This window comes from Heterocephalus glaber, unplaced genomic scaffold, assembly GCF_053883595.1.
Source record: "Heterocephalus glaber isolate CG9 unplaced genomic scaffold, H.glaber_assembly_v1.0 deba00001564, whole genome shotgun sequence".
NCBI classification, from domain to species: domain Eukaryota; kingdom Metazoa; phylum Chordata; class Mammalia; order Rodentia; family Bathyergidae; genus Heterocephalus; species Heterocephalus glaber.
Window position 1 is genome coordinate 7,965,657 of NW_028258351.1, and position 144,179 is coordinate 8,109,835.

General features: G+C 41.9%; 3 protein-coding genes, 2 long non-coding RNA genes and 1 pseudogene across 19 annotated transcripts in view; 3 read left to right on the forward strand and 3 right to left on the reverse strand.

Annotated features, from left to right (window-relative positions):
* Positions 1 to 2,154: 2,154 nt before the first annotated feature.
* Rhot1 (ras homolog family member T1) lies at positions 2,155 to 77,140 on the reverse strand. 12 transcript variants are annotated; one of them, XM_087191915.1, is made up of 22 exons: positions 76,897 to 77,140; positions 61,180 to 61,234; positions 58,220 to 58,301; positions 55,878 to 55,921; positions 55,424 to 55,477; positions 55,218 to 55,270; positions 50,487 to 50,595; positions 49,992 to 50,093; positions 40,685 to 40,783; positions 40,049 to 40,157; positions 39,230 to 39,350; positions 34,879 to 34,963; positions 34,484 to 34,629; positions 32,923 to 33,023; positions 30,889 to 31,019; positions 29,564 to 29,647; positions 26,850 to 26,969; positions 25,456 to 25,658; positions 24,095 to 24,190; positions 22,382 to 22,504; positions 10,450 to 10,593; positions 7,976 to 9,055 (listed from the first exon to the last, which is right to left on the reverse strand). In XM_087191915.1, exons 2-22 carry the CDS (start codon positions 61,210 to 61,212, stop codon positions 8,938 to 8,940), a joined length of 2,157 nt encoding a protein of 718 aa, XP_087048041.1. In that variant the 5' UTR covers positions 61,213 to 61,234; positions 76,897 to 77,140; the 3' UTR covers positions 7,976 to 8,937. The 12 variants fall into 12 exon arrangements, with proteins under 12 accessions (XP_087048049.1, XP_087048045.1, XP_087048041.1 ...); XM_087191913.1 differs by having other exon boundaries at positions 61,180 to 61,238; XM_087191917.1 differs by having other exon boundaries at positions 58,213 to 58,301; positions 61,180 to 61,238; positions 76,897 to 77,138.
* LOC110346878 (uncharacterized) lies at positions 76,420 to 88,468 on the forward strand. Of its 2 annotated transcripts, none has more exons than XR_002391162.2 (4): positions 76,420 to 76,716; positions 77,458 to 77,700; positions 78,241 to 78,337; positions 88,172 to 88,468. It is a non-coding gene; the product is annotated as an uncharacterized LOC110346878 (long non-coding RNA). The 2 variants fall into 2 exon arrangements; XR_002391161.2 differs by having other exon boundaries at positions 76,421 to 76,711.
* Positions 88,469 to 88,520: 52 nt separating this feature from the next.
* Rnf135 (ring finger protein 135) lies at positions 88,521 to 98,596 on the reverse strand. 2 transcript variants are annotated; one of them, XM_004870690.4, is made up of 5 exons: positions 98,269 to 98,596; positions 96,713 to 96,838; positions 92,590 to 92,737; positions 90,440 to 90,517; positions 88,521 to 89,430 (listed from the first exon to the last, which is right to left on the reverse strand). In XM_004870690.4, exons 1-5 carry the CDS (start codon positions 98,554 to 98,556, stop codon positions 88,901 to 88,903), a joined length of 1,170 nt encoding a protein of 389 aa, XP_004870747.1. In that variant the 5' UTR covers positions 98,557 to 98,596; the 3' UTR covers positions 88,521 to 88,900. The 2 variants fall into 2 exon arrangements, with proteins under 2 accessions (XP_004870747.1, XP_021104540.1); XM_021248881.2 differs by lacking the exon at positions 98,269 to 98,596 and adding an exon at positions 97,569 to 98,076.
* A 9,946-nt stretch (positions 98,597 to 108,542) lies between these two features.
* Positions 108,543 to 144,179, reverse strand: part of Adap2 (ArfGAP with dual PH domains 2) — a 45,714-nt gene continuing 10,077 nt past the window's right edge. The window contains exons 6-11 of the mRNA XM_004870591.4: positions 135,694 to 135,840; positions 131,695 to 131,778; positions 129,047 to 129,109; positions 127,696 to 127,773; positions 126,955 to 127,183; positions 108,543 to 125,704 (exon numbers count right to left, since the gene is read on the reverse strand). Coding sequence (XP_004870648.2) covers positions 125,670 to 125,704; positions 126,955 to 127,183; positions 127,696 to 127,773; positions 129,047 to 129,109; positions 131,695 to 131,778; positions 135,694 to 135,840 — 636 coding nt within the window. The 3' untranslated portion in view covers positions 108,543 to 125,669. The remainder of the gene's footprint in view (positions 125,705 to 126,954; positions 127,184 to 127,695; positions 127,774 to 129,046; positions 129,110 to 131,694; positions 131,779 to 135,693; positions 135,841 to 144,179) is intronic.
* On the forward strand, positions 114,648 to 116,842 carry LOC101723124 (FYN-binding protein 2 pseudogene; annotated as a pseudogene).
* Positions 131,801 to 144,179, forward strand: part of LOC106008239 (uncharacterized) — a 19,916-nt gene continuing 7,537 nt past the window's right edge. Inside the window, exons 1-2 of one of the 2 annotated variants that reach the window (XR_015443277.1) lie at positions 131,801 to 132,040; positions 133,411 to 133,527. This is a non-coding gene — a long non-coding RNA (uncharacterized LOC106008239). The remainder of the gene's footprint in view (positions 132,041 to 133,410; positions 133,528 to 144,179) is intronic. The other variant, XR_001182689.3, reaches the window with a different exon arrangement.

Here is a 144,179-nt window from a genome sequence, read left to right on the forward strand (position 1 = left end):
AAACTTGGGTCTTAGCTCCTCAGCCCATGCTTTTTTTTTTGGTACCGGGGATTGAACTTGGGACCTTGCGCTTGCGAGGCAGGCGCTGGAACCACTGAGCTAAATCCCTGGCCCTTGCCCATGCTTTTCTACTTGGCCACTCATATTCTAGTACATCTCAGTGTCAGTAAGATCATTTCACTGAGCAGGGCTGTTCAATGTTCCCAAAAGGGCTCAGGGACTGGGGAAGGCTGCTTCCCAAGTGTTACATAAACCAAGAAAATAGTTAGGCACAAGTATATTGATAGACATTTCTTAAGTTCCTCCCTCCCTCTTTCCCTTCCTTTTCTTCAGTACTGGGGACTGAAACCAGGGCTTTTAACCTAAGCTACATCCCTAGTGCTTTGTAAAAATTTTGAGACAGGGTCTCACTAAATTGCTAAGTTGCCCAGCTAGGCTCAAAGTTGTGATCCTCCTGCTTCAGCCTCCCAGAGTGCTGGGATCACAGGCATGTGTCACCACACCTGGCCCTGGGTACTTTGAGAGTAGGCAGGTGTGTGGCAGGTAAGTGCAAAGACTCTGTACTTAGCTCAGTGCCAGCAAGGCACGGCTGGGCAGGATGGAAACTGGTGGGTTTCTCCAGGTTCAGACCCTCAAGGACAGGGGAAAGGGCAATTTGCTGAGACCCAACTCTGCTTAAGTCTCCAGTGGAATCTTCGAGAGGGTGAGAAGATCCTTGGACACAGCAGGGGAGGTCAGGAGTGCCACGCTGTGAAAGGGTGGAGTGGATGGAAACACACTATGTGCCAAGGCGAAGCTCCTCACACTGGTGGCCAGGCTGAGACCTCCTGAGACCTAGAGGATGCAGAGCGGGGACGACAGGGGCCTAGACAGAGAGGAGTCTGCAAAGGGCCCAAAAGAGAACAGGCAACGTGTATCCTTAGAACTGAAATGAGTTCTTATGGCAAGTGTGGCTGGATGAGGAAAGAACAGATTTCTCTGCAAAGCTGGGCTAGGTTTGCAGCACCCTGGAAACCATCTTCGAAAGATTTTTTAATTAAATTTAATTTTTTATTATTTTGAGACAGGGTCTCAGCTATGTAGTTCAGGTTGGCTTGGAATTCACCATGGAGCCCAGGCTGCTCTTGAATTTATGGCTATCTTCCTGATTCAGCCTCCCAGGGGCTGGGATCACAGGCATACACCAGCACACCCAGCCTTGTAAACCATTTTAAGATCTGAATTTTATCCTAATGGAAAGGGAACTCCATCAAGGAGTTTGTCATATTTTTTAATCAATATTATGTATATGCCTAATTTTTGTCTTTCAAAAAAATTCAACCATTGCACTACTAACAAGTTTATAGCTTAGTTGCCCAGATTGTAACCTCCTGGGGTTACCTGTGTACTGAACAACTTCAGTTTCTTCAATGTCTAGCACAGAAATTCTCCTACATCAGAATCATGGGGCAGGGGATGAGGACTGAGAGGCCAGGGGGATGAAGTTCCCAGGTGATAGGACCACACTTTGAGAGTCTGGGGAAAAAGTACAAGATCTGAAAGGGTATCAGGGAAAGGGTAGTGGATGTGTGGACACATCCAGCCACTCACATTTTACATGGTACAGAGAAGTGGCTGGGATAAAGGTTGGAATTACAGAAATCTCAGAGGCAGACTGATTCCAGAGCTTGGGAAGCTGAGGCAGGAGGATCACCATTAGTTCAAGGCCAGCCTGGGCTATAGTGAGTTGAAGGTCAGCCTGAACTACATAGCAAGCCTCTGTCTCAAAAAACCAAAACAAGCCGGGGATTTAGCTCAGTGGTTCCAGCGCCTGCCTCACAAGCGCAAGGATCCGAGTTCGATCCCCAGTACCAAAAAAAACCAAACCAAACCAAACAAACAAAAAAGAAAGTGGTGCCACTGCCTGCCTCACAAGCACAAGGTCCCGAGTTTGGTCCCCGGTACCAAAAACAAAAAAAGAAAAAGAAAGAAACCCCACAGGCAGACTGCAAAAGGAAAGATAAAAACCATTAAACTAGTGACAGAACTTTATTCTATTTTCCCCCATTAGTAAGTTTCCTTTTCAAGGTACTTTTCCATTTATAATGGGTTAAAAAAAAATCAGTATTTTTCAAATTAACAATTTAAGAACAATTAAACAAGTCATAATGAGTGCTTCTTAATAGTTACCTTTTTAGGACCGGGGATTTAGCTCAGTGGTTCCGGTGCCTGCCTCGCAAGCACAAGGACCCAAGTTCGATACCTGGTACCAAAAAACAAACAAATAGTTACCTTTTTACTTCATTCATTCTATACCAGAAATAAATCTAAGCATTGCCTGTTTCCCTCTCAACTGATAAAATTGGTTACCTTGTGATAGCTCTCATACCATAACTGAAGGCAAAATCTCTCAGAAGAAAAATGCTTCGAGAACACTTGTTTGCCAATTTCAACCTTTTTAGTAATAAAAGTGTTGGCCGGGAGTGGTGGCACATACCTATAATCCCAGCACTCAAGAGGCTGAGGCAGGAGGATCGCCTCAAGTTTAAGGCCAGCTTGGGCTACACAGGGAGTCTGAGCCAGCCTGAACTACATAGCGAGAGACTGTTTCAAAAAACCAAAATAAAAAAGTCAAATACTCTTTAGTAGGTTCTTTGTTTTCTTTTTTCCCTTGGCCTGGATTTTTGTTGGTGTTGTTATTGCACTAGGGATTGAGCCCAGGGCCTCATGCATGCATGCTGTGTAAGCCTCTACCAGTGAGTGAGCTACAGCCCCAACCCTGGCCTGGCTTTTCGTACAAATATACTGCAAATGGACTAAAGGCAGAAAAGAAAGCCTAGTGCTTCTTGGCTGGCTCCGACCATGAAAGGGAATCAGGATGCCTCAGGCACAGTCAGTGCAGCTTTGGTTATTCACTTCCACTTTTTGTGCTCAGTGTGTTATAAAAGTATGAAGAAAAGGGGCCAGGGATTTAGCTCAGTGGTTCCGCCGCCTGCCTTGCAAGCAGAAGGTCCCAAGTTCGATCCCTGGTACAAAAAAAAAAAAAAAAAAAAAAGTATGGAGCTGTGTTGATGCACTTTGTTCATTTTGACTTTAAAGATCTAAAGAAATAAACATTATCACATGTGCATGGGGGTAAATTTCCCAGATAACCAGAGCTCAGACAACACTCTCATGGGATTCTTCTGTGGGTGCCAATTACACCACTGGTCCTTGAAAACAGACATGGATAAAGTACCAAAGGGAGAGTCCTGGCAAGTGCTCCCCACGCCCCCTTTCCCTCCAGTCTTACACTGCCCGTTGGGGTTAGCCCAGCCCGGCCAGAGCACCACGCTGTGAATAAGAGACCAAAAGGTGGAAAAGATCAAGCACCTACTCCAGGCCCAGTTTAGTTTCCATACAAACGAAACATGACTCCATCTGCGTATATCCTCTTAGCACTGCACCTCAAATTCCAGGACAATCAGGCCATAACTACTAGTAAATGCTGCTGTGCATATTTTCATCAGTTCTACCAGGGGATGATCAAATCCAGGCCATAGTGAGGTTTTGTATAGCCTGTGAGCTCTAAATGGTTTCTACATTTTTTTAATGGCTAAGAAAAATCAAAAAATAAATCCCATGGCATGCAAGTTTCATGTAAAACTTACATGAAATTCAAAGTTTGATGTGCATAAACTCGTAATAGAATGCAGTCATATTCATTTAAGTATTGCCCACAGCTGTACTTATGTTACAACAGAGTCGAGTTGCTGTGAAAGTCTCAGATATTTACTATCTGGGATTTTACCGAAAAAGTTTGCAACTTATGAGTTACTATGGAATACTCACATCATTCTAGTAATAAACACTGGGTTATTTGATTAGAAAATACAAATGTAGCTGAGAATAGTGGCACATGCTCGTAATTCCAGCACTTCAGGAGACTGAGGCAGGGGGAATGAAAATTTGAGACCTGCCTAGGCCACTTACCAAGACCCTGCCTCAAAATTAAAAATATAGAAAAAGGGATAGGAGTGTAGCTTGGTATGAAGGTCCTGGGTTGATCCCTAGTACTGCAAAACAAAAAACTCATAAATGTAAACTTTGAATAGAGAAATATGTAAAGAGAAAAACAATGTTCTTGCAGAATCTGGTGTGTGTAACTGAGGACTGAACCCAGGGCCTTTGCACTGAACTACTGCCCAGCTTTTTAAGTTTTTGAGACAGGATCTTGCTAACTTGCCCATGTGGGCCTCCAGCTTTTGATCCTCTTGCCTCAGCTTCCCAGAGTGGTGAGACTACAACTGTGCACTACCACCCCTGGCTAGAATTTAGATTTTTGAATGTGTAAAGATAATACTGCTGATGCTTCCTTGTGTGTGTACAGCCAGCATGCAGCTTTCCAACTGAGAAAGAATACAATCTCTCATCTTCAATACTGGACCTCTACCTACCTACCTACGATAAATGAAGAGGCAAAATCTACAGAGCAAAATATAGTCTACTATCAGAAAACACAGCTAGAAAACAGAATAGCACTATGAAGTTAGGCAGTGTTTCCGAGCGATGTCATCTCATCTTCTAGTAAGGTGTTCATACTCTCTGAACCCAAAATAACTGGGACGAATGGTGTGATGAGTCACAGGAGCAGGGGACCAATTTCTGAAATTGGGCCACACTAGAGAAATCTGAGATGCACCCCTGTGATCTACTGTCACCGACAGGGACTTTTGACAGAATTAAAAAGAACTACCTGCAACCTTAGGGGTTTTAAAAAATGGGTTATTGTACTGTGAATCTAGAGACCAAGGTATTTGAATGGTCAGGCTTCCTACACGGAGCACTATGACATTGTGAAAATTAAATTTAGAATCCTGATGTGTGGTATTATTTCAAATAGTTCCAAATCAGTCTCTTAAAAACACGTAGACTGTTAAGAATTAATGTATGATGCCCCTTATATAAGTGTGTTATCCAGAACTAGGTTACACCATCCATCCATTTGTAGTACTGGGACTGAACCCAGGCTGGGCTTGAACTTGCAATCCGCCTGCCTCAGCTTTCCAGAGTACAGGGATTACAGGTGTGCACCACTATGCATAGCTATTTTTTTTGGTATGTGGGATCGAACTCGGGTCCTTCCGCTTGCGGGGCAGACAGTGGAATCACTGAGCTAAATTCCCAGCCGTATAGCTATCTATCTATCTATCTATCTATCTATCTATCTATCTATCTATCTATCTATCTATTTATTGGTACCAGCGATCGAACTCGGGTCCTTGTGCTTGCACAGCAGGCAGTGAAACCACTGAGCTAAATCCCTGGCCCTATTTATTTTTGATGCTGGGAATTTAATCCATGGCCTCATGCATTCTAAGTGTACACTCTACCACTGAACTACACAAACTCTTTATTTATTTGATAAATTATTTTATTTTTTTCTTTTGGTACCGGGATCGAACTCCAGTCCTTGCACTTGTGGGGCAGGCGGCAGCACCACTGAGCTAAATCCCCAGCCCTTCTTATTTATTTGGTACCAGGGATTGAACTCAGGACCCTGCACTGGCCAGGCAGGCAGCAGCACTACTGAGCTCAATCCCCAGGCCACAAACCCTTATTTTTAAGATTCGCAGTCAGCTCTCTATATCTGTGAATTCTTTTTTTTTGGTACCGGGGATCGAACTCGGGTCTTTGCGCTTGCATAGCAGGAGGCGAAACCACTGAGCTAAATCCCCGGCCTATATCTGTGAATTCTCAATCTGTGCACTCAATTTACCCTGGATTAAAAATATCTGGAAAAGAAAAAAATTTTCCCCAGAAAGTTCCCAAAAGCAAAATCTGAATTTGCCACATAGTGAGGACTCTGGTGATGGCACAAGAATGGGGTGATGTGCAGGACCCCAGGTTCCTCACTCCACAGAGCTGTCTTTCCCATACTCATCCTTCAGCACTGTTCGCCTCACACCTCAGCATTCTAGTCAGACCTATAATGGTTGCATCTGTACTGAACATGAACAGATTTTTTCCTTACATGAGGGCCTTGAGCATCTAAAGATTTTTGTATTCATGTGGGATGTTGGACTCAATCCTCCAGATACAAACCGAGAACTGTATATTTTAAAGACACCATTATACTGACTTTACTAGTACAACTATGACAAGAGGGACATCAGAGCTAACCCCAGCTGCACTCTGAGGGTCCATCTGGGAAAGATTTATGCTCTACCACAGAGCTTGAGCACTTACCTCTGTTTACTCCTTGCTGCTCGAAGGCTCTCATTTTATTCAAGACTGGCTCATCAGTGTATTTCTTCATTGCTGCCTTCTCCTGACAAGCGATGTGCAGGTATGTACAGATACCCAGTCCTCTCGCTTCTCTTACAGAACATCTCACAACGGTTAGTGCTCCTCAAATACCTCACACAGAAACTACTCTGCTCTGGCATTCACTGGCACCAACAATGTGGGAAGCTGCTTAGTTTTGGTCAGTTGTGACAGAAAAAGGACACAAAATGGCAAAAAGCAACAGACCTTGCTGTCACACTACTATGCCATGGCCTACAAGCCTTCAGGGTGACATTTCTTCACAAAACTGCCTATTACTCATTAAGGCCTCATAGCCACAGACGTGTCCATTTACAAGGTAATGCAACTGGTAAAAAATGAAAGATTTCCTCTTGATCATTATGGTCCTATTTTCCTAATTTTTTCTTTGCACTCCTGAGAGCCTGTCTGGAGGTTCTGGCAGGGGAGCGCAGCCCCTCATATACCCTTGACCACGGAAATGGTGGTCCTCTATCAGGGAAGGAGCCCACACCTTCAGGCAGTGAGCGAGGAAGGGGACTCCCGCCCAGCCAGTCTTATGAGCTGCATCAGCAGAGTGACAGATGTCACAGCCAGATCACTCACATCCTTCCTTAGCACGGTTACAGTTTGCATCTTCTGAGCAAACAGTAAAAGCCAGAAGAAGCTCCTGACTGTATTTCTCCTGCATGAACTGGTCTCTAAAATGAATGTGAAACAGAGGAAGAATACCTGCAGTGACTTAAGCTGAAAAGGTGCAAGTAGTGAGCAAGCCCTCTGCTTTCCCACCTCACGCGGGCCGACCAACAGGAGAGAGCAGGCAGGCTGAGCCATGAGAAAATGCCAGGAGCAGGAGCAAGGTCGGGCCGCTGTCGCTCTGCCTGCCTGTGACTCAAAGACAGCACCAAATGAGAAGACTGAGAGAAAAATCTAAATATATACATTCATTACTTTTCACCTCTTCACAAACTACCTTCTTTCCTCTGTTTCTCGCAAACAATAATCTGCAAGGCAATTAATTTATACAGTATTTCAGTCAAATTAGAAAAAAAAACTTGGGAGGAAAGAATTAACTGTCATTGAAAACTATAACTGACATAAATTTATTTGGTACATGAGAAATTCTCAGAAAATAATAAAAATGAAGTCACCAGATTTTGGCCTTGTGTTTCTTTTCTTCAAATTTAGAATGAAAATGAAGGGGAAGACAAAAAAAGTATGAAAGTAAATATGGCATATATTATTTTACAGTCCCACAGCTAGTAAGTTATGCGGTTACTGGCCATTCAAGCAGTGTGATCTTGTGAGAAAATGTCCCTCGGAAGAGCAAAAAGAAAAATTATGTTAAAGGAGAAAATAAACATGTAAAAACCGCAGTGGAAAGCACATCAGTTAGATATGTCAGGAAAAACAATTTGCCGTTTCTAAGAATAGATTTCCTTACAACTTTTTTTTTTTTTGGTACCAGGGATCGAACTCAGGTCCTTGCACCTGCACAGCAGGCAGCGAAACCACTGAGCTAATCCCCGGCCCTCCTTACAACTTTCAAGTAGGTTCCCCCTTCCATGTATAAATCATACTTGACTTCTTTCCTAATGAATGAATATTCTTAATGCATAAACGAAACACAAAGCAGAGGACCTGACTCACATCTGTTTATAAACACTTACTTTGTAAGACAAAAACAACAATGACAAAAAAACCCTCAAGATCACAGTACACATCAGTTATTTATTTAAATACTTGAAAAGGTCAGTGATGGAAAAAATAGGTTTATCATGACAGTTTATATTCATTAGATTTATTTTACCATTTAAAAAAAGTGCTGCCTCTAGGTTATCCTAGCCAGACAGACAACACTTCATGACACATGCAGCTACTGTAATACTATAATAGACACAGCCATTATAGAATGATTTACAAGTTGGGAGGAAACTCAACAGTAGTAAGGGTGACTTGTTTATTTAAACTAAAAAATAAAACAAACTTTTTCTCAATTGATTGAAAGGGCTACAAAATTCCACCTACTGACAAAGGAAGCAACATAATCACATTGATGACATTTCTGCTAATTGCTTTTACTTTATTTCCTCCTTACAGGACAGCTGGACACTCAGCTATATAATTTTCTAGACTGCATGATGGCTTCAAGGTTGGCCTACCATAAGTGACCGAAGAAAGTTATGCTGGTCATCTGACATTGACTCATGTGGGTTTTAAAAATGGAGAAAATGGCAAATTGTGCTGTATGTACTTACAGAACCCAAAGAATCAATCTGAGTAAGTGTGAAATAAATAAGTGGTCCATGAGTAAATACAATCTCTGGTGGACTTAAATCTAGGAGAGTGAGCCAAGTGAGCACTAACAATACCATGTAGAAACGTCTAGAAACATCATTTTCCAGAACTCAGTTTGGGAGACCAGGTCTTGCCTGAATATATACATTATTTACAAAATATTCCCTTTTGGCCTCTGAAATTTAGCCATTTTTGTTTGGCTATTAAGCTGTTTTCTTTCCATATGCTTGCCAATACTGCAGTTATTACTATCATTAAAATACTCTTATGCATGAATTACAAATATTAATAAAGTAACTCTGCATGTATAAATATCTCAATATTCTAGCAGAATTTAAAGCATTCAGAATGTACATAAAAGTTTTTTTTTTTTAATCATCGCTGTTTCAATAAAGCTTTGTACATGGCAAAGCCCAAAACTGCAAAAACAGTAGCACCGAAACTTGCTCGAAGCCAAAATGTGGAACTCTTGAGGTCGGCTTGTGTCACGTGCCTGTAGTCAGAAAATAGAATTAATATTTAAAACACAATTAGTAGGAAAATCTTGTATCAGTCATATAATGGCCTACTTGTAGGGAAGTATTAGCACACTTGTCAGGGTAATTGCATACAAAAACATTTATCAAGACAGCAACGTACACACTGCTCAGATAACCATTATCTTAAGAAAGTGACACCCTGTAGACATCAGTAAAGACAAATGCCTTCACAATTAGCTGCTACTTGGGAGCTGACATCTAAACATTATAATTTTCTTTGTATGGGAAATGAAGTTAGATAAATCAACCCACCACTTTTTAATACTACCATGGTTCTTCAAAATCAGAATTAAGGCTAGGTTCTCACAATTTTGAGGGTCATATTCAAGAAACATCAATAAGGTGAAATCTTCTGTCCCCAGGAATCAAAAGCTATCTCGTAAGCAGTTAAGTGACAAGTGACAATACTTTTTAAGAGCAATGACTAAAGTCAACTTTGGAAAGTGAGTCCCATAGAAATTTATCACCCCTCCCAAAAAAACCCTAAAGGGGCAGGGCAAGATTTACCAGTTTGCATTAATTTGGTTACTGTTAATTAAAGAGGAAAAAAAAAAAACCAACAACCCTGATGGTTAGACAGGCAGTGATAATGGTACCAAATAAAAGACATAGTGTAAAATGATGGATTGAAAAGTAATGACATAAAAGAAGCCATATAATGAATGACAAAAACAGGGACAGCCTGTACCACAAACTGAGTTTGTGAGCATGCTCAGTTAATAACACCGCTAAGCACCCTCAAGAGTCTCAAGTATGACAGCTTACCACAAAGAGGATAAAGCTTTAACCAAAGGTTGGAACATTTCATTCAAGTGTCTCTGAAGTCTTAGTTGCGTGAACACAATTGAAGTGAATTCAGAATTAAAAGCTTAAGAGAGCCTGTCTAGGTTAGGTTATTATACAACCAAGTTAAACAAATAGCTTGGAAGCAAAGTCAGACATCATTAAAAGACCGAGACACTGACATATGCAAAAGTTAAGAGCCAAGAATTCAATTTGTACAAAACTACTTTACTTCCGTAACAGTCACACAATGATCAGATTAGTTATCACAAAATGCAACCTGTATAACCCTATAAACAAAAGTCTACAACACAAGCCAGTGCTCCATGCTTATCATCATGGCCAAGCAACACAGCACTCCAATTTCTCATCCTTACCAGTTTCTAAGAAAAATAAAACACTCCTTCTTACAAAACAAAGTAATAACAGGCCATTCTATCTTGCAAGTTAGTCTTTCCAACAAGCAATGTTTTTTTAAAGGTAGGGAAGAGAATATTTAGGTTTAAGTTTTTCCAGTTGGAAAAACTTCCAACAAGGCTACCCCATTGGTTGTGGGAAATGTTACCTGGCTTCAAGAAAAAGTGGACCACGAGATGACTCCATGAAGATGGAATCTTCTACAGAGCTGACAGCGTGCACCTGGTGAGTAACACTGCCTTCGTCGTCTGCTAACAGCACGGCACCCCACTCAGCTACCTGGGCTCTTAACCTTTTACACACGTGCACAGTTTGGGGTTCACAGCAAAGAATAACATCTCTCAATTAAACATCCCACCATATGTTGAATTGCCTCCCTATACGATGGGTCTCATGCTTTCTACATTTAAAATGAATGCATTCTATAGCAAATTGCCAAATTAAAAAAAAAAACAACAAAAACCCTGTCTATATCGACTCTTAAACAGTCACAAACCAGGCAAGGAAACCTAAGCCATTATGTATGCTCTCTACACAGTAGGTCCCTGTGGCTGTTCTTGGTACATCTGAAACACTGAGAGAAGTCCTGGAAACCAATACCATAAACAGTACTGACAAATGTGATAACTCTAAGTATTTATCTGAAATGGATTAGTGATTATTAGTCATGAAGTTTACAGATGGCTAATGACCAGAATTTTTAAAAGTACAATAATCTCGGTGAAAAACTGACTCCAACATCTCAAACTCATAGACCACCAAGGACCCTGGATGAGAATAAAAAAATTTACTTCTCCAATAGAGATGGACAGAATTCAAAGTGGAACACAGGCTAACAGCGCATTAGAGCTTCTGCTTCAGCTTTGGTCGCCTTTTTTGGGGTGGTACTGAGTATTGAATCCAGATCCTACCTTTTTTTTTCCCAATACCAGGGACTGAACTCAGGACCTTGTGCTTGCCAGGCATGTGCAGTGCCACTGAGCTACATCCCTGGCCTTAGATCCTATCTTATTTTAAAAATTCTACATTTATTATTTAATGTAGGGGGAAGAAAGGGATTAAGATCAAGGCTAGCCATAATCATATTAAAATCAGGGCCGGGGATTTAGTTCAGTGGTGCTGCCGCCTGCCTCGCAAGTGCAAGGTCCCAAGTTCGATGCCTGGTACCAAAAAAAAAAAACCATATTAAAAACAGTCAAAAGACATGTAAATGTTCTTTAAACAGGGATATCTTTTTTTTTTTTTTTTTTTTTTTGGTACCGGGGATCGAACTTGGGACCTTGCGCATGTGAGGCAGGCACCGGAACCACTGAGCTAAATTACCGGCCCTAAACAGGGATATCTGTTTCACACAGCTCCCTTTGTTGGGTTTTAGGAAAGTATTATCATTCAAGAAATAAAATATTGCTTTAGAGACAGTGCCTATGTAGTTCAGGCTGGCCCTGAACTCACAATCCTGCCTCAGTCTCCCAAGTGCTGGTACACAGGCATGCACTGCCGCACCCTAGTATATATTCTGACAGTCTTTATTGCTTAATTTTCTTCTGCATTTTAAGATAGTAATTACTATCTTCCCAAAGCTTTTTCCTTCATAGGCCAAACAGAGGTACATATTTACATACAAAAAACATCATAAATGTGTGCTCAAAATACTGCCAGTTTAAAACAAGGCAACTATTAATTCCTGAAGAATATTTCAATGATTCCATCAATGTTACAGAAGATACTTTGAGACACTGAAAGCTACTTAGAAAATTATTTTATGTCTTTACCATGACCACTTAAAAGTTACACTCCCCAGCTCTATTTTTTTATTTTTTTCACTTTGCTTTTTTGGTACTGGGAATTGAACCCAGGGCCAGGTGCTACACTGCTGAGGCACATCCCTGGCCCACCCCGGCTCTCTTTATAAAAGAGAAAGCATTTATAATAGATGACACACTTCTCATAGCTCAGGTAACTGATACAACCTGAATACAGATTAGCGCTTTTTTTTTTTTAGTGCATTCTTAAACATGTTCTGTAAGTATCAAAACTTACTGATATTTGTTATTTCAGGCCCCCATCAGTAGGAGTTTTATAAAGCTGTGTCATAATCTTTAAACTGAAGAAGACATTTTCCACATTTAATAACTTCTTTTAAAATTACTCATATAAAACAGCATCTTAGAATTAAATTATAATCTTATTCCATAGCTTTCTTTTTCAAGTTTACTTTCATTTCAACTATAAAAAGGTAATGTACAGGGGGCCGAGGATTTAGCTCAGTGGTTCCGCTGCCTGCCTCAAAAGCAGAAGGTCCTGAGTTCAATCCCTAGTACCTCACCCCCCCCCCCCAAAAAAAGGTAACGTACAATCATTGGAAAATAAAGCAAAGTGGCAAGTTTCTTTTTAGACTCTTGGGGGAGGCTGAGGTACTGGGGATTGAACCTAGGGCCTTGGCACTGAACTACATCCCCAGCCCTTTTTTTAGTTTTTATTTTGAGACAAGGTCTCCCTAAATCGCTAAATTCCCTAGGTTGGGCTCAAACTTGGGATCCTCCTGCCTCAGCCTCCCAGAGTGCTGGGATTACAGGCATGTGCCACCGTGCCTAGCTCTATGTATTTTTGTTTTTTTTTTTTTTTTTTGGAACCGGGGATCAAACTCAGGACCTTGTGCTTGCGAGGCAGGCACGGTGCCACTGAGCTAAATCCCCAGTCCAGCTCTATGTATTTTTACATAGCTTCAAACACAGTATGTATAATTTATACATAACTCACTATAGGAATTTTTTTCATAGATTATGAGAATACTTTAAACAGCTGCATCAATTCCATCCTCCAACTCCTGGTTATCTCCATTTATTTTTATTTATTTTTTTTTTTTTTGGTACCAGGGATTGAACTCAGTTCCTTCTGCTTGCAAGGCAATCAGGGGAACCACTGAGCTAAATCCCCAGCCCTGTTTATTGTTAACTATAAATAGATGACTATCTCTCTTCATAAGATTTTTCTATTTAGGTTATTTTCCTTAAGACTTCCCAGAAATGAATATTACAGGGTCAAAAAAATGGACGGGGGTGTGTAGAAAAGTTCTTTTTTAACCTAGTGATACATCAGAATCACCAAATATTCCTACTCTATGTGGAATAAGATCATTTAATTCAGCAATCTCTCTTTTTGGAACATAAGAATAATGCTGAAGTATAACCCTAATTAATCATTTGCAGCTTCTCAGAGCTTTCAAGGTCTTTGGAAAATTCTACCTCAGAAGTACTTAAGGCTTATCTATCTATCCATCCATCCATCCATCCATCCACCCGTTGTCAAGCTCTCCTTAACACAGGTATGAGAGCCAACCAACATGTTTGGGGTTGGGTGATTCTTTTTTTTTTTTTGGTACCGGGGATGGAACTCAGGACCTTGAGCTTTTGAGGCAGGCGCAGTCCCACTGAGCTAAAGCCCTGGTCCAGAAAAGTGATTCTTAATGCAGAGTAGAAAATTTGGACTATAATGAGTTAAATGAAGAACTGTTTGTGTGAACAGCCACACACGGCATATACAAGGTAACCAAAATTTCCTGCACTGCTTATCTTAAGGGCACAAACATGCAGTGGATTAGATTAGCAATTTATTGTTAATACAAAAACATTAAAACCTTTATTGGGTCAATACTGAAACTATGATATATGAAGGGAATGTTACCAATTGCAATATCCTAAATGGCCCAAGAGAATTAAATCTACTCTAGTTATTTCTAAATAGAATATTTTTAACAGTCCAGTTGAAATTCTTTTTTGTAACCTGTCACAGAACTTTATATGTAATATATACAAACTATACTGTGCAAACCTAGAAGTCTGCAAAAATTAGAATTTAATTATAAAATGGAGTACTACTCAGCCATAAAGAACGAGAAACTAGAGTCATTTATAGCTAAATAGATGCATACTGAGGCCATACTCTTAAGTGAAATAAATAGGACACACATGTTTAAATACTGAATAGTATCTCTAGTGTGAGAAACTGAAAGTGTAAATAAGGATGAAAATGATTAAAACGAATAATTGATAATTTGAAATAGGAAAATATCCAAAGGTGGAGGGGTGGCAGGAAGGGAAGGGGAAAGGGAAGAAAGGAAAGAAAAAATTATAAGAAAGAAAAAAAAGGAAACAAAGTCTATGTAAATAGGGAAGGGTGGTGGGGGTGAAGGGCGCATAGGTAATGGGGAAAAAAATAAGAATTAAGATACATCATGTTCAGGTACAAGCACCCAATGATAAATGTAAATGTATTATATACCTAAAACGTACCAATTAATATATAAATAAAAATTTTTAAAAATTAGAATATAAGGAAGGGGAAGAATTTAGAAAGATCCAACTATGAATCTTATCTTTGACTACATACTCAAAAGCAGCAAAGGTGAAATACTTTACTACATATAGCTCCAACCAGAGTATTCCCATACAACTTCTAATAAATGAATTCTAATTTCTTTTTCTTTCTCTTTGAGACTGATTATTGTTATGCTGCCCAGGCTACCTTAAACTTGCAATCTTTCTGCCTCAGCCTTTCCAAGGGAACTGGGATTATACCCATGTGTTACCATGACTGGCTATGAATTTGAATTTCTTATTTTTCATTCTTCTCATTTTGCCATTTTATCCTTTCTAAATACAATTCAGAGGTGTATAAATGCACTAATATGAACTGTCTTCCAATTTAGTGACTAGTCATTTATGTATCTCAGGTATGAATTTTTAAGACAATACTTTCAAACAGCCTATATAGCTGTAATGCATGTGCATTTAAAATATGGATAGAGTTATCTATCACTTTTGTGTCTGTTTCTGTCTGCCTGCCCTGCGACCCCTGTACTGGAAATCAAACCCAGGGGTGCTCTACCATTAAGCTACATCCCCAGCCCTTTTTATTTTTTTATTTTGAGACAGGATTTTGCTATCCTGCCCAAGCAGGCCTTGAACTTGTAATCTTCCTGTCTCAGACTCCCAAATCTGCTATTTTTATAGGTATGAACCATTATACATGGCTCTACCAGGCATAATCTGCTATGTTTATTTTTAATAATAATGCAAATACTGCTAATTAGGGATGGAACCCAGGGCCTTGGCCATGCCAGACAGGCATTCTACCACTGAGCTATGCCTTAGTAGTGTAATAACAATTTTCCTAAACTGAACTAGAAGGGATAAAATATTTTAATAATATGTCTCTCAAAATAGATTAAGAAATCAATATGTAATATCTAGTAACCATGAATTACAACACAAATCATAAGCAAGCTGTTAACTGAGCATGCCTGAATAGTAACATATTTTGGAAAAGGACATAGATAATGCACCAATGTGAAGAAACGCTTCATTGAGCAGTGAAAGAATTCAAATTTACAGATGATCATATATATACACAGGAGAAACTGCAGTAGCTATATGTTAACTAGTGAATTTGTTAATACTTAAAGATGACAAGTTATGCAAATATCACTCTACCATGTCTTCCAATATACTAACCAAATGGCAAATTATAAGCAAGAGCAGCAGTGCTTGCTTGCTTACTGAGAATCTATAACACACACTCTTTATAAGTACAGTTTTAACAACTATGTCTACAAATTCAAAGAACTGACTGTGAGGACCTTTACACATGGCACATTTCCTTTATACACAGATGTTTCCTAAGACATTAAAACAAGACTTCTTTGGATATGTTATTTTATAATATAGTATTCTAAGAACTCTTAGATTCCCAATGTCTGACAACAATAAGATTTTAAGAACACATCTTCTTTATGAAGAAGCAGTTCATTTTGATCTGACAGTAAAATCCTTTCTTTTTTTTTGTGGTGCTGGGTATTAAACACAGGGTCTCACATATGCTAGGCTAAAATCCTTTCCTTAAAAAAAGAGCTCCTATATAAAGTAACATAGTTTAAACTACATAAAGGAGGAACTTGTTAATTAAAGCAATTCAGGTAAATGAAGTAAGTTGTTAATGAATGGTATAAAATAAATGTCACATACTGTTAAGTTAAAAATACACTGAAAGCATAAAAATGCAATGGGTACAGTTACAGTCCATCATATCTTTAAGTCTCTGCAAATACTCAGTGTATCTGGCACTTGGTGCCAGAAAAATGTCACTATTGAGAAAGTAACATGAACAAATTATGTAGCTAATGTAAATAGTTAAGATGGAATGGAAAAACAAAAACAAAACATGCATCAAAGGAAATCACACCAAAATAATAAACTGTAAAATAAATAAATTTTCATTAAATTCAGGTTAGGAGAAGTGGGAATATTATACACAGAAACCTATCTGTGAGAGATTAAGAGGATTAAAAAACAACTAAGTAGCACAGGCAAACATGAAAATGAATACCTAAAAGGGAAGGACAAATTAAATTCATAGCACTCTTCAGTATAGTATTAATCTCATGCAAAGTAGAAGTGTTCTCAAGTCAGAATATTAAGTACTTAAGTAAAAATCCTGGGTAGTTCAAACCAACAATCAAGCTCATTCCTCTACAATGAGTTTATCACTTTCAGATTTATAAAGTGTTTAAAATCAAGATTCAAAAGTTGTTTTTCTCCAGTAGCATGATTTACACCATTGGAAAAGAAAGCATTCCAAAAATTAAAATCATCTGACCACATGTTAATCACCCTCCAAATGTATTTAAATTCAAATAATTCTAGTCATAAATTATTCTAAAGAATATAAACCCATCCAGATTAAAGGGTGAGACTGTACTTCCAAAGAACAAAGTTCCAAGTGAGAGATGTGTCTTATTTAACATTATTCTCACAGGTTAAAGTCAATAAAAAAATCAATTAAATTGGAAATTTAAAAAAATTTATTAGCACTTTCTACTTAAAATACAGTGCCAGTAAATAAGTTCAAGAATAAGGGCTTAATTTTTTTCTGGTAAAAAGGTTGAAAAAATCGTAACAGTTTCAGAAATTAACCTATTGAAATGGCCTAAATTCATGATCGAGTTGTAATACTTTCTTTTTTAACACGATAGACTAAAGTTACTGACAATATAACAAAAGTTTAAAAGACAAAATTTAATGACATAATTTCCATAAAAGTATTTAAAAGCAGGTAAAACACATCTGCATCTTCAAATTCTGCCCTATCTCACAGCAGATTCCAATCTTTTTGTGTTTTTTTTTGTACTGGGGATCAAACTCGGGACCTTGTGCTTGCGGGGCAGGTGGCAGAACCACTGAGCTAAATCCCCAGCCCAAAGATTCCAGTCTAAAGCAGAAACTTAAGTATCCTGAATGAATAAATTAAGGTGGGAAAGGGGAGAGAGAAAGTGGGAAAATGTATAATATCTAGTAGTAATTTCTATCCCAACGACCAAACTTTGTACTAGTACACTAAAACAGTATACTAATTTGAGACCAGTACATATAGGCCAATATTTGTCTGCTAGTTTAATTCTTTCCATCTATGTAATGAAAGTTTATGCCTAAATAAAAATGTTAAATCATTTATAATCTTTTATGGTTCTGAATCAAACACTAAGCACGGAAATTCTAATTTCCAAAAACAAAGACTGTTTACTGTTAAGTGGAAGCCCTCCCTATTGAAAGAAGTACAGTGAAAAATCTTCAAATGACTTTTAATTAATTAGCCAATTTTTTTTCTGTTCAGGCAACATTAAGATACATCTAGCATGGCAACCCCATAGAAATGAAAGACTGCCAAGCCCTGAAAAGTAATAGGGAAAGGAGGTTCCATTCTCACTCTGTCATTCAAAAATTTTTTCATGGTAAAGAAATAAAATGCTTCATGGAGAACAGAGACATTTTCATTCCTAAGTGTCTTATTTTCTCATTTTCATGAATCTAGGCCACATCTTAAGACTGAAGTTCCAAACTGGTAGCCTGTAAACATGCTCTGCTCTGAGGGGCACTAAAAATTTCTGAAATTGCTACTCATTAAATATCAGGAAGGGTCACATAAAAATCTTGATTTTTAGTCTTCTGTAAAACCAGAAATCCTAGCATCCTTGGCCTTTACAACAGTAAGGGCATATAGCTAGGAGGTGGCTGCCTTTTAGACAGGGCTGTCACAGACCCCTCCTCTCCTTGTTTCTTACCCTCAGCCACCATCATTCATTTACATGTATTCAGATCCTCCAGGAACTTGAATTTTTTACCCCTACCCACCTACCTTACTTAACCTGTAACCATTTACAAATTGAAGAAACTTCAACATGGAACCCCTAAAACTCCACTGTACTTCTTATTACATTCTTTTTCTTCTTATTATTTTGGTGATACTTGGGATGGAACTCTAAGGCTTCACACTGAGCTACATCCCATTTTCTGAAGTAGGGCTTTTTATTTATTTTTTTGGTACTAGGGATCGAACTCAGGACCTTGCGCTTGCGAGGCAGGCGGTGGCACCACTGAGCTAAATCCCCGGCCCTTCTATTTTATTGTGAGACAGGGTCTCACCAAGTTGACTAGGCTGGACTCGAACTTGCGGTCCTCCTGCCTTAGCCTCCCAGAGTTCTGGTAATACAGGCATGTGCCACCACACCTGGCTAGTCCACTGTACTATCAAATAAATGCATGAAGTACCAACATGGATAAGGAAGTTCTTTGAAAAGCACACTGGTTTCCCTATTCATCTTTCTCATTCTTTCCATTTCTGACTATCAGATGTCAATGATGTGAGCTGACACTATTAAATTATTTTTAGTTTATAGATATGACAAAATACACTGATTTCTCTTTAAAGATCACTGTATAGAGTAATTTACTATAAGCACATGAATTTTTTTTTTTTTTTTTTTTTTGCAGTACCGGGGATCGAACTCAGGACCTTGCACTTGCGAGGCAGGCAGCAGCACCACTGAGCTAAATCCCCGGCCCAAGTACATGAATTTAAGGCACAACTAACTTATTTCATTTGAAACCTGATTAAACTGCACTAGGAAAAAAAACTGTCACCAAAGATGCAGACAATGAATCAATCTGCAATCATGGGCAATCAAGAGCTTCCAGAATAGATAATAAAACATGTGGTTTGTGATAAGCAATTACTGGGAGCCAAGGTGGGTTCACCAAGAAGACATTAAGAGGATGTCACTTCCTAGTCAGATAAATTACTACACTAGCAGATCAGAGAAATGTGGTAAAAATTATACAATGATTTTGGGAAAACCCTTACCGTAATCTCTGATAAGAAGGTTAAAATGTGGATTGGATGATACATTTTTAACTGGTTGAAAAATCCTTCCCCAAGAATCCTAGACCTGTCACTGGCAAAGAGTTCTCTGGGGAGTAATATAGGGCTTGCTCACTTTATTTCTCCTCTCCAACCTCTGGGTGTACAGCATTATTTTTGACCAGTAACTTGAAAGACATATCTACCAAGTCTGCAAATAACAAAATGCTGAGAGAGATATATAATGGGACAAATGGTAGAAATAATGTTTGAAATGACTGAGCTAGAATAAATGGATTCAAAAGAAGACTATGACATTTAATAGAGATACACAGGTATCTGCATTTAGGTTCAAAGAGTCAACTGAAAATGTCAAACAATTAGAGGGAGGACAGCTGCCTTGATAGTACTTCATAATTAAAAAAATCTGATTTCAATTAACCTCAAGACAATATATGTGGACAGTGGGATAGGTTGCTAAACAGTTAATTCATGCACTAGACAGGTGCTGTTCTAAGTGTGGTACAGGACGGCCCACCATTCTGGAATAGTCAGACCACAGCTGGAGCCCTGTCATCCATTCTCAGTGGCACCTCTTAGAAGGAACTCTGAAAACTCAAGGGCCTTTCAGATGAGGACAACCAGGAATGGTGAGGCTCTTAGAACATCTAATTTAAGAAGAGGCTGAAAGAAATGGGGATGTTCTACCTGGAGAAGAGAAAGTTAGGGAAGGCATGATGGCCGTCTTCAAATGTCTGAAGGATTGCTATGTTGAAGAGGGAGTAGAATAGTTGTATGTTGTTCTAAAGGGCAGAACTAAAACTAAAGGAAAGAAAGTTATAGGGAAAACATTTTAGTTTAAAAAAATAAAAACAAAAGCAAAAACTCTTTCCAAAGAAGAAAGCCATCAGCAAATAAACAGCATTCTCCTAGGAAGGCAATCTATTAGGAGGTTAGGCCAGATGAATTCTAGAATCTCTTCCAGCTCTGAGATTCCCAACAGAGCTCCTGAATGTTGTTTGGTTTGAACTAGCCTTGCGCATTCTGTCAGGGAAATCATGTTGGTCTGCGTTACTCTTTCACAAGATGCCATTCAAAGGAAGGAGGCAGAACTTCACCACCACACGACTGAGTCCCTCAAAGGAGTCCCCTGAGATGGCTGCATTCTTATTCTAGAGCTGCTAGTGCTAAAAATATCACCGAAACTCTTTTAGAATGCCTTCAAAATCAGTTTTTTAGTCACCTAAGAAATAGCTTCATTGTTCACAGATACAACTACTGTATTGCTAGTGGACATAAACCATGATTATTTGACAAAGGTGGACTCCAGTCCTCAGCACATGTCCACCAGTGACCAAATAATTGGCCCATTTCTAACCAAACTCTATTATTTGGCTTGATCCTCAATCTTAAGCTTAGCTCCCAATGATGTTTAAATGACTTAAAAAACCTATTCATCCTTAGACACATATTAAATTTGATATCAGATACAAATTAATATAATCTAGGCCAGTGGTGGTGAACCTATGGCAAGCATGCCTCAGGAGGCTATTTGTCATCATTGAAAGCTCTAAAAGGTTTGCTATCACTGACCTAGTCTCTTAAATGCTCAAAAAATATAAAACTGACTCAAATAAAGGTAGCATGATAAGAATATAACCTTCCAAGGACATTGCTTTGAAGATATATCTCCTTTTTCTCCCTCTTTTTAAGACGCATATTGCCTTATAAGAATATTTCATGTTTTAATGACCTCAAAAAATCAGTAGCACAGGCTGTGTGTGTGTGTGTGTGTGTGTGTTACTGAAAATTGAACCCAGGCCTTTGCACTGAGCTACATTCCTAGCCCCTTAATTCTAAGTCAGCGTCTTGCTAAGTTGTCCAGGCTGGACTTGAAGTCATGACCCTTTTGCCTCAGCCTCCCAGGCACATGCCACACCAAGCTCAGATCTTTTTTGCTTCCATATTGCTCTGAGTCCTTAATGTTGGTTATTAGTCTCAGTTCCAGAAACAATGTTCTTTCAAATAAAATGGTCCACTTTTTTTTTTCTTTTTTTTTTGTACTGGGGATCGAACTTGGGACCTTGTGCTTTCGAGGCAAGCAGCGGCACCACTGAGCTAAATCCCCAGCCCATCCACTTTTTTTTTTTAAGACAAGGTCTCACTAGGTAGTTCAAGCTGGCCTTAAAGTCAAAGAGATCCTCCTGAGGCAGCCTCTTGAGTGCTGGGATTCCAGGCGTGCACCACCATGCCTGGTCCTCCGCTTTTTAAAAAGTCAAGATAAATTCTAATTATTGAGACCACTGTAACAAATGGTTTCAAAAATAGAGAATTTTTTCAAATCCAAAATATTGTTCACAATAGCATAGTTTTACTAGAATACATCTCAATGTAAAGTGAATATAGTATACCATAATATCATTTTGTGGAAGGATCAATGTACTTTTCCTTATTACAAAAGTACTAATCTATGGGCTGGGGATTCAGCTCAGTGGTTCCACTGCCTGCCTTGCAAGTGCAAGGACCTGAGTTCGATCCCCGGTACCACACACACACAAAAAAGTTCTAATCTATTTCTACAACTTGTAACCAAAAATTTTAATTTCCTTACATATATTATCCTCTAATATGAAAGATAATTTAAATTCCCTATTGGAAAAAAAATCTAAAATCTTATTTTATAGTCCTCAAAATATACCTAATTATTTACAAACATTATTAAGGGTGCTTCTGAAACTAAGCATATCATCACAGTGAGAATTTTAGTGTAAGTTAGTTAGGCATCAGTTGGCTTGTTGTCTTTGTAGTATCTGTATAATATATAGTTATCCACTTTTTTTTTTGTATTTTAACAGAATGCCTGGTACCCAGTAAATAAAGTTAAGAACCTGTTAAGAACTGCAGTGAAGATTTTGTTCTTTACAGATTGCAGCAAGTCTGAGTTGAGGAAGTTCTGACAGATGCAAAATGTACACCTGTTGCAGGTGCACATACAGCGTAACCGGGCATGGCTGCGAAAACACACAGAAGGACAGGGTTGAGTTCTTACTTATTAATATGGCACAGGTTAGGGTGTGCCAACTTAAAAAAAAGATTTAGGCATAAGCAACACTCTTTGAAGAAAGGAAAAGGATAGTGTGGGGCATGCTAAAGTTGTGCAGAATTCCACATTTACCAAAAACATAACAAACACTAATAGCTTCCTCCTCCCTCCCTGCAGAAAATCTAGGGAAAATTAGCTAACACTTTTGATTTTTCTTGGAGGGTGGATGGAATTATTACTATGTAAGTTTCAGTGGAATAAATATGCACAGCAATAGATGGCACCCTCATCTAAATTAATAAAAATAAAAACTGAGTAAGCCATAGCACCCACCAAAAGGACAAGGCTTGCTAGCATTTAAATAACCACCCCTCTTCCTCCCTCACCATACACACATGCCTGAAAACCAGGAAGGAGAAGAGTGACAAATACAAAAAGGTCAAAAGACAAGTATATTCAAATAAGGTATGAACAACATCATCTTTAATTCATCAAGCACTCTGGTTCCCAAAGGAAATCAAAGTGCTTCATAAATTTCTACTTGAACAAAATATAGGGTTAATTTCATCTGCTACCAAAACACAATAGCTAAATATGAAATGCTGGGTAAAGATATAAAAATCAAAAATGGATCCAATTGAAATTAGATGTGAAATTTAGGAAGCTTTCTGACTCCTTTCTGGTTGAGTGGAGTTGCCCTAGTTGAGGCAGGCACATGAACAACCCATTTCACCTAGGCCCTAACTACCGAAGTAAGGGGTCTCCATGACTGCTCAGTGGTCAGAACCACTCAGACATACAAAGCCACCACACCACTCATGAAGAGGTACTGGCGCAGAACCCACTCAGAATGGCAACACCTGATGAATCAATGCCATCACTTCCTGTAACACCTGATCATATTTAGAGGCTTCTCAATCAAAGGACTGGCCCAATCTGACTTGGATTAGCTTGTGAGATCTGATGAGACCACAGCACACGGTAGCATGGTTGTGGAGATTAGCAGCATCCCAATAATGCCTAATTCTCAACATGAAGAAAAACAAGAATTAATTTTGATAATTAATGCTCAAGACATTCCTTTTTAAAACCTGACTTGTGATGGTGAACATATCATTGCTACTAAGTTACTAAGAGCTGTCATACTGGAATCCATCTGTTATTTTATAAATTGAATCTGACTCTTTAACATATACAAGGCTCCACCCACCAAAAAGGAGATGCAAAGTATGCTTAGCAACAGGGAGATGCTTCATGAGAAGTAGTTTGGGATTAACCATATGAACAAGTATCCATGTATGTACATTTATCATATATACACACACAAGAATTACAGTAAAATGTTTTAGAGATGTGGATCTAAAAACAGATGCAGATTAAAAAGTACACTTAAATCATTAAAAAGACACCATAATATACAGTTAGGCAATAAGCCTGACAAGCAGTGCGTTTCTAGATAATTACTAAATGTTAATTATAGCAGGAAAGGAGATTTGGTCATCCTATAAGAAAATGTAAACAAAAATCCCACAGAAGTCATAAAGAAAAAGTAACTTACAAAGCAGTTTTTAGAAAGACCCAGATTTTTCTCAAATTCTCTATTCTATCAGTGTTGCCCAAGTCTCGGGAGAGTCTGTCTCTGTAATGATCCTCTCTGTAGATAACATACATGAGAGTTTTAAAGCAGAGGTGAAACATAAATGAGGTTTTGCTTAACTTATATTAATAGGAATGACTTGTCTTCCAATACAAATAGAAATTTAAAGGTTTGTTGTATTTTTTAAAGCATTAGTTAACTGAATAACAGTAAAGTTAACTCTGATTTAAAAAATCTACAAATTAAACACCTTTCTGGAAAAACAGCCTTGATTTATAGCAATGTTTAATTATTACTTTATTTTATACTAGTTTTCATGATGAAAAATATTTTAGAGACTAACCTAACAATAAATAGAATATGCTATGAAGTCCTGAGAAACGCACTGCCTGAAAAACCATCTCATTACAAAACAGAACTTACACAAACACTCTACTTGAGGAGAATGCCATTAAGAATCATGCAATTTTAAAGCAGTTAGTAAGCTACAAAGATATCCACAATTACATGCTTGTACATATGCATGTATAGATATATAATAAATGTACATGAAATGTGTGGCTTATAACACTTAATGCAAAACATGTATATAACGAAATTTCCAATTACAAGTACTTTTTATAACACTTAAAGACATTCTATATCCTGGATTCAAACATAAAAGTAAATTCACCATAAATTTAAAAAAAATATTTTAATCTTTCACATACCCCAGGTCAAATAATAAGACAGATAAATATAAAAAAAGAACTTTGTGTATGGAAATGCCTTATAAGGATAAAGCAACATGATGCCAACCCTATTTTATTGCACTAAGTCTTTTTTGTTTTGTTTTGTTTTTGAGACAGGATCTCGTTTGATAGTGCAGGCTGGCCTCAAACTCACAGCGATCCTCCTGCCTCAGCCTCCGGAGCGCTGAGATTACAGGCATGCACCACCACACCAGCTCAAGACTTTTTTTTTTGGTACTGGGATCGAACTCAGGACCTTGCACCTTCGAGAGTGGCAGAACCACTGAGCTAAATCCCCGGCCCAAGACTTATCTTTTTAATGCTGAATGGGAGGCTGTGCTATACTGTACTATCTTGTTAAGAGAGCTACAGGCAGTCAAAAATATACAAATATTGTTGGAAACAATGTTTATATTATTATGGCACCCAAATCAAACTTGCATTTGTTTAAATTTGTGTCTTCTCATTACAAAGTCTCTTTCTGTTGCTGAACAACTTCTATGTGACAAGACTCCCACCTTGTGGCTAATAATGGCATGCAATGTTATTATGAACCATGCAACATGAAATGAAGACAGAGCAAGTACTTACGGGTACATGGCCATTGTTGTCAGTTTAACAAAGATATCCTTACTGGGTGCATCAGCAGTGTTGCAAGTGAAGGCTTGAGGTGGAGGCATTTTGTGTTTCCTGCAGAAATCAGTAGGTGAGATACTATATTCTTGTTTAACTTCATGCAGGTCTGATTTTGCAGCTACGATTAAGCAGGGTATTCTGCTATCCATGAAGTGTTGCTATGGAATAAAAAATGAAGTCAAAATCCAATGACAAGTTAAAGAATTACTATTTGATTAAATGTGAACTAAAAATTTTCTCTGGATAGGCAAAGTAACAATAGTTTCAAACACAGAAAATGAACCAAAAGGCAATTTGGAGACAGTGTAGTCAGTTTCATAAAATAAATATGATTAGGACCACTTTTCTAATGCGGGTAACAGATTCACATGCTTTTAAAAGTAAAAAGATATAATAATCATTTTGAAATAAAGGGAAATCTACCCAACTTCTATAATAAAGACTATTTCATTTTTTGTATTATCTCTAGTCCTTGACATATATATGTGTATGTATATGTATTTTTACAGTTGAAGTCATGCCAGACATAACTAATTTAAAATGTAATACTGTATCTTCTCCCTTCTTCAAAATTATTGTTTTTAATAGTTCTTTAATATTCTGCTAGATTATTTTATCTTAATTTGGAAATTATCCTCCTAGTGTTAGATAACTGAATTACTTCCAGTTTTTTTGCTATTACAAATAATGTTAGGCTGTATCTTTGTACATACTTTTTTGTCTTACTGAATCTTTTTTTTTTTGGTACTGGAGATCGAACTCTGGTCCTTGTGCTTGCAAGGCAGGCGGTCGAACCACTTAGCTAAATCCCCAGCCCTGTCCTACTGAATCTTAATCTCAAAGGGACTGATATACTTTTTTTCTGTTTTGTTTTTTGAGACAGGGTCTTACTATGCAATTCAGGCTGGCCTCAAACTCAAAGTGATCCTCCTGCCTCAGCCTCCCAAGTGCTGTTACAGGCCTGCACCACCACACCCAGCAGGACTGATATACTTTCTAAGCCTCTGGTTTATACCGTTGCTCTGGCTGCTATATTTGGGATAAGTGGCAATATATTATCCATATGCATTCCTAACAGCCAAGAAGATATTCCTTTACCACAAAAGTTCTTAACCAGGAATGTTTATCACAGTCACATGTGGAATAAAAGTTGTTTTTAAAAAGTGTATGTTTATTCTATTTCATTGAAGAATGAAACTAGAAACTTGGTACATGGTAAAGATGTATATATTTTTTAAAGCTCCACAAATGATTTTATCACATTCTTCTGATTAGGAAACAACATACTGAAATTCTATTAAAATGCCATATAAAGTTACATTTAATCATAGTCTATAAGAACAACAAACCTTAAAAATCCTGGCACAGTATTCAAAGGATTTGGGGTTAGTGACATCATACACCAGGCATACAACGTCACAAATGATCTCGGCCTCAGTCAGAAATTCCGATTCTGAGATGTCATGCAACTTGTAAAAAGAAAAAGATAAATCAGAAACATAAGTATCATAATGTTGATATATGAAGTCAGGATGTTTTATGACTTGCTCAACTGGACTTCCTAATAAAAAACCATTATTTACACGTAACTTTTAAAACTATTTCAAAAGGTAAAAATGTAAACAAGTATCTTCTGATTTTGTAGATTTTAAAAATGGTGACTGAGATTGTCCAGAAGCTATGTTTAGTGACTAATGTGCCCTGTACCGGCCCTTTCTTCCAGTATCCACACTACAGATAAGGAGACAGGCCAGAGGATTAAGCCAATTACAAAGATAACATATATAAGAAGTCTTCAGACCGAAATTAGAACTCAGATATGACTGCCAAGTGTATTTGCTTTTCTACCTCTCTACCTTTTTTCCCTCACTATCAAAAACACAAAGCAAATGACTCTTCACACACAGGTCACTTTGTTGTATTTTACTGCCTACCCTTTCCAGTGTTTACTACAAAACTTTTGTAGTGATGAAGATGGAACACAGAGCTTTGCGCATGCTAGGCAAACACTCTACCACCAAGTCACATCTTTAGCCCTGTGAAACTTCTTAAATATCCCATCTATGATATGATGATGATCCAACAAAAGAAAATTCAATCCCAAATTAAACAAGATAGTGCATATTTGTAAGAAGATAAAAGGGGAAGTACAGAGCCAGCAGGGACTTGACATGTTCCAAATAAAATAGTATTACAGTGGCCCGGGATTTAGCTCAGTGGTTCCGCCACCTGCCTCACAAGTACAAGGTCCCAAATTTGATCCCGGTACAAAAACAAAACAAAACAGGGGCCGGGGATTTAGCTCAGTGGTGCCGCCTCCGCCACCTGCCTCAAAAGTGCAAAGTCCTGAGTTTCATCTCTGGTACAAAAAAACCCAAAACAACCATTACTACAGCATGCATAACCACAGACATGAAAGGTATGACTGATAAACAACAGTGTAAAAATAAGAAAACTGGAAAATTAGCCAAAAATATTTACTAAGTACCAAATATTTAGAATTATGTTTACAGGAGAAAAACAGGAGCCAAACAAGGTTTAATAAGACAATGGGAACTATCAGAGTAAAACACGTGTAACATTCAATGTGATTATCTAAAAAAAAAAAAAAATTTCCAAAATGGAGAATGAACTTTTTCTAGTGTCTATTCTTAGGAACTTTAGTTTTTTGGGTTTTTTTTTGAGACAGGGCCTCACTATGGTGAGGTGGACCAACTCTCTGTGATGCTTCTGCCTCAGCCTCCTGAGTGCCGAGATTATAGGCATGCGGCACCACACCCTTTTATTGAGGAGCTATATTAAAGAAATTTAGGCTCAGAAAGAATAAGCCACTGCCTGAGGTCACACAACTAATCAAGGTGGACCAAGGCTGAAATTGCAATGACTGGATCCAAGGAAAACATATGACCTCTTTCTACTGTATTTCACAGTCTCTATTTAGTGAGATGCTTCTTTCATACTTTTTTGTTTGTCTGAGACAGGCTCCCGCTATGTAGTTCAGCCTAGCCTTGAATTCACTATGTAGCCCAGGCTACCTCGAACTCGCAGTGATCCTCCTGCCTCCTGAGTGCTGAGATTACAGGTGTAGCCACCACACCGGCTTTCTTCTTTTGTACATTTTTTTCGGGTTATAAACTAAAAGCACCAGCACTGTTTTCTTTTCTTTTTTTTTTTGGTATGGGGTCAAACTCAGGTCCTTGTGCTTGCAAGGCAGGTGGCAGAACCACTGAGTTAAATCCCTGGCCAGCATTGTTTTCAAATTAATTTTAGTTAGCAAAAGTAGAAATTTTTTTTTTTGGTACCAGGGATGGAAATTGGGACCTTGTGCTTTCAAGGCAGGTGGTGGAACCACTGAGCTAAATCTCCGGTTCTAGAAATCTTTTTTTTGACAAGGTCTTGCCATGTAGCCCAGGCTGGCCTTGAATTTGTGGCAATCCTCCTGCCTCAGCCTCCTAAGTGCTGGGAGGTATTACAGGTGTGTGCCACCATGCCTGGCCAGAAGTGGAATTTAAAAAAAAAAAAATCAAAATGGAAGAAAGAAGCCGGGCAAGGTGGAGCACACCTATAAGCCCAGCATGGAAGAGGCTGAGGCAGGAGGACTGCTTTAAATTTAAGTCCAGGCTGAACTACATACCAAGACTCTGTCTCAAAAAACAAACACAAGGCCAGGGATTTAGCTCAGTGGCACCATGCCTGCCTCACAAGTGCAAGGTCATGAGTTTGATCCCTGGTACAAAAAAAACAAAACAAAACCAGAAAAACCCTTAAAACAAACACAAAATAAAATAAAATAGACATGGAAGAAAGATTAAAAGAGAAGTTCATTTTTTTGTTTTAGTTTCTTACTGTGGTATAGCATATAATTAAGGGTACAAACAGATGGATTTTTACTTGTATCTATGCCCGTGTAATCATCACATAGATCAAAGGACTTAACACTACAATGAATACAGAAGAGAAAAATAAAACCACACAGGCCTACATCATCTGTTAAATAAAGTCATTGTTTCAGTCATTTAAAAATGTACCCAACAATCAAAACCTTGTACCACAAATTTCTTACCAATAAGTATTTCTCCTGTCCATACACATAAACAGTGTTGATTGCATAGTAAGATTTATGATCATCACGAATTTTCTTCTGCCTCTGAAAATAGAACCAAAAAATCTCAGTATTTACAGTTAGAAATAACAGGAACTAGTTTTCATCAACACACCCACAAATCAGTGTGTATGTATGGATGATTATAAATGAAAGAGTACTCTTTTCTACACTATTTACTATTTGTCAGCATAAAATGTACACTGAATCTATTTTTCTTAGTTCTTAGAGTCTACGACAAAAGATGTTCGTTCTGCATAAAGTGAAAGCAGCAGCCGAAAAGGAAGTAAACTGTATTATTAAAAGTATATTCTAGCCAGGGAGGTAGCTCAGTGGCGCTCCACCTGCCTGGCAAGCACTATGTCCTGAGTTCAAGCCACCTGCTGGTAATTCTCATTATATTCTAACCTGGTCTGATATGGGACTCATCATGATACATGGGAATATATCATCAGTCTTACTTATGTGAGTAGTTAGAATTCGTATTCAATTTTAAAGCTTTACTGTGCATTTACTGCTTTTGTTTTGTTTTGTTTTTGACACAGGGTCTTGCCCTAAAGTGCACGCTATCCTTGAGCTCACTATGTAGCCCAGGCTGGCCTCAAACTCCCAGCAATCCTCCTGCCTTAGCCTCGCAGGTGCTGGGATTATAGGTGTGTGCCACCACACATGGCTATATCGAGCACTGTGTTAGGTGCTTCATATGTGTAGTCATCTACTCCCCATCTAAATGGCAATTTTTTTTTTTTGCTTTTCTGAGACAGAGTTTCATTTTGTCTCGGCCTCCTGAGTACTGGGTTTCCAGGCGTACACCACCACCACTGGCTAAACATCAGTTTGGTTTTTTTTTGTTTAACTTTTTTTTGGTACTGGGGATCAAATTCGGGTTGTTGTGCTTGCGAAACAGGCAGCGGAGCCACTGAGCTAAATCCCCAGCCCAGTTTTTTTTTTTAAAAAAAGGACATTTAGGGGTTGGGGATTTAGCTCAGTGCCACTGTGCCTACCTTGCCAGTGCAATGTCCTGAGTTCGGTCCCCAGTACCAGAAAAAAAAAATTAACTAATTAATTTTTTTAAAAATGTAAAAAGGACAAACAGTAGCTAACACCCATGAAATAGGATAAAGATAGTTCAACAAGATTACTATTCCATTTTTTGGTATATTTTACTAAAATATGTAGGCCAATGTATTCTAATAATTATCTAAAAAGATTAATGGCTATAAAAATCATGTAAATTCATGACTATAAAAATTTGTTAGACAAAGTTCTATATTTCCAACTCTTACCGTTAAGTTTCTTCCAAGAAGAGTCTGAAGAACTCCACTTTTCCCACAGCTTTTCATTCCAATTACATTACATCTAAAAACATTTCTTTGAGTCTGTTTCTTCTGCAGATCTATCTTTTTATCTCTTGTTACTAAAAAACAAAAACAAAAACCTAAATATATACCAGTTAGACTCACTGAGCCTCCATTCCACCTTCTACAAAATAAGGTATTGTTATTTATCACTTTCATGAAGTGTTAGATCTATAAGTAAACATACTACACAACAGTGAAGCTGTATGTGAAAAAAAGTACTAAATACAATGTATTAAGCCAGGTGTGGTGGAGCACACCTATAATTCCAGCACTCAGGAGGCTGAGGAAGGAGGATTGTAGTGAGTTCAAGGCCAGTCTGGACTACACAGCAAGATCCTGTTTAAAAAAGAAAAAAACCATAACAAACTATCTGTAAATATAATGTATCACTCAGTGGGAAAAATACATTTCTGAAAGTTGACTGCAAAGTGAATCTCCAGTAACCAAATGATATTTATTTCATAAAATAAATAGTATCTAAAAATGAATAAAAATTACATCTCACTTAATTTTTTTCTGTAATACACTTTTATCATAATTATGTTTTTTGTTTTGTTTTTTTGGTACCGGGGATCGAACTCGGGTCCTTGCGCTTGCATAGCAGGCGTTGAAACCACTGAGCTAAATCCCCTGGCCCTTTTATCACACTTATGAAGTACAAGATGCTACTTCAAATCTGCACCATCTTGGAGCTGGATCTACACACGGGGAGGGGATCTGTACTCTGAGCTTGGCTGGCCTTTCACGTGTAAATCTGAAAAACAGGCAGGCTAGAAAATGACACTGTGTCAATGGGTATCTCTTCTTGAGACAGAGACTATGCCCAAAGACGCAACTATGGTGGAGCTCACCAGAGGGCCTATTACCTGTAGCAAAAACTGAGAATGATTAAAAAGACAAAATAATTATGATGGTTAAAGTTATAGAACATCCATACAATGACATATTATTTCACATTCAAGATATATAAAAGTATACTTACCAATATAAAAAGATGCCCACAATATGTTGTTGAGTGAAAGAATCTCGTGGCTGTCTAGAAATTAGTTTCTTACTTTCTAGGGCTGAATTAAATACTGTGTAATTGGTTAAGCACTTTAAAGGGTACTTGAAGAAAGGCTGTGTTCTGGCTTCTTATAAGATAGGGCAGATTTTCCATCAATTGGGATAGAAGAAACTCCTGAAACGATCCCTAAATTTGTGATCTCCATACCTGTGGGTTTTCTTTAGGTAGAGCACAGTGCTTTTGCAAGAAAGTGTGATTTATACCACAAGATTTGTTAAAGATTTATTAAGGAACAAGGTTACAGAAGTGAGAGATGTATAATTAGTTCCAGATCAAGACCATATGTTAAGAGGTATTGTTTTTAATGTTTAAAGCAAATTAAAATATAAGATAGACTGGTAAATCGTTTAATGCCCAAAGCTCTCCTTCATTTTTACCGGGAGGTACCCCAGGGCGTAGACTAGATGCAAAAATTCTACTCTCTTTTTTTTATTTTGGTACCAGGGATCAAACCTGGGACCTTGTGCTTGTGAGGCAGGCAGGCAGTGGAACCACTAAGCTAAATCCCCAGCCCTACTCTCTTTTTTGATAAAGAATAAAGTCAAGCATCTCAGTTCAAAAGATATTTCCAAATCATGAAGAAAACTAGTAAGTGTAGACTTGGAAGACTAATGAAAATGAGTTTATTTTTGCTCTGTAACATTTAAAATTGGAGTCTTCAAAAAAAAATGTTCTTGCAGGCCAGGGATTTAGCTTAGTGGCACCACCCTACCTCGCAAGTGCAACGTCCTGAGTTCAATCCCTGGCACACAAAAAAAAATGTTCTTGGGGGCTGGGAATTTTCCTCAGTGGTGCCGCACCTGTCTCGCAAGCACAAGGTCCTGAGTTTGATCCCTGCTACCAAAAAAAAAAAATGTTCCTAACCATGAAGTGAATAGTATCTAGATGCTTACCTGTAATGGCTGAAGCTTGAGACTCTTGTTCAGTCAATATGGAATAACCTAGATAGCCCAAATACTCCAGGCATCTCTGAACATCTAAATACGTCGTGAGCCTAAGAAAACAGAAGAGCTTACAAGGTGAAAAGTTCCTCAGTGAACGTTCACAGAACAAAAATCCCACAACCCAAAAAATGTTAACCACCAAACTCAGATAATGTGTGCCTCATTGCTTGAATTTCCTATGTGCCCAACCATGGCCTTTCCTACACTGCCATTCTTTTTTTTTGGGGGGGGGGGTACAGGGGATCGAACTCGGGTCCTAGAGCTTGCACAGCAGGCCATGAAACCACTGTGCTAAATCCCCGACCCCTACACTGCCATTCTTAAAGAAGAAAAAGAAGTGGGGACAATGCAAGATGGGGGCAAATTCCTCTGCTTATTTCACTGGCTGGAGAAAGCAAGGCCATACAGATACGCAGTGAGGAGCTGGTAAAATTTACAGGGGGAGGCTGGGGATTTAGCTCAGTGGTTCGGGCGCCTGCCTCGAAAGCGCAAGGTCCCGAGTTCAATCCTCAAACCAAAAAAAAAATTTACAGGGGAATAGTTTATACTATCTGTTTTCCAAGTCAGCACACAATGTCCTGCAAATATTAACTAGCTGAAGACAACGATAATTAAACAACTCTGAAAAGGTTCAATAAAATCATAAAAACAACTGTAAGGCACCTGAAATTAGCTGGCTTTTTAAAATGTAGTTGAAAAAACTGAATCTAATGTTGAAGAGTTAGTGTTACCAAGGCTATCATAGGTATGTTGTTGTACAAGACCAGAGGGTTCCCTTAACATCCTAGGCTCAATGTCAACCAGTTTATAATGAAGCTGTCGAGAAATCCTCATTAAAACTTACTAAGAGTTCATTAAAAGAAAAACATGCCAAGTGTGGTGGCGTACCCCCATAATCTCAGCACTTGGAAGGCTGAGGCAGGAGGATCCCTGTGAGTTTGAGGCCAGCCTAGGGGCTACATAATGAGTTCGAGGCCAGCCTGAACTACAAAGGGAGACCCTGTCTCAAAACAACAAGAAACAAACAAACAAAAACCCAAATAACACAGGTTGGGGATATAACAGTGGTAGAGCACTTGCCTATCATGAACAAGGCCCTGGGTTCAATCCCCAGCACTGTGAAAACAAACAAACACAATAACAACAAATAATACAATATGTCTTCAGAGTCCAGTAAAATATGCATCTGCCCATATGTTGGAGTAAGAATTGTACAATAGCAATGATATGTCCAATTTTCTTAACCAAACAAAAAGTACTAAAATTTAGTTCAGTTTTGATGTAAGACTTACTACTGTTTCCCAATACATCATCCAAAAGAAAAGCCCTTCCTGATAAATTTATAGAACATTTATAGTTCATCTAGAGATATTTAGCAGTACTACAAATACTCATTAGGAGCAGGTATAATCAAAGCATTTCTTAAGATCAGACAAACTTACAAAATGACAAATATACCATAATTTTATACCAGCTGTGATTTTAGAGAAGAGGTGAGAACTATACTTACGTCCACTGGGAAAGGAATCCCTGGTAGGTTATCCAACCTCTTTCATTTGTACAAACTGTGTTATTCACATCAGGCCCCCAAGGTATGTAAGGGAAAACTTTAAATAAATCTTTAAGCTCATCAGGTGACAAAGCACAGTCTCTATCCTGAAGATACACACAAGGAAGCATACATAATACTTAGATCTCTAAAAGAACAATTCCCAAAACATCAGCCCCCTCACCTAGTAAAGCTATTCTTCTAAAAACTGTAAGAAATTTTATATTTTATGAAGAAAATTCCTCATAAATAGATAAGAAACCTACAAGTCTATCAGAATTATTTTTTTCATCATGAGAAAACAATAAAAATAATAGCAGAAAATATTTTTACTACTTCCAGAGCTAAAAGCTTACCAAATCATGTTTGTCAAAGGTGCTTTGGAGAAACAAATACGCATGATGATTTAATTCAGTAGTGCAATCAGGAGGTATTTTCAGCCTGGTGATGAAAAAATTTAAGAATACAATAAACCATTAATCAAATATTAAAATTTAATTAAGAAATGAATACAAAATTGAAATGTCTTTCTGTGAAACGAGATCATTTACAAAAGCATCTTCACTGTTGAGGAGGATGAGAAAGGAAATACCCCCTGCCCGTTGTGTCTCTGTGGCGGCCCGTACTGAACCAGGGACGTATCAGCAAGGAAATCTTCACTGGGACCATTCAGACCTTCCCAGGGAAACCCTCCGGAGTGGTTATGGCACTGCTCTGAGGAATCATAATAATGCTTATGCCAAAGTGGCATGCAGATTTTTCCTAAATATCACAAGGGCAGTTTGAAAGAAAAATTTTACAAACAATACTGATTAAATGGTAATGGGTATTTTTCCTATTAACTTTTAAGTCATAATTATGGGCTTTATATAAGGCCACCATTGTAATGAGGTGAAAATGATGATGTGAAGAGATGTTATTTCCATCTGATTTGGCCTTTTTGACCCAAAACTCATATCAATAAACATTAATCAAATGCACTGAGCTAGGTACTAGAGAGATGAAAACAAGACAGGTTACCCACTAATTTTTAAAATTTTTATTTCTAATTGACATATAATAATTATACTTATTTGTGGGATACAGTATTATCATTTGATACTATATGATCAAATCAAGGTAATTAGCATTTCAAACCCCTCAAATACTATCATTTCTATGTGTTGGAAACCTTCAAATTCCTTCCCTCCAGTTATTTAAAATGTATAATGAATTGTAAACTACAGTTACCCTACATTGCTACAGAATGTCACAACTAATTCATCTACAAATGAAATTTGATACACCTTATTAACCCTGTCTTCCCTCCCTCTTCTGTCTTGTTAGCCTCCAGTGAACTCCATTCTACTTTCTACCTCTTTGTGACTAACTTTTTTAGCTTCCACAAAAGAGTAACAACGTATGGTATTTGTCTTTCTGTGTTTTCCTTGTATTTCACCTAAAAATATGTTCTGTGGGCTGGGGATTTAGCTCAGTGGTTTCGCCACCTGCCTCGCAAGTGCAAGGTCCCAAGTTTGATCCACAGTACCAAAAAAAAAAAAATGTTCTGGAGTTCTATGTCCATGTTGTTGCAAATGACTGGATTTCACCCTTTTTAAAGGCTGGATAATATTCTGGGGTGTTTGTGTGTACTACTTTTAAAAATTCAGGGCTGGGGGTTTAGCTCAGTGGTTCCGCCGCCTGCCTCGCAGGCAGAAGGACTGGAGTTCAATCCCTGGTACCAAAAAAAAAAAAAAATTCATTCATCCACAGATGGACACCTTGGTTGGTTCTATACTGGCTATTATTCGATACTGGCTACTGTGACTAGTACTGCAATAAAAATGGGAGTGCAGGCATTTCCTGAAACAGGATTCTATTTTCTTTGGATATACAGTCAGCAGTAGGATTGCTGGATCATATGGTAACTTAGTTTTCAGTTTTCTGAGGAACTCCACACTATTTTTCCATAATGGCTATACTAATTTGCATTCTCACCAACAGTATATAACAATTTCCCTTTCACTGCATCCTCACTAACATTTGTTATTGTCTTTTTGATAATGGCAGTCTCTACTTCTAAGGAGCTACATTCACTGTAGACCACAGGCAGATCTTAACAGAATGAGGCTAGTGCTAAGCATGTAAGCTAAGATTGCCAGGGGAACCCCATGAAAGGGGACATCTGGCCTGGGGGGTGGGAAGGTATCAGCACCACTAAGAGTCACTGTAACTGATGAAGGATGAGGTATTAGTGTGGGGGAAGAAGGGAGAGAATGAAAACAACATGGGAAAAAGCCAGGACTAGGAAACAACCTACACTTTTGGTGGACTATAAATAGTCATTTACTCTTAGAATGAAGACAGAGCTGAGCAGCTGAGCAGAGCTGATCATGAATGACCTCAGATACCATGTTAAGAAGCTTGGATTTCATACTGCATCTCAAAGAGAGGTGACAAGGCCAATTTTGTGAAGTTTCTTTTTTTTGGTACCAGAGATCGAACTCAGGACCCTTGCCAGGCAGGTGCGGTGCCACTAAGCTAGATCCCCAGGCCTTCAAGGCCAATTTTGGGCAGGGTGATAAAAATCTAGCAATAGGGCCAGGGACTTAGCTCAGTGGCGCAGCACCTACCTGGCAAGTGCAAGGTCTTGAGTTCAATTCCCGGTTCAGGAAAAAAAATCTAGCAACAATTTGAAGGACAGAAGAAAGCGTTTAATAAGAAAGCAGAGAGATTCAAATGGTGACTCTAGGGGGCTACTATGTAGAAAATTAGGGCCAGGGATTTAGCTCAGTGGTGCCGCCGCCTGCCTAAAAAGTGCAAGGTCCTGAGTTCGATCCCCAAAACAAAAAAAAAAAAAGAAAAAGAAAAAGAAAATTAGAGGCAGAGAATACAAGGAAACTGAAACAAATGATTAAGCCACAAAGTCTTAAGAGATGGAATTTTCTGTACTATTTAAAAAAGGAATAAGCAACTTCCTGAAGAATGTTACCTACCCACCTAAATAGCATAGAAAATAAAACTTTGTGAAAGGGTTCTAGGACAAAGCCATTCATTCTTTTTTATGACAAGGTCTCACTATGTAGTCCTGGCTGGCCTTGAACTCACAGAAATCCTTCTGCCTCAGCTTCCTAAGTGCTGGGGTTACAGGTGTGTACACCACTACTCTCAGCCTCGTTCAGTATGTATTTGTTAAAAAACCCAGAAAATTGGGCTGGGGATTTAGCTCACTGGTTCCACTGCCTGTCTTGCAAGCGGAAGGATCCGAGTGTGATCCCCGGTACCAAAAAACCCCCAAAAAACCAGAAAATTAACTTGAGCCAAGATTTAGTACCTTAGACAACCAAAGTTCCAACTTAGAACTGATGAATGGAATAGGAATCTAATCAGAAAATACTCTGCTTCCTTAATGATGGGGGAGGAGAAAACAATTAAGTCTTTCTGAACCATTACCTAGACAGCTGGAGGTGCTACTCAAAATTCAAAAGGACACCAGGAAGGTGATGTGGCACTGACAAAGGGAGGAAGAAGACTCCAAGGCCAGATCTTGGGAAGTTAGAATCCATGAGAAGCCTGCTTCCTCAGGGTAGAGAAGAAATAGCATGCAAAAAGGCAGTCTTCTATGTGGGGTGGTACCAGGCGGGTCCTTTTTTATTTTATTTTTTTAAATTTTTATTTATTTTGGTACCGAGGATTTTTAAAACAACATAAATAGCATTATTAAAGAAAAATAAGCACAGACAGGCAAGTTATCTAGGAAAAATACTTATTTTATCCTGAGCTAATATCAATCTATAAAACTAAAGAACCTGATGAAAGAAAGGGAAAACGCTGGGCCAGGAATGTAGCTCAGCAGCACAATGCCTGCCTGGCAAATATGAGGCTCTAAGTTCAATTCCCAGTACCAAAAAAAAAAAAAAAGCAAGTAAAAATGCTAACCAACATAATTCTGACCTCTTGATTCCAAGAACAAGCTTACTTTGCATTTCTTTTTCTCCTTCTTTTGTAAAGTGATTTTTTTACAAAAGGATACCTAGGGGCCGGGGATTTAGTTAGCTCAGTGGTTTCACTGCCTGCCTTGCAAGCGCAAGGACCCGAGTTCGATCTCCAGTACCCCCCCCAAAAAAAAGGTACCTGTATTCTCCATGAGAAGAAAACACTGAGCCATGCTATAAATCAGTGGTTTTCAACTGTGGATGATTTTGCTTTCTAAGGGACATTTGGCAGTTTCTGGAGACATTTTTGGTTGTCAAAAGCAGAGGAGGGCCGGGGATTTAGCTCAGTGGCACTGTGCCTGCATCCCAAGCGCAAGGTCCTGAGTTTGATCTCCAGTACCAAAACAAAAAAAAAAAGACAAAAAACCAGAGGAGGTGTTACTAACATCTAAGGATATACTATACATCACATAATGCACACGAAAGGCTCTACAACAAAGAATTATCTGGTCTAAAATGTAGTGCCGAGGCTTAGAAACTCTGCTACCCTTTTTTTTTTTTTTGAGACAGGGCCTTGCTGTATAGTTCAGGCTGGACTTGAACTCATGGCAGACCTCCTGCTCAGCCTACCGAGTGCTGGATTACAGGCATGCACAACCACACTTGGCTTTCTGCTACAAATTTTTGCTTGTAATTCTAAATTATTCCTGAGCAGCTTGCAGCCTACCTACCTATGCTAAACATAACTTAACACTTGGTAAGTGAAATCAATTAGAAAACCAAAGGTACATACATGGGGAATAAATATTCAGGTGTCAAATCTAGATCATCATCATAACCAAATTGTCGAAGTACAGTCCAAGTAGTTTCGTGTCTCCCTCTCTGAATAAAAAGTGTGTGTAAAAAGAGAAAACCTGAAATAAAGCAAACCAGTAAATACAGCTGATGTGAAGGGCAAAGAGTCAGTCACACAGAAAAAAATTACATATAACAGCAAGAGCTACATTTGTGAAAATATATACATTAGCTCTCATCATGAAGACAAAAAAAGTTCACAAGTGCTTCAATGAAAGACAGTTCATTTCAGTTGTTTCACATAAACACCCAATTTAGCAAGTACAAGATGAAAGGGCCAAAATTACAGGGACTACACTGATGTTCACCAAGTTTTATGATATGAAAATGTTTTACAGATGGCTGATCTTATTTTTACAGTGGAAAATTCTCAATTTCAATTTCATTTCTTATTTTACTGTGGCTGTCTGCAATATATTCAACAGAGCACATTCTATACTTGGTAAATTTGACTCAGACAAAATTCCCTAAAAATAATTTGTTTGAAGATTTTTTTTTAGAAGGAAGGATTTTAAGATACATTTGTTTTGTTCTAGACATCTCGTTCCCTCAGATGGAGGGCATCCCTGAGGTCCAACCAATTTTCCTACCTCTAATTTATACTGACAGTAAACTCTTTAATTATTCAAGTTAGACTTTAGGTTTGTTAGTAAATACTAACATTTCTTTAAAGTATAAATAATGTTATAAAGACTTATCTATTGCCAAATTTCAAAAATATTAAGTTCAAAGGGGCAGAAAAACACTAGTCACCTACCTTTCAATGTCAATCCACTGTCAGCCACACCATCACTGATGTGTTTTCTGACTACATTCTTGACATCTTCCAGAGCCTGAGGAGCTAATGGAGTGTTGAAACAAATCCTCTAGCAAAAAGACACAAAGATAAATTTTAAAATCCACCAACAGTAAAATCAAAAATATATAGTAATAATCTACAAAGCAACATTAAATCAAATCAGTCACAACCAGAAGAAACAAATTCTAAATTCAGACAGCCTCTACTTTGTATTAAGTAAAAACTGTCATACTTAGAAAAAATTTCCCAACCCCCCCCATCCTGCCTCTAAAACATAAGGTTCTTTGTGTGGCTATGTTATACAAAACCAAAAAAGCAAAATGATTCAGAGTTCAGACTTTAATTCATCCTTAATACACTTATTATATACCATGAAATGAAACTATCAGAGTCCCTTTAATGCACAGGATAAGAGAGTTTTTTAATATCCTAAGGCTTAAATAGCTTGATATAAAAGATACTTTTACATGAAAGAAATAAACCTTTATCAACATGTTGTTAAGATAATAAACTTTTATAGCTTTTTAAAATTTTTTATAGCTTTTATCAGCAAAGAACAAAGAGATACAAATGTCTGAAACTGAAGACAGCTACCTGAAAGAAGTTGAGTTCAGCATCATTGAGTGTACCATCATTATCTTGATCAGAGATTTTAAATATACGAGTAAGGGCTTTTATACAGGCTGGTTTCATCTATAAGTCATTAAGAAAAGAAACGACTGTTTTAATTAAAGTAGGACTTTAAAATATAATTTTCATTAGTAATGCCAGGAATAATTCCAATTGTTTTCCAATAACATCTAATACAGCCAACATGAAAAACGAACTAAAGCAAAGCCATTTACTTTTACACTCATCTTTTTAAATAAACAAGACAATACTGACTTGAACTGATATTTGGCATGTTTAAACTCTCCCTTCATGACCATGAATCCTGTGAGGATGGACAAAAAAGTAATTGATCATTTGGATCATTTGAAGAGATTCATTCTGCTAGTCACTTTAAGACGTTATGTTTTATTTCTTCAGCTAGCATAAAGAATTTGAACTGATCTATAAAATTACTAAAAGCTTTCCTCCTCACAGCAGACTTCTGGTAAGAGACTGGAACCCAGTGTTTTGATCTGTTCCCTATATCTTAAACTGGGATATAAAATGTGCTTATAGGGCCGGGGATTTAGCTCAGTGGCATCATGTTTGCCTTGCAAGCTCAAGGTCCCGAGTTCGATCTCCAGTACCGAATAAAATTAAAATAAAATGTGCTTATTCATAAATAGGCAGCAAAATATCACTGGTTAATAAGTGTAAAACACCAGGTATGGTAGCTCACATCTGTAATCTCAGCACTCTGGAGGCTGAGGCAGGAGGATCACTGAGTTCAAGGCCAGCCTGGGTTACTTAATGAGTTCAAGGTCAACCTGAACTACACAGTCCTGTCTCAAAAAAAAAAAAAAAAAAAAAAGGAAAAAACTTTAATTTTCTATTATAAGATTTACATTTTTAAAGAAAACTTTGCCTTTGGACACTTTTTTTTTTTTTTAGTGTTCAAGGAATGTTGAGATACTTTAATAAGGTTTTATCTGTCACAAAAGAAAAAACAAAACTAAGAAAGACTAGTTATTTAATGAAGACCCTGTGTGTTACATTACAGTAAAAGCATTAGAAACAACTTCTCTATCTTCTTCCATCACCACCACCACCGCCCAGCTGACTATGTCACCTTAAACAGGGTTGTGGGTTTTTTTTTTATTAACTTTATTGGTACATTTTAGGTATACATTATGATCACATTCATCATTGGAAATTTGTACCTGTGCATGTTATATCTTCCTTCTTGTTTCCCTTTTGACACTTTGTAAAACTTTTATAAGTAATGTTGTCGAGGATATATTTTAATAGCTTAATTATTTTAGGATATATAGAGGATAGAATATCTGACTATTTGCCTACATGCTTCTCATTTTATAAGAGTACAGGATAATCACTGCCAACAATTTTGAGAATGAAAAAACTTTCAGTGGCTAGGAATGTAGCTCATTGTAAAGCGTTTTTGCCTAGCATGTGCGAATTCCTGGGTTTGACCCCTAATACCACATAATACAAAAAAAAGATTTTCAAGATGATCCTTGAAGTTTAAACCTGAAGTGTTATCTCTTATAGACCTATCCCAATCAAGAGAAATGAGATGGCAAAATGAGAAAATATATAATAATTAACCTAGAATTTCAGCTGTATGGTTACCCAGAGCAAAATGTTAACGATGGCAGCTTTGATCACACTCCCAAACTGAAATGCCGAAAAGAAATTATTTCAAAAACAGTAAAGGAAATAAAACTTTTTATTTTGTTTTAAATGAGTTCCTGGGAGAACAATTTTACAAAATGAGGAAAAAAAAATTGTAAGATTATACAGAGATGAGAATGATATAAGAAAAATATTCAACTATTTAGACTAGGCTAGGGCTACCTGTATAAGAGCAGTAAGTGCTGACCCAGCTATCTCCCTTCTAGGTATCTTCCCAGGAGTTAAAAGTCATTATATTACTGGGATACACGCACACCACGTTTTGTTTTGTTTTCTTTTGTTCGTACCGGGAATTGAACTCAAGGCACTGAGTTTGCCAGGCAGGCGCTAGCACACTCATGTTTATAAGAACACAATTCATAATAGCTAGAACTCAGAAACAGCACATATGTCCATCAACAGATGAGTGGATAAGGAAAATGTGGCATTTATACACAACAGAGTACTACACTGATATAAAGAAAGATAAACTTGAGGCATTCATAGGCAAATGGATGCAATTTGAGAACATATTAAGTGACATAAGTCAGAGACACAGGCTCAAATATCACATGGTTTCTATTATTATTATTATTATTATTATTATTATTATTATTATTTGGTACTGGGGATCGAATTCAGAACTTTGTGCTTGCAAGGCAGGTGGCAGCACTACTGAGCTAAATCCCCGGCCCACATGGCTTCTCTCATATGTGAAACATAAAATATATATCCAAATAAAGAGCAAAACAGATGAGAAATAAATAGGGAGAAGTTCAAACACTTCTCCAAATTATATACTCCATTGTTTTAAAAAGGATGTAGCTCAGTGGCACCACACCTGCTTGGCAAGCACAAGGTCCTGAGTTTGATTCCTGGTACTGGAAAAAACTTAAAAAATATATGTATGCTAATTACTTTCACTTATATTAATAGTTTATTTTAGTTCACTGAAAAGAAAGTTTAGCATTATTTGCTCTTTCTTATTTTTTGCGTTTTAAAAGTTTTATTGGTACATTTTAGATATACACGATAACATTCATCACAGGGAATTTGTACCTGTACATGATATATCTTGCTTCATTTTTTTCCCATTGCCCTCCCCTCCCTTCAACCCCTCTTCCCCTCCCCATTTTTTCCTTCCATTCTCTTTTTTTCCCTTGTCCTTTCTTTCCTTCCCCCATCCCCACTCCTTTTCTCATTTAAACATTTTCTTCTCATTTCCCAATAAATGGGTTGGTTTTTTTTTTGGTACCGGGGATCAAAATCCAGTCCTTGAGCTTGTGCGGCAGGAGGCGAAACCACTGAGCTAAATCCCCGGCACAAATGGTTTCTTTTTAATAAGAATCTTTTTGATTTATGTCTTGTGCCCTGAGTAACTACTCTGAAGATAATACACAATATATTGACCACTGTTATTATTGTTATGAAGTTGTTTCATTTTTTCATAAAATGAAAAAAGTAAAAAAAAGAAGAGTACAGTACTAAGACATCTAAATCTAAAATTTAACATCTAAACATTTAACATCTAACATCTAAAATCATGGGTCACTTATTTTTTAAATAAATGGTAATATATTGCTTTTATAAATGTGATTCTCACATTAGACATTCAAGATTAATACAGATTACATTAGCATATTTTAGCCTCTCTTTAAAATCTGTTATATAATAATCTAACTGTTCCCAAAAGTATAAACGGCTAGAACAATATACACAACAGAACCTAAAAATAACTTTCTATTTTATGGAAGTGATTTTCCTCACATAATGAAAGGCTATATTAAAAAATAATTTAAGCAGGCCAGGGGTTCTCAGTGGTTCCAACGCCTGCCTCAAAAAAGCAAGGTCGTGAGTTTGATCCCCGGTACCAAAAAAAAACTTTAAGAAAAAATAAATAGTGATGCATCTGTCATCAAAGCTTGAGATACATTGGAAGCTAAAGTGCTCTAAGATGTTGGCTCAATGTCATTTTTAAAGTGTTAACCACTTAAAATACACACCAAAAAATGACAATTAAAAAGTATTAAGTATCTACCTCAATAAAACTGTAAACAACTTCTACAGTAATAAAATTTTTTGTGTATGAATAAACTAAAGCCTCACCTAGTAAGCATTACTATTATGTAATAGTCACATCTTTTTCATTATTAGGTAAGCTACAAACAACATAGGTCACAGAGTTCATCATCGCTGGAAACATGTACAGTTCAGGTTTTCAATTTGAATAATTTTTTTGATGATTCTACCTCAAATCTGTTATAAGCTTATTATTATTTAAAGAGAAGATTCCAGGGCCGGGGATTTAGCTCAGTGGTTCCCCCACCTACCTTGCAAGCTCAAGGACCCAAGTTCGATCCCCAGCACAAAAAAAAAAAAAATTTCAATTTTAGGCTATACATTGTTTTATGCATGTACAAGCTTTAAGTCTATCCTTATACCAGAATCTTTTATTTTTAAATCTTTTTGGTACCAGGGATCGAACTCGGGTCTTTGCACTTGTGAGCCTCGAAACGACTAAGCTAAATCCCCAGCAGTAAAATGGAAAATTTTACCTATCAGTCAAGTGCATCTAAGAAATGAGTAACAGATGGTAGATGCTTTATGCTTGTGGGACTAGGGGAAGGGTCAAGGGATTAGCAGATTAGCAGAACTAATAATAGGCCTGAAACAAAGCAGCAATTAAAGAATTGAGAATACTAACAGGTATTTAAAGTACTATTAGGTTAACCTCTCAGAGGTAAAACCCTTTAGTACAAAAATATTTTCCAAATTTCCTTGATTATAAAATACAGCATCTGGTTGAATCAGAATGGAATGTAATTGTTAACAAGCACACTTACTGACTTTTATGAGGCAAATCTGGGAAATACTCAACTGAAAGTAAATTACTTGGGCCCGGTAGTGTACACTTATACCAGTTACTTAGGAGGCTGAAGCAGGCAACCAGCAAGGTCCTGCCTCAAAATAAGGTTTTAAAAAGGGCTGAGAAGCCAGGCACGGTGGTCCCCACCTATAATCCCAGCACTTGAGAGCCTGAGGCATGAGTATCTACATGAGTGAGTTTGAGGCCAGCCTGGGCTACATAGTGAGTTAAGGGCCGGCCTGAACTACATAGGGAGACCCTGCCTCAAAAAAACAAAATAGGGTCGGAGATTTAGCTCAGTGGTTCTGCCACCTGCCTCCCAAGCACAAGGTCCTGAGTTTGATCCCTGGTACCAAAAAAAACACCCCAAAATAAATAAATAAAAATTTAAAATAATAAAATAAATAAATAAAATAAAAAGGGCTGCAGATGTCGGTCAGTAGCAGAGCACCCAAGGGTTGGATTCCCCAGTACAACAAAGAGGGGTGGGAAGAGGCAAAGGATTTGAATAAAATACAGTACATACTTTTCCAAAGAAGATACAAATGGCCAATAAGCACATGAAAAAATTCTCAACATCATTAGCCATCAAGGTAATGCAAATCAAAATCACAATGAGATACCAACTACATCTACTAGGATGATCAAAAACAAAAATAAACGGCTGAGGGGCTGGGGATTTAGCTCAGTGGTTTTGCCACCCGCTGCGCAAGCGCAAGGACCCGAGTTCGATCCCCAGTACCCAAAACAAAACAAGAAATGCAACTGATACATGCCACAGCATAGATGAACCTTGAAAACATCATGCTAAGTGAAAGAAGCCAAACAAAAGGCCACATACTAAATGATTCCATTGTTATGAAATGTCTGGGAGAGACAAAACCTTAAAGGTAGAAAGTAGATCAGTGGTCATCAGGGGTTAGGGTAGGGTGGGTTTGGGGACTAACTGATACAGGGTATCTTTCAGGGGTGATGAAATGTTCTGGAATTAAGATAGTGATTATACAACTTCATGAATTTACCAAAAAACCCACTGGATTGTATACTTTAAAGAGGTACATTTTATGGGTATGTCAGTTATATCTAAAAAATGTAGTCAGTTTTTTTTTAAGTCTATGGCAAAATATTCTTAAATTTTAGATATTAACTTTAGTACATGTTATAACCATCAATGTTAATGGTCTCATGGGGCCAGCGATTTAGCTCAGTGGTTCTTCCACCTGCCTCGTAAGCGCAAGGACCCAAGTTCGATCCCTGGTACCAAAAAAAAACAAAAACAAAAACAAATATTAATGGTCTCAATTCACCAATCAAAAGAAACAGACTGGCAGAATAGGTCAAGAAGCAAGATCCAACAATATGCTGCATTCAAGAAACACATTTAATTAAAAAAGAAACTCACAGTCTGAAAGTTAAAGGGTGGAAAACAATACTCCATGTGACAGGAACCCAAAAAAAAAAGCCAGAGTAGCTATCCTCTTTGCAGATCAAGTGGATTTCAAACGAAAATCTAAAACACTCTGGTCCCAAGAATTTCAGATAAGGGACACTCAACTTGTATGTACAAATCTATTGTGAACATGTGTTTTCATTCCTCTCAAGTAAAAACTTAAGAACAGGACTGTTGGTTCTTAACAGTAATACAAGAAATTTCTATATTGTTTTCTAAAATGATTTTATCATTTTACATTCACATTAGCAGTATTAGAAAGTTCTAACTGGTTCACACCTAAGCTGACATTTGTTCTTTCAAAACTTTTAACTTCATCTCCCTAATGAGTGTATAATTCAATCTTGTTATTGTACTGATTAGTATTTTTCTGATTCTAGTGTTGCACACCTTTCCTTGTGCTGTACTAGCTATTTGTCATCTTCTTGTGTCTTTTTAATTGGGTTAACTATTAATGAGCTGTAAGAGTTCTTTATATATTCTGGTCATAGGTTATATGCATTATAAATATGGTCTGTTTAAGGACCACTTTTCATTTTCTTAACGATGTCATTTAAAGTTCTAATTTTTTTTTTTTTGGTACCAGGGATCAAACTCGGATCCTTGCGCTTGCAAAGCAGGCAGCGGGACCACTGAGCTAAATCGTGGGCCCCCAAAGTTCTAAATTTTGATGGAATCTTCATTTATCAATTTTTTTCTTTTATACATCATGTTTTTTATATCCTAGGAAATTCTTGCCTACCCTAAATTCATAAACATTTTCCCTTATAATTTCTTCTTAAAGTTTTAGTCTTTCATATTTAGGTTCATAGATCCTTTCAAGTTATTTTTATATATGGAAATAAAGGGTTGAGGTTAATTTTTTTTATATGGATACCAGGTGTTCTAGTGCCATTTGCTGAAAACACTATCTTTTCCTCGGCTCTTGAATAGAGTTTATATTCTATAAAATGTTAATGTTAAATAACCTTTCAAAACTCAGTGGACCGTATATGTGTGGTTCTATTTCTAGATTCTGTTTTATTCCAATGATCTATATGTCTTTCCTTACACCAACACTGCCTTGATTACTGTAGCTTTAGAGGAAATCTTAAAATTAGGTACTAAATGTCTTCCAACACTGTTTTTTTTTCTTTTTCTTTTTACTTTTCAAGGTCCTTTGTACTCCTACATAACTTTTAAATTTCAATATCCAATTCTTCATTTATAGCACGTATACATAGACCTGAACTTTTATATATACCTTGTGTTTTCTAATCCTGCTAAATTCAAATACAAGTTCTAGGGGCTCCTGGAGATTTCTTAGTATTTTCTCTGTAGATGATCATTCATCTACATATAAAGATTTTACTTCTACCTTGCCAATCCTATGCTATTTGTTTATTTTTATAGCCAGACTATTTTGGTTTGGGCCTATGTTTCAAAGTTTAATGGACAGATGAAGAGTAGTCTTATCTGTCCTCGTTCCCCACCTTAGGGAGAAAGCACTGAATCATCTCCATTTATATAAGGCGTTTTTGCTGGAAGTATGGAGTACATGTCTTTGATCTGTTGAGAATGTTCTGTTCTACTTCTAGTCTCCTGATAGCTTTCATCATGAAATGCTGTGGAATTTAGTCCAATACTTTTTCTCCAACTAGTGACAGGATCATATGGCTTTTTCCTTTCCTCTGTTAAAAGGATGACTTTTGGGGGTGGATCTTCCAATGCTGAACCAACACTGCCATCCCTATAATAAAACCACTTTCTACATACTGCCAGATCTGACTTCTAATAGTTTGTTTTGTTAAACAAATTTCTATCTATGGGCCGGGGATTTAGCTCAGTGGTTTCGCCACCTGCTGCGCAAGCACAAGGACCCGAGTTCGATCCCCAGTACCAAAAAAAAGGAAAAAAACATTTCTATGTTCATACCTTTTTCTTCAATAATCTTTATCCAGTTTTAGTATTAGCACAATGTTAATTTCCCAAAATGAGGGGAGAAGTGTTCCTTTTTTCTGCTTTAAATATTTCATTTAAAATGCATATGAGCCTGTTGTTGTCATATAGGTAGGTTTCCAAGCTAGGAATATACTTTCTTTAATAGATGCTATTCAAATTTTATATTTCCTCCAGAGTTAGTTTCATTAATTTGTCTTCCAAGGTACTTCTTAGAAGTTGTCAAATTTATTTCAAAAAAGATTTTTGTAATATGCTTTCTATATCCTCTTAAATTCTATAAAATCTGTGGTAATGTCTCCTAGATCTTGATATTGTAATTTTAAAAATGTACAATTGATATTATGTAATAGAAAGAAAAGGTCTCTAAAGGAGCAGGGGAAGCGGGAAGGGTAGGGGAAAGGAAAGAAGGGAAAAGAAAAAATATGAGAAAAGGAAAAAAAACAGAAACAAAGTCTTTGCAAATAGGGAAGGGTGGAGGGGGTGAAGGGAGGGCAGGGGAAGGGGGAAAAAATAAGAACCAAGATACTCATGTAATGGTACAAGATCCCAATGATGAATGTAACTGTATTTTATACCTAAAATACAAAAAAATACCAAAAAACTTATTGGGGGGAAAAAACGTTTATTACATATTGTACACATGTCCAAAAACTATACAAGGGCTAGGGGTATAGCTCTGTGAAAGAGTGTATGCTTAGCATGTACAAGGTCCTGGGTTTAATCCCAGCACCAAAAACAAAAAACAAATTTTTTTTTTTAGTAGTGGGGATCAAACTTGGGACCTTGCACTTGCGAGGCAGGCGGCAGAACCACTGAGCTAAATCCCCAGCCCTTGAGTGTTTTTAAGTTTGTAGATTCTGCAATAGCAAAGTAAGTAGCCCAAGATATATTCTGTAAAGGTACAAATTCCCAATAATGAATGTCAGCATATTATATACCTAAAATGTACCAATAAAATTAACGAATGAAAAATAAATAGTAAAGTAAGTAGATCATTAGCTAAATATTTGGATTTTTTTTGCCAATTCTTCTGTTTGCTTTAATGGAATTTCCTAAAATAATATTTAACCTGAAAGCATCTTGTGCATTTAATGTGAATTTCATGGAAGAAAAGTACTTAGAAAATGTAACAATTTCTTAAGCAATAAATTTCAATTTTGGGAGCTTAATCTTTACAAAAATATGTAAGAGCTGGGCCGGGGATTTAGCTCAGTGGTTTCGCCGCCTGCTGCACAAGTGCAAGGACCCAAGTTCGATCCCCGGTACCAAAAAAAAAAAAAATATGTAAGAGCTACTAAAAGCCACCATTACTAGAGTTTCTCTCTCTACATTCTAGTCCCTATAAACAGTGTGAAAGTTACCTCCTTGTCCTCTGGGCAGTACAGTGGGCCTGTAGGATGAAGTACAGCTTTCTGTGCATAATAAAAGAGCTCTGATATGTTCTTCAGATTTTTTGCTGAACACTGAAAAATAAAGTGTAAAATTTTATATTCTCCACAATCAACTTTAACAATTTTTTTTTGGTACCAGGGATCGAACTCGGGACCTTGAGCTTGTGGGGCAGGCAGCAAAACCACTGAGCTAAATCCCTGGCAATTTTAACAATTTTTGACTGTTAATATACAGTAACAATAACATTCCTTAAAAAAATTTAAAAATGCAATTATCCTTTGTGGACATCATAATATGAATGCTTACAAAGAGCTTAGAAGACAACTCTAAGTTTTATCTGATTTACATCACTTCCAAAAAACCACAAAATTTATTACAATCTATATGATTCCCCTCCTATTCAAAACCTCAATTTAGTGAGAATTCACCACTAATAAGTTTCCAAATCAAATGATGAGTCATACCTCCACACAGGTTTCTATTTCTGTATACTGATTCATAATTGGAAGGATGGTCTCCATACTACTATATTCCACAAGATCAGATTTGTTCCCAACCAGTATCAAAGGCAGCCTAAAATAAATAGGACACATTGTAATAAGGAAAGGCATTAGATCTATGTTTTGATTTACATTCTAACTAAAAAGCATTTATTTAATCTCACCATATCTCTACTATGGTCAGGTCAAGGCCCCTAGATAGCAAGTTCACTTGTTTATTCAACACATATTTATTGAACACCTATAAGCTTCATATTCAGATTCTAAGTATTAGGGATACAAGACAAAGAAGGTCTCTCCTCATTCTAATAGTGAAAAACAAAAGTGATTAATAAGTCAATAAACAATTTCCAACTCAGTCACTGTTATGAAGGAAGTGAAGAGGAGATACTGGGTAGAATTAGGAGAGGGAATTAATTATAAAGAGTAATCAGAGAAAAGCTCTCTGAGAAGGTGTCATTTGAGCCAAGGAGTAAAGGACATGATAGAATCTGCCATGTGAAGAACAGGGAAGAACTGACTGGGAAGAAGGCACAGCATGTGCTTAGGGCCCAGATTGAAAAAAACCATCCTGGTGGGGCCAAAGAACTAGAAAAAGCCAGAATAGGAAGAAACCAGTGGAGGGAAAGAAGTCTAAAATGGGGCTGGAGAAAGAATCAAAAGCCAGACACATAAGGACTAAAAGCTACAGTAAAAACTATGGGTTTTAATGTAAATGGTCATAAGCAGAGGTATCAGCTCTTCCTGGTGGAAACATCTGTTGGCTATATTCATAATATTCCTGTTGATCTTATTGTCTGGCCCATGTATACTGGGATACATAGTGAGTTCAGAGCCAGCCTGAACTACAAACCAAGACACTGTCTCTAAAAAACAAACAAACAAAGATTTTTCTAAAGTGATGCTTGGATTAGAGCAATGACAGTGAAGATGGAGAGAAAATATTTGGATGAGAGATCTATTTTAGGAATAAACTCACAGGAGTATCTGACAGATTAGACACAGAATCTAAAGGAAAAGCAAAAATCAAAAAGCATGCAGGTTTTTGGCTAGACAAAGTGGGTAGATTTCCAAAGACAGAAAACTGAGGGGTTCTGTTGTTTCTGGGTGGTGGTGGGGTAGGAAGGTAATTAAGGACTTTGCTTTAAATAAGTGAAATCTGAGAGGCCTGTGAGAAATGAAATGGGCCTAGCAGAGGAGAGTTCTTGTGAACCCTAAAGGACAGCTTGGAGGGAGAGCAAGGACTTACTGGACTCTAGGCTGCAACAGAAACACTTGCAGCACTTAGTTTACCCCTATAATACCATTATGCTTAAAAGGACTGACTCATTATATCAGCCAAATGTAGACTCCCCACAGAGCCAGAGGATTTCCAAAACTGTAGTGGTTTATAATAAAAGGTATATATTAGAATAACTCAGAGCCGGGGATTTAGCTCAGTGGCACCATGACTGCCTGGCAAGCGGAAGGTCCTGAGTTCAATTCCCAGTACTAGGGGGGGACAGGACAAAAAAGAATAACTCATGGAGTTAAAAAAAAAAATGTGGGGCCAGGGATTTAGCTCAGTGGTTTTGCTGCCTGCTGTGCAAGCGCAAGGACCCGAGTTCAATTCCCAGTATCACTAAAAAAAAAAAAAAAAATGTGTCCAATTACTGGACCTGGGCCAGGGATTTAGCACAGTGGCACCGCACCTGCCTCACAAGCTCAAGGTCCTGAGTTTGACCCCTGGTAGCAAAAAAAAAAAAAAAAAAAAATTACTGGGCCAGGGCCAGGGATTTAGCTCAGAGGCACTTCGCATGCCTGGCAAGCACAAGGTTCTGAGTTTGACCTCCCCCTACTCCCCATCCCCCCCCCCCCCCGAAAAAATTACTGAACCAGGCATGGCGGCACACACCTATAATCCCAGCACTTGGGAGGCGAGGCAGGAAGAGAGGATTACCACAAGTTTGAGGCCAGCGTGGGCTACATAGTGAGTTTAGGTCCACCCTGAACCATATAGGGAAACCCTGTCTCAAAAAAACAATAAAGGGCCAGGGAATTAGCTCAGTGGTTCCGCTGTGTGCCTCGCAAGCATAAGGACCCAAGTTCGAACCCGGAACCAAAAAAACAAAAAATCAATAAAAACAAAACAAAACAACAAAAAAAACCAGTCTGAGGCTTATGCTGGGTGTAGTGGAACAAGCCTGTAAGACTAGCACTCAGGGAGACTGAGGCAGGAGGATCGCTGTGAGTTTGAGGCCAGCCTGAGCTACATAGTGAGTTTAAGCCCAGCCTGAACTCCATAGCAACTTTGTCTCAAAAATAAATAAATATTACTGATTCTAAAATTCTAGGGTAGGACAAAAGCATATTTTTTAATGTCTCGGGTAATAATGATATACATTCCCGATTAAGAACCACTGTGTTGGGCCGGGGATTTAGCTTGGTGGTTTCACCACCTGCTGCGCAAGCACAAGGACCTGAGTTCGATCCCCGGTACCAAAAAAAAAAAGAACCACTGTGTTATCAAGGTGTGGTGCCAGCGGTTTGGCTCTACACAGTGAGTGAGACCCTCTTAAAACAACAACAAACCACTGTGACAATGGCCCAAGATACAGTAGTACCAAGGAAGGATACATATGTAACAGATGTAAATTGAAGGTATGAGGGCCAGGTAACAAGTTACTGGAAAGTGTAAGGTCTATATAATAAAAAATATGCCACACCTCAGGGTATTCAAAATCAGAAAAATAAGTATGCTCATATAATTCAAAAAGAGAAAACTAATAGTCTAGGGATGGCCACACCCATGACTATGGACCACAGTCATACCTGTGAATGCTAAATTAGATTCCTAGCAACAAAAGCCACTTCCAAAGGGTACTAAAAGCACCACTTAAACTAGCCATAGCATTTTAGGAAGCCACGACAAAAAATGTTCAATTCAGTGGACACGGCTGGTGCTTGATAGGTCCAGGCAAAAGTGCTTTCTCTGAAGAGTCTCTCTGGATATGGAGGGAAATGGCTCAAACAAGAAGGGCAGGGCCGGGGATTTAGCTCAGTGGCTTCAAAGCCTGCTGCGCAAGCTCAAGGACCTGAGTTCAATCCCTGGTACCAAAAAAAAACGAAGGGCAGATGTCAGGAGCACATGGATACTGGACTATAGGCAGCAATGCCCATCAGGACATTCTAGGCTGCTGGGAATGCTCTTCATCTGCACTGGCTGCTTCTGTAGCTACTGGCCACATGGACCTCTCAGGGCCTTGAAATGGGGCTAAGTGTGCTAGAAGAAATGAAATTTTAGTCTTATTTTTTAATTTTATTTAATTTAAATTGCCACAAGGGCCAAGGATTTAGCTCAGTGGTTGTGCTGCCTGCCTCGCAAGTCCAAGGTCCTGAGTTCGATACCCAGTACCAAAAAAAAAAAATTGCCACAACTGGTTAGAGGCTACTGCATTGGCCAGAACAGCTTTAGAAGGCCCAGTGCTCCCTTCCCACTTTGTCAGGAAATCACTTCAGCGTTTAAAACCACAAAAAGGAGAAGTCATCAGGGCTGCAAGGCACAGCACATTTAATGCCATCACAGTCATAAAGTCTCTCCAATGAGGGTCAATGATCACCCTCATCTATTCAGAACCAGATCTTCAGAGTTTCAAAGCACAAAAATGCCCAATTAAAAAAGAAATGTAAAAAATCAAGCAAAGGACCAAATATATATGACTAATAATAGCCTGATTTTCCTAACACTTAAACAGTCTCAAATGCTTCATAAATAATGTATGTCCAATCAAATAAGTAACACTGTAAAGAAAACGTTTTGCTTCTTTTTGACACTCTTACTACATAACTGGGGCTGACCTCAAAACACATGGCAATTCTCTTGCCTCAGCTTCTCAAGTACTGGTCTTATAAGTATATGCCACCATCCCTAGCAATTACACAGAAACCTTCCACTTTTATGGCCTCTGGTTTTTTGTTGTGTTTTTTTGAGACAGGGTGTCAGGCTGGCCTTGAACTTACTCTGCAGCCCAGGCTGATCTTGAACTTGTAGCAGTCTTGCCTCAGCCTCCCAAATGCTGGGATTATGCCACCCTATCTGGCTGGCTGTTTCCATTTTGACTTAAAAAATTTATCCCCAAAGCTACTATTCTGCTCAGAAAAGTAGAGAATGCACGGCCTCTTGCTTTTTCCCTATCACGCTATGAGCAATCAATATGCCACAGTCCATTAAGGGGGGATCTTAAGAGAGAGGCAGACTAGGAGCACAGCTCTGCGGTAGAGCTCTAGTCTAACATGTACAAGTGTGCAAAGCCCTGGCTTTGATCCCTAGTATCACAAAAAGAAAAGGGGGGGCAGGACACACAATATAAGTGGAACGTACATGGTAAAAGTGACACTTTCAACCTGCAATTTGAGAAACACAAATGTAACATGCTCATAATATTTAATGTGTCTATAATTTTGAATCATTACAGTATCACAGCTCTGTATCTTGCTTTGCTCTCAAATATATGTGCAGTTTCAAATGATTCTTCCCAAAAGAGATATGTGCACGGAGGTGGGTGAACAGAGAAACAAACTGATAGACAAAGCAAATGTGGCTGAATTTTAACTGGTGGATCTAAGAGAAGGGTTTACAGATGTTCATTACTATTTCTTGCACCTTGTCTGTAAACTTGAAATTTTTCAATATAATGTTTGAGACAGAAAAAATACCTGCTGTCTTTATCTGTTCTTTCATTTATGAGAGGAATCCATCGACTTGTTACCTAAAACAAAATTAACAAGAGCTAAGTCATGATGCAGATCTTTTTCAAAAAATACTGTCCTTAGATCCTTAAAATTCTAAATTGAGAATCAATTTTGAAAGTACTGCATTAAAATTTAACTAGCTATAGTAAGAAAAAGTCAGACATTCATACCTTATCAATAGAATGTTTGTTGTTAACAGCATAAACTATGCAGATGACATTAGCCTAGAAGAAAAATTAACAAATTAATGCCATTTTAAAATAAAAATATAAACAGTAACATTTAATTACCAACTAGCTAATATATTCAGGCCAAAAGAAAAATAAATTTGGAAAAAAAAAAACTTGCCTCATAACAGAAAAATATTCCCAAGAAGTTACCAGGAAAAAAAAAAAAAAAGTCACAACTCACACAATGATAAATGTAAACAAATTGTATACCTAAAATGTACCAATAAAAGAACTTAAAAAAAAAAAAAAAGAAGTTACAACTTACAGGAAAAATATATACACAAAATCAGCAATTACAACAAAGAATTAAAATTCTTGGTGAGAATATTTAAAAAATAGGTTAAAAAAAATCACTTTTTCCCACCAAACCTCTCTACCATGTTTTTAAACTCACCTGTGATATTTCTTGATGAAGTTGTTCATCACTCTGTTCTGCTTCTACAAATGACAAAAAGTCAGTATTTCATATTTTAAACACTTTCATAAGACTAACAGTCAAGCTAAAATCTATACCCCACCCATCTAACATCCGTCAAAATGACTTGGAGGTTAGCATCAGGCTAGGTGGCTAAGACAGAAGGCAAGCCAGGGAAGATCAAGTTGTACTATGATAAGGAAGGAAACTGGCTAGCAATGAAAGACAAGACTACAAGAGGATAACTCAGACACAGGAGAGCAGAGCCACTGTGTGATAAATCTAGGCCAGCATCTGAACCAGAATGAGAAAGGTCAGCCAAAAAAGATCAGCAACTCAAGATCGAAAACTGAGTGCTTCAGAGTCAGAAGTTCAGACAAAGAGTCTATACACACAGGAGCCATAAGGCCAAATGAGAATAAAGATCTAGATAGCAGGTAGGCATAATAATAACCAAGGCCCAGAAGCAAAACTGTACATGACACTGAAGAATCCAGAACTCCCTCCTTCTCTAGCACCTATCTCGAGCCAGAACTGTCTTCCAGAGGCCCACAGGCACAAAGGATAAGCATGACAGAATCAGAGGAGGCAACAAAGAAATGAAGAGTGAAGCAGTTACTGAGGTATTAATTTAGGTCACCTCAGTTAGCTTACCTGTTGACATCCCCCCAGTAGGCCTATTATTTCTCAAATATAAACTAGTATCACATATGCGTTCAGTGGTTTGTTTTTTTTTCTGGATCCGGAGATCGAACTCAGAACCTTGCATTTGCAAGGCAGGCGAGATGCCACTGAGCTAAATCCCTGGCCTACCAGTGGTATTTTGTACTATGCTAAATAACTGGTCATATCTTCAATATCTTTTCATATGTTAAGTAACAGGTTAAGGCTCTAAGACTAAAACTGAAGTAAATCTTTGTGGCTACATGTACTAAAAAAGAATAATTTCGAGCCGGGGATTTAGCTCAGTGGTTCTGCCACCTGTCTGCCAAGGTCCCGAGTTCAATTCCCGGTACCAAAAAAAAGAATAATTTTGTAAGTAAAACTAGTTATAAGACTTATTGAGGCAGAAGACAGTCACTCTCCCTCAGCTCCTAGGATAGTACTTACTGTCCAACAGACAAGCAATGTAAGCCACATATGTAACTGTTAACCTTCTAGTAGTTAAGTCTAAAAAAGATAACATTTTTATTTACCTCAAAACAAAAAAAGTACAAGTACAAGGTTCCGAGTTCAATCTCCAGTACCAAAAAAGAATAATTACTAAAGCAATACACATGTGCTTCCTACCTAACATAACCTAATAACTGTTTTAATTATATAGTAACAAATTAAAGTTAAAAATTAAAGAATAAACTTAGAGGGGTTTTTTCCCAGTTTTTTGAGACAGGGTCTCACTATGTAGATCAGCCTGGCCTTGAACTCACTATGTAGCCTAGGATGGCCTCAAACCTGCAGTAACCTTGCCTCAGCAGGCATGCACCACCATGCCCACCCAAATTCTTTTTTTTTTTTTTTTAGTACCAGGGATCGAACTTGGGTCTTTGCACTTGCGCAGCAGGTGGCAAAACCACTGAGCTAAATCCCTGGCCCCCCAGCCAAATTCTTAAACTCACAACTTTTTCTAACTCTGTAAGAGTATGCCTGAGTGCCTGATAATAGAACTGACCCAGACCTTCTCTCTGCAAAGACAATTCCAGAAGGATGATGACTTACACACTACTTACCATTCTCCTTACTTTTCATTATTATGGAACCCAATTTAGTATTTAAGGACAGAGAACTATCAGATGGAGGCTTTGGGTGGGGGTAGGTAGAGAGATATAAATGAAACAGGATAGAAAAGGATCACATACTATGATAGAGTAAGGGCCATCTCTCTCTGAACATTTTTTTTGGTACTGGGAATTGAACTCAGGGCCTCATTCTTGCCAGGTAGGTACTGTACCACTGAGCTACATCCCTGGCCCTCCCTGAACATTTTTAAATGCTTAGGAAGAATTTGTTTTCAAAAGCTAGGTGTTGGCAGCACATGCCAGTAATCCTAGCACTCAGGAGGCTGAGACAGGAGGAATGCTATGAGTTCAAGACCAGCCTGTGCCACATAGTGAGTTCAAAACCAGCCTGGAATATGTAGCAAGATCCTGTCTCAAAAAACAAAACAAAAAGTCTGTTTTCATGACTTTTTTTTTTTGGTACCAGGGATCGAACTCGGGTCCTTGCGCTTGCGCAGCAGGCGGCGAAACCACTGAGCTAAATCCCTGGCCCTGTTTTCATGACTTTTTAACCTTAGAGCTTCACCTACAGAGCTCACCTATTACCTGAGTAATCCACAATGTGTGTTGGGACTCTCTCAGGGGTGACATCAGCCGGAATGGTGATTTCTTCTGCCCGAGGGGGAACCTTCGTTTACAAACAAACATAGAAAAAGAAAAGCATTTGGATATTATCAATCAAACTTAACAGGTCATGTAAATGTATCTGTATCAGCGCCTCTTGCCCATACTTGTCCTTACAGTACTTGCCATTCTTTAATTTTTGCCTAATTTTGTTTTTATCATACTGGCTGTACTTTTTTTTTTTTTGGTACCTGGGATTGAACTTGGGACCTTGTGCTTTCGAGGCAGCTGGTGGAACCACTGAGCTAAATCCCCAGCCCATACTTGCTGTACTTTTAAACGCTTATTTTTGTGCTTTGCCACAAAAACAAATACATATTAAAGCTGTACAATAAAACCTTTAACAATCAATAAACAAAAACAAAAATATTTTTCTCTCTTTAAAAAAACACGTGCCTTTCAACCTGTGTAGACAGAAGATACCTTAAAGATACTTCAGGTCTATCACAGACTAAGACAATTCTTATTTTTATTTGGTGTTTCAAACATCAGATTTTTAGTGAGGTTTGTTTTTTGGTACCGGGGATCAAACTCAGGACCTTGCACTTGTCAGGCAGGTGGCAGCACCACTGAGCTAAATCCCCAGCCCAAACATTAGGTTTTTAAAACACATTTTTATTCTGTCTTCTTGAAAGCTTAAGATACTCTAGAAATGAGGGGCTAGGTTAATTCCAAAACAATCTTCCAAGGCTGGGAGTTTAGCCCAGCTGTAGAGCATTTGCCTAGTATGTACAGGCCCGGGGCTAGGTCCCAGCACCTCAAAAGCCAACAAACAAAACAAAACATTTTTCAAATAAAACAATAAATTATCAAAACTAGTTTCTTCTATAAGATAACTACATAAGCCTTATGTTTAATAACTATTTTTCAGGGAAACTAGATGATTTTTTGATTAATTAAAAGGCCCTTGCCAGGCATGGCGGTGCATGCCTATAAAACCCAAACTCAGGAGGCTGAGGCAGGAGGATCCTTGTGAGTTCAATACTACACAGTAAGACCCTGTCTCAAAAAACTCAGAAGAGGGCCAAGGATTTAGCTCAGTGTCACTGCGCCTGCCTTGCAAGCACAAGGTCTTGAGTTCAAACCCTGGTACCAAAAAAAAAGAAGACATGTAAAAAACTCAGAAGAAAACAAAACAAAATACCCTTACCCAGGGCCGAGGATATAGCTCAAACAGCACCACACCTGCCTGGCAAGTGCAAGGTTCTGAGTTCAATTGCCGATACCAGAAAAAAATAATCCTTATGCAGACCAGAGGAGCTATACTAAAACAATTTTAAACTAAGTTAAAATATTTTAGGATACTGTTAGGTATAACAGCCCAAGTGATTATAAATTAATGTTAATGATTCCAACCATTTATGAAACTATACTTCATTTCTCAAATTAAGTAATTGCTCATTTAACTACCTTAAAGGAAAAAAAGGCAAGAGAAACAATGAGTGATGAGTATATGATAGTTGTGAACGTTGAAAACACTACCACATGGCGGGTTCAGCTTAGTGGTAAAGCACATGCTTACTATGTGCAAGACCCTGTGTTCAGTTTCCAGCACAAAATAAAATCAAAAACCCCAAATCTAAACAAAACACTACCACATGGTATCAAATTTCTATATGGATGATGAAATTATACAGATATTCCTATCTAAACAAGAGTAAAGAAAGGTTACATGCAAGCAGGACATGGTGGTGCATACTTGTAATCTCAGCACTTAGGAGGCTGAGGCAGGTGTACTGCCACAAGTTCAAGGCCAGCCTGAAGCCTGGGCTACACAGTCAGCCTCAACTACAAAGTGAGACTCTGTCTCAAAAAAGAAAGGAAAAGAAAAAAAGACAAACCATGATACTGCAACACTAATAGTACTATGTAAAAAAAAAGAGAAAATACAAATCATTTTCATCCATTGCACTGATCCCATGCCCCATAACAATACTCTAAGTTTAAGTAAAGATTCCGCCAGCATCCCCTCACACTGAAACTTATTTTCTTTCTTTTTTTTTTTTTCCCAGTACTGGAGATCGAACTCAGGACCTTGTACTTGCCAGGCAGGCACAGCGCTACTGAGCTACACCCCCGGCCCTTTCATTTTTTTTTTTTTTGAGCCAAGGTCTCATTATGTAGTTTAGGCTGGCCTCAGACTCACTATGTAATTCAGGCTGACCTCAAACTCATGGCAATCCTCCTGCCTCAGCCTCCCAAGTGCTAGGATTACAGGCATAATCCACCATGCCCAGCCTAGAACTTCCAAATCATAAATAAATGCACTGCTAGTCATAAAAAAAAAGCTGATTTTTAGTGGCATTTCACTATCATTAAGCACATCTTATCTGAGACCCACAACAATTCTCTGAGATAGAATAAATTTGTTTCTTCATCTGTAAAAGGAGGCAAGTAGATAATATTAAAGGTTTTCAAATATGTGTGTTAGAACTCTATTGGTTTCGACAAAAATACCTCCAAGACTAGGCAGTGTCAGGCAGAAGGCAAATGGGGATCCAGACCTTTCACCCTCTGTCAATTCACAGAACATTCATCATCTCTGATATTTTGACTTTATGAGTAAATTTTATTTTTTTGAAGGCTCACACAGCTGAGATGATCTCTACATACTTTTCAGCTCCAATTTTACAGATGAGACAACTAAGGCACAGAGATGAGGAATTTCCTAGACCCCATCAAAGGGTAAATACAAAGGACTCAGGTGAATGTAGATCTGGTTCTTGCTTAAGCTATTTTCCATAAATTAATATGAGCCTTCTAACAAGTCATAACTGTTGAAAAGGAAGCACATGGAAAAAAGGTAGAGTTCATTTCATTTTTAATTTATTTTTTCTATACTTTTAAAAATATAAATATAGAAAAGAAATCAAAATGTTCACCTCTTCTGGAAATTCTTCACTGACCAGAGACATAATCAGTGATGTCTTCCCAACTCTAGCTGTGAAAAGAAAAACCATTACTTTAACAAAGTGTTTAGGTTCTATATAAGCTCAAACCTAGCAACCATACGGGGAAATCTGTCACTTGTTAGCTAAAACCAAAGGCATCTAAATTTAGTACAACATTTAAAAATGTATATAAGTTTTAAAAATAGCAATAATAAGCCCATTATGTATCAGCATTGACAAAGTCCTGCATTATTTTTGAGTGTTGTTTAAGAATCCACTGTATAGGGCCGGGGATTTAGCTCAGTGGTTCCGGCGCAAGCGCAAAGTCCCAAGTTCAATCCCCGGTACCAAAAAAAAAAAAAAAAAAGAATCCACTGTATAATGTATTAAACACACATATACACACATACACACACACACACATATATTTACACACCTTTTTTTTTTTTTGGAGACAGAGTCTTGCTATGTAACCCAGGCTGGCCTTGAACTCACAGTGATCTTCCTCCTTCAGCCTCCTGAGTGCTGGGATTACAGGTGTGCACCACAATGCCCATCTATAACTTTTTAATGTTATCTCTTAACAGTGAACATCAGTATTATCTCTCAATTTTCACTTTTACAAACAATGCTGTTATTACTATTTCTATAGGACAAATTCATTTAAGTAGAACTCACGATCCTTTTTGTTTTTAACAGATTTTATTAAGTTACCTCTAAAAAATAATAAACCAATTTACCTCATCAACAGAATATTATAGAGTACCTGTACCTCTCTATCTCTATATTCTTTCTTAGAGTACTATATTTAACAAGTTAAAAAACAAAGAACCTTTCCAGCTACATTTTCTTTTCTTTTTTGGTACTGTGGATTGAACTCGGGTCCTTGCGCTTGCGCAGCCGGCGGCGAAACCACTGAGCTAAATCCCTGGCCCTCCTGCTACATTTTCTATTCTAGCCATTTTTAATACATAAGCCTTAAAATCTTACTCTTTGTCCTGAAATTTGACTACCGCCATGACTTATCTGATCATATAATTACTATTATTATTCAACTGCTTATCCACTAAATCCTTTTGTACTCCTAGAGGAAAACAGTCCACCTGCCTGTTAGTCTCTGCCATAGTAGCAAATTACAGTTTTTAAAAGTAGAGTCTAAATATGAAAAAATGAAAATTTTTAGAGTTAAGAACAATAACAGTTTCTCTCCAAATGACTAAAAGAAAGGATGAACTAAAAACATCAGTAAGGGCCAGGGATTTAGCTCAGTGGTTCTGCCACCTGCCTCGAAAGTGCAAGGTCCCGAGTTTGATCCCCAGTACCCAAAAAATAAAAAATAAAAAATAAACAAACAGTGAAGTCTCTGGGAAACTACTGAATGGCCAAAACACAACCCAGGAGAGTACTGGTCCAAACACTATAGAGAGTGTGCTCTGAACAACTGAGCACTGCTGGTGCAAGGGCTGGTTAGTGGTTAACCGGTGTCTTCTAGCTGATTTCCACAGACCTTTTCGAGGGACTTGTGGAAGAAGGCTTGGGTATTTTTCAAGTGATTGAAAACAAAGTAACATTTCACTGAGTTCTGCCGGTATCTGCCGTCATCACAGAACTGCCAGGCCAGCCAGGTGTGGTGGTACATGCCTGTGATGGCAGCACTCTGGAAGCCAAGGCAGGAGGACTGTTGTGAGTTCAAGGCCAGGCTGAACTACATAGCAAGACCTTGTCTTAAAAAAAAAAATCATTCTTTATGGCTGAGTAATATTCCATTTTATTTTAAAATATCACATCTTTATCTAGTCTCCAGTTGATGGGCATTTGGGCTGTTTCCAAGATTCAGCTACTACACACTGCCACAATGAACATGGGTACACATATATCACTGTGGTATGATGCTTTTAATTCTTTTGGGAAGACACCCAGCAGGGGGATAGTTCTGTCAAATGGGACTTCTAATCCTAGTTTTTTGAGAAATCTCCACACTGATTTCCACAGTGGCTGCACCAGTCTACACCCCTACCAACAGTTGGGAAGGTTCCTTTTTCCCCCACAATCCCACCAGCATTTGTTACTAGCTGATTTCTTAACAGCAGCCATTCTTCCTGGAGTGAGGCGGAATCTCAGTGTTGTTTTCATTTGCATCTCTCGAATGACCAGCAATGCTGAATATTTTTTTGTATGTCTATTTGCTGCTTCTACTTCTTCATCAGAGAAATGTCTGCTCATTTCAGACGCCCATTTTTTTATTGGGTCTTTAAATTAGGGGGTCTGGGGCCAGGGATTTAGCTCAGTGGTTCCAGCAGCTGCCTCGCAAGCACAAGGTCCCAAGTTTGATCCCCGGTACCAAAAAAAAAAAAAAAAATGAGGGGTCTGATTCTTTTAAGTTCTTTATATATTCTAGACAGTAGACCTTTGTCTGAGGAATAGCTGGTAAAAATTTTTTCCCACATTGTGGGTTGTCTCTTCACTCTGTTGGTGGTTTCTCTTGCTGTGCAGAAGCTTATTAATGAGCTGAGATTCAGTTGTTGATTCTTTGTGCTAGTTATAGCTAAATGGATGCACATTGAGGCCATACTCGCAAGTGAAATAAATAGGACACACATGTGTAAATACCGAATTGTTTCTCTGGTGTGAGAAACTGCAAGTGTAAATGAAGAGCAAAATGTATAACAGATAATGTGAAATAGGAAGAAAAGGTTCAAAGGGGAAGGGGAAGTGGGGGGGGGGGGTGGAGTAGGGAAAGGAAAAAAATATAAGAAAAGAAGGAAAAAATGGAAAGAAGGCTTTTGTAAACAGGAAGGGGTGGAGGGACAGAAGGGAGGGAAGAATGGGAACAAACTGAACCAAGGTATATCATGTACAGGTACAAATTCCCAGTGATGAATGTGATTATAATGTATACCTAAAATGTACCAATAAACTTATGGGGGGAGGGGAGAATTGCTAGACCTAATCAACAATGTCAGCTTATTCAGTTTTCTACAAAATTACCCCATGAGTAACCTGGGACTCAGAGACAGTGATTTTCATAAGAGCTCTCCAAAAGATTAGTTGCAGATCTGAAAGAATAACCTATCTCCTGGACCAGCACACTGGTCTTTCTAGGCAAAGAGCTTTAAATAAAAAAGTTAATATAGAAAGGGAATGATGTCCCCTAAAGTCAGCATGCACAACATACACAAATACTTCCTAGGTTAATGAAAATATTCACTGATTCACTGGTGACTAATCCAGCAGCTCTGGCTCACTTTGACTTTTTTAAACTTCTTTTGAGAAAATCTCACACTTACAGGCAAACTGCAAAATTAGTACAAAGAATTCATATCTCATCTTTACCCAGATTCCTTATAAGTTAACATTTTTCTATATTTGTTATTATTCTTGCACTGTGTATTTGATATACAGACTCAAGACTGAGAAAAAGTGTATCACAGTGTATACAGCATTTCCTAAAAGCAAATTCATTCTTTTACATAACCAAAGTATGATGTCAAGAGTAGGAAGTTAGGGGCCGGGGATTTAGCTCAGTGGTTCTGCTGCCTGCCTCACAAGTGCAAGGTCCTGAGTTTGATCCCTGGTACCTAAAATAAAATAAAATAAAATAAATAAAGAGTAGGAAGTTAGCCAGATGTAGTGACAAATGCCTGTAATACCAGCTACACAGGAGGTTGAGGCAGGAGGACTGCAAATTTCAGGCCAGCCTGGAAAACTTCGAGAGACTTTGTCTCAAAATAAAAAAGCGCTGATCGCCGCCTGCCTCCCAAGTGCAAGGTCCCCAGTTCAATCCCCGGTACCGATAAATAAATAAAAAATAAATAAAAAAGAGCTGGAGATGCAACTTAGTGTGAAGCGCCTGGGTTCAATCCCAAATACGAGAAAGAGAGAGAGAGAGAAAGAGAAATTAGCCACAAATGCAGTACTATAATTAGATGTGATTCACATCTTACACTTCTGTTATCCTTTATGGAAAAGAAAAATCAACCTGGTGTGGTGGTGCACACCTGTAATCCCAGCACTTGGGAGGCTAAGGCAGGAGGATTGGCAGAGTTCAAGGCCAGCATGAACCACATAGCAAGACCTTGTCTCAAAAACAAACAGGGCTAAGGATTTGCTCAGTGGTTCCGCCACCTGCCTCACCTGCCTCACCTGCCTCACAAGCACAACGTCCCGAGTTCGATCCCAGTACCAAAACAAACAAACAAACAAAAAAACCCAATATTTATTTTTTTCTGGCCCAGGATCAAATGCTGTACTTAGTTATATCTCTTTAGCCTCCTTTAATCTAAAAGTTTCTCAATCTTTTTTGTCTTTCATAAATTTAACATTTTGAAATGTTGTAATATTTTGGGCAGAAATACCCTAGAAGTGACTGTATCCTCAGTGCATTACAGGAAAATGCAAATGAAGTCAATTTGACTCATGGTTTCTCCACAGAAGTTATTAGTTTTCCTTTTGTAATTAATAAGTATCTGGTGAGGAGACACTCTGAAGCTATATAAATGTAAATATTCTACTTACCAAGCTTTTGCCTACTAGTTTTAGCACTCATTGGTGATTCTTGCCTGAAACAAAAATACTGTTGAAGTGGTTGCTGGATAGTGATTTTCTACTTCTAGCCAGTAATATATTTTATGGGTTATAACCCGTAACTGTCATTATTTGGAGATTCAAGTTGCTCCATTTTACTTTTTTTCCAGTTCTGGGGACTGAACCCAGGTTCTCGTGCATACTAGGCAAGATCTCTACCCCTGAACTACATACCCAGTCCGTTTTTTTAAAAAATTGAGACACGCATGCCGTGCAAGTGCAAAGACCCGAGTTTGATCCCCGGTACCAAAAAAAAAAAAAATTGAGACAAAGTCTCACTAATTTGCCTAGGCTGGCCTCAAACTTGTGATCCTCCTGCCTCAGCCTTCCTCTTCAAAGCTTTTCTTAAGAGCAACTGGAAAGTTGTGAATAGCAGGTAACTGCTGAGCCAATTAAAAAAAAAACTCTGAAATTACTTTGTTCAATTTGGGTTTTTTTTTGTACTAGGGATCAAAAGAACTCTGGACCTTGCACTTGCGAGGCAGGCGGCGGAACCACTGAGCTAAATCCTCAGCCTTTCAATTTGCTTTTAGTAAAAATGCTGAAATGTCAAGTATTAAAGGAGAGTGTAAAGAACACATCTGGTCTTTGTCATATCCTCAGTTCTTGGCACTGGAGCTCCAAAATCCCTTGGAATTTCTTACTGATAGGAGTGTCTTTCCTGTGAATAAATGAGCCCCTTTCAACCATACTTGGGTTCATTCCATTGAGGAAACTTTCTTGGAGAGTGGGGCAAAATAGCATGAGGATGACAGCTGGTCCCCCAAAACCAAGACCTCCAAAGAGGAGAGGGGTGATTGAAGACAGAGTTCAACCATAAGACCAGTGATTTCATTAATCATGCCTATATAATTAGATCCTCATATAAAACCTCTAGACATCAAAGCTCAGAATTTTCTGGTCAGTGACCATATTTTATGTACCAGGAAGCTGGTACAGCCTAACCCCATTGGCAAACTTAGGACCCTTCAAGCCTTTTCCCTATGTAACTTTCCATTTGTATGATCATAAGTGTAATATTTCCCTGAGTTCTGTGAGTTGTTCAAATGAAAACTGAATTTGAGGTTGTGGGAAGCCCCAAATCTGAAGTTGGCTAACCAGAAGTACAGGTAGACCGGGAGTGCCACCTCTACCTATTGCAGAAAAGGCAATTTTGTTGACGACCTTGCCTTTTAATTTGTGAGGCCTGTCAACCCAGGTAGTGTTAGAACTGATTTAAATTGTAATACATGCAGTTGGTTATCAGAGAATTGGTGTTAGAACAAAAAGCATAAGTTTTATACGTATTTATCAAAATATGTCATGGCTCAAAAAAAGAGATACATTGTAACAGATATTCTATCCCAAAAGGTTAGTTCCACATGGACACATCTGCCTGCTGCCTGGACCAAACTAGGAAACTTACTAGAAGAGCACACAGAGAATATTAATTTATGTGTCTACATGATCTACCTTTGTGCAATCCCTTACTATTATTTCACTTGATAATGATTTACCTAAGTACAAGCTTTAAGCTTAGATACTATGTGGACATAATATGGAAAATATATTAAATGAGTTTTCAAAAAGAGGCATGGACCAAGTACTATGTTCAGTCACTACATAAAAACAAAGGACAAGAGGGGAGGAAAGAAACAGATCTGCTTCTCCCAGAAGTCTCTAGATACAGCAGGAAGTTTAAAAGCTCATTTAGAGTCTGCACAATGCTAAGCATGAGAGAAGGGGAGGATTTTTTTTTTTTGGTACTGGGGATCGAACTCAGGACCTTGTGCTTTTGAGGCGGGCGCCGGAACCACTGAGCTAAATCCCTGGCCCCTAAGAGATGATTTTTTTAAAGCCCATAAACACACACACACACACACACACACACACACATCCTTTATAATTTGGTTTCTTTTCTTTTTTTTTAATCTCTCCTGCCATAATCTGTTTTTAAGAGGACAAAAGTAACAATTAGTGATTAAAGTAAAACACATTCTTAAGATACTGTTGGGCCAGGGATTTAGCTCAGTGGTTCCACCACCTGCCTCAAAAGCATAAGGTCCCAAGTTCGATCCCCGGTACCAAAAAAAAAAAAAAAAGATACTGTTGGACTGTTGGGCATGTTGAAAGCTTAGGCAACCTTCCAACATTTCACCTAAAGGACTTCTTGGATCATCTTGATGAAAATGGGGTATTTCCTACCAGCTGTTAAACATTTCCAGGAAGATTAAGGAACAACTATTTCACTATCACTCATAGGAAACTCAAAGTCAAAGGAGTTTCTTGCGTTCCCCCTGAATCCTAGCTCCTAACAAATCACATGGTACGTAATAAATGCAGCTGTACAGCTTAGTGGTTGACAGCATGAATTTAAAATCCAGGAAAGCAGTGGATTACTCCAGAGGGAAAAGGGTAATGAAATGAGGAGTAATGAAGTGAGTGGTAACATTTCTTAAGTAGGGTGAGGGGTATTTGATATATTATTTTTATATTTTTTTATATAAAAATATCACAAGAAGAAGAAAAACAACACCAACAATAATCAAAATAATGATACAGAATTTTAAATTAGACAGAACTGGACCAAAATCTTAGTTCCAACACTTAGTGCCTATGTTTCAAGGGACAAGTTATCAAGCCTCAGTTTGTTCATATATAAAATGTACTATGACCAGCCTCACAGAGTTAAGAGGATTAAGATAAGAGGTACAGGGCCGGGGGTTTAGCTCAGTGGCTTTGCTGTCTGCTGCAAAAGTGCAAAGACCCAAGTTTGATCCCCGGTACCAAAAAAAAAAAGATAAGAGGTATAATGCTTAGCACAATATCTAGCATACATTAAGTACACAAATACTTCTGATGATGTTCAATTTAATGAAAGGAGTTAAGTGAGCGCTAATCTGGACCAGAAAATCTGGATTCTTCCTCGGCAACTCAGTAGAGTAACCTTTTTCCTAGTCTCCTGCTTTTCCTACGGATTGCCTACATCTCCAGTGGTATTTTCAGAACAGAAAGACAAACACAATGAGGACAGCCAGACTTCTTCACCGCTCATCTCATTAGTCTGAAAGGAAGTACTGGCTGCCTGAGCAGCACAGGCTCTTGCTAAAGTACAAGTCGCCAACAGGTCTATTCCACAGGGCAGGCCTCAGAGACAGGAAGGAAAGGAAGCGCCTTGGCAGGAGAGAAGGCACTGTAAAGATTACAATTAAACAGCTTTACGTACACTTGAAGATGATATAGACAGTGGTTTTGTTTTTTTTTGGAACGGACGATCGAACTCGGGACCTTACGCTTGTGAGACAGGAGGCAGCATCACTGAGCTAAATCCCTGGCTAGACAGTGGTATTAAGAAGTAAGAATAATTTAGTATAAGTTATTTATGTCAGTTACTACCCTTGGAGGGGTCATTATCTTTTAGAGTGTGATTTTATTTACTTATTCATACCTTGCTTCACCTAGAAAAGAATTTGAGGCAATTTAGCACTCACTACAACATAAAAATTCCATATAGTTTGTTAAGTACTATGACCCTCAAGTTATGGCCTGCCTGACATACAAACAACTTGGGTTAATTAGGTTAATGCAAGATTCATCTGCCTCTTGTTATCTACAGCACGTACCCAGGTAAATATTCAGATCTCAGCTGTATTGACTTAGTTACAGCCAGCCCTCAGGAACTGATTGAGTTAGTAAGTCAAGGGTCCACTAAAATTGTATAACAAAAGGCCTTTTATTTTTTTGGTACGGGGATCAAACTCACGACCTTGCGCTTGTGAGGCTGGTGGTGGCACTAATGCGCAAAATCCCCGGCCCTATAAAAGGCCTTTTTTATGTATTTATTTTTTTGGCACCAGGGATCGAACTCAAGACTCAGGACCCCGTGCTTGTGAGGCAGGCGGTGGAACCACTGAGCTAAATCCCAGCCCTAAAAGGCCTTTTTTAAAAGTTGAAGAAAAGAAAGGGGATCAAGAGATGGGGGGAGGGAAACAGGATGAAAAAAGAATTAAAATGTGTTACGTACATGTACCAACTTCCCACAAGGAATGTAAACATGTACTACACACATATACTAATAAACTAAAATAAAATTTTAAAAAGAAAAAATGTGCAACCTTCACATAAGGCCCATTTCATATTATATGAGGCCTCATTTTCTCATCTCTGGGGCTCTAAGTCATTGTGAATCACTTTCCATGTTCATTAAATGCTGAAATAATGTCACAAGAAAAAAAAAATCAAAGAACAGGAGCAAGGTGTGGTGGCACAGCTTGTAATCCTAGAAGCCTAGGAGGCTGAGGCAGAAGGATCACAATTTCAAGCCCAGCCTGGGCAATTGAGCAACTTAGGGAAGGCTGTCTCAAAATTTAAATAAATAAAAATTTCTCAGGAGAATCACTTAAGTCCATGAGTTCAAGGGCCAGCCTGGACAACATAGTGAGACTCTCTTAAATTAAAAAAAAAAGTTTTTTTTTAAATCAAAAAAGTTCAAAATTAGTGCAAGAAAGATGGATCACAACTAACTTATAAAAATGAGCATATTTCATCAGTATCATTTTCCTGTATATTGTGGCAAATGAAACTATAGATGTGATTCAATTAAATACTTCAGAATGAACCTAGGGCTTTTGTTTCCTTTAAGGCCTCCTATCTAACCCTGAGTGAGAGACTATCAAAGAAATAATGCAATAAATTCAAATCCAAATAATCTACCTTTACGGGCCGGGGATTTAGCTCAGTGGTTTCCCCGCCTGCTGTGCAAGCGCAAGGACCCGAGTTCGATCCCCGGTACCAAAAAAAAAAAAAAAATCTACCTTTCAGTTACATTTATTGACAAGTGCCTTAAAGATAATAAAACACTTTATTTTAAAACTATTTAATTCGGCCTACAACCATAAAGGTTCCTTAACAATGGTAGATGTAAGAATAAAGACTGCATATTTTAATTGCTCTAGAAAAAAACAATTTCCATAAAGGACAAAATCCCAAAGTCTCCTTTAAGTATTGTACTAATTAAACTTAATATTTAATATAAAATTATAGTAGATATGCATTATATTTTATAATTTTTAAAACTATTACAAATAAAAAATTAAAACAGTATAAATAAGTTCATTTGATATAGTCTATATAAGTATTAATATGGAGGGCAAAAAATGTATCCTTTGTTAGCCAGTCATCAAATGTTCTCTACTTCTATTTTGCTGAGAAATACTGAAGTGATCTACAAAAAGCAAGAACACAATTAATCCTCTTAGGACAGAGGCCTCTGATTCAGTTTAACACAACATACCACAATTCTGCCTAAGACTCCATGCTTCTAAGTAGGTCATCCATGGAAAACGTAATTCATTACTATAAAATACTTACCTAGATTTATCTAGGCTACAAATTTCTTTGTCTTTTCATCACATCTTCTGAACACGTAGTTCCATATGACAGCAAATTCCTGACATCCAAGAAGCAGAAATAACGTCCTGTGGTTCCAATTACCTTTCGACCAGCCATATTGGCTATTTTTCTTGCTAACAGACAGCCCTTGCTTCATGTGGCAAAGAGACCCAATCCTCATTTTATGTTTCTTTACGTCTAAAGTAACTTTAATACATGGTGGGGGGGGGGCTATGGAGTTATATTTTTACTGGTCATGTTAGAATTTGGAGAAATAACTACATTGTTCCAAAGGAAGATTTCATTGGCCATATGTTGATGATGTGATCTACAGGATGAATGCTGTCTCACAGCTACAACCTATCCCTATCCTTCAAACTAGGTCAACACTAATGGTCAGCTGGTGTCAGAAGAACAAAACAGACAGAGAGTAGGTTTCAATTCATATTGAGGATAATGTATGAAAGACTCTTGAGTAGAACAGACTATGCAGAATGGACTCTCTGTGTTCAAATATTCTTAGCTATACAGTATCACCCAGCTATACTAGGTATAAACACAGTTTACTTGAAACTAGAGAAGTTTAATCTTTTTCTTTTTTTCCTGGTACTGGTGATCAAACTCAGGGCCCTTGGATTGAGCTACATCTCTAGCCCTTTTTGTTTTATTTTGAGACAGTGTCTTGCTAAGTTCCCTAGGCAGGACTCAAACTTGCCATCTTCCTGCCTCAGCCTCCCAAGTCCTGGGATCACAGGTATGCACCCCACACTTGGCTTGGAGCAGTTTAATCTTTAAGTACCATTCCAACAAAGACCAGAATAGAAGAAAGCAATATGGCTTTAAAATTACCTTAGAGTTATGTTAGTGTATACTTGAAGTCTCTCACACTCATACTTAGCTTATACCTGAAGAACTATTCCCCAACCACTTCACCCTCTAAAATGGCCTCTGGTGTTCCAAGGAGAAGTTGACCTCTAAGCATGGACTAAACATTAAACAGACACAACATTGTCATCACAGCTCACTGGACTACTTTACTGCCAGAACAGGGGGCTCTCCAAGACAAAAAAAAAAAAAAAAGCTGGGAAGCTGAAGATGTGACTCAGTGGAGATGTAGAGCACTTCCATAGCAGCTGTGAAGCCCTGGGTTCAATCCCTAGGAATGGGGATTGAGGGGCACAACAGCCCAAAACAGCAAAAAAACACAGAACAAGAGAATGGACAAATCCTGCCTTCAGATCCCAACAATAATCACACAAGCCTGGTTGTAGGAAAGGAAAATGATCTCATTTTTGTAACACAGAGGAGTGGTCTGGAAAACTGGGAAGTCTAAGCAAACTGAACTAGCAAACTTATTCATTCTTAGAACACATACTGGAGTACCTACTTTGTGCCAGGTCTGTTCTAGCTGCTGAGGATGCAATAATAAATGAGACAAAGCCTCTGCCCTCATGAACCTTCCTTTCTAGCCAGAGAGGTAGAAAAACAAGTGGACAAATACACTTGGTAATGGGGATAATCTCCAGGTCACAGCCTTCTTGTAAAGAAAGCAAAAGAGAGCAGTACAGGAGTGAAGCCAGACCCAGACTGTGGAGGGTCCTGCAGGCCTGCATTTAAAAGTTTAGACATTAAGCAGGAGGATGTGGTGGCACACACCTGTGATCCCAGCACTCAAGAGGATGAGGCAGGAGGAGCATGAATTTGAGGCCAGCCTGGTCTACATAGCAAATTCAAGGCCAGCCTAGATTACACATCAAGACCTTATTCCTCAAGAAAAAAAGTGTGAAATTAGAAATTACTGGAGAATTTTTTAAATGGATACTAGGATAAACATTTTTTTTTAATGACTCTGCCTGCTTCATGGAGAATGGAAAAAAGTAGAAGGGATGTCAATTAAGGTATTGCAAAAGTCTAGGCCACAACCAACTGAAGCTGAACTAGCTTGACAGAGCTTGGTATGATAAGCAAGCTAGGTGAGAGTTTCATTTTCATAATAACTTTCACCAGCAGAAAACACATACATCTCAACTTAATTTTCAAAGACTTCATTAAAAATAAAACTACTTGGGCTGGGGATTTAGCTCCGTGGTTCCACCACCTGCCTCGCAAGGGCAAGGTCCTGAGTTCGATCCCCGGTACCAAAAAAACCCAAAAAAAACCCTACTTGACGAGGGGGATGGGATAAAATAAAATGTATTTAAAAAATAAAAATAAAACTACTACAGTAACTACATGATTTGAATAAAAGGGTCATAAGACTTGCTAATTTTTCTCTAAAAAGGACGTCTGTTAAGCATACTAAAGCAAATCTAGTTAAATATAAATTCCAGCCAACAAATGTGACCATGAAAAATTTTTGTTGTTGTTGTTGCTACTGGGGATTGAACTCAGGACCTTGCGCTTGCAAGGCAGGCACCGGAATCATTGAGCTAAATCCCTGGCCCACCATGAGAAATTTTGACCTGAAGAACTAAGTTTTATGTGAACGTGTTTTTGAAGGTTTAAAAAATTTTGTCTTAAGAATAGTAATGTAGCTCAGTGGCACAGCGTCTATCTGGCAAGCATGAGGTCCTCAGTTCACTCCCTGGTACCAAACAAACCAACAAACCAATAGTAATTGACATGGATTAGTCTGAATGGTATTTGTTATGTCAACTAAGCTAAGATATAGGTATTTAAAACACTGTCATTCTCTGTAAATCAATACCTTATAATTTACAGAGAGCCTAACTTTTGATCTATCCTAAGCACTAAATATATGTTAAGCAATTAGCATTAACACCTGAATGGGTCGGGCATGGCGAAACACGCCAGTAATTCCAGCTACTGAGGATGCTGAGGCAGGAGTATTGCAAGTATGAGGCCAGCCCAGGTAATTTAGCCAGCTCCTGCCTCAAAATAAAATTTTTATTTATTTATTTTTTTGTTTTTGTTTTTGTTTGTTTGTTTTTGGTACCGGGGATCAAACTTGGGACCTTGCGCTTGCTCGGCAGGCACCAGAACCACTGAGATAAATCCCTGGCCCAAAATAAAATTTTTTAAAAGTGGGTGGAGATGTAGCTTAGTGGTGCACAGAGCACTTGCCTAGCATGTGAGAGGCCCTGGGTTTAATCACAGTGCAAAAAGACAAAACAAAACAAAAAATTAAAAACCCAGAAACTAAAACACCCTGGATGGATCAGAAGTGGGTCAAGAGAAGATCCATTTCACTTGAACAGTAGAGTGGTTAGAGTGGTTTAACCAAGAGAATATTAAAACCATTCACTACTATTTTAGAACTTCAGAGAAAGAAGCTGCTGTGTGGCTCAGGAACAGACTCTGACAGCAGTAAAATGAATGAAGTGTCAGAGAATGAATGAATAAGCTTTAAAACAACCAGAGAGGATACTCCTTTTTCTTTGCTTTTCCATTCCTGTCACTTAACCATCTTAAAACAATTAAAAACTAGATTCGTGCAAGCTAGCAACAAATCACTACCACTATTTTCTAACATCAACAGTCCAGGTAATCCATGGATGAGCTAGGTATTCAAATAGCCTTGATTACACTTATGTTTATTTTTATTTATTTATTTATTTTTTTGGTACCGGGGATTGAACTCAGGACCTTGTGCTTGTGAGGCAGGCGCTGGAACCACTGAGCTAAATCCCCAGCCCTACACTTATGTTTAGATGGCCCAAAATGGTAGATGGTGGTAGATGGCCCAAAATTTTCGTTATCTACCTTTTAAATAAACCAACTTCCTCAAAAACTTAAGGGCCAGGGATTTAGCTTAGTGGTTCTGCCACCTGCCTCTCAAGCGCAAGGACCCAAGTTCAATCCCTGGTACCAAAAAAAAAATTTATTTATATATATATATATGTATTCCTAAACTTTATCAAAAGTGTCCACATGTGGTGGCGCATGCCTGTAATCACAGCACTCTGGAGGCTGAAGTACGAGGATCACTACAAATTCAAGGCCAGCCTGGACTACATAGTGAGTTCAAGGCCTGCCTGAACTATATAGTGACACCTTATCTCAAATAAAACAGAACAAAAGAATGTCCATGCAAAATACAGAGGAAAGCTGGGCATAGTGGCACACTCCTATAATCCCAACACTTTTTGAGGCTGAGGCAGGAGTATCGAAAGTTTGTGTCCAGTCTGGGTAATTGAGACCCTGTTTCAAAAATTTTAAAAAGGGCTGGGGATGGAGCTTAGTGTGAAGGTCCTGTACTGGGGGACCCCAACAAAAACAGATAAGATATAAATAAAACCTAAAATTCTGACCTTAAAGGTAGATTTCACCAAACAGCAGAGGAACAAAGATATCAACAAACACTACAGACCTAATGTGTTGTTATTTTCTTGGGAATGCATGACAGAGATGTAAGGGCTACTAAAAAAATAAAATGTGATTTTGAATAAAATGTTGCAAATTAACAATGGCAGAGCATTAAAGCAAATCAAGTCCTTCCTAGCCCACTTTCTTTTTATTTTAGTCCTAATGACTGAGTCTTATAATTTGCAGGATGGTATCAAGAAATTTCTGTTAGGACCAGGGATTTAGCTCAGTGGTTCTGCTGCCTGCTTCCAAAGCGCGAGGTCCCAAGTTCGATCCCCGATACCAAAAAAGAAAAAGAAATTTCTGCTGTTCAGTCCTCCTGTCAGTGAGCACAACCATTTCTTATTACATCCTCAAAAGGTGAAATCTAAGAATCTCTAGGGGGAATCTTGTATATGTGTATCTGTAGGAAGTCTCGTGTGCCCGTTATTTATAAATTACCAATCAGCAATGGAAAAAATAATGGTTAAAAACAGGGACGAAAATTAGCCTTTGCCAGGCGTGGTGGCGCAGACCTGTAATCCTAGCACTCAGGAGGCCGAAGCAGGAGGCCTGCTGTGAGTTCAAGACCAACCTGGGCTACACAGTGAATTAAAGGCCAGCCTGAACTACATAGTGAGATCCTGTCACCAAAAAAAAAAAAGAAAAAAAAAAAAAAAAAGGCTTTCCAGTAACAATCACTGGCTTAACTAAAAGACTCTCCCAGGATATACTGAGAGTATATTTTCGAGGAAATACCATGGGTTCCAGGAGTTACTCCAATGGAAACCATAGGTACTATATCTTGAACTTTTCTTTTTCTTGCGGTGCTGGGGATCCAACCCAGGATCTCTCTCAAACTGAACAAGCGCTCTACAACTGAGATCCACACTCATTCCAACGCTCTATCTTAATGACAATGCACAGAAAAGAGTTAAGACTACAAGCGCAAAAGAAAATCCAGAAACCTGACCTTGCCCACAAGTCGACTACTTCTGCACCCCTCCCCCTGGCTTCCCAAGAGCCGGTTCCTGTACTCCCAATTGGCCAGCCTGCCAGTCCCAGCATCTGCCTGGCAGTGACAGACAAGGGACTCTCCAAGGAAGACAGGAGGGTCTGGAAAGAGGCGGCCTGGGAAACAGTGGGGCCCAGGAGGAAAAAGAGAGGAGCTCCAGACAGCTGGGGTCGGGTGTTCGCGGCTGAAAGGGACTCGGCTTGCGGGGAGCGCTCGGGGACAGGAAGGGGAGCTCTCGAGAGGGCCCAGGTGAGGTGAGCGGGCCAGGGCCACCGGCGGGCAGCGGAAGAGAAGAGTGCAGGGGCTGAGAGGCGCGGGGGCACGGGGAGAAGGCGGCAGAGGCGCGGAGGTGAGGAGCGCCGGGGCTGGGGTCAGGGTCAGAATCGGGGTCGAGGTCGGCGCAGGGCTGAGGCGGCCCAGGCGCGCGGACTCACGTTCTCCCACTAGCAGGATCCGCACGTCTTTCTTCATGTCGGCGGCTCGCTGGGGCCGAGCTCGGCCCGCACGCATGGAGTGAACGCCTCTAGCTGGGTGCGCCCACCCCACGGCGCCGCTCTCCACGCGCTGCCGGCGCCACCTGCCAGCCTCTCAGGCCGCTTCGCCCGAGCTTCGGCCGCCCGGGCCCGCCGCGCCGCCTCCTCGGCTGCCTCCCTGCTAGGGAGTAGGGACAGCACCAGCTCCGCCTCTTCTCGGCTCAGCGGACGGTGGCGCGGGCGACGGCGTGCGGCGAGGGACATGCGCTTTCGGATCGCGAACCCTTTTCGGGCCCTGACAGCGCCCCTGCCGTCCGGGATGGGGTAGCACAGGGCAGGGAAGCCTCGACTACCCTCCTGTAGGCACAGGGATCAGAGATACTGTTTGGGCCCGGAATTTGAGCGGCAGATTTCCTCTACTAACCCGTTTATTTTACAGAATAGGGACAGGAGAAGTTCCCTGTCCAAGGTCACATAGCTAGAGCTTGGCAGGAATCTCTCTTTTTTTTTTTTTTGTACCAGGGATCGAACTCAGGACCTCCCGTTTACCAGGCAGGTGCTGTGTCACTGAGCTAAATCCCCGGCCCAGGAATCTTCTTCTGAGCTGACTACAAGCACCAGGAGGGCAGCGACCACCCTGCCTGGTTTTCAGCTGTGTCCCCAACTCTGCTGGACAGAGCCATCCCAAGATGCCTGATTGAACAGGGTGACTGGCTCCCAGAGTTCCGCCCTGGGGGCTACCCAAAATCTATCACCCTAGCTGGGGTATTGTTTTGTTTTGTTATTTTGGCCTGTGGTAATTATAAGATGTGATTATAAAATAATGTTAGATGTTTTATTGTGTAAACAAACCCATTTCTTTGTAACTAAGCCAAATGACTTTCTTCTCTCTATGTGGTTTATTTTATGGCAGAGTTTTTTAATACTGTACTTCCCTTTTCTCAGGCTGACCCAGCGTAATGTCAGACACATAGGTTTTCTAACACTGCCTTGACTTTCTCCTGACTCCATCTGGGGGAATCTGTTGCTATATCCCTAATGCTTGGCTCACAGTGGGAGATAGATATATAGCCATGTCCCAAATAAAGACATTTATGTCAGTGGATCACATATACCACAGTAGCTATACCATATAGCCTAGATGTACAGTAGTCTATACTATCTAGGTATACATTTCTTAGAATGTATACCTGTCATAAATCACATGACTATATTATATATATATGTATATTCAATATTTAAATATTACATAATAAAATTTAAGGGGAATAAAATGTGCATAATGGCCATCTCCTTTACCCCTAGGAAGAGCTATGTGGTCTCCTGAAACAGTTCAGAGCTGCTGACCAATTTTTTAGAGTCTGAATCCAGATTCCATCACCTAATGGCTTTGTGATCCTGAGTAAGTTCTTTTACTTCTCTAAGCCTGTTCCTTCTTCTGTGATGCCAGTGATTATAGTACCTACCTCTTATGGTGGTTGTGAGGAATCAGTAAGACAATGTTTGTTTTTATTTGTTTGGTTGAGGGCCAGGGATTTAGCTCAGTGGTTCCGCTTCCTGCCTCACAAGCGCAAGGACCCAAGTTCGATCCCCGGTAGCAAAAAAAATAAAATAAAAAGGTCTACTTTATTTGTTTGAGACAGGCTCTTGCTATGTAGTTCAGCCTGGCCTTGAACTCACAGTGATCCTCCTGCCTCAACCTCCTGTGTGCTGAGATTATAGATGTGCACCACCACTCCCTTCTCTAAGATAATGTTGGTTAACCGTTTGGGATGGTACCAGCTTCCGTATATGCTCTACTGATCTCAGCTATCATTATGATCATAAAACTTCACTGGAAAGTTGTAATCCACAGATTTTGAGGCAAATACGTTGTTATGCTTACTATAGTACCTCACTATCTTAGTTGTCTGATGTTCCAACGGAGCATAGAGGAGGAAATCCTTTCAAAAACTACTCAGTCTGTAATATGATATCGGGGGGGAATGGGAAAGACTTGGTTCACTGGAAGAAGATGAAGTCATGTTCCAGAGTAGATACAATAAGGTGCACATTACTCTACAGGACTCATATGTTACCTCTCTGTGCCTGAATTTCCCCTCTCCCAAATGTAGACTGTAATCTCTTTCTTGCAGAGTTGTCTGGGGAATCCCATGAAATAATGTGCAGTTTCTCCTTGACTTACAATGAAGTTACAATGGAACAAACCCATTTTATTTTGAAAATGCACTTTCTACACCTACCCTATCGAACCCCATAGTTTAGCAACACAGTACTCTACAGGGTCTCAGTTGTTTCACCCTCCTGGTGTTGGGGCTGACTGGGAGCTGAGACTCCCTGCTGTGGCCCAGCGTTGCCCGAGGGTGTTGTACTGCATATCACTAGGCCAGGAAAACATCAGAATTGAAAATAAGTTACATAAATATCAGATCTTGAAGAACAAAGGCCTTTTACACAAAGGCAAATGCTTTAGGGCACTGCCTGCTCTAAGCAACCTTTTGTGGAGGGTCTTGATCCCAGGGGCGTCTCCATCATCTCTGCCAGCTGTGAATCTGGGGCTTCTCTAATCCCGTGGGAAGAGAAGGGGGCCTTATGATGTTGCAGATGTGTTCTGGGCAAAGGCATTGGCATTTTTATTAGGTGAAGTGTCTGGTAGGTGAGGAACTAGGGAGACAATTCATTTGAGGACCACCATAGAGACAATATTGGAAGGAACTGCCTTATAAATAAAACTTATTTAAAAATACAGGTGCAAGGGCTGCAGAAAAGCAACAGCAGGCAGTTTCAGTGGGGAGTGACTATGGTTTAGTGTAAACCAAGGCTGGCACTTGCTAGTGTATGGGAGAGAGAGAGTTTGGCTTGCCAGAGTTTCCCTCTCTGCAGTGTCAGTTTTACAGTCCTTTACCGGGTCCTTTCAGCTATGTTTCTGCCAATCTGCCTTGCCTTGCAGTTTGTTTTTTGTTTTTTGTCTTAAAATGAATGTCCTTCTTATGTTCTTATGGTATTAAGACATATCCACCAGGAGTCACTCAAATGTTTTCCTGGAGACAGTGTAGATCAGTGATTAAGAGCAGGGGCTGGGCCGGGGATTTAGCTCAGTGGTTTCACTGCCTGCTGCGAAAGCCCAAGATCCCGAGTTCGATCCCCGGAACAAAAAAAAAAAAGAGCAGGGGCTCTGGAGTCCCTCTGCCTGATAGTTCAGAACAACTCTGCCAATTACAAGGTGTGCATCATTGGACAAATTGTTCAACCTAGAGAGTGCCTCATCTGCCAAATGAAATATCAGGACATGTGTCACAAAATTGTTAGGAAGGTTAAATGAGTTTAACTCATTTAACCTAATAGGAAATCCTTAAGAATGGTGCCTGGGGCTGGGGATTTAGTTCAGTGGGACTGTGCCTGCCTTGCAAGTGCAATGTCCTAAGTTCAATCCCCAGTACCCCCCACCCCCAAAAAATGGTGCCTGGTACACGGTCAGTGATAGTGATATATAAATACAGAGGTTCCTAGGTACTTATCATTAGTTGGTTCTGAGAGGCCTGGAAACTGCCAAATTGTTTTGGCTGGAAAGGGTAGCAAGTCATGAGGTGATGGACACAATAAGTTCTAGACTGCACATTGAGTACCAAACAAATGATGATTGCCAGGACAAATTTTTCACATCAAAATGAGTCCAAGACCAAATGCGACAAGTTTCAAAGCAGTCGAGTACCAAGGCATGACTCTACTAAAAACTAAAATAAATTGTGAAGGAACTGATTTCTGTCTACCTCTCTGAGCCTGAGAATGGAGCTCCATACTGACATACACTGCAGCCAAACAGAAGTCAGGGAATGGAGTTGTTGGCAGTGAAATTTATTGTTGGGATGTTATAGACTTACTGTAGTATATTAAATAGATTGGATTAAACCAAGAAAACAGATTGATATCTAGAAGACACTGACGGAAGGTTCTTCTAGAATGCTAGGAGGGGTTCCACCTTCACAAGACAGGCTTCATCCCAGTACCATTCATGGGCACTGGGAGGTCAGAGCCAAGTGCTTTTGCCAGGAAATAAGAGGACCCATTCCGTGTGCTTATCAAAGGGAAAACTTGCAACACAGCCTCTCTCTGAGTCCCAGGCCATTGGAACAGCCCAAGCCAGTGGGCAGACTAGCTGGGTGGAAGAAATAGTGTTTGATAAATGCCTGCCACGGGGTGGGACAAGTGCTCCATCTCTGATTGGTGCATTAGACACGGTCCCCGGGCAGGAGGCCAAATAAGACTTGAGTTGGCATCAGTACCATCCATCAGACCCATCTATCTTTGGTCTCTCAAGTTAAGCCCAAGGCAGCATCCATCATCCACCTGTTCTCCACTTTCGTCTCCCACCCCTTCCATGGAGACGTCTTTCTTTTCCTCCCAAGCCTGCTCTGGTAAAGCAGAGAAGTCCAATGCCTGGAGACCAGATAGATATTTTATCTTGCTTTTCGTGCCCTTGCTCTTGGTTCACTGTTCAAACAAACATGTCCTCTGCAGAGTCCCAAGGGTCAGTCTCTAGAGGACATAGATTCTGTTTGCTTGATCTGGCCTGAAGGTACATCACTCAGCACAATTACTTATTAAAAGGCATTTGTTTATAACTGTGTTGGGAGAAAATTTCCAGACAAGAGCCTCATCTGTTGATGAGGCTGCATTTGGTTTTCTTTTTAATTTTCTCAAGCTCCTTTCAGATACAATGGAAACCAAATGCCCTCAATTAAGAGATAATTGATATTGAGAAACCTCTTTGGCCATTGTCCCCCTAAATGGCCTGAATTCCCTAATGGAGTGCTTAAGAGCATGTGTCCTGAAGTCTACATTTCTTCTTCAATACTTTGTTAGCTGCATAACAATACTAGTGGTGCTGCAATACATAGGTAGGTCTGAAAAAAATAAACCTCATCTGTAAAATGGAGCCACCTCACAGGGCTGTATTAAGAATGAAATAAAATAATGCTGGTAAATCATTCATCATATTGCTTAGCATGTAGTCTGGGCTCACATATGCACCCTAACAGCTGCATTTTAAATTTGGAACTCATTTGCTAACTTGCATTGCCCTCCAGGGAAAACTGAGCACCCTGCCCACCAAACTGTAAACTCTGAAAGGCAAAAAATGTACTTAATGCAATTTTTTTTCTTCATGCAATTTTTAATCACCTTGGAGACATTAATATTTTTGTTGACTTATATATACACTAGCCAGTGATTCTCAAAAATTTTTAGGCTCCAGGCCATTTCTGCAAAACAAAATATTCCATGGAATAGTATATTTATAAATTGTTTGCCTCTGCAAATAAGTCACCAGAATTAAGTATATTCCTTGACAATAATTCAAAAGAAGAAATATATATATACATATATTATGTATACTGTATATGTATAATTATGAATTATGTCTCTGTATAGGTAGAGGAGTGGTTCCAGGACCCTCCCTTCAGATACCAAAATCTAAGGATGTTCAAGTCATATAAAATGGTATAATATTTGCATACAATCTTGCCCATGCTCTTGTATTTAAATTTAGATCACTTACAAAACCCAATATAATGTAAATCCTATGTAAGTAGTTGCTATACTGTATTGTTTAAGGAATAATGACTCAAAAAAGTCCATATATTTCAGTACAGATACAATATTTAAATTTTTTTTTGATCTGTAGTTGAATTCAGAGGTTTGGACAGAACCTGATGATACGGAAGACCAACTCTATTTTATTATAACATTATATATATTATATAATATTGTTATATATGTAATGATATTGTGAAATATATACTTGGTCTTCATCCATTTTGGACATGCAGCTCCTAAAACCATGGGAATAGCCGAGCAGAGTGGAGCATGCCTGTAATGCCAGTGCTTGGGAGGCAGAGACAGGAGGATTGCCTTGAGTTTGAGGCCAGACTGAACTACATAGTGAGTTCAAGACCAGCCTGAACTACAAAGTGAGACTGTATCTCAAAAAAAAACCCCTGGGAATCTCCAGAGTGGTAAGAGTGTCTCTTGTATGAAGATGAGATAATGTGGCTGGGGTCTCCTAGAGAACTTCAGGATGGGGATAATCACCAGAAAGACCAAGGCATGATCAAAGAATTGAATATGGAGTTGATCCACTGTGATCTGACCAGTTATGTCTATGCATAAAAACCATAAAAACCCCACAGGACTGAGTCCCAAGGGCTTCTAGACAGCTGAACATGTGGAGGGCCCTGGAGGGTGGAAGTCCATTCTTTTCCTGTGCATCTCTTCTATCTGGCGGCTGATCTGTGTTTTCTGTAATATCCTTTATAATGGACAAGTAAACAAGTATGTGCTTCCCTGAGTTCTGTGAGCTGCCTTAGAAAATCAGTCCAAACCCAAAGAAGAGATCATGGGACCTCTGGTTTAGAGCCAGGCAGTCAGAAGCACAGATTACAACTTGGAGCTTGTGATTGGCATCTTAGATTACTGAGCTCTCAACCTGTGGGATCTGATGCTAGCACCACATAGGATAGTGTTAGAAAGGAGTTAAGTTATGGGATATCCAGCTAGTGTCCACTGCAAAACTGCTTGCTTGGTGTATGGGGAAACAACCCCCATGTGCCTAGAGTCACAGAAACATTCTATGTTGCCTAGAGTGTACAGACTAGGACGAAGGACATTTTGGTTTTGGTTTCCTTACAGACTCAAATTAAAATACCCTGCAAGAAGCCAGGTGTGGTGGCTCATGCCTATAATCCCAGCACTCTAGGAGGCTGAGGAAGGAGGATTACAAATTGGAGACCAGCCTGAGCAATTTAGTGATTTAGCAACACCCTGCCTCAAAATTTTATCTTAAATAAAAAGGGGTTAGGAATATAGCTCAATGCAAACACCCTGGGTTCAATCACTAGTGAGAAAGAGAGAGAGAGACAGAGACAGGGCAGGGGGCAGAGACAGAGACAGACAGACAGAATAAGAGAGATAGACAGACAGAGACACATAAAGAGACAGACAGAGATAGAGACAGAGACAGAGAGACAAAGAGAGAGACAGAGAATATGAATGAGAGTGTGGATAAAGAGATAAAGAGGGAAGAGAAGGACTAGAGTTGAGATTTTTTTGAAGCAGCAAAATCAAATTACAGAACTTGGTGCCTAACTGATACGGAAAATGATAAGGGAAAATAAAAATCATGGGAAGGCCAAACACTATGTCCTGGAGATTGTCACTGCTCAAAGCCATGAGGTTCTGTCTCTCAAGGCATATGCTTTCAACAATAAAGGTGAACCAGCCTCACTGAGTAGGAAGAGAAGAGACAGCCCTTCAGAGGGGAGGGGTGGCTATGAAAGAATCGGGACCAATGTGAAAACCCAGGTGTCTCTGGAAAGAGGAAGACAGAGGGATTCTACTGCATCAGACTTATCTCTTAGATTCTTGTTCCCAAAGAGGTGGAAAAGTGGTAACTGTACACTGTACAGAGAAACTGAGAAACAGTGACTTTTGCATCCAGAAAGTTTTTCCTTCTGTTATAAGCTATAAGCATTACCTCTTTCTTTCTTTCTTTTTTTGTTTTTGAGACTGGATCTTGCTATGAGCTATGTAGTTCAGGCTGGGCTTGAACTCACTGTGTAGCCCAGGCTGGCCTCAAACTCACATCAGTCTTCCTGCCTCAGCCTCCTGAGTGCTAGGATTATTCACCACCACACCTGGCAGCTTTTCCTGTTTCTCTTATCTTCAATCCTGATTAAGTCAAGGTGAAATCCTAGTAAATCTCTAACATCTAATAATCTCCTTGGGGAGCCCCCGGGAGTCCCCCTCACCCCACAAGTCCCAGTTCAGAGCCTTAGACAGAAGACAATACCAAGCTAGTCACATCGCTTTATTTTGCTTGAAATTTGTCTAGGAATGAATAACCTACCTAAAACACATGCTTCTGTTTTCATCTACACGAGTAAAAGTGATATTTCTTCTGAAATAAATACTTGAGAGGGTGAAAGTGAGTTGATTTAGGAAAAAAACATTCATTAAGTACAATATAGGAGATATGCAGATGTGATAAGAATCACGCAGGTGGCACATGAACACCTGAAGTCTGGGAAACATTCAGGCCTAAAAACAAAATTTGTGAGGGCCAGGGATTTAGCTTAGTGGTTCTGCCACCTGCCTCGCAAGCACAAGGACCCGAGTTTGATCCCCGATACCAAAAAAAAAAAAAAAAATTGTGGCTTGTCAGGAAGGGAAATCCCACATCAAATCCAATCTTCAGGATAATAGTAAATACAACTGAAGAGCCTCCCTTTTCTGTTAAAAGCCCTGAGTCCCCTTAGGAAAAGAATGGAGATATAAATTAAGATCTATCTATCTAACTATATATCTATGTATATAGATACCTACATACATAGATACTGAATTCTAGCTTCCCAGTATGATAGTATTGGGGGACTTTCATTAGGTCATAGGGTTGGAGCCTTCATAATGGGATTAATTCCCATGTGAAAAGAGAAACTAGAGAATTATCCCCATCAGCTACCAAGTCTGCTGGCACCTTGACCTTGGACCTCTCAGCCTCCAGACTGGGAGAAATAAATCCCTGTTATTTATAAGCCACTCAGCCTACAGTATTCTGTTCAGGAGCCAGAATAGACTCAGCCAATCCCCGTGGTAAGTCTTTCCAACTTGGTCCATGAGTGAATGATTTCCTCACCGCACAATGCAGACCCAAGTGAGAGGTCCTTCATCTGCTGGCATTCTGGTTTTTCTTCTTGGAGGATTTTCTGGGGGTTTTTTTCGATTTTTTTTTACCGGGGATCGAACTCAGATCCTTGCACTTGTGAGGCAGGCACTGGAACCACTGAGCTAAATCCCTGGCTAGGATTTTCTGTTTTGATTGAGGGAAAGATGCCCTTTTCCACACTGTGCTATAGGGAATATGCTGATGATAAATGTGAGACAAAAGCAGGGGAAACAAACATGGTAACCTCTACCCCCCACTTTTGTGACTCTTGTGCTCTGGCTTTTGTGTAGAGAAATCTTGTAGCCAGCAGATAAACCCCACTATCACCAAGGCCCCATTATCCAACCCCCTGAGAGTATGGTATCTAATCAAAGGACATCAGGAGTCTAAAACTCTGCTCTCTAAATTCTGAATTTTGGCAACAAGGCAAATATCAAGGTGACACTGAGATAATAAAAGCTCTATAAAGCAGAAAGTGAAGGCAGAGAACCCAGGGCCTTGCACATGCTAGGCAAGCGCTCTACCGCTGAGCTACATCCCTAGCCTTAGAAAGTCTTTTAGTGTTATCTGGCTCAGAGAGAAGTCCTGTCCCTGCTTAGTCCAGGCACTTTTAGTAATGGCAATGACCACCAGCAATCAGATGGGAAAAAAGCATCTCATGACCTCAAAGCTAGCCGCATCCCATCAAAGAAGAAGCCTGGCCTTGGCTTTTATGTGGGACATGAGCAGAGGGCAATAGAAAAGCCAGAGATGTAAGAGGGGGAAAACTCGGCCTGATCCCAGCTCTGCTGAGACCAGAGAACCCTGGAGAAACCACTAACCCTGTATGCTCCTGTCCTCCCCATGAATGGGTTGGTCAGAAGGCTCAAAGCAAATTAGTAGATGGGGGGGGGGGTGCGGCTCACCTCTCTCCTCAAGGATATATGTATAAACTAGTTGTGAATCTCAAGATGTTAGAAGCCAAGCTGTAGTTCTGTCACTGTCACTCTGGTTATAATCACCCTTGCAGCCTTCAAATTGCCTCACTTGTTACTTTAATTCTTTGAGCAACTCTGAGAGAAAGATCAGAAAGTGTCAATAATAATCGCCTCCGTTTTACAGAGGAGAAAGGTCCAAGGCTCCTGGCTGCTCTGTGCGCCAGGGCCTTCTGCTCAAGCCAGCCCAGTGGTGCTGCACAAGCATCTTCAAAACCATTGCTGATGTACACGGGGGCCGGGGATTTAGCTCAGTGGCACTACACCTGTTTCCCAAGCACAAGGTCCTAAGTTCGATCCCTGGTACCAAAAAAAAACAAACCAAAAAACCAAAACAAAACCAGTGCTAATGTAGCTGGGGGTCCTTCTACAGAAGAACTGCTAGGGAGCCAGGGATTTAGCTCAGTGGTTCCGGTGGTTCCAGTGCCTGCCTCGCAAGAGCAAGGTCCTGAGTTCAATCCCCTGTACCAAAAAAAAAAAAAAGAAAGAAGAACTGCTAGGGAAAGAAAGGGAGATGTAGGGAGACATGTAAATTAGTAGACTTAGGACTCCCAACTGATGAAAGGTATGAGTTTTTTCTGGGGTTGATAAAAATGCTCCAAACTTTAGATCACAGTGGTGGTTTCATGACTTTGAGAATATGCTAAAAAGCATTTGTTTGTACAGTTTAAGTAGGTGAGTTTTATAGGATGTAAATTGTATCTGAACAAAGCTGTTTTTAAAAAGGCATACTAATTTTTAAAAACTGGGCAAGACTAAGCTGGTGTGGTGACATGCCTGTGTCACTCAGCAACTCTATGAGGCTGAGGCAGGAAGATTGGAAGTTCAAGCCCAGCCTGGGCAATTTAGTAAGACTGCCTCAAAATAAAATTTTATAAAAGGACTGGGATTGTAGCTCACCAATAGAGGGCTTGCCTCACATGTACAAAGTGGGCTGTTGGTATCACTGAAAGCTCTCAAAGGTTCACCATCACTGCTCTAGAGAAAGGCATGGAAATGGTTAGTGGGAATGTCAGGATTGCTTTCAGTAGAGGGAGGGTTTTGTGGTTGGGCCCATGAAGAAGCCTTTTTTTTTTTTTTTTTGGTACCGGGGATTGAACTCAGGACCTTGCACTTTTGAGGCAGGCAGTGGCACCACTAAGCTAAATCCCGGCCCCCATGAAGAAGCTTTTGAGGATGGTAGTAGGTTTTATTTCTTGACCTGAATGGTAGTTACAAGGGTATTTAAGGTTCACATGTCTTTTGTGTAGTTTTCTGTATCTGTTTTGTTATATAATAAAATGGTTTTTTCAGACCACAAGAAATCAAGTATGAAACGACACCCTGTGCCAAACCACCATGGCCCCCCTGCACCTCACCTCCCGGTGTTCATGCCTTCGTGTTGTCCCCTCCCCTTGAGTGTGGCTGTGACCTGTGACTTGCTTCTAACCAACAGATCAGGGAAAAGGCAATGGGATGTGTGCCATCAGGTGTCTACGTGATTATCACATACAATTTCATGTCTGAATTGCTAGGAGACTTTCTCTCCCTTGTTGGTTTTCAGGATGCAAACAGCTGTGCTGAGGAAGCCCTGGGGATAAAGAGCTGAGGATGGCCTCCGGCAGCAGCCAGCAAGGCACCCAGGCTCTCTACCCTGCAGCCCTGCATGTGGAACTGAGTGCTGCCCACACCTGAGCCTGGGAGCGGATCCTGGTTGAGCCTCTGATGACTCCACTGTGGGCCCAGCAGATGTGTCAATCGCAGCTTGTGAGAGGCAGATTGTAAACTATGCCCTTCTCCTGACCCACAGACACTGAGATAATAAGTGTGTGTTGTTTTGATAAGTAAACCATGCTCTTTATATTTAGGGGTTCCTAAGGCCACCCCCAGGTTTGATGATTCACTACAAGGACTCACTGAATGCACAGTTATGATTTATTGCCGTGAAAGGACACAGAATGAAGTCAGTCGTGGAAAGAGGCACACAGAGCAGGGTCCAAGGTGACCCTGCCCCAGGGGAGTCCTGAGGACAGGGCTTCATTCTCCCAGCAGTGGAGTACTGCCAAGGAGGGGGGCTCCCTCTGGCTGCAGTGTCCCAGGCTTTCCTGGTGTTCAATCATGTTAACATAGCTCAGTGCCCACATGGGTCACTGAATCTGCTGAGGCCAAGACCCAAAGCCCCCAGCCCAGGTAACAAACAAACAAACAAAGCATGATCTTAGGTCAAGTTGCCAACCTACTTGAATGCAGGGAGAGAGACCAGGAAACTACCATTTTAACCCATGAGGGATCTTTATACCCTTGCTTGCTTTATGATCAGGGAGTTTCCCCACCTTAAGCCAAACAGCCAGAAGGCAGGGTGCAGGGGAGAGAAAGCCGAGACCTCACATTCATATATAAGGCTGTCCTGATTGGCCACTGAGTAGAAGGCAAGCTTCCCCTCCTCCAGGTCCAGCCAGATGCCCACCACCCCAGGTCTGTCTGATCCAAGGACAGTTTCCTTGGCCATGGTCCATGCAGAGAGCTTGCCAGTCCCCTTCCATTCAATACACCAGGAGTCCATAGTCCTTCCCAGCATCTGGTTCCTGGCCATGGTCCAGGAAGCCACCCCAACTGCCCAGTCATTGCAGTACTGAGTGTCCACTTCCCAGTACTGCCGCCCAGAGGAGAGGGCCTGGGAACACAACACCTGGCTGGCTGAAAACCTCTGGGGACTCCAGGGATAGTTCTGTTGGCCGTGACACACTGTCACTGACCGGCAATCCTTAGACACCTCCAGGCTACAGGACAGACTTCTCAAGTCAAAGGTCGGTGTGATGGCCCCTGGGGAGGAGAAAACACAACCACAAGAACACAGCCAAGTTAGCTTTTGATCTTCCATGCTAACAGGGCCCTCAACAGCAAATGCAACATTGTATCTTTTGGTGTTTTACTCTTATAGGCACTAAAATTGGTACATCAACTTCCAATTTTCTGCCATGCGCTTTATGCTATTATAGCAACAATACCTCACTCCTGCCTTATATTTTACTTTTCTATCTTTCAGAATACTTTCTCTGAATCCCACCCAGCACAGTCACCTCTTGCTTTCTCAACACCTCTGTGCTTTATGAGTTGGACCATAGCTGTCTGTATCTCTCTAGTTAAACTTCAGCTTTCTGGTAAAGGTCCATATCTTACACATTTTGTATATTTTATATTGTTTCCTTTAGGAAAAAAAAAACAGTGCTGGGGATCAACCCAGAGCCTCATGGATGCTAAGCAAGCACACTACCACTGAGCTGCACCCCAGCCCCTAATGCATCTTATGAGTAAATCAATGCTTGCTAACATTTGTATACCATGAGTACTGCAGGCACTTTACACACAGACACCCCTGTGACCCTCATGGCAATCCCACAAGAGAAGTACTGCTAGCATCTCCATTTTACAGATGAGGGAACTTCGGCTCTAAGAGGCTTAGTTAGTAACTCATCCCAGTTCGTGCAGATAATGATCGAAGCTGCTGGGAGTCAAACCTATGGCTCCAGAATCCATAGGGCAGCAGCAGTGCTGATGCAGATGAGGAAACAGGCAACTGGCTGTGAACGGTGGCCCAGCATGGATTGTCTGGGTCACAGGTTTTCTGGGATCTGAGTGCCCATGGGTGTAGCTGAGCCTATAATTTGGGGATCTCAACTGTCTTTGCCTTTGGATTGACCTCCAAATGTGGAGAGACCCAGTCTGGGGAGCAAATCTGTGGGCTCTGCATCAGGGAAATGGGCACAGCACGTTCTCGAAGCTCCTCTCTGCAGTGGGCCAAACACAAGCTTTAAGTGGACCACATACTTACACTGAGCAAACTGGGAGGTCCTCTTGTGTTCAAGGCAGCTCTGGTCAGGCCGTGGGCACGAGGAGGAAGATGGAGCTTCTAGGAGTTCCACGAAGGAATGAAAAAAATGAGGAGGAGGAATCCCACCAGAAAAAGCCAAATGAGAGTGTCCAGATAGCACGATCCAGACACCTGGCCCACCTCCCTCACCATCACCACATTTCTGAGCAGCAGGACTTGATCAGACAGTATTCATGCAGGCACGCCCAGCCCCAGTTCTCACTGTGCACATTTCACTGTCTGACTCCTCGCTACGCCCTAAGCTACTCACTGGAGGGAATTTCACTCATCTTCATGTTCTTAGCACCAAGGCTCACATGAGCCCCATATCTAGAAGGTGTCTGATGCCTATTTAGCAAATAAATAACTAATAGAGTTTCAGGGGATGGCAGCACTCTGACACCCAGAATACTCATGACCTTCATGTGGACTTACACCTCATGTGGTGTAAGTTTCATCTCAACTGCCAACAATACCTCCTACCTCCCTCTCAACACACCAAGTTGAACTGTTAGCTTAAAGCACCTATCTGTGCTCTCAATGACCATCTAGGGAGAGCAGGAAAGCTGAGGGAAGCATTAGAATGGGTGAAGATGAAACCTTCCCTCATTTGGATTGTGAAGTGACAGCTGCATAAAGTAAATCTAAGATGCAGACCAATGAAATGAAAAGCCCTGTGTAGGATATGAGCTATGACAACTTAGGGCATAAGAACAGGCAAACTGCCCAGCAGAGGCAGTTCTGAAAACTCAGGTGGATATGAAGCAATCCAAGTATCCATCAATGGATACTGCTACCAAATGTGGCACATGCAAGAACTGATCAAAAATACGGTGACTTTTAAAACCTCAAACTACTCCCCCTCATTTTGAACACTTTTACCCCATCATTCTTGGCAATGAGTCTTTTTTTTTTTTTTTTTTTGGTACCAGGGATCAAACTCGGGACCTTGTGCTTACGAGGCAGGCACTGGAACCACTGAGCTAAATCCCCAGCCCCCCTTTTTTTTTTTGGTACCATGGATCAAACTCGGGTCCTTGCGTTTTGGAGGCAGGTGGCAGAACCACTGAGCTAAATCCCCAGCCCCCTTACTTTTTAAACTAATACTCACTAATGCTTTTTGTCCCTATTGATGGGGGAGATAATATAACTGTTTACTATTTTAAACTTTTTTTTTTGAGACAGGGTCTTATTATGTGGTTCAGGCTGGCCTTGAACTCACTATGTAGCTGAGGCTAGCCTTGAACTGGCAGTGATTCTCCTGCCTCAGCCTCCTAAATGCTAAATACTAGTAAGTATTAAGGAGATGAAATTTCATAATAAATTAATCTCTCTGGGTCTAAACCAGATTGCTTACCCAGTATTTATAATAGGTTTTATAAAATGTATGATAGCTTGTATAGAAGGAAAAAAATTAATTTAATTAAATTGTTTTAATTAAGAAGGTGATTGTACATAAATACCTGCTATATAAACTTAGTTATTGAGAAGTTTCTTTACAATACAATCTAAACAATTTGGTTTTATTTACTATACAAAGAAAATAAGCCACAACTTTTATTTTTGTTTTTAAAGTAACCAGCTTGAGTGTGGTGGTGCATGCCTATAATTCCAGCACTCAGGAGGCTGAGGCAGGAGAATCACTGAGAATTCAGCTCCATTCTGGGTTACAGTGAGTTCAAGGCCAGCCTGAATTACAGACCAAGATCCTATCTCAAAAAACAAAACAGGAGGGCCAGGGATTTAGCTCAGTGGTTCCGATGCCTGCCTCATAAGTGCAAGGACCTGAGTTTGATCCCTGGTACCAAAACAAACAAACAACAAAAAAACAGGGCTGGGGATTTAGCTCAGCGGTTCCGCTTGCCTGCCTTGCAAGCGGAAGGATCCAAGTTCGATCCCCAGTACCCCCCCCAAAAAACAAAGCAAAACAAACAAAACCCCAACTGATCCGCTACAGACATTCCTCAGCCCTCTCCTACTTGATTTACACCACCACAGCAATGAAGGAGCCCCAGGCTCTGGGACCCTGTCCCCAAAGAACAAAGCTATGGAGTGCTTTGTCATTTCCACTCCACTTCCACACTTATTTCTCCTTAAGAAAATCAGCTCACCCTGTGTTTGTGCTTCAGGGGCCTCTTTCCATGAGAAGTTTCCATGTAATTTTTCTTGAATTTCTTCGAGGTCCCGGAGAATCTTTCTCATTTCCCTCTCTGATGTGCTGGAAGTCATCAGTGTTAGAGAAGCCAGGGAAGACAAGGCCTGTTGATGAATCACAAATAACAAACAAAAGTCCCCACTGGAACCCATCAAATATTATATTCAAGTTCCAACATCCATCTATAATTTTCCATTTAATTCCTAGAAGATTTTAAAAAACAAAACTAGATTCTCAAAATTGAGGCTGGTGACAGCTCAATGGTAGTGTACTGCCTGGCAGCTGCAAGGCCCTGGGTTCCATCCCCACCGTGACTAAGGAAAATATGTACCAAATGGGGGTTACAGAGGTTCTAATTCAATTTGCTTGCTTTCTTGCTTTTATTATTATTATTTTTTTGCTGCTGGGGATCAAACCCAGGGCCTTGTGCATTTTAAACATGTGCTCTGTGGCAGAACTACTCCCCTAGCCTAATTAGTTCGCTTTAAAATGCTACATATGTTCCAATACTTTCCAGGCTTCTCTTTCCATGTGTACAATACATGAATCTACTGGGTAATACCTATTTTTTTTTTTTTTGGTACCGGGAATTGAACTCAGGACCTTCAGCTTTTGAGGCAGGCAGAGGAACCACTGAGCTAAATCCCAGGCCCTGTAATACCTATTTTAAAAAATATTTTAATCCCATTAAAAGAGCTTTACAAAACAAATACAGAGAGTTAAAAACAGACAAAACTGGGCTGGGGATTTAGCTCAGTGGTTTTGCCGCCAGCTGTGCAAGCACAAGGACCCGAGTTCAATCCCTGGTACCAAAAAAAAAAAAAACAGACAAAACAAACAGCTGGGTGTGGTGGAGGGCACCGATAACCCCAACACTCAAAAGGCTGAGGCCAGAGGATCATTGTAAGTTCTAGGCCAGCCTGGGCTACTTAGTGAGTTCAAGGCCAGCCTGAACTAAATAGTGAGATTTTATCTTTAAAAAGTCAAACCAAACCAAATACAAAAAATAGTCACTAACGTAAGCCACAGGTCAGGATTATCTACAAACTCTGTCATTATATAATGTCACTTCTCAAGAGGCAATGTAAATATGTTTCTGGTATCCTGCTTTCCACTCTGGGGCTTTCCAATACATGCTCCCTGACTTTCTTTAACCTCAGGTCCTGTTATTCCTCAATACAACCTCTAATCTGGTCATCTACTTCAGCACTTGGCTTTCCTTCCCAATTCTGCAGAATCCATTCTGCATCCTTTTCACCAAACACAGCAACAGTACGCACTCTACTTAAAGAGTACTTTCCATCTGTATTTCTCATCTCTAATTTGCATACTAGGCTCCCAAGGTAGGTGTATTATTCCCATTTTACTTCAAGAAGTTAAAGTTCTTGGAAGCACACCCTGTAATTCCAGCACTGGGGAGCAGGAAGTTTGCCATGAATTCACAGAAAAAAGTTAAAGTTTATGGAGACCAACTAAATTGCTATGCTTAATAACATCATCCTCTGTATTCACATTGACAAGCACTTGTTTTGTTTTGTTTTTTGAGACAGGGTCTCACTATGTAGCCTAGGCTGGCCTCAAACTCACAGCATTCCTCCTGCCTCAGCCTCCCGAGTGCTAAGATTGCAGGCCTGCATCACCACACCCAACTCAAGCAATTTTTAAAGAGAAGATTCTCTCTCTCTCTCTCTCTCTCTCTCTCTCTCTCTGGAATAGAGCCTTGCTTTGTACCCTTGCTTGTAATTCACGCTGGCCTTGAACTTACCATGTAGCCCAGGCTGGCCTCAAACTCACAGCATTCCTCCTGCCTCAGCCTCTTGAGTGCTGGAATTACAGGCATGTGGCACCACTCAGCAGAAGATTTTTTAAAAATTATCACAAAAAACTAAGGAGGTGGCAGACCATGAATCTTCACTCCTCTTGGGCCAGGGATTTAGCTCAGTGATTCCACTGCCTGTCTTGAATCTTCACTCCTCTATCACAGATAAGAACCTGAGGCTCAGAAGACAGACGACTCACCCAAGGTCATAAATCTGAGGAAGTGGCAATGTTAGGTCTGGAAGTCAGACCTGCAGACTTTGTATCTTAGCACATGGCACCCGAAAGGCCCAGATTCACTCATTCAGTTGAGTACCTACTGTATGTGCCATGTACCATACAAGGGCCTGGGAATACAATGGTAAACAAAAGCATCAAAGTCCTTATCCTCAGGAAGCAGGGTCCAGTGCAGAAGAAGGGGGCAGATATTAATAAAGTATGGCACAAAGCTTTATAAAGTTGGAGCTGTGATAATTGCCACAATTGAAAAGATACATTAAATCCTAAGAGTCTCTAGCAAGGGAATTAAATTTGTCAAGAAAATCAGCGATCATTTCTCTCCCAGGAAAGGACAACATAGCTAGGGTGTGGAAGAGAAGACGTTGCCTGGAGGATGCAGTAAAGGAAAAGAATCCTGTGATAGGGCTCCTATAGCGACAAGATGCAAGATCTACTGTAGGATTGGGTGTGACCAGCGCAGCCAGGGCTCACAGAGCCGGGGGAGGTGAGAGGAGAGGAGCAGGAGAGGGCGACAAGGGCAGATTCTACTGAGCTTTGCTAGTCCTGTGAGATCTGGGTCTTAATCCTAAGTGAACAGATGTTGCTTGAGTGTGGATCTAAATGTCTCCCAAAGGCCCAGGTGTAAAAGACTGCACCCCCAGGTGGCACTACTGGGGGGCTGTAGAACCTCTGGGAGGGGGGTCCTGCTTGGCATCTTTAGGTCATGGGAAGGCTGCCCTGAAAGGGATTGTGGGGCCCCAGCCCCTCCTCTTTCTCTCTTTTGGTCCCTGACTATGAGGTGAGCGGTCTCACTCCACCCCTATCAGAGGCCTAAGAGCAATCCATCCACCTGATCAGGGTTAGGACCTTTTCTCTTCACAAGTTCATTGCCTTGGGTATTTGTTACAGTAACGGAAAGCTGATTAACACAGACGTCATGGGAATGTGTTGAGCAGATGAGTTACATGATCAGATTTATGTCTGAGATGGTCTGGTCACTCAGATGACCAGAGAGGAACAGACTGGAACAGGTGGAGTGGTGCACTGACAGCCCTGTGATGGCAGTACAGGCAAGGCTTGTCGCAGGCTTGCATGAGAGCTTTCAAAGGACCTCCAGAGTGGTGACTGAATGATGTTTAGGCAGGCCTTGGAGCCAGTGTGCTGTCTGTTAGGGTACTGAAGGAGGCGGTGTGACTTCCGGGTCCCTGGCTTGTGCACTTGGGGCCAGTTCTGAGATGGGGAACCCCAGAGGAAGAGCACTTTGGAGTGTGTTAAATGAGACTTGCTTTTGAGATATGCAAGAGGAAAAGATGAGAAGAAAGAAAGTCATCTAGAGCTCAAGATGTTTCCAGCCTGAGTGCATGCCTGTACTCCCAGCATTCTGGGTGAGGCAAGAGGATCCCAAGTTTGAGCCCAGCCTAAACAGATTAGTGACTTAGTGAGACTGACATTTTTGTTTGTTTCTTTTTGTTTTTTGAGACAAGGTCTCACTATGCAGTTCAGAGTGGCCTTGAGCTCTCTATGTAGCCCAGCCTGGCCTCAAATTCACAATGATCCTCCTGCCTCAGCCTTACAAGTATGTGCTACCACCTCCAGCTGTGAAGCTGTCTCAAAATAAAAAATTTAAAAGGGTGGGGGAAGTAGCTTGGGGTGAAGGCCCTGTTTGCAAACTGCCCCCCTTCCCTGGTGGGTGCCAGCTTGCAGCTGTATTTGTGCATTGTGCTAGTTAATCTTCGTTGATAATTTGACTGGATTAAGAGACTCTAGCAGAGGTGACTGGGTCATGGGCTGCTATGTGCAACAGTGGATTAATCCACTGACGTTCACAGGGTAGCATGAGGAGGTGGGGCCCAGCTGGAGAGGTGGGTCACTTCTGAGGCTTCCATAGCTCACCTTCCACGCAGCGAACTTCCAAGCACCCATTTGGTAGTAAAAGACCGAGACACTCAGCGGCCTTTGGCTCTCCACACATTCACATTGCTCCAGCAGAAAGCTGCCCCACCCCCGCCTCTTCCCTAGGGGCTGCTAGCCCCGGTGCTCACTTTCTCAGCCAGTCCGGGTCTGGAGAGGGGTCTCTGCCTCTGGATGCTCTTGGTAATGTCCACCAGCTTCCCCACCAGCGCTGTCAGTTCCTGGACAACCTCCACGATACTCTTCTGTACTAGCACCTTGAAAAGAGCAAAGCTGATGCTATGATTTGGAGATTTTTTTGTTTGTTTGTTTGTTACCAGGGAATCAAACTCAGGTCCTTGCGCTTGCGCAGCAGGCGGCGAAACCGCTGAGCTAAATCCCCGGCCCTCATGCTATGATTTGGATCTAAGATGTTCCCCAAGCTGGCTGTGGCAGACCGTGCTTGTAATCTGAGCACCCTGGGAGGCTGAGGCAGGAGAATCACAAGTTTGATTTCAGCCTGGGCAATTTACCGATTTAGAAAGACCTTGTCTTGAGAAAAAGAAAAAAAAGAAAGGCTGGTAATGTAGCTCAGTATGAAGGCCTTGGGTTCAATCTCCAGTACCATAAATATATAAATTTTTAAAATAGGCAAAGGACTTGAATTGATATTACTCCAAACAAGATAAATGATGGTCAATAATTGCAGGAAAAGACACTCAACGTCATTGGTCAAGGGAGAAATGTAATTCAAAACCATGGGTACCACTTCACACCTGTACAAAGCTGCGAGGCTACGATAAAAACAAAACACTGAAATAACAAATGCTGAAGGGGTAGAGGAAAATCGGAATGCTCTGCCAATGATGGAGGAAATGTACAGGGGTGCAGCCAACCTGGAAAATATGTTGCTTCTTCCTCCACAGAGCTCACATAGAATTAACCAGGCGATACAGCAGTTCTGCTCCCAGGCACATAGGAAAGGGCAAGAAATACGTGTGAGTGTACCTCCGGGTAGAGCGTGGGCTCACACTGAGGAGTCCTGGGTTCAGTCCCCAGCAGAGAGAGACCTTGGGGCGGGGGAGAGGGAAAATACGGACTCTGTTGAAAACAACTGAAAATTGAAATGTTCATCGAAGGATAAATGGATTTAAAAGTGTTACACTGCCTGGCATGGCACTTACCTGTAATCTCAGCTATTCAGGAGGCTGAGGCTGGAGGATCACAATCGCCCTCACAGTGAGACTCTTTCAAAATAAAAAAGATGTGGATGGGGGCTGGGGATTTGGCTCAGTAGTGCCACTGCCTACCCCGCAAGCGCAAGAACCCGAGTTCGATCCCCGGTACCAAAAATAAAGAAAGATGTGGATGTAGCTGAGTGACTTTATACTTTTCTAACATTTCCAAAGATTCTCCTATTGATGGATTGAATGGCTGTACGAGGGATTGAACCCACGGCCTTTGCCCTGAGTGACACCCCCTCTCTCCCAGCTCTTTTCTAACTTTTCTTGCGAGACAGTCTCACTGTGTAGCGGAGCTGGGCTCCAACTTGCGATCCTCCAGCCTCAGCCTCCCAGAGTGTGAGATTTCAGGCGTGCGCCATCACCGCGTCCACTTGCAGGGTGGGTTTCGGTTTCACTTGGAACGGGCCTGGAGAGTGGGGGCGGGGGAAGGCAGCCCGAGGCGGCGCCGCGGCCCGGGTCCCTACCGGCGGCGGTGAGGGTTGCGGGGCGGGCGTGGGCTCCAGCTCGGCGACGGCGGCGCGGACCTTGTCCGCCAGGTGCTGCAGTAGCGGGTTCTTTCGCAGCGGGGCGCGCGGCGCGGGCTCGCGGCAGGCGGGACAGGCCCGGGGCGACCCCGCGCGCCACGCGCTCTCCAGGCAGGCGCGGCAGAAGCTGTGGCCGCAGGGCAGCGTGGTCGGGTCGCTGAGCAGCTCCTGGCAGATGATGCACCCCAGGTCGTCCTCGTCCAGCCACACCGGGACCGCGCCCGCCATGGCTCCGCGCCGCCGCCCACGGAAGTCTCCCGCCCGCCGACTCCTCCCTCGCTTCCTTTCCCTCCGCCTCCGCCGCCTCCCCGCCTTTGTTGTGCTTTTGGAGATGTCACTTCTTATTTTAATATTTTTTCTTTTTACAGAAGAGGAATTTCTTTTATTTAGTTTGTTTTTGGAGACAGGGTCTCGCTATGTAATTCGTGCTGACCTTGACTGGCTCATGTGCCCAGGCGATCCTCTTGCCTCAGCCTTCAGAGTGCAGGGAAGGAAGTAGACGTGCGCCCCCTCATCCGGCTAATTTATTCTTTTTATTTATTTATTTTATTTTTGGTACCGGGGATCGAACTCGGGTCCTTGCACTTGCGAGACAGGCGGCGGAACCACTGAGCTAAATCCCCGGCCCCTGGCTAATTTATTCTTCATAAAATAACTTGACTTTTCACTTTACAATCTGTTGTGTACACTTTTGTCAGTGTATAGTATTGGTCCGTCATGTGGCTATTCTTAATTAAATTTTATTTTTATTAGTACCTGTTTTCAGTCCATGATGGTTACATTCGTGGTGAGGAGTTGGTACACGTACAGAGCACACCTTAATTCCTTTCCCCGCTGCTGCTGCTGCTGCTGCTGAAAGCTGACTTGGAGCCGCTCCTGCGCAGCCGTCTGGGCAGAGCTGACCTTCACGTCCGACCTCCCGCCCCGGATAATCATCTCGAACCCGCTAGGAACCCACTGAAGTCCCAAAAATCCCCTTTAGGTTGCCCGCCCCATGCAACGCCAACCCCCGGGAGGAGAGAGGGTTCAATTCCGGAACTCCTTTATGGCGCCCATTAGGTGTCACCCAGACCCTCTAACAAGTAGTGAGGGTTTAAAAAGTAGTGAGGGTTTAAAGAGCACAACTGGGACATTTTGAAAATACCGGTGCTCTCTGGACATTGTGTTGCACACCTGTAATCCCAGCTGCTCAGAAGGCTGAAGCAGGAGAATTCAAGCTCGAGGCCAGCCTGGGTAATTTAGCGAAAATTTGCCTCAAAACAAATATTTTAAAAGGGGATGAGGATGTAGCTCAGTGGTAAAGCGCCTGGTTTCCATCTCTAGGGGTGGGAAAACAAAAAACACAACACGATGTTTGAGCCCCATTGGGGCGAGGCGCTAGCAAGCGTGTTATAAAATCACCCCAAGTGGCCAGGGATTTAGCTCAGTGGTTCTGCCGCCTGCCTTGCAACCACAAGGACCCAGTTCGATCCCTGGTACAAAAAAAAAAAAAAAAAAAAATCAACCCAGGTGATTGTAATGCGCAGCTGAGAGTGTGACTGACGCCTAGAGTTTTAAAATCACGACTATAATTAGATTATAAGATCACGATTAAAATTATGGCTGCCCTTTGCGGGCTGGTACTAATGAGCACCCGGATGAAAACCTGGGGAAGTTTTACCTCTGGCCCTTATTGGGCTTGCTCCCCGACCCCTCCTCTTGTTCCAGTCCTAGGCCTGTTACCCCCACAAAATCTCACAGCCAGAACAGCACCCAGTCCGCCCCAGTGACCCCAAGAGTGAAAGGACCTTCCGGGCTCACACAACTGTGACAGAGTGGCGGAGGCGGAACCCGCAATCTCAGATCTGCTGAAGTGAATTTAAAATCCCACCTGCTTTACTTTACCCCACCTCGACTGGGGTAAAGTCTGTACCAGATTACTACAAGATTTAACTATTTGCAGAGCAGAGGATGATACCTAGTAGTCATTAGCGATCTTCACCCAGGCTTCTGTTGTGCCCAGATCGCGATGTCCCAAAGACCACCAGGAGACCGTTTCCGATGTAAGCACACGAGGGTCGTTTATTCAAGCTTAAGCAGGGACTCTCAATTGTCACCGACGCAGCGGATCGAGATTGAGAGCCCCGAGCCTCGAAACTAGCAGGGTTTTTATTGAGTATACATCAAGCTTTGGTTGTTAGTAGCCAGGTGATTGGTTAATGCTAAATACATATGAAGTGTAGGGTTTTGATTGGTTAGGCTCGGGGGGGGTTAAGGGGGTTACGTATAGATTTTTGCAAGGGAGAAGGGGGCAAAGGTTAGGGGCCGACTGTCATAAGCTGATGGTTAGCAGGTCCACTGACTAATGGTCACATCTATCTTTTGTGGGCAGTTAGCCATTAACTGTTTACCTTATAGGTAGTGTGTCCGGAATGTCCTTCCTGAGTACACAGATGGCTGGGTAATAAACTTAGGAATTTTGAGTGGATAAGCACAAGTTTGAGAGAACAAAGGAGACAGCTCCAAAATGGAGTCACTCTGAGAGAACAAAGGAGACAGCTTCAAAATGGAGTCACTCTGGCTCCACATTCCCCCCTTCTCAGGGTGCTGTAGAGGGCCAATCATGGGCCTCTGGGGGTTCTGTCAAATCAATAGGTATTGGCTGGTATTGGGACCTGAGTACCATTAACTGAACAGCGTTAATTCGCTTTTTAATGAACGAAACTAGTCTATTAAGTATGCAAGGTCCAAAGGTTAATAGTAGCAACACGATAAGCAAGGGGCCCAACAGGGTAGAAATTAGGGTAGTGAGCCAAGGGGAAGAATTAAACCAAGATTCGAACCAGGTTTGAGATTGTTCTCTTTCTTGTTTACGTTTGGCGATGCCTTCTCTAACTTTAGCCATGGATTCTTTGACTACTCCTGAATGTTCTATATAGAAACAGCATTCTTCACCTAGTGCAACACAGAGTCCTCCTTGTTGAAGGAAAATTAAGTCCAGCCCCCTTCGGTTTTGGAGGACTACCTCTGCTAGTGAAGTTAAAGACTCTTGGAGGTGGGAGATGGAGCTTTCTAGCCTTTCAATATCTATATCTATGGCTGTCCTTAAGTCATTATAATATTTATTGTGTATTAGTAGCGATGAAACTCCCGTTCCTGTCCCAGCTAGTCCTAATCCTAAGAGAACGGTCAAAGTAATGGCCGTTACAGGTTCTCGCTTAACTCTGACCTGGGTTTCAGCCAGGCGGCTGGGGATGTCTTTTTCTGAGTGATATAACAACCGGGGGACTAATTGTACAAGTACACAGAAATCTCTTGTTTGTTTTAACACTAGCCCATGTACACAAGGGGTAAGTCCAGAGGAACAGGCCCACCATCCATCATAAGGGGGAATGAGATATTTAGGCCTAGGTCTAAGGACGGTTTTGTTACAAAGGTGTTGGTGGGAGGCCGGGACACTGCCGACACAAGTTCCTTGCCCAGTTACTGATTGTAGGGTCAGCCTAGCTGTCCCTTTTTGTTGCCATCTACATTGAGTCGGGCTGTCTGACTTAGTGAAATTGTCTAGATAAGCTACTGCTTCATAGTATGGGGGCTTAGTATCATAACATAGCCAGCAGGACTGAGTGAGGTCTGGCCTAGATGCATTTAGGGCTTTAAAGGTGTGAACCATCAGTTCCCAAAGGGGGTCCTGGTCCCGGTTATGATCGACTTTATCAATCTGGGTGATCATTTGAATCAAGGGCGGGGATGTGGAAGCGGAGGTTAAGTCTGATGGCCGTACGGAGGCGTTTGGTTTTGGTGACATAGGCGAGTTTTTTGGGGGAGGGGGCTTAATAGGTCTGAAAGGGGCTATTGGAGCTAGCGCCAAGTTTGGCCCTATTAATTGGGGAGACCCTATGGTGAGCGGCTCTGCCTTCAGTTTTATAGTGAATAACAACCCGGTATCATAACCATCTTGATATAGACGGAGTCCCCAAGTCTGGCCTGTTTCCCATTTAGTGTACCTTTTACCTGAATCCGTGAATGAAAGTCTGACCGGGTTACAGAGGAACCCGGTACAGGGGCCACTAAGAACTAAGAAATTACCACCCTTTTGATTTGTCTGCAGGCCAGGGGGCCCAGGGACTCTTTTTAAAGAAATAAAATCGTCCTTGACAGGCGGGGCCCAGGAGACGGTGCCCGTGGACTCACATCCCCATTTGGCACAATAGAACTGGTCAGGTCCCCCGCACTTGTTTATCTGAGACTGTGTGCGCCTTTCTCCCGGACAAACATAAAAGGGGGTGCTTTGTAGGATGTTTCTATCAAGAGAATGGCTACACCCAGGGTCAAGTCTAGGAGGGGCCATGGGTACTGGAGCCATGGGCAGGGATGTTCTATTAGTATTACATTGGCCTATGCCTTTTTTACATATTGGCTCTCCTCTAGGCCCGATTTTCCAGTTTCCAGTGTTCCAAGTCCCTGTGGCGAGCGAACACAGGTCAAAGTCTAGGTCTGGCCACCAGGTAAGTGGTGGAGCCACTTTGGATGAACTATTAACAATGTTGCCCGTAGACGTACTAATGATCATCCAGGTTAAATTTAAGGGAGCATATGGGTTTTGTCCTCCTAGTGTCGGTGTCAAAAGTACAGTTACCATAATCACGATCGTCGACGACGTAGCTTGAGTTTGAGGGGACTGTCTTGGTCTCTGGACACCTGCCATGATGGAACGAAGTCTTCTAGGACAGTGTGAGGATCTGCAGGGCGAACGTGGGTGTAGTGTACCCACGAAGCAATCCCGTCGACCTTGAGAGCAGTGGGCGTGGTCAGGACTGTGACGTAGGGTCCTTTCCAACGGGGCTCAAGGTCTTTCTGCCGGTGTCTCCGAACGAAGACCCAGTCTCCAGGTCGGTAGCGATGGGGCTCAGGAGGTGGTCCGGTCTGGTATAAGGCTTCTAACTTAGGCCAGATGTCTTCGTGTACACTTTGGAGGCTTTTTAAAGAAAGTAACAACTTTTGGTCATCAAATTCAACAAGTACATTTGAGTGAAGGTTGGGGATAATGGGAGGGGGAATTCCAAACATGATTTCAAAGGGGGTCAACCCCATTTTATAGGGTGAATTGCGCACCCTATAAAGGGCGAAGGGAAGGAGAGTCACCCAGTCACCGCCAGTCTCTAAGGTTAATTTAGTTAAGGTCTCTTTTAAGGTTCTATTCATCCTTTCTACCTGTCCTGAGCTTTGGGGTCTGTATGCACAATGTAATTTCCAATCTGTCCCCAACACCTGTGCTAGGGTTTGACTCACCTTGGAAATGAAGGCGGGTCCATTATCTGATCCTAGCATTACTGGAAAACCGTACCTTGGCAGGATGTCTTCTAGCAGCTTTTTAGTCACACTCTGCGCTGTCTCATGTTTGGTAGGAAACGCTTCTATCCATCCTGAAAAAGTATCTACGAAAACTAACAAGTATTTATAACCGTACTTTCCAGGTTTTACCTCGGTGAAGTCCAATTCCCAATAGGCTCCAGGTCGGTTTCCCCTCAGCCTATTTCCTGGGTTGGCCCTATTGTGGGTGGCATTTGTCAATTGACAGGCTTTGCAGGTAGCAACAATATGTTCAATTGTAGAATTAGCATCACGGATCTTAATTTCAGCATGTCTCAGGAGATCTTGCATTTTCCGAGTGCCCATGTGGGTGGTCCGGTGTATCTTGGAGAGAACTTGTTCTCCCAGTGTCTTAGGCAGGATGACTTTACAATCAGAAGATTTCCACCACCCGTTGAGGCACTGGGGCGTAGGTAATTGTTTTATCCAATTTAAGTCCTTTTCAGTGTACTGGGGCTTTTCTGGGAGGGCTGCACTTCCCGGATCGGGCAGCTGAGTGGCCAGTGTCAGATCAACCTTTAAAGCTATTTTTCGGGCCGTCTGGTCAGCTAGATTATTTCCTCTGGCAATTGGAGTGTCGCCCTTCTGGTGTCCTGGGCAATGGATAATGGCTAATTTTTTCGGTAGCCAGAGGGCTGTTAAGAGGGCAAGGATCTCTTCTTTGTTTTTAATAGTCTTTCCTTCAGCTGTCAAGAGTCCCCTTTCTTTGTAGATGGCCCCATGGACGTGCGCAGTGGCAAAGGCATACCGGCTATCTGTGTATACATTTAACTTTAGGCCCCGTCCTAAAGTCAATGCCTTGGTCAGGGCTACGAGTTCTGCCCGTTGTGCTGAGGTCCCGGTGGGCAATGGTTCTGCCCAAATGACCTCAGTTTCTGTCACCACAGCTGCCCCAGCATACCTGTGGCCCTCACGAACAAAGCTGCTTCCATCAGTGTACCAGGTGTTGCCTGCGTCTGGCCATGGTTGGTCACTCAGATCTGCTCGAATTCCGTGTACCTGGGCCAGGATATCTGTGCAGTCGTGAAGCGGAGCCTCTAAGTTCGGGTCTGGTAACAGTGTGGCTGGGTTTAAAGCAGCCGGGGCCTGAAAGACAACTCGGGTTGGATTTAGGAGTAAGCTCTGGTAGTGGGTCAGGCGAGCATTACTGAGCCATCGATCTGGAGGCTGTTTTAGGACTCCCTCAATGGCGTGAGGGGTGGTCACGCATAGTTCTTGGCCTAATGTCAATTTGTCAGCGTCTTTGACCATTAGAGCTACTGCTGCAATCATTCTTAGGCACGGGGGCCATCCTGACGCAACTGGATCAAGTCTTTTTGATAAGTACGCCACTGGGCGGCGCCATGGCCCTAGATACTGGGTCAGGACGCCCTTAGCGACTCCTTTGTTTTCATCAATGTAAAGGTGGAATGGCTTAGTAATATCAGGCAAGCCCAAGGCTGGTGCCGTCAGCAAGGCTGTTTTAATTTGATCGAAAGATTTTTGTAGCTTTTCTGTCCATTGAAAAGCCTGACTGTCTCTAGTTGCCTCGTAGAGGGGCTTTGCGAGCTCTGCGAACCCTGGTATCCATAGGCGGCAGAAGCCCGCCGATCCCAAGAATTCTCTGACTTTTCGAGGGGAATCTGGTGTGGGTATCTTAAGAACTGTCTCTTTTCTAGCATCCGACAGCCATCTCTGCCCTTCTCTAAGCACGTACCCCAGGTAGCTTACCTCGGGTTTGCAGATCTGGGCCTTTTTAGCGGACACCCGATACCCCAGCTCTCCTATGACCATCAAGAGTCTCTTGGTTCCATTTAAGCAGTCTTCCTGTGTCTCAGCTGCCACAAGAAGGTCATCTACATATTGTAACAGAGTTAAGTGGGGGTTCTGGAGGCGAAACTCACCCAGGTCTTCATGTAGGGCCTCGTCGAAGATGGTGGGAGAGTTTTTGAATCCTTGAGGTAATCGGGTCCACGTCAGCTGTCCGTTGATGCCTTGCTCTGGATCACTCCATTCAAACGCAAAGATGTGTTGGCTTTTAGGTGCCAGTGGAAGGCTAAAAAAAGCATCTTTGAGATCTAAGACTGTGTACCAGCGATGGCTCGGGGGAAGAGAACTCAATAGGGTGTATGGATTAGGCACTGTGGGGTGGATGTCCATAACCCTCTTGTTTACCTCCCGGAGGTCCTGCACTGGCCGATAGTCATTAGAATGAGGTTTTCGTACTGGCAGCAAGGGGGTGTTCCAGGCCGATTGGCAAGGTCTGAGAATCCCCTGAGCAAGTAACCTCCTGATGTGTGGAGTTATTCCTTTCTGGGCCTCCAGGGGCATAGGATATTGGCGAACTCGTACCGGATCTGCTCCAGGTTTTATTTCTATAAACACCGGTGCCCTGTGTATAGCTAGCCCCATGCCTCCAGTTTCCGCCCATGCTTGTGGGAACATGGAGAGCCATTGTTCCATATCAGGATCAGGAGGGGCCCTCTTTTGATGTAGTAGATATTCATCTTCCAGGTTTATGGTTAGTACCTGAATGGGCCTTCCCTCTTGATTAAGGACTTTTGTGCCCCCGGGTTGGAAATGAATTTGAGCCCCTAATTTAGTAAGTAAGTCTCTTCCTAATAAGGGGTAGGGGCAGTCTGGTATAACCATAAATGAGTGGGTTACTTGGCCCACTCCCAAGTCTACTGTTCTTTGGGTTGTCCATGAATACTTTTTCATGCCTGTAGCTCCTTGAACCCAGGAGGTTTTATCAGAAATATGGCCACACGGTTTGAGTAGAACTGAATGTTGAGCCCCTGTATCCACCAGGAACTCGATAGGTCTCCCCTCCACTTTTAGGGTTACCCTGGGCTCGGGGAGGGGTGCCGAACCCCGTCCCCCCTAATCATTTGATTCATCCATAGCCAGGATAGGGGTCTTGGGGCGTCCTTCTCGCTGTTTCTTTTTAGGACAGTCCCTGGCCCAGTGTCCGTATTCTTTGCAATAAGCACATTGATTTTTCCCCAACTGGGGGCGCTCTCTGCGTCTCTCTTTGTTTTCTCCTTCCATCACAATCTTTTTTAGTCTACGTTCACATTCTTTCTGCTCTCCCGCAGTGGCAGCCAGAAGGATCCGAGCTAAGTTTCGGGTCTGGCGGTCATCAGCTTTTTCTCGTTTCTCCTCTGCGGTTTCTCTATTGTTATACACTTTCTCTGCCACTGCCACTAAGTCCTGAATACTCTTTTCTCCTAACCTATCTACTTTCTGTAACTTTCTCTTAATGTCTGGCGCCGCCTGGTTGACAAAATGTATTATTACAGCTGCCTTTGTCTCAATTGCTTCTGGGTCCATAGGAATGTACCTACGAAAAGCTTCCTGAATTCTTTCTAGGAAAGCAGCAGGGCTTTCATCTAACTTTTGTTGTACATCTCCTACCTTAGCCAAACTGGTGGGCTTTTTCGCCGCTGCTCTGAGACCTCCCAATAAAGTCTGGCGATAGACTCGAAGTCTCTCCTTACCTTCTGCCGTGTTGAAGTCCCAGTTAGGTCGGGACAGAGGAAAAGAGGTGTTGATGGTGTCTGCATTGGTGGTGGGTTGACCACTGTCACCAGGAACCAATTTTCTGGCCTCATTCTGGATTCTCTCTCGTTCCTCAGTGGTGAACAGGACCTGCAGAAGCTGTTGACAGTCATCCCAAGTGGGCTGATGGGTAAACAAAACGGTTTCTAACAGGTTAATCAAATCTCTAGGGTTATCAGAAAAATTGGCGTGTTGTCGGCGCCAATTATAAAGATCACTGGTAGCAAAGGGCCAGTAATGATGAGGCTGGTTTCCATGTTCATCAGGGGGCCCTATTGCTCGCAGCGGGCAGACAGTTGAATCTGCCGGTCCTGCCGGCGAGGCGGCGCGCCGGTGACGAGTATTTTGGGCGGGACCATCACGGTTGTCGGCGGCGCCCGGGGCGGGCTCCCTAGCCCCGGCTGGGACTGGGTCACCTCCTCCAGCCTGCTGTGGCGGAAGAAAGGGGAGGGAATAGGGGGGAGGAAATATAAGATCTTCCTCGGTCCCTCCCTGGAGGACAGGGTAAAGTGGCGCGGTTGGCTTGGTTTCGGTTTGTTTTTCATCCGCGCGCTTTTTAGGGGCCTTTTCTTTGGCCGTCAGGATTAACTCCGGTTGCTGCTGCTGTGAAGGCAAAAAGAGCTTAACCCATGGGGGCGGGTTAGAAACCAGAAATTCCCAAACGGCGATGTAGGGTATCTGATCGGGGGGGAGGATGGCTTTACGAACTCTGCGAATTATCTGCAAATCAAAAGTTCCCTCGGGGGGCCATCCTACCCCGAGGGAGGGCCACTCTGAGTTACAGAGGGTGATGAACTTAGTCTTCTTAATTTCTAAACTTAAGTTATGAGCGCTCTCCCTAACTTCTTTGAAATGGTCTGTTACAAGGGAAAGAGGGGTAGTCACAGTCTGTCCCATCGTCTCGGTCCAAGTCAGCACAAACAGACACACAAACGCAACAGAGAAGCACAAGGTGAGACAAAACCGTCCTCCGCGCGATCGGAGGCAATGCAAATGGGACGACGGCCTCCTGCCGTGCCGCGGGAGCGACCCGCACCGTCCCTCCAGGAGTCTCACTGACCCGTACTCTTGGGGCACTCCGTCCCCACCAGTGGAATCCGGAACGTCTTCCAGGATTCCGGGTCGGCGGCCCTTGCAGCGCGTCCGCCTAGACCGTCTGCCGACCTTCCCAGAAAATAGGCCCAGACTTTACAAGCACAAAGAAAACACTCACCAGCCGGCGTTGACCCTCCGGTACGGGAGTCCTGAAGGTCTTGGGATCCCGGACGAGCCCCCAAATGTTGTGCCCAGATCGCGATGTCCCAAAGACCACCAGGAGACCGTTTCCGATGTAAGCACACGAGGGTCGTTTATTCAAGCTTAAGCAGGGACTCTCAATTGTCACCGACGCAGCGGATCGAGATTGAGAGCCCCGAGCCTCGAAACTAGCAGGGTTTTTATTGAGTATACATCAAGCTTTGGTTGTTAGTAGCCAGGTGATTGGTTAATGCTAAATACATATGAAGTGTAGGGTTTTGATTGGTTAGGCTCGGGGGGGGTTAAGGGGGTTACGTATAGATTTTTGCAAGGGAGAAGGGGGCAAAGGTTAGGGGCCGACTGTCATAAGCTGATGGTTAGCAGGTCCACTGACTAATGGTCACATCTATCTTTTGTGGGCAGTTAGCCATTAACTGTTTACCTTATAGGTAGTGTGTCCGGAATGTCCTTCCTGAGTACACAGATGGCTGGGTAATAAACTTAGGAATTTTGAGTGGATAAGCACAAGTTTGAGAGAACAAAGGAGACAGCTCCAAAATGGAGTCACTCTGAGAGAACAAAGGAGACAGCTTCAAAATGGAGTCACTCTGGCTCCACACTTCCTGTGGGACAGGGACCTCTCAGGATGTGTGAAACACACTGAGGTGATGCATGCTTCTCTTACCAGCTGTCAAGCAGTTCATCCTCTTTCTGCCCAGCACTGGTACTATGGAAATGGAGCCCGGCTAAGAAAAACAGGCTCATATGGGCCCACGCCGGGACATGCAGTACCAGAGAAAAGCAACTTGTGCATTAAGCTTGCTGAGATGCAAGGATGCCTGCTTACTGCTTGAGTATAACAAACAAACAAAATTGAAATCTCCTCCCAAAACCCTATCAACCTAGCCCATCCTGACTTACAGGTTTCTGTATCTTGTTCCAGAATCTGGGGTAAACTTAGCTTCTTTTCTAGCCTGTAAAGTAGTCTCTGTATTAAAACACTTAACATATTGAAATGTCCCATCTTTAAAAAATCAAAGTGGAGCCTAGAGACATAGCACATAGAGCCCTACCCAAGCATGCATGAAGCCCTGGATTTGAACTCCAGTACAGGGAAAATCATCTTTGATCTAAACTTCCCTCCAGCCAGCTGTCTTTCTCTTCTCTATTTCACACCCAAGTTTCTGAAAAGATGAAGCTAACCAGTGATCTTCAAGCTCTTTTCCCCTGTAGAAGTTTCATGCAAAGTCCTGCAGTGACTACAAACAGTAAGGGAAAGGTGGGAGTGGACAGTTCTAGAAAATAGAAATACACTAATAAAAATATATGTCCATTGGAAATCTGACAGAGCATTTGTAATTGCATACCGAGCTACTGGGGAGGCCAAGGCAGGAGGATCATAAGTTCAAAGCCAGCTTGGGCAGTTTATCAAGACCCTGTCTCGAAATAAAGTTAAAAAGGGCTGGGGATGTGACTCAGCACTCCCTGTATTCAGTCCTCCATACTGATAAGCAAAAAGAGAGAGAGAGAGACAGAATTTTATTATTCTTTTGTTTTCTTAAATTTGTATCTCTATTTCACTTTCTCCATAGAAATATATTCCCAGGTAATATATCTTATGCATGAAAATCTTTTCTTTATCAATATCTTTTATTTATCCTTTGTAATACTTCTCTGCAATAAAAATATTTATTATATATACTGAAATTTTAACCTTTTTTTTTTACTTCCTATGACAAAGGGCTCTTGTTTAATTTTTCTTCCAGATTGAATTATCATTATTATTAGCAGTCAATCAAACACAAATATATTGTTACATTATATAAATAATTTTTAAACAAAGTAAAAATTATATTGATGGGCCAGGGATTTAGCTCAGTGGTTCTAGCACCTGCCTCACAAGAGCAAGATCCCGAGTTTGATTCCCAGTGCAAAAACAAAAAACCAAAAAAACCCCCATAAAATTATATTGAAACTAAATCATGAAATGAATAGGCTGATTTCTTTTAAAAATGCATTTCTAGAAATAAAAAATAAATAAAAATGGATTTCTATCAGTAGATGAACATTACTTAATGCTAAATTAGGCAACATTTAATAATACATTCTATTCCAATTTTTTTTTTTTGAGACAGGGTCTCTACGCAATCCAAGGTGGCCTGGAACTCACTATGTAGCCCAAGCTGACCTTGAATTTACAGAGCTCCTGAGGCCTACTCAGCCTCCTGAGTGCTGGGATTACAGATGTGTGCACTACCACGCTGGGCTAGAACATTGTTCATTTCAATACTCCTCTGTCAATTGAATTTCTCGAGAGGTACTTTTCTCTTGAAATGTATTTTCTCAGAAGTTTGGAGCTGTAGATTGAATTCATTGAGTTTAGGTAGAATGCTGCCGTGGAGCCTAACTGCTGTCACTAGTCCTCACTGGAAAGCCAGTCAGTTAAGTCAGACTCATTTGCTGCCAGAGTGTAACTTTTTTCAAGTCAAGTAAATGTGTTAATATCTATCCCTACAACACGGAAGTTTATTTATTTGGGTCTTTTTTAAATTTGTTTATTTATTTATTGGTACCAGGGATTGAACTCTGGATCTTGTGCTTGCAAAGCAGGTGGCGGCACCACTGAGCTAAATCCCCGGCCCAATTTGGGATTTTTTTAGCCATTGAATTTATACTGATTGATTGATTTATGTGGCAGAGGTCTCATAAATGTTGCCCAGGCTGATCTTGAACTCCTGGGCTCAGAGCATCCTCCTGACAAGCTGGGAATACAGGTGCCACTGCACCTAGAGACACAGGGTCCCAGTGCTGAGTTACATGAGAAATGAAAAAGCTCTGAGTTTGTGTGCTGGAGAAGCCATCACTGCTATCAGCATGTTCTTCCAGAGTGCTCTTTGCTTTGTACTTGCTGGATTCCTTCAGGAACAAAGCATTTTTTTGTCCAGGGAAGAGAGAATTCATTAAATGTGCTGTACATTGTCCTTATCCCCACTCAGTTTTATAATAAATGAATTCAAACATCCAAACTTAAGCCCTTCTGTTGTGTGCGTGCGTGTGCATGTGACACTAGGGATGGAATGGTGCTCTACCACTGAGCTAAACCCCCAGCCCTCTTGATTTCTTATTTTGAGACAGGTCTCACTAAATTGCCCAAGCTGGACTTATATTTGCAATCTTCCTGCCTCAGCCTCATCAGTAACTGGGATTACAGGTGTGCCCCAAGACCCCTGGCAGTTTTTACATTTTTTATTGTGGTGAAATATACATAATATGAAGTTTACCACTTTAACCATTTTTAAGTATACAACTCAGTGTTTTTGTTTTGTTTTGTTTTTAGATAGTCTCCCTATGGAACCCAGGCTGGCCTCAAATTCACCTCAACCCTCGTGCTACAGTCTCCTGAATGCTGGGATTACAAGAGGTTTTGGTGGTTTTGGAGATTGAACCTCAAACATGCTGGGTAAACTCCCTACCACTCACTGAGCTACATCCCCAGTCTTGTTTTTATTCTGGGGCTTTAAAAAAAAAAAACAACACATATATAGTGTGACTCAAAAGATGATGAACAGGGCTGGGGATGTAGCTCAGTGGTTCCGCTGCCTGCCTCGCAGGCACAAGGTCCCAAGTTCGATCCCCAGTACCAAAAAAAAAAAAAGATGATGAACATTTAAACTTTAAAAAATTATTCCAGTAAAAGACACATTGCTATGAAGCCTCCTCAAAACACTCCCCCTCACTTTGTACACTTATCCCATTGCCACTTTCTCAAGCAGTTCTGGAAGTCCTCTTTCGTGACTGCCTCAATGTTCTGAGTAGATTCAAAACATTTACCTTTTGTGGTGATTTGGACTTTGGGGAAGAGGCAGAAGTCACATGGTGCCAGATCTGGTGAATAAGGTGGATGAGGACACACAGTAATATTTCTATGAGCCTGCCTTACTGTTAGATGGCAGTCGGCAGCAGCATTTACTGTATTTTTTATTTTCTTCTTTTTTTGGTACTGTATTTTTTACTGTATTTTTACTGTATTTTTAAAATCACATATTATAAAGATACCCACAGGGCTGGGGATTTAGCTCTGTGGTTCCGCTGCCTGCCTCGAAAGCACAAGGACCCAAGTTTGATCCCCGGTACCAAAAAAAAAAAAGATACCCACAAAAGAGGACTTTTGGAAGTGCTTCAGAAAGTGGCAAGAATGATGGAACAAGTGTGTTCAGAAGAGGGGGAGTATTTTAAGGGGTTTAATGACAATTGTTTTTACTGTAACAAATTTTTAAAATTTAAACATTCACTGTATAGTTTTATCAATGTATATATATTGATATATAGTGACATATATGCCTATATATATTTACATGTGGGTGTGTATGTGTGTGTGTGGGGTACTGGGACTTAAATCTTTTGTTAACTCCTTATGTGGAGTCTTAATCTAATTTTCTGTCATCCACTTTTTTTTTTTTAATATAATGGAGACCAGAATTTTTCTATTCTGTTTTTGTTTTTCTTCATCTCTTTTTATGTAAACTCTTTGTGCTTTTTCAAGTAACTCATCAATTGACTTCTCATTTCATCCCTCTAATTTTTTTTTTTAGTCAATTTTGTTTATTCTTTTGGAGAACCAACTCTTGGCCTTATTCATTTTTTGTATCATTCTCTTAGTCGCCATTGCATTGATTTCTGCTCTGATCTTTATAATTTCCTCCCTTGTATGAGCTTTGGGTTTGACTTGCTCTTCTTTTTCTAGACGCTTGAGTTTCAGCATCAGGTTATTTAACTAGGCTTGTTCTGTTTTCCTAATATGAGTATTCAGTGCTATGAATTTCCCTCATAAGACTGCTTTCATTGTGTCCCATAGATTCCGATATGTTGTATTGTCTGATTATTAATTTAATTGTAGGAACTGTCTGATTTCTTCTTTAATTTCCTCTGTGACTCACTAGTTATTCAGAAGTGTGTTGTTCAATTTCCATGTGTTTATGAAACTCTTGTGGTTTCTTTTGCTATTGATCTCCAATTTCATCACACTATGGTCTGATAATATACAGGGAATAACTTCAATTCCTTTGCACTTACTTAAACATGTTCTATGAGCGAGTATGTAGTCTATTTTGGAGAACAACCTTTGTGCAGCTGAAAAGAATGTGTATTCAGATTTTGTGGGGTGGAACACACTGTAAACATCTGTTAAGTTCATTTGTTCAAGAGTTTGATTGAGTTCTAGTATTTTGTTGCTTATTTATTGTCTAGTTGATCTATCTATTTGTGACAGTGGGGTATTGAGGTCCCCCACTAATATTGTATTAGTGCTTATTTAATTTTTCATGTCCATTTGTATTTGTTTTATATAGTTGGGTGCACCAGTGTTTGGTGCATATATATTTATGATTGTGAACTCTTCCTCTTGGATTGTTCCCTTTACAAGTCATCCCTCTAATTTTTGTAGCTTTCTTCATATGTCAGCCCAGCTGTTAGTCACAAAATCAACTTTGAGGAGGCCTTTCCCCAATTGACCCTCAGGATCCAGTCCGGGATATTTTCTCATTTGGTTTTTCAACCTCTATAAGAAGGTGGAAAGGGTTTCCTCCTTCTCTTGTTGAATCTCAAATGCCTCAGAGATGTTGTTTTGTTTTGTTTTGTTTTGTTGGATGAGGGGAGCTGACTCTTTAATCCCCTTTGAGTATTAAATTTCTTAAATCTTGCATTTGGCCTAGTCATTTCCAACATTATTATTATTATTATTATTATTTTGGTATCAGGGATTGAACTCGGGTCCTTGCGCTTGTGAGGCAGGCAGCAGAACCACTGAGCTAAATCCCTGGCCTATTTCCAACATTATTTTCATCTAGGATCTTTATTTGGGAACTTTTGTTTTGTTGTAGCTGCTCCGGGAGGATTGATTCTCTCCCAGGCAAGCACAGGTGCAATTCTAATAATTTCTTGTTCCCCTAATCTGAGAAAAAAATGTCCAGGATAGACATCAGTTCAGCTCTTGTGTATAAATTGGGGCTTAAAAATTGGTCTAATTGGTCCCCAGGGGATCTTCAAGGAATGACTGTGTCTCCTTTTAAAAATTCCTCATTTGGGAGCAGATGGAGCAGGTGGTGAGTCCGGGCTGGCAGAGACAGAGGAGGTCAAGCTGTGGGTCCCAGGATCCAGCTCTGGGAAGCAGGGCTGCTCCCCTAGACCCTGCCTCACAGGTGGGTGATGGAAGAAGAACGAGTAAGGAACTTCAAGGAACTTCGAGCCAAATTTCACAACTGTGATGCTCCACTTCTTCTAGGACCTATTAAATTCCCAGCAAGTGTTTCTCAAAAGGGTGACATCAGATGCACAAGGCCCCACCAGATTTTGGCCCATGGGAAACCCCTACATCCAACCACAATTGGCCGCCATCACATGGCTCCAGTGGTGAGTCCCAGACTCTTAAAACCCGGCAAATGGAGTTGACCCAGAGGAATACAATTCAGAAGAGCCCAAGTTCCCCAGGACTTTTGGAAAACCCTGCTGTGTGTTCTCCAAGAAATTCTCAGGAAGCTTCTCTGCTTTTAGATGTGAATTCATCAAATATTGAGATGACCAGTGAGGAAAAAGGAATGGTGGCCAACAGCTTCCAAGACAAGCTCAGGAAGTGGGAGAAAGTTTCATCTCAGAAATGTGTGACGTTCTCAGCTCTTCTCCTTACCAATGGTGGGGACAAGGCCTTCCATCCAGAAGAGCAAAAAAGCCATGAGGCTTCTTCCACACAGACCAAGGGAAAAGATTCAAACAAAATGGGCCCTGACGCTCCCTTCCAAGAAGGAGCTGGCCCAAAGAAAAGCACTCACCACCTCTGAACAACCCCCTCTCCATGTTATCAAGCTGGCAAGAAGAACCAAGAAAAACCCAATGTTGCTAGGAGCTCAGCAGGTGGTCCCTGCCAGCCTGTTTATGAATTCGAGCTGTCCATCCCAGCCCCAGCAAACCCGCCAGACACCCAGCATCACCAGCTCCCCAGAACAAACCCACTGCCCCCTGTGGGGTCTCTGGATCCAGCTCCCCCAAAGCCCCTGAAGCTGCCAGCAGTAGACCTCCAGGCCTTCCAGAGGCAGCCAGCCACTCTCTTCAAGACCCAAGACAAAGTGCACATGAAAGAATCCCTCTGTCCTCTGGAGAGTGCTGAATTTGAAGAACCACGTAATTATGAGGCAACAATTCATATCTGAGACACTCGGGCAACTCCATTAACCTGTGCACTGCAGAAGAAATTGCTGATTCAATATATGAAGTTGGAATTGAAGAACTCCGAAAGCCTTGGAAGAGTTTTCTGCATCAAGAACTTTGCACTAAACATGAAGATGAAGATAAACATATGAGGAAAAAGACCCATGTGGACTGGAACATCAAAATTCAGAACAAGATCCACATTCAAAGCAGCCTTTCAAGGTAGATGTTTATGAAGCGACACCGGAAGACATCCAGATGACCGCCAGCCACGGAGACAGATGGAGCATGGTGGCTAGACAGCAGGAAACCATGACTGATGCAATGGAAGCGAAGGCCTGTCCTGCGGATGTGGACCTGGCCAGGCCCTCCTGAGACCAGGGTGACCAGGTGGAGACTTTGGAGCTGACGACACACACCCAGGACCCAGTGGCCTTTATGTCATGTTCTGTGTCACAGGCCACATATAACGATGTGGATTGCCCCGTGACAGATATATCCAAGTCAGTCTTCTCCAGCTCATTTACCTCAGATAGTGTTTCAGAAGAAAGTAGTGAAGAAATGTATGAGAATGTCTACAAAACAAAGAACAATTCCTCCCAAATAGATTTAGATGGAAAAGAAGCACTTAAGAGGTTGCAGCAGTTTTTCAAAAAAGAAAAGGACAGATTTAAAATGAAGGCAACCAAGTCAAAAGAAAATTTAAGGGCATTTTCAGTTTCACTGCCTGATTTACCACTTAGGTCTCAGGAAGTTATTATCTATGATGATGTGACCACAAGTGAAAGAGAGTCTAATCATGAAGCTAAAATGAAAAGTTGGAAGCCCAGTTTTCTTATACCAAGAAGAAAAAAAGAGAAAAACAGTGCTGATAGATCAGAAAGTTTTTTTCCTAGAATTTCTTCAGAATCAAGAAGCAAAACTCCTTAGAAAAGAATAGAGTAAGAAAAGAAAAGCTTTTTAGACAACGATTTCAGTACAACAAAGAAATTACAGTCATCAACAGAGCAGTGGTATGTTCCAATAATTTAAGAAATGGAATATTTGATTTGCCAATAACTTCTGGGGAAGAACTGGAAGTCACCAATACCACTGATCAAAATCTAGTGATATGTCACAATTCAAAAGGATTGGATACGTCCTCATTGAACATCTAGACTTCAAGCACCAAGGCTGGTCCCATTAGGAAGGTCTCGATTAGATGGGAAGGCCTGTGAGAGGGATAAGGGATTCTAGGACCTGAGTCTTGCCAAAAAAATAAATAAATAAATAAAATTCCTCTTTTTTTTGGTACTGGGGGTCAAACTCAGGTCCTTGTGCTTTCAAGGCAGGCGGTGGAACTATTGAACTAAATCCCCCCGCCCAAAATTCCTCATTTTAGTCCTAGTAAGGAGAACATTAACAATTCAAATCCAATATGCCCTCCTCCCACTGGTAGCTCACGAAGAGAGAATGGGTTAGAACTGGATGGCTTCTCAGGGAGGGAGAAGCTTTCTAGCTCCTTCCTACATTGTTCTAATTCTCTCCTCAGATTTGGATAGAAGGGGCTGTTGGTGGGATCCCCCTCCCCCTCACTCCTTGATTATTTTCTTCCCCTCCTTGAGGTCCTGTCTCTTCAAGGTGACCCTCATCCAGAACATTCTGTGACTACGTAGGGTGGGGGCAAAAAACATCAAGGATCCCAATGATTCTGAGTTTTCTCTTCAAGAGAAACTGGTGTTGACTCTGGGAGCCAGCAGATGGCGTAGCCTCTTTCCTCTGGTGAGGCTGAAGTTTTATTATTTACCAAGAGGACTAGCACTTGACAGACCCGGGCCTCATCAGATTCAATCCTCATCAGATCCAAACTTGGGCCAAAACACAGACAGCCTTTTGACTGGCTCCCTTTTGACAGGCCAAATGAAACTACAATATTTATTCATCTCCCTTTTACTTTTACCCTTGGTCCAAAACTGTCTTCCCAATCTTCAAGCATGTTCCCCAATGGACTCTTAGGGAGAATGTCCAGGTTCCCTTCCCTCACTCCCTAGGCCTAGACTGTTTGTTCCTATTCTCATGAGGTCCCCGTGCCTGAGTCTTCTTGGGTGCTCAACCTCCCTTACCAGGGCCCTGGTGGCCCCTTTTTTTGTCAAGGCTCCCACCTGCTCTACTGCAGGTGTCTACCTATGACAGTTGGAAGGAGAATAGAGGTTTCTCACACATGCCCCGGAATCGCTTGTCTGAGACCTGTGTCAGTCACAGAGAATGTCACCCATCCAACAAAGCAGGACCTTAGTCCAATTGTTCCTACTTTCTCCAGGGCAAAGATTACTTGATTGCCATGGTTTGTTTCTTTTATCTGTCCTGCATCAGTTTCACTGTCTTTAGAACAGTCTCGAGTGTTCTCTGGCTTTCTCAGGGAAACGGAGTATCCAGGCAGAGCGGCCCGCACAAAAAGGGGGTAGGGAGTGGGACTCACCTCCCTCTCTACCAGGACCACCTGGTCCACGCGGGCATAGAATCTCCTGGATAAGCCCCTAACTGTAAAAAATGAATTTACTTCTTGGCCAAAAATCAAATTAAGAAGAAAGGAAGAAGAAGAAAAGAAATTAGGGCCAGGGATTTAGCACAGTGGTTCTGGTGCCTGCCTTGTAAGCACAAGGTCCTAAGTTCGAGCCTTGGTATCAAAAAAATAAATAAAATAAAATAAAGTGGGTAGGGGATTCAGCTCAGTGGTTCTGGTGCCTGCCTTGCAAGCACAAGGTCCTGAGTTCGATCCCCAGTACCAAAAAAAAAAAAAAAAATTAGACTCCAGAAGCAGCAAAAGCAAGGTTGTTTTTTTTTTTTTGGTACCAGGGATCAAACTTGGGACCTTGCGCTTGCGAGGCAGGCGCCAGAACCACTGAGCTAAATCCCTGGCCCAAAAAGCAAGATTTTTAATCCATACTCTTGCAAGAGTGGTGCTATGCATAGAGACAGGCACACTCCAGCTGAGAAGCCGTTTCTATTCCTAACTCACAGGACTCACTCCCCCATCTCCCATGGCCTGGGATCCAGGGTTCAGTCTGTCCCGAGCAATCTATTTCATCCCACAATTGTTGTGCCCCCTTTCCCTTCGCATCCCCTGCTTCCTATCTCTTTGTAGTTATTTTGAGCCTTTTGCTTCACAGGATTTGGGGAGACTTGCTTAGCAATTACCACTTTACCCCAGAACTTCACCTCTGGTGTGTCTTTGTATAGCCTGCATGTCTTTGTCTACGAGTTTACTGAGGTAAATCTATGTCTAAGGGCTTATTAGAGTGAGTTAATGAAATATGGACTGATTAAAAATATTTTACCTCTTATACCCAAACCCCATCTTGGAATACATGAAGCTTTGGGGACATCCAGATATAAACCATAAGATCTAGTCCCTTTTTTTTCCTCCCTTGCTTTCAGATCATGAGATGAGTGGTTTTACTCCTGCCAAAATGTGCTTCCTCACCACAGGCCAAAACAAGGGAGCCAATTAAAAACTGCAATCTCCAGGGCCGGGGATTTAGCTCAGTGGTTTTGCCGCTTGCTGTGCAAATGCAAGGACCCGAGTTTGATCCCCAGTACCAAAACAAAAAACAAAAAACTGCAATCTCTAAAACATGAACCAAAATAAACCTTTTCCTTTATAAGTTGATTATCTCCAGTATTCATTATAGTGACAGAAAGTTGACACTCATATGTTTAGTAGCCTGAGGTTATATCTTTTTTTGGGGGGGTTATATCTTGATTTCCCTTCTTTTTGAAGACAAGGTCTTGCTATGTAGCTCAGGTTGGCCTCAAACGGACTGTGGAGCCCAGGCTGGCCCTGAACTCTCACTGATGCTCCTACCTCAGCCTCCCAAGTGCTGGGATCACAGGTGTGCACCACCACACCCAGCCATTTTAGACCTTCTGGATCCTGTTATGTTTTTTCAGAGATCAGGCAGGTTACAGTGATACCTGTCATGGAATGGCTCCAAGCTCAAATTTTCCACTACTTGAACAGCAAAGTTGTAAAAAAAATTTTGCTTGGTGTTTGTAAATTTGCTCGATAGTCAACTGTTGGGGACCAAGCTATGTGAGGAAAATGTTGGGGACCAGGCTACGTGACTTAAGTCCCACAGTCGTGAGGCTGGTGTGACCTGCTTTAGGAATAGGGAAGTATGCTTCCCGGCTGTGTGGGGAAAGCCCATAATCACAGTGCTCCCAAAGCAAGGTAACATCTGCTGAGGCCAATGCAAAAAGAATGTAGAAATCCAGGTATAGGGAAGGACTTAATCCCCATTAACTTGTTCCCTTTATGAAGTTGAACTTGCTTCTCAGCTTTTATTGCCCCATTCTTACTGTAGTTGCTGTCCCAGGAAAAGTACACTACCCCTCCCGCTGAACTTCTTACTGGCTAAAAAAGTGTGTCAACAATGGAGATTGTTGAGCTTGTCTACTAGAGGGAGGTCCCTCCTTGTCCTCTTATACCTTGAATTTTGTCTGTCTTTTTTTATTCCCCGTTATCCCCTCCCTACAGGTATCCAAGGGTCTGATCTGCCCCAAGCAGTCAACCTGAAAATCTGACTTGAAAAAAACCTGTAAGTGCCAAGAGTGAGTCGCTGTGGACAGAAAGGGGTTTCATTTCAGTCTAAGCACAGCTCTCAGCCAAACACATATAGTTCTTGTGTTAGCACATCAATACATTCATCATTGTGCTTTTTTCTTGCACTTTATTTGTGTAAAATATCATAACCATGGCTCCAAAGACAGTTAATGATACCAGCAGTAAAGCTAAGAGGAAAACTGTGAGCACCATGATAGAGTGAAAGAAAGAAATCATTATGAAATTTGTTAAAGTTCTGAAAAATGGGGCTAGGGATTTCACTCAGTGGTTCCACTGCCTGCTTTGCAAGCCCAAGGTCCCAAGTTTGATCCCCGGTACCAAAAAAAAAAAAAAAAGTCCTGGAAAATGAATTTATAAGTGCAATTTTTTGCCTCTGAACCAATAGGTTTTTCATTATTTCTTATAGGAATAATATGTTCAGTTCTCAAAATTTTTCAGTGTTCGAGCATGAATTTGAAACAAATTGAGTTCAACAACTACAGTATCACTGAATACACCAAATTCACTTGTCCTCCCCATGGTCCTCTCCTCCCAGATTTCCCCCTTTCACTTTTCAGTTGCTGTGCTTACCTTGAACTCTGACTTCTATTTTTCAGTCAGGAAGATAGAGCTTTCTGCCAAATTTCTGGTGACTCCCTAAGGCACTGACTGACTTGGCCAGGCCCTCAGGTGAAAACTGAAAAGTGAGAGACTCATCAGGCCATTTCCTGCTTCCTAGTGCCAGCTCCTCTCTACCTTCTGTGGCCTTTGGTCACTTTTCAGTGCCTTCAGATAGTTTTTTGGTTCGTCTCTCCAGAGTTTATTATGGTTATCTGCCTGAAGGTTTTCTGATGTGAGCTGCTGCACCATTACTGGGAGCAATCCATCCTCCAATCTCACCTGCTCTTACTTCTCCTTCCCCAGCCATCTGTTCTCTAGCATAGTCATTTATCCAAAGACTCCAGAACAGTCTTCTCTTCTCTCTGGGCCTTTGTACATGCTTCTTTACTGCTTCTCCCATCCCAACCCAAGGATCTTTTACTCAATCTTAGGATTTAGCATAGATATCATCTCTTTTGGAGAAGTTTTTCAGTTGGTATGGAGTCAAGTAATAGAAACTTCCTTGCAGGAAACCAAAAAAAGGACAAAAGGGGATTTAATGTAAGAGGAAGAAATATCCTTGTGGAACCCAGAGAGAGATCCAGCTAAGGATCCAACCCAAACCAGGCAGACTACCGGGCATGGTGGCACATGCCTATAATCCCAGCACTCAGAAGGCTGAGGCAGGATTGCCACAAATTCAAGGCCAGCCTGGACTACATCATGAGATTCTGTCTCAAAAAGCCAAAAAACACCAACAACGATAAACAGGCAGACCATTTCGTTGGAGCTTCAGCTCTTGTGTCTGTTCTCTGTGCCTCTATAGGGCTCCCACACTTAGAAGCCCAGTTTCCCTCTTCAGGTAGCTTTGTTCCTGCCTGTTTTCTTCTCTTTCTTCCCCTCTAGACCATATGTTCCTTGAAGACAGGACTATGCCTTTATTGATTTGCTCATCCTCAGAACTTACCAGAGTAGCTCAACACTTACCAGACCTGGTAGGAAAGGCAGACAAGGGATTGACCCTCAATGCACACCCCAGTGAGTGTTGAAAGAGACGTCTCCAGGGTGCTTTGGGAGCCAGAGAGGAGCTGCTTTCCTACGTGGGCAGTCCTGAGACTTCAGGAAAGAGACTCTCACGTGTTGCTTGCCCCACGATTGGGGGTCCAAATCCCATAACATGCAGAGACCCCTCTCCCCTCCTGTTCCCCCTTCCCCAATTTCTTCCTCCCCCACCCCTCCCTCTTTTCCCACAATACTGGGGACTGAACTCAGTCTTGTGTATGCTGGGCAAGTGCTCCAGTGTTGAGCTATCCCTCCATCCCTATTTGTTTCTTTGTTTTCTTATTTATGATAATGAGGATTGAGGCCAGAGCCTTTGCACTGAGCAACATCTCCAGCCTTTTAAAATTTCTTGCTAAATCGTTAACTTGCCCATGCTGGGGTGTGCATTAACTTGCAATCCTCTGGCCTCACCCTTCCAGGGTGCTGGGATTACAGGTATGGGATACCACACCCATCTCCCCAGCCTTTTTAAATTTTTGAGACACGGTCTCTTCAAAGTTGTCCAGGCTGGCCTAAAATTTTAGGTGTACAGTGCATTTACATTCATTTTTAGGAACTTGTACCTTTACATGATGTATCTTCGTTCTTATTTTTTCCCCATTCCCCTACTCTCCCTTCGCCCCCTCCACCCTTCCCTATTTACAAAGACTTTGTTTCCATTTTTCCCTTTTCTCGTATTTTTTCCTTTCCCTTCTTTTCTTTCCCCTACTTCTCCCACTTCCCGGACCCCTTTGGGCCTTTTCTTCCTATTTCACATTATCAATTATTCATTTTAATCCTTATTTACACTTTCAGTTTCTCACACCAGAGAAACTATTCGGTATTTACACATGTGTGTCCTATTTATTTCACTTAAGAGTATGGCCTCGGGCCAGGGATTTAGCTCAGTGGTTCCGCTGCCTGCCTCACAAGTGCAAGGACCCGAGTTTGATCCCCGGTACCAAAACAAAGAGTATAGCCTCAATGTGCATCCATTTAGCTATAAGTGTCTCTAGTTTCTCATTCTTTATGGGTAAATAATACTCCATTTTATTAAAAAACCCCACATCTTCTTTATCCAGTCTCCAGTTGATGGGCACTTGGGCTATTTCCAAGCTTTGGCTATTACAAACTGTGCAGGCAGGCCTGAAATTTGCAATCCTCCTTTCTCAGCTTTCTGAATAGCTGGGATGACAACATGCACAACCACTCACCAGGCCATGCAGAGAGTCCTATAACAACTCTCTCACCCCTCCTGGTCTTCATGGAAGTGAAGAGTGTTTTTCATGTCCCTCGATGGGTGGGAAAAGAACAAAGACTCATGGAGCAGGGGTCTTGGCAAGCACTGCAGCCACTTGAGACTTCTTTCAGCTCCCTTTTTCCATCTCAGAGCCTTTAAGCATTTTCTTCTCTTAGCTTAAAAAGTGTTTGCCTTACCCTCCTCCCTTTGATTAACCTATTCAAGGCTTCACTTTTGACGTCACTTTCTGGAGAGGAAGCTGGCTTCCCTCTGTTTTTCAGTGAGGGCAGCCCTGGGGCCTGCTAGCGCCTCCCTGGTTAAGGGCCGCTGCTGCCCCCTGCCGGCTGCAATCGTGACAGCAAGGACCGAAGCATCCCACTCCTTTACTCCTACACACAAGGCTTGGGAGCAGCGCCTGGCACCGGGGAAGCGGTGAAAGATACTTGTTACTTGCATTGAATTTCAGTAGTTAGTGCAACTTCCTCATTTTAAAGAGAAAAACCAAAGCACAGAGTTGGGGAAGTGAATATTCCAGTGGCCCCAAGTTAGCAGGGCCAGACCCTGGGTGGCTCTGCCCTGCTGTGCAGTGGACCTGTCTGCTTAGCTTGCTTCTTTCCTGCTGGAGCGCTGTGCCGACCAATGCAGGCATTGTTTCTTTTTTTGGTACCGGGACTCAAACTCAGGATCTTGCGCTTGTGAGGCAGGCACCAGAACCACTGAGCTAAATCCCCAGCCCCAGAATTGTTTCTTTATTACCTAGATTTCTGTTTCTTCTCAAGTGTGCACAAGATGCAAATCTCCCAGAAACACGTTACTAAATTAATTAGATAATTAATTTCAATGCTTAAGATTGAACCCAAGGCCTCAGGCACGCTAAGCACACAATCTACCACTGAGCCACCCCCCCCCATATCCCACAGGTACTTTTTATTTTTTTTGAGCCAAGGTCTCATACTATCCAGGCTAATCTCAAATATCTGGACTTAAGTGATTGATCCCCCTGCCTCAGCCTTCTGAGTAGGTGAGACTACACGTATGTGCCATGGTGCCAAGCTCCAACAGCATTTTTTTTTGGTACTGGGGATCGAACTCGGGACCTTTTGCTTGCAAAGCAGGCACGGTGCCAATGAGCTAAATCTCTGGCACTCCAACAGCATTTTTTTTTTTTTTGGTACTGGGATTGAATTCAGGACCCTGTGCTTGCAAGGCAGGTGGTGGCACCACTGAGCTAAACCCCTGGCCCTGCATTTTTAACTCATAGAGAAAAACCACTATTTTTCAAGAGTGGAAAGTGGGTATTTAAAACATATTTTTCTCAACTTTTTAATATGAAAACTTTTAAATCTGTATAAAATTTGCATGAATTGGAAAATAAATGTCCACATATACTTCATCTAGATTCATCAGTCACTAACACTTTACACAGTGGATCTCTCTCCCCATATATAATCTTTATATATGTATGTATATACACAGATATACTCTATTCGTTAAAAATATACATATACCCTTAGGTTTTGTTGAACCATTGAAGAATTGGTTGTAGGCATCACTACATTCTACCTCAGCAGCAGTTCTCCCATACAAACACAGCATGATTATCACAGCCTTGCAATATTGCTAGCCAGTATACACACTTGATCTTAGCCAAAAGGCCAAGAAGCGATAGCCAATATACACCCATATTTATATTTCTTCAATCATCTGAGGCATATCCTCTACAGCTCTTTGTTGTTTGCAGTAGTGGGCACTGAACCGGGGGCCTTCACACTGAGCTACATCCCTAGCCCCTTATTTTTATTTTTAAATTTTAAGACAAGGTCTTGCTAAGTTGCCCAAGCTAGGCTCAAACTTGGCCATTTGCCTGTCTCAGCCTCCCAAAGTGTTGGGATTTCAGGCATACACACTGCACCAGGCCTACAATTGGTGTTGTTTTTTAAAATCCAGGATCCAAGCAAGAACCATGAATTGCATCTGATTGCCACTTTTTTTTTTTTTTTGGTACCAGGGATTGAACTCAGGTCCTTGAGCTTGTGCAGCAGGCGGTGAAACCACTGAGCTAAATCCCCAGCCCTGATTGCCACTTCTTAGTCCCTTTCATCTAATATTTCCAGACTATATCTTTGAAGAGTCCAGGCTAGTTGTTTAGCTGAATTGCCTAATGTGAATTTGTGTTTGTCTATATTCCTCATGGTTAGATTCAGACTGAACTTTTACTTTGGGAGGGGGAGTGGCAAGATGCCATTTGCACAATGCTGTGACTGTCCCTTCACTTCAATGCGCCATTTCAGATTTGAGGAAGTGCTGGGCCTTTGGGATGCCTCAAGCCTGGGTGTGCTGGGGGGTGGGGGGTTATGTGCTCATCACTGTACCGGAGCCTTAGCTCCCCAAATCTGGGCAGTGTGGAAGGCCCAGAGAGCAAGAGGCTTCAGTCTCTGCACAGTTCACTGCCAGGGGTGGCTGCAGCCTTCAGGCACTCTTGCTGGGCACGAGGGCAGAGTAAGAACTTCTCCTTCACATCAGGTGGCCAGCCAGCTCTTCAGCCAAAGGTCACCTGTTGCTGCACCCACTTTCTGTGGGTGCACCTGGAAGGGAAATAAGGGGGCTCAGGGAGGTGGCCATGTGAGGGCAGTCCTGAGGATAGGCAGGCAATGTGGGGGAGCTAGAATAAAAAACAGGTTGGGGCAGGGTGGGGCAGCACATGGCTGTAATTACTCCAGAGGCTGAGGCAGGAGGATTGCCACAAGTTCAAGGCTAGCCTGGGCTACATAGTGAAACCCTATCTCAAAAAAACAAGAAACACAACAAAAAAGCAAAAATAGGTTGGGAAAGAGAAGCGAAAATAAACTTCAAAAACAAATGGAAAGAATGACAAAGGGAACATACACACACACACACTCATGCCGTCCCCCCCCCCCCCCCATACATACCCTAGAGAGGGAGTAAACATTGAAGAGACAGAGACACATAGAAGGAAAGGAACCAAGAGACTCAGACACCCAGGCCCAGGGACAAAAGAAAGCAGCGGCGTCCCTTTTTCATTTCTGAATTCTTTTGGCTTCGAGAATTGGGACAGCTGGGGCCCAGGATTTAGCTCAGTGGCACCGCACCTGCCTTGAAAGCACAAAGTCCTGAGTTTGATCCCTAGTACCAAAACAACAACACAAAGAATTGGGACAGTGAAGAGAGTTTGTCCTTATCCTCAGCAGACTCAGAGGGCACAGGGCTCCCCCCAAGGGACTCTGTGGGGGTTACCTGTTCTGGCTATACTTTTCCAAACAGAACTTTTCCTTCATGCCCAGAAGCTGGGCCCTGGGTCAGAAGTTTTCTGTTCTAGTTCAAGACATCTGGCCTTTTCCCAGGGGCACCAAAAGATAGGGAAGCCTCCTTGTGACAAGGAGCAGGAGAGAGAGACAGAAGGGAGGATGAGGGAAAAGAAAGCATTATAAATAGCCTCCCCTCCAGTGAGGAATCCAGGATCCCAGCAACAGCCCAGCGGGGTGACCTCAGCTAGTAACACCTGGCCAGGGGTTTCTCATGAGAAAAGGGACGAGGGCTGCCCAGCCGCTCAGGCAGGCAGGGGAGAGGCGGCCTCAAGTGTTCAGCCAGGGCCAGATTCTCTGGAAGCTCATAGACAGGGGCTCTGTTAGAGGAGCCTTGGGGTGCCCAGGGGACTCTGGGGCAATAATGCGCAACATCTGTGCTTTTCTTAGGCAGGAAGCGAAGACCATGGAAAGCGCAGAGTCAGGGCTCTTCTGGCCTCACAGCTGAGCCCCGTGCAGAAGGCCCCTCTACCCTCAGCCCAGAGAGCCGGCCCTGGCCCCCCGCTGCTCACCGAGGAGGTGGAGGGGCGTCAAGGGGCGAGAAAGGACATCCCGAAAGCTCTCCAGCCATTCCCGCTGCTCCTTCTCGCTGGGGCAGGTGAGGACAAATCTCCGATGCGGGGTGACAATGGTGAGGCCAGCTTTCCAGCGACTCCCTCGGACGCCCTTCGGCAGCTCTTCAAGGACTTCGTATCCCTGCTCCTTGCTCCCAAGAAAAACCTGGCCCTGCTCGAAGGCATCCTGAAAACCAGAAGGCACCTATACACCCCAGGCCAGCCCTGGGGCAGAGGGGTTTCTGCACCCCCAACAGGCCCCAAGCTCCATTTTGGTAAAGTGTGCCACTACCAGGAGTGCTGCTAGATTAAAACCCTACAATAAATGACACATCCTCTGTTGGAAAGGTAACTAAGGCTTGTGGAGAGCTCACTGAGCAGCAGGAACTCATGTACTTTGTATGTTGCAACTCATGTACCCATCTCAGTAACTTCCGAGCAAGGCATTTAAAGCCTTGTTTCAGAGGAGGAAACTGAGGCACAGACAGCTAAGTGTACCTTCTGCCCAGGGCACGCCAGACACTACAATGGCAGGGCTGGGACAGAGGCAGACCACTGCCTTCCAGGCCCACACCTCAAACTGTTCCACTCCTCGCCTCCTGGTTAGATGAAGCCCCGAGCCAGGTGTGATGGCGCAGGCCTGAAATCCCAGCACTAGGTACAAGCCCTGAGCTGGATAACTTGGGGAGTAGTTCTTACCAGGGGGTTCTTATAATAGAGCAGCCTCCGCTCCTGGGGATCCAAGGCAAACCACCTTTTCTTGAAAGGTTCTCTCTGCTGCAAAAGAGGGAACCTCTTACCAGGATGGCAAAGCAGGGGACAGAGGGTGGGACCAGCTCAGGCCAAGGCCAGGCAGTAGGGCCAGTCCCACTGGTTCTCCAGCCCTGCTGGCTTCCCAATCAGACTCCCTGCTGCTTCTCCCCAGGCCCCGGTCAGGGCTCTGCCTGCCCCCTCCCAGCCCCCAGCTGCCCCCCTACCCCACGCTGCCCCCTGCCCACTTGGGCCTGCTGTCTCCAGGTGTGGCCTGGGGGTGGAAGGGGCGCTTCCGTCTTTCTCAGGCTGTGGACAAACAAGTCTCAGAAAAAGGAAGCTGGGAAAATCAGAAGTGGCTACTGCTCCTCGAGGCTGAAAGTGCTGGGATGGCCAAATTCTAACCTCAGCCAGGGGAGGGAGCACCCCCGGCCCGGGTGAGGGCCATGGCGAGGAGCTGTGCCTGGCTGGTGAAGGAAGGAACCTTTTCAACCTGCCCAGGCTTTCTTTCGTACTGTCTCCTAACACTCACTCTCCTTTTAACAGTTACTGTGTACATGAACACATTAAACCTTTAAAAATAAGCTAGAATGCTGCCACTTCTGGGGAGTGTTTTAGGGAGCATCTCTGTTTTCTCCCTCCTCTCCCCTCTTCCACACCCCCTGCAATCACCAGGACGCCCTCCAGCCAGACTTCTGACTTTGAACCTGCTCTCCTCAGCTCAGCATCCAGGCTCTGCCCCACAATGGCGTCAGCCTTCCCCTCCTGCACAGAGAAGTGGGCATAGCAAGCCCTGGTGGCGGGTTCAGAAAGGGGAGCCAGGCTGAGCTGGAGGCAGTGAGGGTGTGCTGGAGGAGGCCTTGGGGCACCCAACATGGAGCACTCACATTTCCTCAGGCCAGTCACAGGCCCTGTCTCCCTTGGCCATGCGGGTGGGCTCCTGGCACAGAGCACCATGGGTTCTGGAGCACCCCAAAGCTGTCTCCCCAGGGAGTCCCTTCTCAGCTCCACTTTCCCAGGGGTAGGGGTGGTTACATGAGTTCAGAGGAAAGAAGCTGATGATGGGGGACAGAGCTTGCCCAGGAGAGGGCAGTGCCCCCGGAGCAATGCTGGACCATGCACCTGCCAACATTTGTCTGCTCAATCCTTCAACCCAGGAACTCCCACATGGGCTAACTTCCTTTCCTTCCCTTTCCAGCCCTCCTTCCCCACTCCCTCACCTCCCAAATCCTGCCCTACTGGTGACCAGGCCAGGGCCAGGGCCAGATACATGCCTCCCCCAAGGAGTGGTAGGATGTACCTTTGGGCCAGTCTTTTCCATGAAGCCTTGTTTGAGGTAGTTCCTGGTGATGAGGGGCACAAGCTGGGGGGAGAGAGACAGACGCTGACCTCCCACTCGAACACCAGAGGTCAAGGTTCCCAAAAGAACTTGGCTCACAGACAAAGAGGAAGTGTGGAATAGGGAAGGAAATATACACTCGATGGCTGGGGGTTATATTTGGAAGGTGCACTGTCTGTAATATTCATATTTCAACAAAGTAGGTCGTCAGCACCCCAGATGTTTGCAGAGCTTACTGGCATGGCTGAGTCACGGGTTAAGGACTCCTTCAGCCAAGGCTGTGAGGAGAACCTGTTGGGGTCAGGGAGCATCGTCCCAGGCCTACTGTCTGGCAGGGTTTGGGTGCAACTCTCAACCTCCCTGGGAGGAGGGTCTTGTCAGTCTCAAAGCCGCATAGCCCCTGGCATGAAGAAGCGACAGTCACATGTGGGGTCACCACACTGTGACACTGAAGTGTAAACATGCCAGAGCCTTCTGAGCAAGCCCCCAGCTGAGGCTTGCTGGCTACCTGGCCACTGGTAGGCACTCTGACAACACAGGGCCATGAGGAGGTGACAACAGAGTGGGTAGACAGAAAGCTCTGGACAAGGAGGTGGGAGACCTGGGCTCTGGCTGCACTTCTGACCTCCACCAGCCACATGACCTTGGTAAGATCCTCTGCGTCCCTGTGCAGTGAGGAGACTCAGTCCTGTGACCACCAGCAGCCCTTCCAGCTGTCCATCCTGTGCTCAGAAAGGCTGCCAGGGACTGGCACTGGCCTCCTATGCTGCAAGGTCTGAAAAGAGGAAGGTCAGGAGCCAGAAATGAAAATCTCTTCTCCCAAAATACATTAGAGAGGCTTTCATTCCCCATTGGAGGAAACAGATGAAGCCCTGTCTGTTTGCTATTCTGAACTTGAGCCAGGATAGGGCCAGTCTAGGCCCAGGGAAATGATGGGAAGAAGGGACACAACCAGGGTGGAATACTCATTACTGGCCCTCAGACAACAGGGCTCCTCTGATTCCCACAACAGCCCCGAAGGTAGCCACTGTCCTCATGGTCACAGACAGTACACTGAGGCTTGGAGAAGTGAGATGGCCTGCCCTCCACTTCAGAGTCTATGAACCGAGGGCTTCACAAATGCTGCCCCAGCACTCAACCACTGAGCTCTACTCCCACCCCTACATGGGTTCCTGATTAAAGGACCACAAACCCACAGGGTTTCCCTGAGTTTCCAGCATCTGAACCCTTCAGTCTGAGCCAGGCCAGGGTGATAGCCCAGAACCTGACATGGCACATGGATGCTGGGTGGGAGGAAAAAGAGAGAGGTGTGCTGGGAGGAGCCTGGAGACAACGGTAATGATGGTCATGGGGAAGGCAAAGGGGTTTTGAGGACACTGGCCAAAGACCAAGTTCCTGCACACAAGTCAGCAAAGATGGGAAGCCGGCCCAGATTAAATAAGGCAGAGCACCTGCACTTTGTCCTCCCTCCTCCTGGTCGCCAGTCAGCACTCTGGACTTCTGGCCAATGGGAACCAGCCGTAACCTATCCTGGGCACTGACTCAGCACACCGACCTCGACTGACCGTGACCTCCAGGGTTCTAACCTCAGCCTTGGTAGAACTGACCACGGGAGCTGCCGACTCCTTGCGTCCCTGGGCCTGGAGTGGACCCTATTCCAGACATCAAGCTCCCTGCAACCTGGGCACTGATGACCATTTAGGCTTTCAAGGAGCATCAAACGGGAATAATAATAAAAAAAAGTCCCAGGATTAACATGTTCTCTCCACCCCAATAATTTCAAAACTCTCTTAGAGGGGAACCTAAAACAGGGATCAGACGATAGTACTTCAGAGTTGGAGGGACCTGAAGTTGACCCGAAGCAACCTCTATCTTACCAATATGGAAACGGATGCTCGGAGAGGGGCTGTGACCTCCAAGGGTCACACAGCAAGTCAGTGACAGACGTGCACAGACAGCACCCCCTGCCCCACACCATGCAGGCCCTCCCCAGCCACCACTCAGAGAGGCAGCTGGGAGTCCCCGGATGTCTGGGAACAATTAAAATGAAGTTCTCAAGTTCAATATTCCCTTGGGCATCGAAAGCAGCTCTGCTCCTGTTACAACTGTAATGGGAGGGTGCCAAGGCCTCTGAGACCAGAGACCTAAGGGCAAAGGGAAGGATCCCTTCTTCACTTGCCCTTCCTGGGACTCAGTTTCTCATGAGTAAAATGGGAATAGTCACTTCATCTAACTGCCTGCTCTAGGGGATGACTAGATAAAAAGGGGTTATAAAATAAAGTGGGTTAAAAGCACTTCGTAAGTAGTAGTATTTAGGGGTCATTTGTACATTTTAGGTCATTCGTACAGAAGAGATCCCCAAAGGCTGGGCCCCTTGACAATGTGATCATGCCCATGTGTTCCAAAAGTGACCTGCTTTATGGAGGCCGCTTTACCCATAATCCTCCAGCCTGCCCAGGACCAAGCCTTTGGCTTCCCTCTGAGGGAGGGGCCCAGCCCCCCAAATCTCAAGACCTGGCCTGCAACAAACACAGTCTGGCCTAGACAGAGAGAAAAGGAGGTGGCAGTGGGCAGACTCAGAAGCTGGGGTCTACATCCATCCAGCTCACCTCAGCCTCCGGGAGGTCAGGAAAGGCCATTTTTAGGTATTGCAGACGGGCTGCTCGGAGGGCATTGAACCAGTCCACGATCTCCTAATGAGAAAAACCAAAGGACACAGACAGCTGGTGAGACTGAGGTGGTGGCAACTGACCCAGGTGGCGGGGTTAGGGTTATGAGGTTTCAGGCACGTGCATCCAGCACATGTCCACACCACACAGCTCCACCTAGGGCCATCCAGGGAGGACTGTGTCACAGCCCGGCGGCCACCGAGCAAGCAGGAAGCCACAGAACTCAGAGCCACAGAGAGGGCTCAGCTGATCGGCCTGGGAGTGACACGCAATGGCTTAGAATGCGGTATGCCTTTTCTTTTCTTTTTCCTTCCTCCCTTTCTTTTTGGCACTGGGGACTGAACACAGGGCCTTGCACCTACTAGGCAAGCTCTCTGCACACCCACCCCTACCCTGAATTCTTTAGCTTGACTTACTCTGCCCTCTGAGCACCTTCCACACACACCTGTTTACTCCCCACTCACCACCCACCTCCCACAGCACATGCCGCTCCCCCATCCTGGGACACAGTTTCACACATACCTTCCTCACACACACACACATTTTTGTTGTTGTTATTAGTACTGGGGCTCAAACTCAGGGGCTCTCCCACTGACCAACACTGCCAGCCCTTTTTATTTTTTAAACTTAAACAAGGTCTTCCTAAATTGCTCAGGCTGGACTTGAACTTGCAATCTTCGTGCCTCAGCCCCCAGAGAACCTGGAATTACAGGCGGGCACTACCGCACCCAGCCAACACACACCTTTTACCTAGAACATGCTACTCTTCCTTTGAGTTAGTTTAGGTGTTGTAATGGACTGTTGGGTGGTTGCTCAGCCCAAGACATGCTTCTCTAAGAACCATCCCACCTTGGGCTGGGGATTTACCTCAGTGGTTCTGGTGCCTGCCTTGCAAGCACAAGGTCCCGAGTTCAATCCCCGGTACCGTCCCACCATCCACACCCCACATCCTCACCATTTGGCCCTTTCTTGGCCACAGACTAGGGTTGGTACAGCATAGAGGATGAATTGGGCTTATCATATTCTTTCTCCCAGAAATCTGGAATTGGGAGGCTGAAAGACCTGTTCAAATAGCTTCATTGTGGACTGAAGTAAGATATTTTGATGGAATATGGTGATTGAGAAACTTATTTGAGTACGGTTTCAAAGGAATTAAACAATTTCCCTTTCATTGCCCTAAAGACAGGGGTCTAGTATTCCAGAGTTCTGAGGTCATTGTTCTGGGAATTTTTATTTATTTATTTATTTATTTATTTTTGGTACCGGGGATTGAACTCAGGTCCTTGCACTTGCGTAGTAGGTAGTGAAACCACTGAGCTAAATCCCTGGCCCTGTTCTGGGAATTTTTAAGAAAAAAATGCCTCCAGGCCTTCACTTTACAAAGTCTTTCCTGTCACAGACTGTTGGTCCTAGGGCCAAATTCAACCTATATAAATGTTTGGGCTTTTTTTTTCTCTCCCTTGCAACAGCTGGGGATTGAACCTTGGACCTTGCACAAGCTAAGCAAGCACTCTACCACTGAGCTGTATCCCTAGCCCCTGCATACATGTTTGGTTCCTGAAATTTTGTTTATTTCAATTCTCTATGCAGGTTTTCCTATTTGCCATAGCCTCCACCCTTCCTAATAGCAGTCCATTTTACTTCTGAATTTCCTAGCTGGCTCCTGAAGGCATGAATTTGCAGCTGGCATTACTGCTCATCTAACAGAGAAGCTGCAGTCCCAAGGGAAAGAGAAGGAAGGCCAGCTCCACGTTGCCAGCTGCACCAACCTGGGTAAGTGGGAGGGAGCCAGGTAACATAACTGACAAAGACGCTGTACCTCAGCAGAAGTTCTTGTGGCAGTGCATGGCGTGGAGGGGCTGCCTTTGGTGTCTAGCCAATCTGGACATGGGGGAGCAGCAGGGACACTCCCACCCCACGGTCTGAGAACCGGGGATCCCCCTACACCTCCAGGACTGTGCAGACCCCTAGATTCTGGTAAGACCAAGGAAGAGAGCAGGAAAGATGACTGATTGTTAGATTTCTTGGTAATCTTGGAAATGAGGCCCTTGAATTTAGAGAAACAAAAGAGGACTTTGGTCAAACCCTCATGTGATGGAATAACTTGTACATGTTAGAAAGAGTGCACTTTCTCTCTCCCTATCTCTTTCTCCCCCTCTTTTGACTCATTTTGTTCTCTCTTCTCCCCATTCTGTCTCTCTCTCTCTCTCTCTCTCTCTCTCTCTCTCTCTCTCTCTCACACACACACACACACACACACACACACACACACACACACAGAGCTCCTGACGCTAATCTCTCAGGAAGCCCAGCCATACTCTGGCCCTTGTGATAAATATTTGTATATCTTCCTCATCTATTCCCCTTTAAGCCAGATTGAATGTGATCCTTTTTAGCATAGTAAGCAATTCTTAAATAGAAACTTTCCTTGGGAAAGACTTTTGATACAGCCCCCTACCACACATGCACACTTATGTGGCCACCACCCATCACACACGGTCATCAGTGCCTGTTTCCCTGTCTCCCTCCTCCTGGAGGCCCATGGGTCTGTCCCCTTCAGAGGCTTCTGCACCCTGCAGAGGCTTGATCCATCTGAATTCAGTGAATGTGTATACACTAGGAATCTGTGACACAAGTCGGAGATTGGCCATCAACTTCGCCCTGTACATGTGGTACAGTCATGAGCAAAGAACTCCAACAACTGTTTGTAACACACTCAAATGTTATGAAGTAAGGTCACATTCATGTTTTGTGGTGTCTCACATTCATGTTTTGTGGTGTCACACACACACACACACACACACACACACACCCTTTTCTAAAACTCCTCTCAGAGGTGGGTTTGAGAATCCACAAGCAAACCAACAGACTGAGGAGGGAAGGGACCTGCCCCAGTGACACGGCTGGGAGACAGAGAGCCCAGGCCTTGGATCCCTGCTCTTCAGACTACATTACCAGGCGCTCACCTGAGACATGACAGAAGCAAGAATGTTGCTGGGAGGGCAGCCCATGGTCCCCACCCCTGTGTGAGAGACCTTCAGCAAGGCCAAGTCCATGCACCTGGTGTCTGAATCCTGCTGCCAAAGGTTCTCCAGCAGCAGAGGTGTGTGGAGGTGGTCAAATGGGTCCAGGGCTGTGTGACCCTGAGCAGGTTACCTACCATGTCCTCGCCTCAGGAGCACAGGCACAAAACATCCTCAGGGTTGTCTTAAGGATTAAGAACTGATACCCAACAATCAGGAGCAGGTGTGTCCAGCAGAGGCCACAGATACAAACTGTCAGCCCCAACTCCCCTCCTCCCCAGGTGGCACCTCTGTCCCCTGCCCCATCATCTGACCCTGCTCGGGCTCTGATCTGGATCATTCTCCTGGACTTGCTCTCCTGCATGTGCTGATCTCCCGGCCCGTGCTGATCTCCTGGCCCAATCAGTGATGCTTCTCAGCCTGTAGTGTGCATCAGGATGGCCCAGGACCCTGGGAGAGGGCAGCTGCTAATTTAGTAGGTCTGCCTGGATCTGAGGCTCCAGCTCTCACAAGCACCCAGGTAAAGCCAAAGCTCTGGATCCAGGACAGCAGCCAAGAAGCAAGGCCCGCGCCTGACCTCCCCATCCTGGAAGTGGGGAATACCTCCTCTACTCAGCGTCTCTCCCCTGCTGGGATTTGCTCTCACAGGGCACAGTGCCTTCTGCTAACTGGACTCTCACTGGTGGCCGAGCACTGTCCACATATATCCCTGGCACCTGCCAGCTTCCTGCCCCACATCTCACTCTGCCTGCCTCATAGCTCCGTCTCAGACCAGGAAGTGAAAACAGGTGAGCAGCAGCAGCAAGTCTGAAGGGGCAACACAGCACATCTCGAAACGAGCCAGGGAGGCAGGGAGCCCAGCCTGCAGCACCCAGGTGCCCACGGGAGGCGGGGGCGGCCATCCCGGGCCCCTCACCTTCCCACTCTCGTGGTATAGGAACAGGTTCCGAGTGTGGCTCTCTCTCCCGTAGGTGATCTGCAGCCCATGGGGGTGCCCTATCTTCTCTGTCTGGAAAGTGGCATTCAAGTCCTTGATACTGATGACAGCTTTGGGGCCTTTACCCTGAAAGAGAGAAAGAGGACACTCATGGCAGTGGTCAGCAGGGTGACCTTACAGCACCTTCACCAAGGCCCTAATGCAAAGAGAAAAGCAATGCGCTATTTGCCTGGGCCTAATGTCCTTGCTCTAATGTCTTTTTTTTTTTCCCCCTAGTACTGGAGATTGAACTCAGGGCCTCTACACTGAGCTACATCCTCAGCCCTTCTTTATTTGGTATTTTGAGACAGGATCTCACTAAGTCACTGAGTTGCCTGGGCTGGGCTTGAACTTGTGGTTCTCCTGCCTCAGTCTCCCAAGTAGCAAGGGTTATAGGCATGCTCCACCATCTCTGGCCTACAACAATACTCTTCACCAGGTTCTTCTCTGATAATCACCAGAAGACTATCCTTTCCAAAAACTTACTAGGAGAAATACTAAAAATATTTTAAAATCTACTTTTGTCAATGTTCTTCCCAAATCTAAATAAAAGAAGTAGGACATAACCAGGTTGCGGATGTAGCTCTGTGGTAGAGCACTTGCCTTGAGGCCCTGGGTTTGTCTCCAGCACCACATAGGAAAAAAAAGACATTATTAATAAAGCCAATTCCTTTAAGTAAGACTCACCTCCCCTGTGCTCCTGCATTCCCCAAGGCGACCACTGTCACCAGTCTGGTGTTGCTCCTTCTGGTTCTGTTTTTATACTTGTACCCACACATGCACACATCTATAAACAATTCATGGTGTTTCCTTCTATGGCTCTAATTCACATAAATGAGGCATGGTATCATCACACATGGACCATTCTGCCTTGCTTTTGTCACTCAATATTTTATTTCTGATGTCCACCCAATTTGAATACACTCTTCTGGTTTGCTCTGGTGGCTACACCAAAGGTTATCAACCTACCTTCCTACTGACCTCTATTGAGATTATTTCTGGTTTCTTCCTATCATAAGTAATGCTATGGTCAGTTTATGTCGCTGGTACACATCTGTGAGAGTTTCTGTAGGTCACAGTGTATATCTAGGGATGGAATTGGTAGACTGCAGTTTTGAACATCTTCAACTCACGGGAAACAGCCACTAACTCTGTTTTTTTTTTTTTTTTGGTACTGGGAATCAAACTTGGGACCTTGTGCTTGCCAGGCAGGCGGTGGCACCACTGAGCTAAATCCCCAGCCCTGTTGCGGTATAATTTATGAGCACAGAACTACTCATTTTAAGAATAGTTTGGACAGGTGTGGTGGCACAGGCCTGTGATCCCAGTACTTGGGAGGCTGAGGCAGGAGGATTGCCGTGAGTTCAAGCCCAGCCTAGGCTACATATTGAGTTCAAGACCACCCTCAACTACATAGCAAGACCTTGTCTCAAAAAAAAGCTTAGTCAGGGCTGGGGATTTAGCTCAGTGGTTTTGCCACCTGCTGCGCAAGCACAAGAACCTGAGTTCGATCCCCGGTATCAAAAATAAAAAAGTTTTTAAAAAGCTTAGTCACGCACAGTGGTGCACACCTGTAATCCCAGCGGCTGAGGACACTGAGCAAAGAGGATCTCAAGTTCAAGGCCAGCCTGGACAACTTAATAACAAACAAACAAAACAAAATATAAGGCTAGGGATGTAGCTCTGTGTGAAGGCCCTAGGTTCAACCCCCAGTACAGAGAGAGAGAGAGAGAGAGAGAGGGAACTTTGATTTTTGACAAATATATATTTACATAACCACTACACAATCAAAATACAAAGCCTTACTCTCACCCCAATAGAGTTTCTTCCCTCTGCTGCCAATGTCTACTCCACTCCAACCCCAGACAACCATTTACCTGCTTTCTATTGGTATAGAATGATTTCACTTGTTCTAGAATTTCATAGAAATGGAATTATACAGTACTCTTCTTTAAGGCTTCTTTTGCTCACAATGTTTTTGAGGTTCATCCATGTTGTTAACATTTACCAATAGTTTGTTGCTTTTTATTGCTGAGTAATATTCCATTCTGCAGATCTCCTATTCTTTATTCATTCAGTGGTAGTTGGACATGTGGGTTCTTTCCAGTATTTGGCTACTACAAAGGAAGCTTCTATGAACATTTGTGTACACAACACTTTCTGAATACAGGTTTTTGTACCCTTTCAGTAAATACCTCAGAGTGGAATGGCTGGTTTATACAGTCAAGTGTGTATTTAGCTTTCCTAAAACCTGCCAAATTATTTTCCAAGTGGGTTGTCTCAAGTACAGTACCACCGGCAAGGCGTGAGAGTTCCAGCTGTTCTATGTCCTCAGCACCTGGTGTTATCAGTTAATTTTAGTCATTCTGGTGGGTACATAGTTCATCTCATCTCTCTGTGATTTTAACATGCATGTTACTGACTGTGAGGAGAATGATTTTTTTTTTTTTTGCACTGCAGTTTGAACCCAAGACCTTCACCCTGAGCTACATTACCAGCTCTTTTTTATTTTGAGGCAGGGTCTCCCTAAATTGCTAAATTGCCCAGACTGGGCTCAAACTTGTGATCTTCCTACCTCAGCCTCCTAGAGTGCTGGGATTATAGGCATGTGCCCAGGCACCTTTGATTTTATCTTCTTTTCTTTCTTTCTTTATTTAATCTTCTTTTCTTAATTTCTTGCTCTCTCTCTTCCTCCCTCCCTCCCTCTCTTTTTCTTTCTCTCTCTCTCTTCTTCAGTACCAGAGATTCAACCTGAACCGAGGAAGTGCTGAGCTACATTTCCAGCCCTTATTTTTATTTATTTTTTATTTATTTTTGGTACCAGGGATCTAATTTGGGACCTTAGGGCTGCAAGGCAGATGGTGGCACCACTGAGCTAAATCCCCAGCCCCCTTATTTTAATTTTTATTTATTTATTTATTTATTTTGGTACCGGGGATCGAACTCGGGTCCTTGCACTTGCAAGGCAGGTGGGAGAACCACTGAGCTAAATGCCCGGCCCCCCTTATTTTTATTTTTATTTTTTGGTACCGGGGATCGAACTCAGGTCCTTGCGCTTGCGCAGCAGGCGGCGAAACCACTGAGCTAAATCCCTGGCCCTGCTTATTTTTATTTTTAATTTGAGGCAGGCTCTTGCTAAACTGTTCAGGTTGGCCTCCAACTTGTAACCCTCCTGCCTCAGCCTCCTCACTGGCTAGGATTACAGGCATGCTGCTCCATACCTAGCTTGGTTTTCTTTTCTGTGAGTGTCCTTCCATTTCGTTTCCCTATTTTCCCAATGGATTATCTTTTCCTTCTTTATTTATAATTTTTAAAAATATATACTCTAGGACCGGGGATTTAGCTCAGTGGTTCCAGCACCTGCCTTGCAAGTGCAAGGTCCTGAGTTCGATCCCTGGCACCAAAAAATATATATATTAATATTAGATATTAATATTATTATATTGAGATATTTTCTGAGCTTTACTTTGTTACTTTATATTTTTTCTTTTTTCTTTTTCCTCTTCCTTTGGGGGCAGGTCTCACTGTGTTCTGTGCACTCTTAGTCTCAAGCAACCCTTCTGCCTCTGCCTCCCAAGTAGCTGAGACTACAAGTACACTACCATGCCTGGCTTGTTATTTGTATTATCCAAAAGTTTTACATAAAAATAAGTTGTATTTATAATTTTAAAAGCTTCCATTTGGGGAAAGATATAAAAATAAACCCAGGGAACCCACTCTTTTGACTGTTCTAGACTAAGCTGACTTAGGACTGAAAAACACATCAACTTTTTCTAACCAAAGATGAGACCCTGTTCCAGAGGCCAACTCCCAGGAGCTGCTGGGGCCTGGGGGCCCTTTCAGCTCCCAAACTTTCTCTTTTGGCCCTTAAAGTGCTTCTCAGTGCTTTCAACTGAAGAATGAGAAGAAATCCCAACTCTCACTTGGAAGATTAACTCTTCCTCCCCAACATTTTCACTTGGCCCCAGACTGCAGCCACAGCCCTCCTACCATTGCTCTGGCCTCTCTGGGAAAGCAACAGAAGAGAGAAATCACACTTTCTCTGTAAAGGAAATGGATGAAAGCAAAGGCTAAAGTGCTCAAAGCTCTTCCTCCTCTTACTTGGCTGGCTGCTCCTTCACATTCTCTTTGCTAGAAATATCTCATCTCTTAGTCCTCTGACATTGGACTGCCCCAGGCCTCCCAGTGGCAGCCGGCCTCTGAAGAAGCCCTACCAGTTCCTTCCCTCCCAGTAGGCACACAACACCCTGCCCATAAAGACAGAATCTAACTGGATGTGGTACCACATGTGAGTATCCCCAGCACTCTGGTCTGACTTTCAACATCTTTTCCGTGGGTAAGCGATCCTGGCCAGTCCCATTGCCAAACCAGTCCACATGCCGATGACTTCAGCTTCCAACTCAACCCAAAGGTCCAAATGTATCATCTAACTTCTTTCTCAATTTCTCCACTTGGATGACGAGTAAGCATCTCAAACTGAAAAGGACTCTCAGTCATCCCCTTTAGGGGCTGAGTCTCTGCTATCTCAGCCAATGATAAATTTATCCTTCTTGTTTTGAAGGTCAACAGTCTGGGAAATGGAGCCAACCATAGTGGCACAAGCCTGAATTCCCAGCTATTCAGGAGGCTGAGGCAGGAGGATCACTTGAGCCCACAAGTTCAAGACTAGCCAGAGAAATCATAATGAGACTCTGTCTCAAAAAAAAAATCTGAGAATTAGGCCGGGAATGTCACTCAGTGGTTGCTCTCACATCCAAATGTTCAGTAATTTTCTCTGTCTACTTCCAAAATGAATCCAGAGTCTGACCACTTCTAACTGTCTATTTCACTGCATCCTGGTCTAATCCACCAATATTCCTCATGTGGGTTACTATAATAAAGTCCTAACTTATTTCTTTGCTTCCACTCTTACCTCCTCTCTCCCTCACCCTCACCCCAGCAGCATCCAGAGTGATCTTTTAAAAAGTTCAAGTCACTGGGCATGGTGGTGCACGTCTGTAATCCCAGCACTCAGGTGGCTGAAGCAGAAGGATCACTGTGAGTCTGAGGCCAGCCTGGGCTATATAGTGAATTCAAGGTCAGCTTGAACTACATAGCAAGACACTGTCTCAAAAAAAAAATTCAAGTCAAGTCACACCACATCTTCACTCAAAATCTTCCAGGGGCTTTCTTCATTTCTTCATGTCTTACAGTAAAATCTAAAAGCCCAGATTTTTGAAAATTATATATTTATATATATTTATATATATATATGATAAGAGACTTGTATCTAGAATTTATAAACAAGTACTACTAAATAATAAAAATACAGCCAGGGATTTAGCTCAGTGGTGCCGCTGCCTGCCTCACAGGCGGTGCAAGGTTCCGAGTTCAATCTCCAATACAAAAAAAAAAAATACAAATAACCTAATTAAAATATGAGAAAAGGATCTGAATAAACATTTCTGAAAATGAGATATACAGGTGGCCAAAAAGTATATTTAAAAATTCTCACCTTCATTAGATATGAAACAAATCAAAAGCACCACAAGAGCCAGGTGTAGTGGTGCACCCCTGTAATTCCAGCACTTTCGAGGGTGAGGCAGGAGGACTGCCATGAGTTCCAGGCTAGCCTGGGATACATGGTGAGTTCAAGACCAGCCTGAACTACAGAGTGAGATCTTGTCTAAAAAAAAAAAAGAATGTAGAGAAATTAGAAACTTGTACACTGGTGGGAACGTAAAATGATGCAGCCACTTTGGAAAACAGTCTGGCAATTCTTCAAAAGGTCATCACCGTTACCATATGATGCATAATTCTATTCCTAGATATACCCAAGGTAGATGGAAACATAAATACCCATGAAAATCGGTACAGAGACTTCTGGGAAGATGGCGGAATGGTGAACAGCAGAGAAACAGACTCTCTGAGATTTGGTGTCCAGACACTGAAATATAGCAACACAAGAAAAAGAAGGAGGCAAGCAAGGGACCCAGGAAGGATCTGAAGTGAGAAATGAACTCCACAGGGAGGATGAAGAGAGACTTCAATGAAGGAGTAGTAAGTGGCGTTTTCACCCTGAACCCTGACTCACTGTATGGGACGGGCAGCCCAAACCTGCAAACTACTGGTGATGCCAGAGGCCTCCACAGAGAAATGCACCAGTGGAACTGAGCAGTGGATGCAGCAGACTGCAGTGATTGGTAACTAACTGGGATCCAGACGTCCCCCAGGAGAGGGTGATTAGCCGGTTGCCATCTTGGAGAGGGGCCAACTGAGCTCAGAACTCAGAGCCGCTGCGGGCTGGCTCCATCTAGCAGCTCCCATTGTCAGGGTGAGGCAGAACTTAGTTCAAGCCAGCAGGAGAGACATGGAGTGTTGCAGGCGGAACATATCAGACTCCAGGCTCACAGCCAGAAAGCCTGAACTGCAGTGAAACTAAAGATGCAGGCTTGCTGGGATTATTCACTACCCCAGTGTAAATCTACAGCTGGCTTGTTGGGATCAATCACCATGGATCTGGGCTCTGTGTGGCCAACTTGTCTACCAGTAACAGCAGAGACATACCTTGAAGTGGACATTTTTTTGTTTTTGTTTTTTGTTTTCTCTTGTTTGTTCTTGTTTTTAAGAGTGTGAACATTGTTTCTAGTTTTTTGTTTGTCTGTTTGTTTAAAAGGAGGAAATATTTATTGAGGGATAGACAGCTCCTTCCTGAGAGGGACAGAAGGGGACCTGGAAAGTGGGTTGCCCACGAGCCCACTTTTCGAAGAACTGTTTCTAGTTTTTTTTGTTGTTCTGTTCTGTTCTTCTTTATATTTCTTCCTTCTTTCTTTTCCTCCTGTCTTCATCAGTTTCTCAAAGTTTGCATAATCTTCCTCTGCCTCCAGCCTTGATTCTAATCTCTTCCTCTTCTTCTATTTTTCTATGCCCCGCCCCCAATTCCTTTTAAATTTTTTACCGTGAAGGTAAAATAGCCATATCGAGGGCATATTTACTGTGTACAATTTTCTGGTTTATTTTAGATCTTGTTGTATAACCACAAATATACTTCATACAGTTAAAAGTAGCATATCAATAGTTACCATAGTTTGTCATTTTCTAGGCTGTGTTTGATGCTATTGTTATTGTTGATTGTACTACTTTAGCCAAGGTGACATAATTGTTCTTTGTTTTTTTTTGGTTTTGGTTTTTTTTTAGTACCAGGGATCGAACTCAGGTCCTTGTGCTTTCAAGGCAGGCAGCTGAACCACTGAGCTGAATCCCCGGCGCTATGACATAATTGTTCTAATCAGTTGTTCTGCCTATATGCTAAGACTGAGATTGCTTATGGGTCATAAATAATACTATAGACCAGTGCCAAAGAACCAGGGGCTAGGCCAAATGGACAGCCACTTCTCATACTCAATAAATTGAAGGGGTAGGATTTGGTAAAAGACTCAAAACCCAAAACCCCTTCTAGCTACACCTGGAAGACATCTCTGAGGAGTAGCCATTTCCTTAAGGCTCTAAACACTAGCAATAAAGCTACTTTCCATAAGCAATTACAAGCATCAACCTGGGAATTAAACTAAAAAAAAAATAGAAAAATGAGAAGACACTTAAACAAGATGCAACCTTAGACTTCCAGCTCACCAAAGGCAAATTCAGGGGACAATGAGGTGGAACAATTTGAAAGCCGCCCACCTGGACTCTCTGAAGTGGTAAAAGCAGAAGTAACAAAGCAGATGAATGCAGCTCTAGAAAAAAATCAAATCAGAAATAATATCTCAAATAACTTCAGAATAGTGACTATAATGAAAGACATGGGGGCCAGGGATTTAGCTCAGTGGTTCCGCCACCTGCCTCGCAACCACAAGGCTCCAAGTTTGATTCCCAGTACCAAAAACAAAAATAAAGAAAGAAAGAAAGAAAGAAAGACAGACAGACAGACAGACATGGTTAGTGACTCTAGAGCAGATACAGATTTAAAAAAATAGAGGAGCTCAGGAAAATGATGGAAACCAAGAACGCCCAATATAGGAAAGAAATGGAATCCATGAAACAGATTCAAACAGATATCCAGGAGATTAAAAACTCCATTGAAAGTATGTACAACAGAATGAGCCAATGTGAGGACAGAATATCAGATACAGGAGTCAGGGTTGTGGTTAGCAATCATAAAAAGAAAAATTTCTTTAAAATAGCAAGGGACCATGAAAAATCAATCCAGCAGCTGCTAGATGATACAAAGAAGAATAACAAGATTGATCAGAATTGATGAAAAAGCAGGAGACAGTGAAAATGACATTTTTTTTTTTTTTTTTTGCTAATGACATTTTTTAAAAAAAACTGTTCTCAGAAGGAATAGCAGAAAACTTCCTAAGCATCGAAAAAGAATTTGACATACAGGTAAATGAGCCATATAAAACTCCAATTAGTCATGATCAAAAAAAAAATCTACACCAATG

Excerpts from the sequence above, each read along its gene's own strand:
- Rnf135 (XM_004870690.4), bottom strand. The coding sequence starts at position 98,556 with ATGGCGGGCGCGGTCCCGGTGTGGCTGGACGAGGACGACCTGGGGTGC. Across the intron at positions 90,518-92,589 it reads CCCTGAAGCACAAACACAGG|AAGCTCCATCTTCCTCCTCG; the intron begins GTGAGCTGATTT and ends TGGAACTCCTAG. Across the intron at positions 89,431-90,439 it reads GACCTCCCAGTTTGCTCAGT|GGGCCATCACACCGACCTTT; the intron begins GTAAGTATGTGG and ends TCTCCTCCCCAG.
- Rhot1 (XM_087191913.1), bottom strand. The coding sequence starts at position 76,972 with ATGCGTGCGGGCCGAGCTCGGCCCCAGCGAGCCGCCGACATGAAGAAA. Across the intron at positions 40,784-49,991 it reads ACTGCCCAGAGGACAAGGAG|ATGAAACCAGCCTGTATAAA; the intron begins GTAACTTTCACA and ends AATGACTTATAG. Across the intron at positions 26,970-29,563 it reads GACAGGAGAAATACTTATTG|TTGCATGACATCTCAGAATC; the intron begins GTAAGAAATTTG and ends TCTTTTTACAAG.